Below are 111,086 nucleotides of genomic sequence, written 5' to 3'. Positions count from 1 at the left end.
TTCTGGAAACCAAAAAACACCGGCAGATAGCATCCGCTTTCCCACAGAAAACTACTCAACTGTGCCATCTCATAATGATCACATTTAAATTAAACATATGCATTGGTTATTATAAACCTTTCATTTTTATTCACTTTAAAAAGAGGATTTTAACTATTTGAGAACCGAGAGCCTATTTCAGGTGCATATTGAATGGCACAAAGCAGCTGCAGAGGATCCAAAGGCCTTTGAACTGACAAAAATAACTGGGAAAAACAAGCGACTTTAATCGCCTCTGCACCATGTGCGGCATTCGCTCGCAATGGTTTTATCTATAAAAGCAGCAGCAAAGTCCTGCAAGATAAATTGACATTGATGCTAATGTCAATAATGATGGGAGAAGAGCGCTATGCCATGTGAAGTTGGAGTATGCCCCTGTGAATTCTGGGTAATTTGTCGCTCGGTCCCAGCGCAGTAATATGCACGTGAAAAAAGGAGATCTGACATGATTTGCTTTGTGGATGAAAAGATGCTCTATCTCTCTCTCTGTCTTTCCCCTGTTCTTGCATTTTTCTTTTTCTTTTTTATAGAGAGATCAAGTCGATGCGCTGGTGCAGCCTGCGGCACGCTGGGCTAATGATGAAAGAGAGAGCATTGCAGCTTCTATCATATGAGAGTGTGTGTGCGCCTCAAATCCAGCTACTAACACTTTCGCTCGCTTGCGCACACGTGCGGTGTTAATCTGAGCATTGATGCTATAGTGAGAGGATAAGTGAGGACTCAGATTCTGCTGTGCCGTGGCAGAACTCTTCATACTCGTGCGGCTTTTGAGTGACATAAACACGGCTCAGTGTTGATCGATGTGCAGACATCAGCACACCCCAGAGATGGATCATCTACAGCCGCTGAAAACACTCCCAAGATGAGGCTGAAAAAGCTCTCCGCCATCACGGCGATAACACTAGATATAGTGAAGTTCAGCTATCTCACTCACACAGCATATGCATAAAACACAAGATATCCGGCAATCTCTTTCTCGCCCCAGTGGGCACACATACACACGCGGCTCCAGGGTAAGCGAGGACGGGGAGAGTAAGAGCTGATTTCCAACAGCAGAGGTTATTATTTGGCTATGTGCTTGTATTTCAAGAATGTTTTTTTAGAGATAGTTCACCCATAAATTAAAATTCTGTACGACTTCCTTACTTCTGCGCAACACAGAAGGCATTTGGAAGAATGTTGGTAAACAGTTCTAGTTAGAATTGACTTCCATTGTATGCACAACACTGATACATTTTTCTAAATATATCATCTTTTATGTTTCACAGAAGAAACAGTCATGCAGGTTGGGAACGACAAGAGGGAGAGTATGATCAATTACATTTGTGTGCGAAATATCCCTTTAAATTAAATCATTTAATGGCCTCGGACCTCAATACATTGCAGATATGTTCACTGAAACCCAACAGATCACTCAGATCATTAGGATCACATCAGCTAGAAATACCAAGGGTTCACTCAAAGCATGGCGAGTCCGCTTTTAGCTATTATGCCAGCCGCAGCTGGAACCAGCTTCCAGAAGAGATCAGGTGTGCTCCTACAGTAGCCACATTCAAATCCAGACTCAAAACACATTTGTTTAGCTTTGCATTTACTGAATGAGCACTGTGCCACTGTTCGTCCGACTGTTTGTACTGTATTATATTTTATTTTCTAAACTGTTTTAATTATTCTTATTTCTTTTGATTATTTTAATTTCTTCTATGTAAAGCACTTTGAATTACCATTGTGTATGAAATGTGCTATATAAATAAACTTGCCTTGCCTAAATTGAATTGACACTAAAATGACACTACCGTTCAGCTAATTCAAGTCATTTAAATAGGAATCCAGCACATAGGAATCGCTCTCTATACCCCCAGATATAGGCGGCTTATTTGAGGGGACAGCCATTTGTAGTGGTGTCCGAAACCATAGTGGACGTTATGGTTGCACTTGGTTGCACTTATTCAATCCCACAATGCACCGCAATAACGAGTGCACAACCGATATACGCTCAACGGCTGTCTGAATCCACATACTCGTTTTCATTTCTTCCCTCAAGTGACTATTAGTGGAGTAGGTAATAGTGAATAGTTTCAAACACAGCCCTAGATGCAGGGAAAACAAATGTTTTTGAGTCATGTGACTGAATGATTTGCTCATAAACCCCAGTGACTAATTTCCATTTCTGCATTTATTTTAAGCCAATTTCTCTGTAAGTGATGATTTTGCTTGAACAAATACAACAAAATGCTGCTGTGAATTTCCAAATGCAGCCTTAACTTATTGTTTTTTCAAAACTCCAAATGTTTTTCATTAAATGTGAACCTTGCATAGTAACATGTAATAATGAATTACAAAGATAATGAAAATATTATATTAATAATCTAAATAGGCCTACCCATTTATCTAGATTAAGTTCAGTTTTTTTTTAAAGAGAAATTTATTTAAGACAGAACACAAATACGAATGCAGGCTTGCACATAATACATTAATATGTTAAAGCATTGATAATGATATTGTGCAATACTGTGTGCAGTTTGTATTTGTCATTTTAACTGACAAGAGAGGAAGATCACAGCTCATCACGGCTCATGACTGTGTACAGAGATGGTGGCTTATATAAGGTCAGGTCTGGTCTTCAAAGATCAAAGCTCAGAACACATCGCTCAAAGGGATAGAGAGTGGGGAGGTTCAGAGAAACGCATACCAAGAAACTGAAGTTCTTACCATGATACAAGAGAATTAACTTCATCACCCCCACAGGCATGTGTGGAAGGCAAGACACACATTCTCACCAGCACCGACAAACACATAAACATGCCTTCCCACGTTCACACACACAAATACAGTTACAGGACAAATAAGCAAAGGCAATAAGTATTTTAAAGAGTATTCTTTATGAAGCAATTCTTAGCACTGACCCCTTCAAACCCCTTTCCCGAGACATGATGTCAAAACCAAACAAACTCTGATTGGCGGATGAATTCTGTCTGGACTGTACAGTGCAAAGGCAATAAACATCCTCAACTGCTGTTGTCAACACACATACACACTCACACTGCCTTTAGTTACAGTGCAGTTTACACAATGCCACATCAATCATTTAAAATAAAATAGTGAGAAAGTTAAAAAAACAAAACTTTCACAATCAAAAAAGATTTGCTCAAAAAAAAAAATCTTAGACAGAAAAATTTCTAGCTGTTAAGACTAAAGTAAAACAGTAATTACTCTATTTCCTTCTGCATTTTGAATGGGAGATGGGATTATATGTGTGTGATGTGACATGGAGGACCCTGTTTAAATATGGGTTTCACAACATGTAAAGAGCTCATTAATTGCATGACAAAGCAAAAATATAGTGAATTTCCAGCCTTGAATCTCATACATTATTGTTGGTGTTCAGCTGCAGCTTGTGGAATAAGGGTAGGTAAAACATGTAGTGGTCTATCACAGGGGCTGACCTGCTTTCACACAAACACACACTGATCTCTGCTCAGCTGTGATCAAGAGGGAAGAGCTGCGCTTTTATCCGTCGAGCTGACTGTCAAGTAATGCCTCACATCATGGTGCCAACAGCTACCTGGAGCAACTCTGAGTCTCAAGCTCCTGAGGGAGAGAGAGAGAGAGAGAGAGAGAGAGAGAGAGAGAGAGAGCCAGAGAAAGTTCTAGAACACCTGCAGGATTTGTGCTATCCTTGAAGCTGCAGGGAGTGTGAGCATGTATGTCTGTCCTGAGTGAGTGAATTATGCATTATAGCAGCCCGACGAGTGCGAGGAAACAGTCGGAAAAAAAATCTGATTTAAAAAGAGGAAAAAGGAGACAGAGAGAGAGACTGTATTGGTGTATATATAAATGCTGTATGCGCACACACTCTTTCTCACGCACAATCACCACATAAATAATGAAACGCCTACAAAGCTACTGTATATGCAGTACAAACCTGCACATAATCTGTCTCTTTCTCTTCCTCATTCACTCACTAAGTACAGAGCCTAAATTCATTGTGACACTCACTTGGCAAGTCCAGATGGAATCTGAAGACCTTTTAAATGTTAACTGGGGGAAATCGGCAGAAAGGATTTATATGCGATACAGTGTGTTAAATGGAACTCAAGTTCTAGAAATATATTGGTAGCTGAAAGCTTAATCAATAAGCCCAAATATTTAATACAATACCGTTCAAAAGTTTGGGTCTGTAAATTTAGGTTTAATTTGAATATATTTGAAAACAATTCCAGTGATGGTAAAGCTGCATTTTCATTGATTTCGGAATACTGATAGCAAATGAGATGCACACACATACGATTACACATAATGCATTAGTGTAGAAAAAGGACACTAGTCTTTCCTCTCCTGTTCTGATACTCAGACATACAAACAAACAGCCACACTGAATCTAAAGTAGCAGCTGACCAGCCCTTAACACAATATGTGACTTTAATTTCCCAGCCAAATATTGACCACCATGGACAATTCTACCAACAATATCCAACCCTTGTACTTTGTCTATTTTACAACCAGATCACAAGTCTAAACTGACAAGGGGAAGCCTTTAGTGAGTGTTTGTTTGGAGATGGGATGACATATCTATTGCCAACAGTACCTCCTAATCAACATGAGTCAGTACGCCAACATTATGTTACAGTTACACACATTTCCCATCATGCATCTAGTCAGCACAGTAACAGTGAGTTGTGTACAGTACAGCCCAGACTCTCACTACAGTGTCATGGTCATCAGGTACAACTCTTCACTCATTTATCAATTACATCATAACTTTAATTGATCATTATCTTCAATAATCAATTGATAGGAGCAGGAACACAGTAGCTACTGGTCTCTGTTTTTTTTTTTCTTGTTTTGTTTTTTTTGCTAACTGAGAGAACATACAGAGGGATAAACAGAGAGATTAAAAATATCTAAAAAAGGAAAATGCCAGAGGTACATTGTTTAAGTTGCCTAATCAATGGTGTTGTGGAAAAACGATATTAAGAAAACTACAAAATAAGAAGAAATCAGTAGTTATTATTAGACTGATGGATGGCTGAATGGATGGATGGAACCCTAACTGGCTAGATGGACCGTTGGAATGGCAGAATATCAAAAGGACAGACACAGCGATGAGGGCAAAAGGCTAAAACAAATGATATGAAAGCTATTTAGGTAGTATTAGAGTAATTGTGAAGATCTGCTATAAATAAGAAAAAATGGACAGAATGGATGGATGGATGGATGGATGAAAGGATATTAGACTTGTTTTTTTTCTTCTTCTTCACAGGCACTAATGTTTTCACAGTCATATAGGAGGAATCAAAATTCAAAAATGTCTCCAGAGTCTAGAATTGCTACAAAGCTAAAACATTTAAAACTATTTCTACCACTTCCTCCAAGTATATCAAACTTAACTCATTATATATATACCTGTCTGTATATATATGTATATATTCATTTGTACATATATATTTTGTATAGATAAATTATATGATGGCAATGAAAACTGAATACAATGGGCAATAAAATATCTATGTCAATTCACAGTATAACATGATACATTCTCAAAAACATAGTATATAGAGATAATATTTCTTTTTTGTTCTCAAGAAAAAGCTACATGGGAATTATAAGTCTGTTCTGTACATGCAGTCACAGAATTCTGTGTTAGCGCCTTCTGATTCAGTAAGGGTCAATGACAGATCAAGTGTACTCATGGCACACTATATTAATTCAATCATTCTACATCCATCTTCTTGCCCCCTCCCCCTTCCATGCCGGGTGCGGTGGACTTTCCGCTGACGCACCCGTATTCCCGGCATTGGAAGAAACGCTGACCGAGGGGATTAAGTGGCTGTGTGTGATTCAGTTTACACAACACGCAATTCAATACCTGAGCTTGTTATTTCTTGACTCATGCGATGACAGGTGGGTCTTTAAAATGTGAAAAAGCCCTAAATTTTATTGTAGTTGATGACGAACCTTCCCCAGGGGGTCTTGTTTAAATGAACAAGATATGAAAGGGAGACAAACATCACTTGTATCAAATAAAGGGCAATCAAATCTGTTGATCTGTGACGACATGTACAAGCCCTCTATGCCCCCCAGAATAAAAGTGTATTTGTCACTTCTTGTGATGAGTAACTGCATCCAGAATGCTACAAAATCTACCGCATGTCTACTTTTTGCTAAATCATTTCAAAGCTACATTCAACTACAACACGGGCAAATAAGCAGTGCCTGACGTCAAATAGGTATTCAGAAACCGAATCTCTGTATGATTGACATCAATACTCTAGCCAAAATAAATGGTGTAGGATGCTTTTGGTTAAAAATCGATAAGAAATGTTTGTCCTTGACTCTTCATTATCATATGTTAACATTTGCACTGACAAGAGCCAGCAACTTGTGCTTTATTATATGCAACTCTGCACTGGAAGTAGGCTTGACTTGATAATGCACAATCAGTGACAACGACAGCCTAAGCTTTTTTAAACATGACCTTTAACCATCCCAAAAACTCAGCAAGCTGTCTGTTCGAAACCTAATGCGTGATTAAGGAACAAAACAAGCATGATCCACTCATGGTCCACCATTTATAATTGTTAACATACGTTTTTTAATATTATGTAGCCATCTAGTGCCAATCATAAATATTGCAACCCATCATCATATGATGAAAGACAAGTATTGCTTGTATGCAAAGAAAGGACCGTCACATTGGGTAGTGCCGTGGATCTAGTTGTGACAATTTGAAAATTCTGTTATCAAAAGAAATAACTCATTAAAAATTGCCTTCACATCTATAATTCCACTATTTAACATCAGACACAGCTGGTTTACCCTTCTGTTAAAATACGACCACAGTGAGAGCAATAAACAGCATAAAAGAAAAGGAAACCTGAAAGGAAAAAAATATACAGAAAAAATTGCTACATTTTTGTTTTGTTTGTGTTCTTATTGTTTATCTTTTGAAGTCTGTCTCTTTAGAACATAAAGTCATCCCTATTTGATGTCAAAGTGACACCATGGCATTGGAGTTCTGATAGGACAACAAAAGTTCTGATGAGTGAAATGGCTCCAAGATTCTGATTATCTTTGAATCAGAAATACAGAAAGAGTGACAGTTTACTCTCGTTTACTTTGAGGTCAAATTTCAATTAATAATTTTCCAGCATGGCCTTACAAGAGGAAGCCAAACAGGTACTGATGCCATAACATCACTGTTGCAAGTGTCAAAAAAAAGAAAGAAAAAGAAAAGAAAAAAGGGTATGTCTGTATCTATGAGCATCAGGTTGCCATGGAGACAATTTTCAGTCAGTGGGTTGATGCTGATCATCTGAGGCTCTTCAAGACTGCATTCAGATTGAATATATATTCATTTTGAGTCATCTGTAAATAAACTGAATAGCCAGTTTGAGCCACAGCAGTATTTGTTGTCTGTCGTCACATGTTGTATGTGGACGATCCAAAAATGTCTTTTCCTTGTTTGAGGGAGTGTATATGTGTAAACATGACATCATTACTCACAGAAAGATCCCAGACATTTGCTATCCACTGTTCTCATTGGAGGAGAGGAGCACAGAGGACATCATAATACTCAGCTCAGACCGAAGATGGAGCACGGCTGAAGTATCCATTGTGACCGCGGCAGAATTTGTTGAGCCTTTCCCTGCTTTGACTGCGGTTTCTTTGCTGCTCTGGTCACTGTCGTGGAGTTTTTCCTCGTCTTGGTGCGGTGCATGTACGTGCATCACACTCCAGCTGCGCTTCACAGTAGAGCTCACACACACGCGCAGCAGCGAAGCCCCGTGTCATACTTCACTCTCTAGGCTGGAGAAATGGGCAGAACCACGGCGTGAGCATAAGCTCTTGGCTTTGAGTGGCAGGTGTGGGGAGTAGAATCGTCTTGGCTGGGGCACAGACCGAAGTCTCTGGTACTGAAGCTTAGCACTGGCAGTGGCTGCCTGGGAGGAGCCGGAAGCAGCCCCAGGGGAAAGCACAGGTGGAGGGGACATGGATGCAGAGGATGGAGGTGGAGGAATGGGCATGGGTAGGGAGTTGGTAGCAGAAGGTACAGATAATGAGGGCAGGAGTGACTGAGGTGAGGAGGGTGATGCCTGGGGTATGTGTTCTGAGAGCTGGGCTTGCTGGGAGCTTAGGTTGGACTGGCTTCCGGATTTGGATGCGTCAGGATTAGGGGGTGCTTTGGGCCGAGAGCTTCCACTGAAGCTGTGGCAGTGAGGAAGCAGATCCTCCTGACTATGGGACTGAGCACTGCTGTGTTTGTGGTGTATGTGGGGCCTACCGTGCCCATACTGTGTACACGTACATGATGCTGCATCTTGCATTCTATCCCGAGACCTCTGACCTTTGCTTTTTGGCCCACTGCGGCTACGCTTCTCACCCTTCATCTGTAGTTTGTCCACTGACCAATAGCGTCGCGGTGGTGGAAGGGAGGTGGGAGGGGGTGGCCACTGTGAACCCAGCCCTCCACTGCCTCCCCCAGAACCCCATCCAATCCCTGGACCTGAACCCCAGAAATCCCCTGCCACACCCCACCCTTCAGCCCGACCCAAAATGGAGTCATCTCTACTGTTGACACTTCCACCTTTCTCTCGAGAAGGGTATGTTCCAAAAAACCAGCCCCCACCCCCAATTCCACTGGCTCCACCTACACCAGTTCCTTCCCAGTACCTCTCAAAACGGCCAAACTCTCCTGAGGACCCCTCATCAGAAAAGCTTTCCTCTGCTCTTATTCTGTCCCTCTCTGACTCAGACACTGCTCCTCTCCCTGCACGCCGCACTCTCTCCTCTATTCTCTCCCTCTCTCGTTCTCTCTCCCTCTCTTCTTCTTCCCCTTCCTCCTCCTCATCCTCAGAGTCCCACTCATGGAGGGACAGGCCTTCTCTTGTGTTAACTCGCCCCCTTTCATAGTGGAGAAGCAGTGGCTTGCGCTCTCCTACTTTCCCTTCTGCCTCTCTCTCTACCCCACTACTCCTTCGTCTCTTGGACGAGGATAGGAGTGTATGTAAAGAGGAGGGAGGGGAGGGTCCGGAGGCCTCAGTGCCACCTGCTTCTCCTCCACTGACCCAGAATTTGACTGAAGAGGGGAGTTTGTTAAGGTTGGGATAGCGCTTACTGGATGGCCGATGTCGTGAATGGGAGCTTTTGGGTCTTCTCTCCCTTCCTCTACCCCCCCCACTCTCGTCCTCTCTATCGTCCCCCTCGTCCTCACCTCCATCTCTCCTCCCTCGTTCTCTCTCTCCCTCCCAAGCTGAGAGACTGCCTTTTTCCACAAATGCGCTGCGGTATTGAGTGGAAAATGATGAGTACTCTCCTTCTCTATCCCCATCCCCCTCTCCATCTCTCTCTGCCTCAACATCACCCTCCTCTGGCTCTGACCGCTTATCGGAAGACACTTTCTTCTTCTTTTTTGTTTTCATTGCCTTCTTTTTCTTCTTTTTCACCTTGCGACGCTTCCTTTCTCTTTCTCTTTCCCTTTCACGCTCCTCCCTCTTTTTCCGTTTTTTGTTTTTCTTCCTCTTTTTCTTTTTCTCTTTGTCTCTCTCTTTCCTACGTTTCTTCTCTCTTTTCCTTTCTGTGTCTCCCTGGGCTCCACCACTCCTCTCTCTGTCCCTCTCTCTCTCTGCCCACCCTGCCCACCATTCCTGGAGCTGTGCTAGCTGACTGCCACCCCTCTCTCTTTCTCTGTCCTTCTTATGCTCCCTGTCTCCAAAGGTGCCCCACGGTTTACGTGGAGGTATAGGAGGAGGAGGTCCATGAGTGAGAGATCTAGGGGAAAGGATGGACCGTTCTCTGTCCCTGGTTCTGTTGTGGCCCTGCAGAAGACTAGACTCTTCAGTCAGCTCATCCAAATCCTCCTCATCCTCTTCCTCACCCTCTCTATCTCGGGTGCTGCGAGATGATCCTGTGGACGTGGATGAAGGAGAGGTGGAACGTGAGGATGTGGCTGAAGATGTGGTTGAGGAGCTGGTGGTGGATGAGGAGGATGATGTGGAGGTGTAGGGGAGTGAGGGAGAAGGTGATGGAGCAGTGTAGGATGGGGAATGTGTGACTGGCACAGGGATGGGGAGAGGAGGAGAGGGTCTCGGTCTTCGACTCGCTTCCCTGCCTCCACCTCTCCGGCCCAGTGGCAGGATGTTTTCATACAGTGGGCCACCAGGTTCTTTGGGCTTTTTTGGTCGCCGCTTCCTCCAGAAGGATGAAGGGAGAGGGGGAGAGGGGTGCTGCAGCGGGGGGTTAGGTGTCAGCGGGGCTGGGGCCTGGCTTTTAGGAGGAAGCCTTGGAGTTCCCAGAGATTTAACCCCTCTACCCTGACCCCCTCCACCAGTACCCACTCCCACCTTCTTCCCCATGCCATGGTCCATGCCCTTCTCCTGATAGAAAGCCACACTAGTTGGTGGGGGTTGTTGGTGGGCTCTGGGGACAGTTTTTGGAGTTTGAGAACCTGTCTGTTGTTCCAGACATGTCCCAAGTCCCTCCGGATCAATAGGTCCATAGTAGCGCTTATATCCATCTAGACCACTACCCGTACCTCCACCACTTGCCCAGGTAGGTGCCACCTTTTGGGGTAAGGGCCCTGTTTCTGCTAGGGCTCCTCTCACACCCATGGAGGTGGTGGCACTAGCGGTTTTGGGTAGTCTCCAGCGGTCCACAACCGCCAGTCTGCGATCTGGACGGGGTAAGAAAGTAGTGCATGGGAGCGGAGCTCCTATAAGTTGAGTATTTGCAGGACCCAGAGCTGCTCCAGAATGAACAATTGTGGGAGGAGAACCAGGAAGAGGTGTTTTGTAAGACTGAGGAGGTTGAGGCTGTTGTGGTTGCTGCTGCTGCACCATGGCAATGGCTGGATTGGATACAGCTGAAGTGACCACATGTGAGGAAGAAGCAGGAATCATGGCAGTGTGATGGTGGCCAGAAACTGTGACTTTAACCCCACCTTGTGCAGTTTCATCTTCAAAACTGCAGCAGCTATACATTCCCTAAGAGTACAATAAATTATGTTAAGTCATATTTTGAAAATAAGGGCAAATAATTTCATTGCATCACTCTCATCCCATCTGTAATACCACAGGCATGTCCATGTTACCATTTTTCTTCTACTCAAACTCTTCCATCTGTCTTTCATCCAGTGACTAAAAATCACTCACTTTCACTTTACACTCTCACTTCACACTCTCTCTCACCCTGCTGAAGGCGAGTAGGAAGTCCAGTTTGCCGGACTGCCCCATTTTGTTCATGCAGTGCCGTAGCCTCCAGTAAACCAGGTGTTCCCAGGCGAAGACCAGCAGACTTAGGCCCATGGCCACCAGCAGCATGTAGAACACACCGGCCATGTTGTCTATGTCTAGTTTGGAGCTCATCACTTCAATTTTATCATTATGACAGATCCCTGAGAGCCAGAGACGCTCTAGCATCTCAATCTCATCTGAGTGGAGAGGGGAGAGAAATACAAGGCATTAACATTACTCATTTAATAAGTGATACAACTACTTGGCACAGATGTATAAATAAAACATGTATGAATGCAATATGGAATTGAGTTACCTTTCCCACATGCTTGCTGTAGCAGGAAAAAGATGCTAATACTAAATGTGTGTAAATCGGTTGTGAACCTAAGTCAGATGCTATTTTGAGATCTGTAGAGTTTTATACTGAAAACAGAGGTCAAGTGAACAGGTCCCTGTGGGTAAATGGGAACATTACTGTGAAGGTCTGTTTAGAAGCTGATCAAATGGGAAAGTTTTTGTTAATTTTGAAAGAGTGAAAGGAAGAGGAAGAGAGCAAGGAGGCCTGTAGGCTAGCAAAGGCTAGGTCCTGCATAATGATCTACCCATATCCTCTTTTCCTCAGAGGGTAAATGAGAAGATAAAAAAGGAAGGAGAGCAAAGTTCTTTGTCTTTTCAATGCTGCATTGTATCATGGGAAATGAGAGGATGTGAAGAAATAAGTAAAAGGCATGTGGAAAAGAAGAGGAGAGTGACTTTGTCATTATGACAAATAGCAGAAGCACCTTTTCTATTCAGAGAGGATAAAGTTAACATAAAAAGAGGGATGAAGACAGATGGTGACAGGGAAAACAGTACATGTGCATGTACATGTTTGTCTGTGTGTGTACAGGTTGTGAAAGATGGAACAGAAAAGGGAAAATAAAATAAAGAAGGAGCAACAGAGTGATAGGCAGAGGGCAGAAAAACAAGAGGACAGAGAGGGAGACCGAACGGTGAAAGGGTGAGATCATAATCATTTAATTGTGCTGGAAGATGGTCAGGCCTGCTGCAAACTCAAGAGAAAATCAGAATCTCACCTTTTATCTACAGAAAGACGAGCTTGTGAATTACTGCAATCCTTACTAGACCGAGGCATGTACTGCAGCATTAACTGCTTTGATGAGAACTGGCCAACTGCACCACGTTATCTCAGTATGGGCCATCTCAAAATAGTGCTGTGTAACATAATAAAAGTACATCATAACCCATCACACTGTAAATGACAGTTGCGTTGTTCTCACAGAGTTTGAATTATGGCATCTGTCTCTTATGCTATCAAAACAAACTATCCAGCAAGCGTAACCTGCGGGCATTAATCACAATGTAGATGAGGTGCTGCAGACACATCACATAAAACATTTCACAAAAGAAAATGCAGTCAAGCAGGACGACGAAGCGCAAGCTGAATCCCACGTGGGACTTGAACAGATAACAGCACGAGCCCGGCTTGGATCCGAGCACTGCCTCACTCTGTTGACACTGTCCATTCACCTCCTTCTGACTCCTGCCAGTGGCTCTGGCAAACCACTTCACTGTCCACAGCCAAACTTAGCAGGTGTGTCATACTGAGAACATACATACACACACACAAACATAGCTATATTTTAAACACACAAACACCATTCACACACTTGCACAGCTTTACAGATGCACGCTAAGTTACAAATACACACCCACACAATCAGTACAAATGTGCGCATAGCACATTCTAACACATGTAGACATACTTTCACACCTTTGCTCTTGCCATAACAGCTTCTGTTTGGCAATGGAACTGAGGGTTGGCACGATTAAGTGGGCACATTTTAACAGCTAATGCTTCAGCAAGGTCTTTAAGCTCAGGCAGACAGCCAGTCTGTGCCATTTGTGTGACCTCCAACACCGTTCCCTGTGCAGCCCCCTCTGATCCCATCCTGACCCAAACCACTATCATGCTAAAGCAAACATTGCTCTTGGATCAGCCTTAAAAGGTCAACACTTTTATAAACAGATCGGAACCGCAGAGGCATCTCTGACCACTGTAATAAGTCCTCTGAAATTGTTAGTAGGTAAAAGGACTCCTATTCTAGACGACCACAGCAAAGAAAGCTGCTGGCCCTGAGATAAAATAACATAACGCTTTTAGCAGGTAAGAAGTGCTTTTGCGTGGTACTGACAAATAAGGTTACCTGCAGAGTTTAAAAGAAATGAAAAGGCTGCAGATGGACAAGTGGTTTCCTGGGGCTTTTAAAGGCTCAAAAGAAACCTAAAAGTACAAATTATAGTTGTAGCTGTTGTACAGCAAAAAAATGATTTAGTACCTCCATAGTAACTTCCCAGCTTCAGAGCTAATTTCTTGGCACAATTTCATCAGTTAAGAATTGTACATGTTATTTTGTGTTGCAGTATGCCATCAACAAATATGCTTATGTAGAAAAGGCAACCTTTAAACTTGAGAAGCTCAATTTTAGCAACAGCACTGGCATTTTCTTTCATGATTGTCCAATGAAGCATTTTGAAAAAGAAGAGTGATAAGAGCTGCCATAACAGCAGAAATTCTTTAAATCAATGAGATTAAAATATTTGACAATATATATATATATATATATATATATATATATATATATATATATATATATATATATATATATATATATACTCATTATCCCAAGAAACCACAATGGTTTTTAACATTTTAAAGGTAAACCAAGGACAGAATTCAGAAAATAACATCAGATAAAACACCCACCAAAACAAGCACCAACCAGATGAATAAAAAAAAGTCACTGTTCATTTCACTTGTTAAGCTTCTCAGCTGTTAAATTGTGGTGTTAGCTAATAGAACCTGGCACCAGTGTGACGATCGCACTGTGGGAACCTGGCGTACACACACATTCTTTCAGTCTCTCTCTCTCTGACACACCAAAAGCCAAAGAGGATTTAAACAGCAATCAAACAAACCATCCAGTTGAAACAAAACGCTGTGTGAGATAGCTAGTGCATTTATGTGTTTGTGTATGTGTGTGTTGGGAGAAGGCAGGGAGGATGGTGTATAAATGACAATTAAAGAATTAGTACTTGGACAAGCACATTTGAATCAGATGCATTCCACTCTGACATTGCAAATCCATAACAGCTAATCCTCTATGGAGTGTGAGAATGGACAGTCACTCAACACACACATCTCACACAATTGCTTGGTTCCAAAACATAGTGAGCTGACTAGCTACCTGCTGCCAACACAAGCAACTGCCTGTGTAGTTTTCCTAACCATTATGGAACTGTCTAACTTACTAGTTTGGAATTTAGAAATGCCTTGTGGCATACACACCATACGAACAGCACAGGAGAAACAACTCACAGCAGCTTACAAAGTGATACGTGACTATACATATGGAAGGGTAGTCACAAAAATTATTTGTTGTCTATTGTCAATAAAAAAGGTTGGTTGTCTATTGTCAATAGTGTAAAGTCAAGGCTTTCTGTTGGTCAATGCAGCAAATCCAGGTGACCAACTTGAACCTATTGCGAAGTCGGCATGGGAAAACCTTTCACTCACACAAAATTCCAGATCGCACGTGTCCTATTAAAATGGCTGGATTTCACACGCAAAAAATTGACAAACTACATTATAGTCCCTTTATAGTCCATAATTGCATCCCTTAAAACTAATCTTTGATCACCAAAATAACATATTTAAATTCCTTGAATTTTTTTATTCATGTCTTAAAATAGCTTGAATGTAAATCTACACCCTTGCCTCCACTCACTCACACAAGCTCAGAGATCAACCCGTTGACGCGATTGGTTTCAAGGTAGTTTGTGATGTCAGAAACACCAGTGTTTTTAAGACTGTCTATGGTTCACTGCAGAAAATACTGCAATGGTGTTGACTTATGAATTTGCACATGGTTTGTCTTAAAGCATATTAAAAACACCATCTAGACATATAAACAACCTTAAAAACTTGATTTTCACCACATGGGGTCTTTAAATACACAGCTTGATGACCCACAATTCTGCATCAGGGAGCTCATAGGTTTTGGAACAGAGCACAGACTTTCTTTCTCCATTTCTCCCACACACACACCACTTCTGTCATTCCCAAGACTGAATCTTTGATACATGATACATCTCTTTTATGCATCAATAGGTTGCTATCATCTCCTTTAAATCGGTAAACAGCCTGCTAGCACAAAATGTCACCTGGCAGACAACAGATATATATTGCGTCATGTTAAGTAAACTGGATTACAACAAAATGGCTGGGAAGATGGCTTGAAGCTAGCAGTACAGGCTAATGAAGTCTTGTTAAACATGCATAAATACTTTATACTTTAATCTCCTACATCCCAACAGCATAAATGCACTAATATACAATTCCTTCAATTTTAGCACTTTGATACTGCAGAACCTTCAGACTCTCACCGTCGCCCACCAGCTGCAGTAAGGCCAGGTCCAATGGCCGTTTCCAGCGGGAGTTCTTGATCAGGGCGATGCCGTAACCAGTTGTGGCGAATACTTTCCCTGAGCCGATGGTCATTACTTTGCAGCCTTCATCTTTACGAGCCATGTAGTTCAACACGGCCGCATCATAGATTAAGGCATCCAGCTTACTGCAGACACAGACAGGAAGAGTAGGAGTCAGAAGAGAATGAGAGTGGGATGGAGGAGGGTGATAGACAGAAAGAGAGCAGAGAGGAAAGTTGTAGTGTGGCGGCATTATATTATCACTTTTGCTAAAAATGGATAAGGAAATGACAGGCTCAGGAAAACCATGGTGTGGATAAACAACTCATGATAAATAGAGGAAGAGTGTGTGAGGTGTACAGGGCTAACAGAGGAAGTGTGGGAGGAGAGAAAAAAAGTGCAAACACATCTTAAAGGAACTCCTTTTCATGAGAGCAACATGGGGCTGGGAGGTGTAAGGAAGCGAGTGGAAAAGTGAGAGATGTTAGATAACATGTTGAAAACAAGGTTATTATTGTTTTATGTAAACAATTACAAAGACAGAAACTAAATAAACACAGCGGAAGTATTTCCGTTAACAGAAATATAAATGAGTTTGCAAAGGAATGAAAGCTACACTGAAATTATCAGGGTCATTTCAGGACAATTAGAGTAGAGATCTGACCACTCAAATTGATCACTATTGTAGCCCCATCTATTGTCCATCTGTAATTTTATGAACTAATCTAAAAGGACTAGTCTACAACCTCTTCTAATCTAAAACTAATCTAAAAGAACTAGTCTACAACCTCTTCTAGGTTGTAGACTTTTGAGCATACTGGGTCACACCCACAAAGAACAGAAATTAAACTTAGGATATACGTTTGGTTTGTCTTGACTCAAGGATTACACTTAGAGTTCACGGTTCCAGTGATATACGGTTCAGGAGATACACAGTTCAAAATGTACAACCTAAAACACATTTGTGACCCTGCACAAGTATTTGTGGTAATATCCAACAATACATTGTATGGGTCAAAATTATCGATTTTTCTTTTATGCCAAAAATCATTAGGATATTTAGTAAAGATCATGTTCCATGAAGATATTTAGTAAATTTCCTACCGTAAATATATAAAACATTTATTTTTGTGAATGGATGCAGCATTATCGCGAACATAAATGGACAACTTTAAAGGTGATTTTCTCAATATTTTTATTTTTTTGTACCCTCAGATTCCAGATTTTCTAATAGTTGTGTCTCGATCAAATATTGTCCTATCCTAACAAACCATACATCAATGGAAAGCTTATTCAGATGATGTATAAATCTCAATTTCAAAAAATGTACCCATGTGTCTGGTTTTGTGGTCCAGATTCACATTTATCTTCATTATAGCGCCCCCACTTGGCTGTTTGGGCTGTGTCCTTGTGCGGCATAAAGTAAAGGCCAATAGTTCTACCATACCACCATATTTCAGATCTATAGGCCTTATGGTTTGGGCTCCATGATCAGTTTTAGTGAATAAAAAAATAATCTTATAAAAACAGTAGGTTTTTATCTCTTGATCCCAAAACTATAAATGTGCACATTTCACTGTGAATGGAAATTAAACAGAATAAAACAAAAATAACTTTTTGCTTATGAAACACTCTTGAACTCCAATGTGGATCCAGTCCAAATGAAAAGCTAGGGTGATTAGTAATGGTAGTTTCAAATGCAGTTAAATATACATTACAAACAAGAAAGAATCTTCTATGCACCATTAAAACTAAAACTGAAAACCATTATACAAAACAAAATTCAAAACTGTATGAGAAATAGAATGATGGAAGACAGCGAGAGTAAGAAAACCAGCACAGACCCAGACTTGAGGTGGGTGATGGCGTCCTCCACACTTCTCTGGTTGTATTTGATCATGTACTGGTGCATGTCTGGATAGTTACTGCGGATGTTTTTCTCTGTGCTTCCGTTAGGGACCGTTCCAAACTTCAGAGGGGGGTACTGCTCTGTGGGGTGCTGAAACTGAGAGAGGGAAACACAGTATGAAACAGTGAATGAAATTGATGTTGCATTTATTTTTTCAAGGTAATTAGTGGACTAACAATAGAGCACAACGAAAAAAATATTGCAAGAACAAACATGAATGACGTGTGACAGTGAACGCATGGTAGAAACAGACTAGAGCTACTGCAGCTGTCAAAACCAACTATAATACATCATAAACACAGAACAATATACAAAGCAGCAGTGCTGACATGCACATTGTGTTCATTCCGCTTCACAATAGTGAAGCAGATGGGGGAAACTATTTTCATTTAAAAAGGGATTACAAAATGAACACGAGGCACTTAAAAAAGAACCAACAAAGCCACCGCAAGTTAAATGACTTTAAGTATCCAGATTTGATGTAGCTTTTTTTCTGAAAATGACACAAACACAATGGGACTCAAATACATTGCATTTAGTGTACATACATACATTCATTTGCCATGAAAGCAAAACAGTGTTTTTTATGTCAGTGTGTTTCAAGAATCCCTGTAGATTCTTCAAGGTCAACACTAAGAGTGAGGGCAAAGGAACGTTTCCACGCTAGAATGGCAAATTACTGAACATCTCACAGACCCACGAGCACTACCACCGTATTAAAACGCAAGCACAAGTAGAGGCAATATACTCTGGTTGCTAGAAGATTGAGTATAAATTGTCCTTATTGTTAGCTATGATACGGTCTTTTAAAGAATTAGACAGCTTTTCATGTAATACAGGAGCTGAATGGTAAAGATGTAAAGATGAGAATGCAGGGCTATCAAATACTTATAAGTGTGTGTGTGTGTGTGTGTGTGTGTGTGTGTGTGTGTGTGTGTGTGTGTGTGTGTGTGTGTGTGTGTGTGTGTGTGTGTGTGTGTGTGTGTGTGTACAGGTCGATTGAAAATAAATCTCCTTCACATTAAGGTTCACATGATCTTCAGAAATCGTTCTACAGATTTGGTGCTCAAGAGACATTTCTTAATATTATCAATGTTTAAAACAGTAGTGCTGCTTAATATTTGTGTGGAAACTGTGATATTTAAAATCTAAAGTTTATACATATTTTATTACATTTTAAAATCAACATAATAGTCTTTCTTTCAAAATGTGTGTCATTTCAGTAATAGACTTTGAAAGCATAGACTCTTCAAAAGACAAACAGTGAGAAAATGTTTCTTCATTCTGTTCATCCACTTAACAGCCAATTTAAGCTACTGTCAATCTCAAATTCCAGTCTAACTCTAGTCTCTGTAGTCTAAAAGAATATTGATCCCAGAATCCATGTCAACACCACATCACGAATTATGAAATCTTTATATGTCCATCTATACGCACCAATAAACACAAGCTCTCTCTACTTCTACAGTATCTCTGAAACCGCTATTCCCTTACCTTTTTATCGCTGAGGCCAGACACAGTGTCAATGTATTCCTCTTGGATCATGAAGGCAGCCAGGTTGGCAGTGTAGCTAGCCAGGAAGATGACAGCAAAGAAAGCCCAGACAAGAACCATGATCTTGCTAGTAGTTCCTTTGGGGTTCTCCACTGGAACGGAGTTATTAAAGACCAGTGCCCAAAGAAGCCAGATTGACTTCCCTATTGTGAACGTAGAACCTCCGGCCTCTGACAGGGAAAAGCAAGCGAAACAGAGAAAGAAAGACTTTTAACATGGCCTTGAATTTTAAAAGCACTTTAATTATTCATAAGCTCAAAACAAACTAAAAAGAAGTATCATAACTGCTAAATTGATTAAAAAAAGGGCTTCCTCAGCTATGCAGACGATGAGGCGTGAGAGGGGTGCCAGTGCCAGAGGATGAAGAAGAGAACAGAGGAGGGAGAGGAATACAGAGCACATGTCTGCAGTGCTTTATTATACATGAGTATCTGAGAAACTGCCTGCACCACAGATATCAAGCCCACGTCCAGGCCAATAAAGAGAGAGGTAAACTCAGCCGTTAGGATTCCTGAATAAACTCAGCGACTGACAAGCAACTGTGCACATTTATCTCTGTTAAAATAACGCTTGAGACTACTAATTATTATTATTATTGAAGGTTCGTGCAGGACTGAGAACAAACTGAACTCACTCTTGCCACTCTGAAGGCTGCGGTTGTACCCCACTGGACTGAAGAACTCAAAGATGAAAACCGTCACTGCCACCACGGTCAGGCACATAACAAACATCATCACCCACACAGCAGGGCTGTACGGCTCTGAGAGAGGGCACAGAGAAAGAGAAGAGGACAGAGGAATCAAAACCATTAGTAGTAGTTTTTCTACTTGGTTTGTACACAACACAGAGCAGAAATCAATATCAAGCTTGTAGCAAACATTAGAACTGGAGGAGACTTTTGGAAATTATACATTTTTAATTTGAATTAAATGAACTTATTAACTTAACAAGGCTTTTAAAACCATGTTATATTTGTGGGGGAAAATAACCTTATTATAAAAAAAATTATAATATTATATAAAATATTTTATATAAAATAATAAAATAAAATAAGACTTTTGGAAATTATCAAATTTGAATTAAATTAACTTATTAATTAACTAGGCTTTTAAAACCATGTTATATTTGTGACAATAAATAAATACGTTTATTAGAAAAAAATTATATAAAATAATATTATATAAAATAATAAAATAAAATAATAATAATACAATTAAATTCAATAAATTAAAATAAAATAAAGAGCCCGTTTGGAAAAATGTTGATTTAGTGCTTCTCACTGAAGTGTGATAAATAGTTTGTTTTGAAAGGGAACTGTAAGTCTGATTGATGAGCTCTGGAAAGATACGCACCAGTACCTGAAAAGTCATACATCATAATCACATGCAGCAGAGACTGATTAAAGTCAAATATGATGAAACATTATGGCTCACATGAGACTCACCAAGAAAAGCAGAGGGAGAGACAGTTCCGTTACTGCGAGAGACCATGACGCTGATTCCCGTCTCTACAAAGGGCACAGAGAAGTCCACGACCTCTGACCTTTCCTCGTTGATAGTGAGGGAGCCAATCGCCATGTCTGCCCGCTTGTACACAACCTATAGAACAGGAGGAAGTAGAGGATTGTATTTTTGCCCTTTTGCCATTTTTATTTGTAGTTGGAACATTTTATTTACAGGATTTATAGGGACTCTTTTTACAGGAGCACGATTCCCTGTAAAATGCTGCTGTGGCCCAGTAAAGTTTTACTTATTAATCCTTGTTTGACAAGGACAACTACCATATACTGACCTGAGAAACTAAGCTATCCGAGTCAATGGATTTGATCATCTCCAAAATGTCAGAGACTAAGTCAAGGTGGGCAGCTCTTTCCTTACCTCAGATCTTCTTGGGAACCTCAGATTTGCTCAGAGATCATGTGGCCACGGTGACTAATGTGTGAATGAGTAGCTATTGCAAATCCCTATATTTAACTGGACAGTGAAGAAGTGGCAGGAAAGTACAGGAAGAGTGAGGGGGAAACACGACTGGGATTGGGACTCAAACCTAGGTCCCCACTAGCGCAACAAAACTGCAAACTGTATGTCTGGAGCAACTACACTTTGTGCCACAGCTCTGACATAAAAAAAAATGCATTATGGATCAAAAAAGGCCACAAAGCAAGCTGCTGTATTAAAAGTGCATGACTGAAGCAGTCCAAAGAATGCAGCACTTTATATTATACTACAGGGCTGTTGAATGCTGGAATCTGATTGGTTGATGAACGTTCTAAGGTGTGCAATTATTTTCGGGGAAACGCACGGCAAAAGTAGTTCCAGGCAGATCTTGGACTGCATTACAGCTCCATATCACTTCGCATAGTTAACTGTAATAACAGTTACAAAAAAGATAGGATACAAAAAAGATAGGATACAAAAAAGATAGGATACAAAAAATAATTAAATTAATTAAAACAAATGAATTAATAAATAAGCTAAATAATATTGACGCACATGCTTTTCTGTCTCATTATTGCAATCTCTCTCTCTCTCTGCATTAATAACTACATTAGTCTGCTATCAGTGGCTCAAACCTCCGTTACTAGATCTAAAATGATGTTTTGGAATTAGCAACGGAGGCTTGGGATTAAGAAATTAGTCCTAGACAAAAACTTGACAAACGTCTTGAAATACATCATCTGGACAATGTTTCGAGGTCGGATAACCGTAGTACAAGTGGAATAATTGACTCCGGGCTGATGAATTATTCGAAAAATAATGCAAACTTCGCTTCGTGTCGTGACCGCATTACCACCTCGGGTGTGCATTATTTTTCTAATAGTTCAACTGTCCGTCGTCAATTATTCCTAACTTAAACACTCCAAAGAAGATTGAGCATATAGTTTCATGTTGTCAAAGTGCTTGTGCCATTTAATGTGCTAGAGTGCCTTATTATGTTATGTATAATTATGTTCATATTAGTAAATATTATTTAAAAAACATAATGTAAGTGAATATTAGTTGGTAGACATTACATTTAGATATAAATTTATGGAAAATTCATTAAATTGAATTATTATTTTTCTACAATAACTAATGATTTTAAAATTAAGAGTCCCTTACTTTTATCCGAAAAATATATTTTATTAACATTATGTTCAGAGAAGAGAAGATTCTAGTTGGTGGATATTAACACTTGTTTTACACAAATGTTTATAATATAAGTTATCTATTTAAACAGCAGTCTGGCTACTTAATTCAAACTGTAAACAGTTTTTTTATATTCTAACATTTACATTACTTTTCAAAAGTTTGGGGTCAGTAAGAATGTTTCTTTTAAAAGAAATTCATATTTTTAATCAGCAAGGACTCTTTAATTAAATTGATCAAAAGTAAAGACTTTTACACTGTTACCAAAAATCAAGCATAACGTTAGTTCTGGCAGGTCACGTTAGTCAAGCTCGCATCAGCTGATTCTCAGCTGATCCACATCTACCTATAGGAATACGACGCCTATCACCGTGTACATATATAAGCTCCTTCAGTATCATCAGCAGCTATCGCGTTTCTCTGAGCAAATTACCCTCCTCCATCCCCAGGTCCACCTCTTACCCAGTCAGAATTTGGCATTCTGATTCCCCTTGAATCAGAATAAATTCTCGAATTATGTGTACTTTAAAATCTTTTTTTTTTTTTTTTTTACTTTCAAGTAATTAAAGAATTCTGGGAAAGTGTATCACTGTTTCCACAACAATATCAAACAGCACGACCGTTTTCAACATGGATAATAAGAAATGTTGCACCAAATTAGCATATTTTAATGATTTCTGAAGGACCATGTGACACTGAAGACTGGAGTAACAAATAAATAAATAATATACTTATTAGTAATAATAATATTACTTATCAAATAAATGAAGCCTTATTGACCATAAGAGACTTATCTTACAAAAAAATAAAAATAAAACAAATAAAAAAAAAAAATCTTACAGACCGCAAGTTTTGCAATGTATTATACATTTTCAACCTTTTTAGCACATTATATACACAGGTTTCTTGTATACAAACAATACCAGATGCGCGCACATCCAAGAGGCAAGACCACTATATGTTATGCCGAGTTCTGTAAAAGAACATTGTAATTAACGTAGATTTCGCATTGTTTGTAAATTCTTGTTGACTCAATAATAAACTGCAATTTCAGAGTTGGATCTGTTTGTTAGGGTTTCATTTGCATATTAATATGACGTTATGTAAAACGTTAGTCAGTTGACTAGTATGAAATTGTCCAACTAAGTTTGCGAATCATAAAAACCTGACATACCCTATATGCATTTAGGTTAGTTTACAGCACAACAGCTCCGCGTCACCTCTGCTTCTGCTAGATATAGCCGTACAGACTGTTGCTTTCTGCCTCTTAGATGCGCGCGCATCTATGTGATGACGTTGCACAGAAACTCGTGTATATAGCCATTTATATAATTAAATTATATTTAATTAAAATACATAATTTAACACATATAATCAACAGATTAAATCATTATTATAATAATCGTTAGTTGTAGTCCTAAGTTGAAGGTCTCAGGCAATGTTTAGAGTCAACTTTATTTCGTTTCTATTTTCTTTGTCAAAGATCAGGTAAAGGTTAACTTTTTAAAAATATGTTAAGGTTCGAATTATATAAATCAGAAACTGGACTACCGAAATAATCTGTTACCCATAGTTACATTAATGCCACACAATAGTACCACAGATCATGTTAACTGCTGCTCCAAAAGTCACCAGAATTAAACACTTTGGTTCTTTGAACCCTACCCCCAGGCCCCCCAAGAAAATAAGGGTGCACTTTTTTTTTTACTCGATGGGGAGAAGCGCCAGCAATGCCCCTGGTAGAAAGAGGACATAAAATGTTAGGGAGAGAAGAGTGGAACGAGCTGGGGAATTGACACGAAGATGAATCAAACTTGTGATGCCCGCATGAGCACCACGGTCCAAAATTTCCGCTACACTTTACTGATCAAAGCACTCACTGTGCACTAAAACTAGACATTCAAAGAACTACCAAGAACTGGTTATGTACAGCATAGGTGAGTCCTCGGCAAGGAATCAGCATTTTGCCTGAACACAGGGGCCATATGTGGTGTGTAACAGGTGGTCTATCTGCAAATTCAGAGAACCTCCATCTCTAATTAATATTCAATCCACATACTGGCTGCATTCCAGTATCCATAAATTGGTCGGGCAGATAGTGTAGTAAGAAGCCTGCACACATAGACGCTACAGGAGGCAGGTTATCCATCTCAAGACAGTATACCCCATACAGAGAGAAAGCATGTACGGGAATACCAAAAAGGAGGGAAAACATTAACATCTTTACTTTCCAGTGCAGCTCTTTTCTCACTTTGCATTCTGTTTTATATTCCTGAATGGTGTGAAAAAGCTCATGATGCAGAGGAATGGGATTTATGGTGACGAGTGCAGAGTTGAGTCACTGCCTAAAGTCATGCAGGTTACAAGCTTTCCCAAATCTCCTCTGACAGTTTGAACGCTGCATTGATTCTGAAAAGATGCGCACCTGCCTGCGCCTATAAATGTGTATGTGGGAGACGGGATTGTTTAGGTAGTATCATTTCCAGTGTGCGGCGAAAGCTTTTGCATCCTTGTGGAAAAAGTGAGCCTGCATGTTTGTGGGTCTGCAGAGAATGTGGAAAGAACATCGATGAAGTTGTTTCCTTGTGAGCGCGCTGCAGTCCCGGTCCTGCTGCAGGCCGGCACAACGCACAGGGGAAATGTGGACCTGTCGTAGATAGAAGATCAAAGCCGCTCACGCACACACACTCTCGCAGCCTGAGAAAATAACCCTTAGCACTGCGCCTACAGGGGCCGTGCTGACAGCTGATTGGCTGAGCGTCAAAATATGCAGTGAAAAGACCAAAAGTGAGCGAGAGAGGGAGAGAGGGAGGGAAAGGAAAAGATTGAGAAAAAGAAAAAGATGTGGTCACAGAAAAAGAGACATGTTGAAAACCAAGGAGCAGGGGGAGGAAAAAAAAAAGAACACATTAGATACCGTGAGAAATATTAAGAACAGAAGGATGGAAATGAAGAAGGAATGAAACGGAGAAAAGAGCTGTTTCCATTCCCTAGCAACTGTCTCGAACAGGCGTCACTCCAGGGTGTGAGCGCCACAGCGGGGTCTCGCTCTCAAAACAACAACCTCCTGTCTGTCATTCGCACTCACATGCATTGGCAAGTCTTTTTGGGCTGGCTTCAGGCCTCTGTCTTGGATACATCTGTGTATGTGCGTGTGAGCCATTAGTCAAATTCCTCGGCGCTGTGTTAAAAGGGTTCAGAGTGTTTCAGCAGTCCTGGAGGCCGGCAGATACGGGTGGGAATTCAGTCATCAAACAGGCCAACAAGTTACATCACGCACTGTCCTGGGAACTCTTTACAAAGAGCAGCACTCAGCCCTACAGTCCTAGAGACCCAGCACTCTCAAGGACCCCAAGCTAAAATAAACAAAAGCCTTGATTTCTTCAGAAACCCTTTATAATCACTTTCATTAAGAAAATTAGAGGTAAGATTAGAGATAAGAATGTCATGAACTAGAAGTTCAAGATCTTCTTTACGGAGAAGTTCTTTACCCCCTTTTTAAAAGAAATGAATACTTTTATTAATGCATTAAATTGATCAAGTGACACGAATAACATGTTCTTTTGTAACTGTAAGCTCTTTTTTAAAACTTATTTAATCAAAGAATCCTGAAAAAAAGTATCTAAAAAAAAAGTATTTCCTCAACTATATTAAGCAGCACAATTGTTTTTAACATTGATAATAATGAGAAACGTTTCTTGAGCCCCAAATCAGCATATTAGAATGATTTCTGAAGGATCATGTGACACCAAAGACTGGAGAAATGGCTGAGGAAAATTCAGCTTTGCCATCACAGGAACAAATTACATTTAATTAAATATATTACAATAGAAAACAATTATTTTAAATAGCAAAAATATTACATAATGGTAAGATAATGTATTGGTTAAATATACTTAAAGGGATACTTCACCTCTGGAAAGATGAATGTGTATTTAAAATGGGTCATTTATGTAGTAGAAATGTGAAATTATTTTTGAATTTGGAGCCTTCTAGACTCAGAAAAGCCAGAAAATGTATTTTTGGGGCATTCATGTGGATGAAAGACAGCAACTCCCAGAATGCACTTGTTTATACTGCCCTACAAGGCCACTCCCAAGCCACACCTACCGGTAAGAGCGCAGTTAAACAACTAGGCTAGGCTACTAGTTGACTCGAAACTTAAAAGACGCCGTTTTATCGTGAGTCTCCGTGACAAATCTGACCGGGATTGTCCGGAAATGGCCCAAAATGTCCGGGATTCGGCTTTTGCGTTCTACAGTCGCCATTCATTATGTTTACTGTGGCGAGCAGGATAGGCTGAGAGCCGGGGGAGAACAACGCGAGGCCGGTGGCGTGATTACTGATGAGCGGCACCTGTGAGACGCACCGGTCTCGTAGGCTATCTCTCAGGAAGGAGCGTGAATTTTCTTAGCAATGCTAAAACACACATCAACCGATCACTTGTTTAGCGTTCATGTAAACACTGAATTCAGATTCACCAATCAGAATTAATTCAGTTAGATTGAAACAAGGTGTGCATGTAAACAATGAATGGCAAGCAACTGTAGAAAGCAAAAGCTGAATCCCAGACATTTTGGACGATCTCGATGGCCAGACATGTCCGGGAAAAAGGATGTATGGTCACCCCTACTACTCAGCTTTCTCCACAGAGCAAGAGCCTGTTCGCTTAAGCTTCCAAAAAAAGACGGCTGACACTATTTGTACATTCTGTGAGTGAGATCCCACCCTCTATGGGCAGGCTGAAAACATGCAGAACTAGCTCCTACTACTGGCTGTAGTCTCTAGCCTCTGGCAAAAAATCCTCCAATGACGCAAAATGACGATTTCTGTGACATCTGAGGATTTTTTCCTGACAAAAAATACATAAATATCTCGTCACAGGGGGATATGAGGGAGGGAAAGATGGCAATTCGAAAACACTACAGGTTAGAAACTAACAGATAGAAATAAAAAGCAAATATACATACGTTTGTGGAAAATAAATATTTCTTGTTTTGTTGTTACTTTCGAAGGAATTTTTTTTAACCTGTCCAGTTTTTTTTTTTTTTTTGAGTTTTTCCTTGCTCACTCATGGTTTTATGGCAATATGCCCCCTGGAACAATATTTATGCTTATTGAATAGGAATTGGAAATATAACTGTACTGGTAGAAAATAGATACACACTTTTATTTCAATTACTTACTAATCCAATTAAAACAAACAAGTATTGTTTTTTAAAATATTTTCCAGATATTTTTATTTGTTTTGGTTTTACAGCAATGACAATTAAAAAAGCCAATTATTTAAGTTCGGAAACAACATATTGTCTACTATATAATATCACGCTTTTATATGGTATTTTTCTCAGACCCTATAAACGGATCTTGATGTATGATATAAAGCTGCTTTTACATTTTAGGAAGTGAGTCCCTCTCATCATATTTGAAGGTCCTTGGCATGAAAAGGTTTTTCGTGCCTTAGAGTTGAAAACCCTGGATACTCCCTCACCACACACCTTCATACATCCTTATACAAAGAACATTGAAACATGTCATAGGCTCACATTGCTTCCTTACTGCAAATACACTGCACCATGACCTCGTCTATCCCATAATCCAAGTGTTTGATCATCATGAGTACTAATACTAAAGGGAATAGCAGCTTTGCCTTTAATCTGTAGTCCTCTCTCCACCTAATGCCTGTATTTACATATGCAAGTAAAGTCTTAGAGATATCGCTGACAGTGCATCTGCACTTGCTCATCAGAATAAGGAGAGGCGCTGATGGGAATACAACAAGCCTGGCCAGTTTAAAGTAGACGAAAGATTTGAAAAAGCCTTTCTCACCTCTCCCACCATCCCGTTCCAAACACCATCAATCTTTTTCCCATGTTTCCCATTGGTCACCAAGTAGAGGTCATAGGTGAAGCCAACAATTCTGGCCAATCGCTTAAGAATGTCAATGCAGAATCCCTTGCAGCACTGTTTCATAGGTGCCACCCCTTCCTGAAGTGCACTGTAATCAGAGAGAAAGTGCACACTTAGCTTTATTGCACGCGACAAAAAAATCCATCACATTCACAAAAAGGTTCAATTTGTAAACATTTCTATGCATTTGGTACCCAATATGTTATCATTCCTTTTTAGGAATACTATATTTAGCAATAAAATAAAATAAAATAAAATAAAATAAAATAAAATAAAATAAAATAAAATAAAATAAAATAAAATAAAATAAAATAAAATAAAATAAAATAAAATAAAGTTTGGGATCAGTAAAAAAAAAAGTAAATTCATATTTTTATTCGGCAAGGATGCATTACATTAATCAAAAGTGACAGTAAAGTATTTACTTTCACCAAAGAATCCTGGAAAAAAAAGCCACTATCACAGCTGACACTGAATGCTGGAGTAATGATGCTAAAAATTCAGCTTTACCATCACAGGAATAAATTACATTTTAAAATATATTTAAATAGAAAACAGTAATTTTAAAGGGTATTATTGTTATCACTTTTTATATTATTTTTATCTAATAATATTAATAATAATGCCCCACCCCACCCCCAGCAAGAGAAACACTGTTACCAGAGTGACAGAGAGTTACAGAAGGAATGTGAAATAAGGAAAGACAGAATAATGAGAAGGGCAAGGTTTTCAGTAGTCTGTTGTCTTGGTACATTTTCTGTGATATAACTTAAATTGATGTAATGAGATGAAACACGGACGCCTACATGACTGGTGTAGGAGTAGTGAAACAGCATCCGCAGAGACACACGTACGCAGCAAGAGCTCAAGCAGATTGACAAGCAACATGATGGCTAAGTATGAGTAGAGATCGCCACAAGGCAATTCAAAATGAGGGGGAGTGTGAAAAAAAAAAAAGAGAGAGAGGAAATGAGTGATCGATTGCGAAGCTAAGATAGGTGAGTATAGCCCCAGGAACTTCACAGTGATATCTTGGGGGAAAAAAGTGAGAGACACAGAGATAAAGACAAAATTGAAAGAATGTGACAAATGACTGAAGAAAGATGACCAAAGCTTCCAAAGAAAATTCTTTGGAACAAGATTTTAAAAAAACAAACAGACCTTGCTCATATACAGTACCGGTCATATGCCTATCAAGCCTGCATTAATTTGATAAAAAATACACACAAGAAAACTGTACTATTGTGAATATTGTTAAAATAATGGTTTTCTTTTTATATATATATATACTTTAAAATATCATTTATTTATTTGATGCAAAGCTTAATTTTCATCAGCCATTACTGAAGTCTCCAGTGTCACATGATCCTTCACTTTTATTCAGAAAGGATTTGTTAAATTGATAAAAAGTGACAGTAAAAAATGTATATTGTTAGAAGATTTCTATTTTGAATAAATGCTGTAGTATCACAGGTTCCAAAAAATATTAAGCAACACAACTGTTTCACAACATTGATAATAAAATAATCGAGTATCAAATCAGCATATTAGAATGATTTCTGAAGGATCATGTGATGCTGAAGACTGGAGTAATGGCTGATTAAAATTCAGCTTTGCATCGCAGAAATAAATTATATTTTTAAAATATATTAAAATTAGAAAACCATTATTTTAAAAGGTAATATTTCACAATATACCATTTGTTCTGTATTTTTGATTAAATAAATGTAGACTTGATGAGCATAAGAAACTTCTTTCAAAAACATTTTAAAAAGTACTGTATACACTACAGTATATGACAATAGCTTTTAATTTTTGTTCAGAAAGGTTGAATGGCCGAAATGTTGATTTAATAATTGAAGAATAAGAATTTGAGATGAATGTATGTATGAATGAAGAAATGTTGCCAGTAATACAAATGAAATAAATAATACAAATAATAATAGCAATACACTGTGTAGAATACAGTGACAGTAAAATACAACAATAAAAGAAAGATAAAATACAATAAAATAACATTAATTATTGAAATTTGGCAAGATATTAAGACATTAAAACTACTAAGACTACTCTATTATTAACAAATAATGAATGAGTTAAAATAAAGATTATAGCTTTGAAATCTGAGGGTTTGCAGTACTAATAGAAACTTGGTTGTAACAGATGCATGGCTAAAACTCTTCCACTAACACCTGCATTTGATCACTTTCAGACAGTTTAGGAAAATGCGGAATGACATTGGAATGCCTGTCTCACTGAAAAGTCATATACTAATTGTACAGGGAAGAAACTGCAATTTTCTAATTTAACATTGTTGTGTATTGTTCAAGTGAGTCCCAGGAAACCATTGTTCCTTTTCCCCAATATAGAAAAGCCCTGATAAATGGCAGAAGAGGAGGTCTGATGATTACCAACCTGGCATTAAGAGGCCGTCGGCATGGCACAGAGTCCCTAATGCAGGTTCCAGAGGCAGGGTCTGCAAGCTCCACGATAACGAAGGGACGCTCCTCCAGGGTCACAACCCTCAGGTGCTGGGCATCATCGGGCGGCTGCAGGAAGGGGCCATAGCGAGACCAAGCAGGGTATCTCAGACGTAACACCCCGTTCTCCCACCATCCTACCTAAGACCACACAAACAGTGCATGGTCGAGGGTCAGAGATCATTTGCGACTCACGGTTGCAAAAATGTGGCCAATAATATAAAATAATAACCATTGTGGCCATGATAAATCAATAATACATGAAAGCCAAAGGTCTTTTCAACGATTTCAGCTATTTAAAATGGTCTATTCTAAACAAGTCACAGAGGCTGGATTACAGGCAGGAATGGCTTCCCTTCTTACTCAGGTTAAGCCTGTAAAGTGGGGAAGGATAGTGAAAAGTGAAAAATGAAAGACTATCGCCTCTATGTTCCTCTGTGAGCTTATAGATGAGGGCTCTCTAAAAACAGTCCTGTGCCCTTTTTACTCACTGGGGAATGAGTGGATTTTTCTTTTCAGAGAAAAAAAAAAAGACAGATTTTTAGCTAAGTGACGGGCCACAGAGGAAAAGGTTACGAGCCTGAGAAAAAACAGAGAAGGGGTAAAATGTGTCAAGATGGGCTATGACAGCATAACTGAGCTCATAATCCATATACAGAAGATCAAGACCTGCAGAATTGTACTGTGTGTATCAGAGACAGTAGTACGCACACATTCCTTGATAGGAAATAAACCACAACAAAGTGTGCAATTAAAAGCATGCTTGATGCAATAAATTATTATTTAATAATACATTTTTATTTGATCAAATACTAATATATTTTTGTATATTTTTATTTATTACTATGACTTATTACTATATAGATTATACTTTGTATAAAAAAGCCTTTATACAAAAAGTTTAATCTGCATGTATTAATAATAATTAATTATTATTCTTAATAATAATAATAATACATTTTCTTATACATCTTATACACAAAAAGCAGCTAAAAAAAGTTGATGTAAAACTAATTTTGGAAGACCTTTATCCACAAACAAAACATGTTTAAGAAATGCTACACCAAGTAATTCATCATAAGAAGACAGCAATAACAGAATAGCTGCGATATAAAGCATCAGTTAAATTTAAAGAGATATGTCACAGATATTTCCATTTACCACAAAAAATAGAAAAAGAATCTTCACATAGATCTTTTTCATACAACAGCTTATAGTGATCAAAGGTTGTCAAGCTTCAAAATGGCCAAAAATTAATGCAAAAAGCACCATAAACATAATCCATATATTTACATTCAGACTGAAGTTGAAGGCCATGATGCCATGACATCAAATATCTGAGACAAATGTCAAACCTGCAAAAAGGTCATATGTGCGTCTACTTTAAATCCCCCTTTAGAGTGCTTTTATTTCATTTCAAAAGCTTGACAGTTTGTGATCCATGATCTGTCGCTGCATGGAAAAAATATGATGATTTGTTTGTGAAAAAATAACATACAGGTTTGGAACGACACGTGGGTGAGTAAATAAACGACAGAATTTTTCCGTTTTCAGAAATATTCCTATAGGACACAACAACCTCTCGTTTGTAAGCAGCAAACACTTCATGCACAACTGTCCTGTCCCAATCCCAACACTCAAACTTTGTTCACAGCGTTGAGCCATAGGAGTCTCCCCTACACACCGGCAGAGACTGGCAGCTATCAGCACCAAAGCAGCCCTCGAGAGCTATTCAGATACAGCAAAAGATGTTCAGCTCTTATAAAACTGTTACAAAGTCTCCATGGCAGACGAAGAACAAATATACTTCTCATACGCTGTGTATTTGCAAGCGTACGACTCTAAGAGATCAGCCAGAGGCTGGCAGCTAGAAGACTTTGCATATTAGCACAGGATCAGTGCAGAAGCAACTAATTGAAAGGAATAGAGCAGGAAATGGCAGCAGTCAGCATGCGGATTCCTGCGAGCGCTAGTCTCATTGAGCTAGTTATCCCACTTTCTAACTGCCCTGTAACCGAGGCTGTGCCACTACAAAGGCTCCGAAATCAAACGCATCCGGGGCGGATCATTGGAAATTACAAAAAGCCGATTCGGCGACATCCGCTCACCTGGTCCCTGTCTCGTTCTCGGTTCATCAATCTGTCTGCTTGGGTCAGTTTGACTGTCCATTTGTCTGCTTTCTCTCTCTCTGTGTCACTCTCTCCACCCTTCTTAAACATCCACCTTTACAGTGTGTTAACCCAAAGATCTATTTTCTCTGAGCGCCACTGACAGGAGGGAAAGAGAACAAGAAGGGAATGTTGTGTCTGCATCTGACAGACAGCGTCATCCCAGAATCAGCCACGGAAAGAGAATCAGCCACACATCTCAACAGGTGACACCGTCTTGTATTGTAAGGATGTCTGAACAGCTTCATAAAATATGCATGGTGTGTCACAAAGTAGCACAACCAGGCAAGATAGGACTGTGTGGGATCCGAGTGGCTTTTTGCTGCTGCTTGAGGGATAGAAATGCTAATCATGCAGAGTGTTTAGTGTCAAGTCCTTACAATACTCTCTAATGTGTTTGAACGTGCTGTTGGGTTTCTCTTCTCCCTTTCTCTTCTCTCATCTTTCTCCTTTTTACCTCCGAAACGCGGCGAATTCTCAGGGCCGATCCGTGTCAGCCAGACGTCTTAACTCTTCTCGACGTCGGAATGTGGGCCGACAAAACGACCGAAATAGGAGTGTTGGAGCATGTGTGGAGAACCAGAGATCCTGCAGTGAATAACAAAGAGACAGAGTAGCAGAGATCTGGGCCCAAGCTGAGGGGGCAGAGCCTCACGCAGGCAGAGGTAGAGCAGGGGCCTGATCAAACACCGTCTCCCCCGGGAACGGATAATACTTTCACAGGGTGAAACACAAACACGCTGCCATGACACCCCCGTCCCTGTGAAAGTCCCTGTGAGAGGAGGATGAAACGAGGCGCTTTTACCCCAGCGCGATCCTTACAAATCCACTAGAAGATTTACACAGCATAAACACACATGGACACATCCTGACAGGTACAAAGAGGGTTTGGAAAAATGTGCCTGGCATTTCATTTCTTAAACGTCTCCCCCCTGATATGTATCGATTTATGAGAACAGCATGGACAAATGGGATCAAAAGCGCTGTAGCAGTTAGTTTGTTAAAGCACTATAAATGCTGCATGTGGAAGCCGTCACATGAAGTGCCTTGTGCACGACGGCTTCTGGTAGTTGAGTCATCCGCATCCATTGTCTGCTCCATGTTAGACGGAACGCATTTAAGACAACCAGAGACAAAACGGAGCGAAGACAAAGACGGCGTGCATCACATTTTAATAGAGTGCCCTCCTAAAACAAATGGAAATTGAAAACCACCTATAGTCAGCGTGGAAGCCTTTTAAACGTACATTATGGCGCCCCATTAAATATTTTATGTGAATCACAAAGACTCCGTGACTCTGAAGTACAAAAGCATCCAGACATCTCTAACAGCACTTTTCTCCAGAACATATCTGCAAATGAGACGCAGACGCCAAAGCCAGAACCATGCAACCCTTAACAGACTGTTGCACCGTTTGATGGGTTTTTTAAGAGTTGTTCCGTGCAAAGATTTCAAAAACTACAAAATACCACTGTTTTCTATAGAGTGTGCCATTGCTTGACCAAAAGTTTGAATGGAATAGAAAACTAAAACTTCTCTCAAGATTTACTCATGTAATACTCGTGTCATTTTGGCCTTTTCCACACACAAGGCTTTCGAACACTGATGGCAATTCATAACTATTTTCCTCTTTGGCAAATTGGTATGAATTTGTACAGTCTCATTTGTACTTTTTTCGTATGATGTGCTTACACCTCACTGACGGTTACGTTTTGGGGTGGATCTTCATGCTTACAGTTTTTTTCTTTAAAAAATCGTATGTTTTCGTACAAATTACATTGTACGAATTCACATGAAATCGCCACCACATTAAATAGTTACAGTTTGCAATGAGATCAGCTTGAGCTATGATAAGTCTTCAGAAGATTTGGAATATAAAACATGATTTATATGAAGCTCTTTTACTGTGAACGTTTTTTTTTTTTTTGCAGTCCCAGTAGTCACCATTCACTTTCATTGTGTAGAAAATAACATGATTAAAACACTGCTTAGCATCTCCTTTTATAGTCGACAGAAGATAGAAAATAATTTGGGTTTGGAACAACATGAGAGTAAACGACAGAATTCTATTTTTGGTTGAACTATCTGTTCAATACAGGATGAAATAAAAGATTTTAAGGAAATGAAAGACTGGCCTGATTCACAATGGACTAAATGTAGAACAGGCAGTGAAGAGGAGCTCATTCGCTGTCACCTAAACAAAGCCTATACAAGAACATCGACAAAACAAACACTCGACCTTTCAAGACGCCCAGGGCAACACAATCCCTGTGCATCCTCTCACTTTCCTACTGGAGCATGTTAAGGTGAATCTGTTGCATGACAGAACGCGCTGCCGTTCGAAGTGTTATCAGTGGCCCAAGGCATGACAATTCTCGTGAAAAGCATTGATTTTAAGCTATGTTGTGCTGCTGAATACACAGAGTACAGTATATAAAGCGCACAAATAAATATGGATGGTGACAAGCTATGGGAATCAGCAGAAAAATAACCCCCACTCTATATCGATACTTTTTTGCTCTTATGGCTCAATGTCAGTGAATATCGCTCGAAGGAATCAGAATTTCTCCCAAGTACATAATCCGCTGTCTTTTTCGCTGTTAACAGATTGTAGAGGTGGAGAACACAAGCGCTGCCAGGGATTACAATTTTTCAGTCTCTACCCTTGTCTTTGTGGCATCTAAATATTAATAATTCTGTTTTAAGGCACAGTTTGAGTGGCACCTTCATGTATATGACATTCTCCCCGGCTATATTTACTTAGTTGGGTTTGGTATCAGTTATTTTGTCTCACGACAGCAGTGCTCTGCGGGATAAATGTAGAGCCACAACGTCCCATGTGGCTTCAACGATATGCTGATATACAAGAAGCCAATACATTTTAAAGAGTTTTTATTCATTTATTTATTTATTCCTTTTCCGCTCAGAGATACTTAACACAAGCATAACTAGCGTAGGAAGGGGAAGAGGCAAAAGAGGAAATCAAATACACTCTCTAAAACCATTTCACAATTAACTATTGTCCATTTATTGCTATTCACATAATAATAATAAAGTCGCAAGCCAATAATGTAGGAAAGCATTGCTAATCTTAATAACATACTGAGGGTATCATGGATATGCATAGATAACAAGGCCAAATGTAAACATGAGCTAATTGTACATTATGTACGTCCTCTTGAAACCCTAATTATATGTTTATATCATTGAGGCTTTAACGTTTCTCTGCAGTACAGCAGAATTGCACCGTCAACACCACAACACTCTCTCTCCTGCACAATGTGATGCATTGTTCAGAGTTAATTGTAATGTTTTTTTTCTGCTGTGGACTGTCATGGGAAATGGTTTTCGAAATTAGAGTAGTGTCAAGTAGTATATCATTTTAAAACTGCTTTCAATCTATATGTCTTACAGCTACAATCTGTAACATTAGGTTTTCAGCTCTTAGACAGCAAGTACATCATTACGATAGTCATGATGGAGTAAATCGCACATTTTATTAGAGCACTGCGCTGCCGTTACCTTTAAATCCCAATACGTACCGCAATCGTTCATATGCGTAATTAACAGCGCACAAGAACAGTCATCTCGAATGATATGTGGTCTCTCGAAATCCATTCCAGCGCATTGGTACTGCAGTGCTCAGCATGGCTACTGCAATGCTGCTTTTCATCCTGGACATTACCAATCCATAACAGCAGTTACACAAGAACGAACAGAAATAGAATTCTGATTAGTTCTTACGTCTTCCCAGCCACTCCCAGGCGTGTAGGAGATGACATCCAGAAAGGGATTGGCCAGGTAGCCCTCGTTGTTGAACGAATAGTCCCGCCCACCGAGAGTGATGTTACTGAAATACCTGCAAAGCGAAGAGAACAGAGCAGAAACAGTCTGTTGAGATGGAAGAGACCCAGAAAGAATTAGTATTAAAGACTCAAGAGGACACGTCAAAGAGGAAATCTCACACAGAAAACTTCACAAACATCCTAATTAGGTCAGATTGCAAGTGTGTTGAAGGTAACCATTTTATTTCCTTCAGCAATGGAATCAAAGGAGGCAGTCACTCTATTTCGAGCACTTAATCTAAACCAGTAAAATACCCAGAACAGTGCCTAAATGTGACATTCTTTGTGACTGCTTCAAATGAATCTTTTTATCTTAAATCCAATATGCTTTTGGCAAAATGAAGACTGCACACTTAAAAAATGTGACTGGGTGAACAAGTTTAAAGGAGCAAAGTTTCCTCTGCTCTGTTCTTATGAGCCTTTTGAAAGCCTTTTTGTGAATATTCCTCACAAAATTCCGCCAAAGATCTGTGCGATAAAATGCGTGCAAAACCATTATGTATAAGCCTATTTAGCAAGCCATAATTACAACAGCAGCACTAAACAGGTGAATCTCTTTTCCCCATCAATCCTCTTCTGATGTGTAATGAGTGTGAGTCACACTGGTTGTTAAGTTGAGAGTTTCTGCTCAGTGAGTTCATATCGTTTCTCCATACTACGTGTAAAGCATGTTATAAACGGTGATTAACACAACATTTTTTAATTCAGGCTATGGTTCAGAAATTCTAGTTTCATCACTGGCAGTCAGTGTTTTTCTCATCAAAATTATCGATGAAACTGAAGCTTTTTTATTTTTCTGACGATAACGATTTCAACAAAATTTAATTTAAACGCACTGTTGACGAAAATAACATGAGAAAAAAATTATGCTGATTCTTTGAATTTAGCCAATAATGTCAGGGATATAAAATGTTTGAATATTTCAGTACATTTGTCTACTAAATACTTTAGTCTACTAAAATTAGATGGCATTTTTGTCAAATTTGACTTAAAATAAAATGACAAAGTTGTTAAAATAATATGATAAGTACCAGTCTGCAATATAAAGGTCAAGACTAAAACAAAAGTCTAAAACAACTGGAAGCAGCTGATACATCCTTGCGCATTCAAGTTAAAAACGGACCCATTCGCTCTTACGTAAGGTGAGTAACGTTCCCATTATAATAAATGAAACTGGCACATGCTTGTTAATTATAATGGGACTATTCTAGTTTAGTTGTGTTGCTTGCTTTCAGGGTAGAGACAGCGTCAAAATGCTGCAATTGTTTATCCGCTCCCACCCACTTTGTTGTCTTAAACACAGGGGCATGTTGAACGCCTCTCCTACAGTCCCTGTGGTGGGGGAGTAAAGGACATCCATGCCCCAAAGGTGCAGCACTTTCACTCTCATTAGAGTGTGTCATTAAGGATAAACTGACTTACTATAAATGCAACAAAGCAGCAAAAAAAAAAAACCCATTGCAACAAAGTTGAAGGTTAATGCTAAACAAAATGAGCTTTAAACACAGTTCTCAGGGTGAACATAAATTGAGGGCTTTTAAAAGATTTTCAAGATCACACAGTATAATAACATCATAAACTACGCTAAAAGCACCATTTATTTGCATGTGCTGGTTTAGCACTTGATTCACTAAATGAGTTACACAGGCAATATCATGCACACACGTTCACAAAAACAGATTTATTCGTGCTGCAATACCATGGGCAAAAATGGTTTAACTCTTTAGTGAATTTGCTCCTATGGGAGTGTCTAAATGATTTACTTATATGGTTGATATAACTATGGCTACTCCATATATAACTAAATTAAAATGTCACTGGTTATACTGTCCACAGTTCATCACAAAAAATGTTTGAACTTTTTCATAATTTTTTTACCAATACAATTACACATTATATATGCACTGCTATACAAAAGTTTGGTGTAAGAAAGATTTTTAATGTTTAATGTTTGGTATCTTTATGTTTACCGAGGCTGCATTTATTTGAACAAAAAACAACAATAATGTGAAATATTATTACAATTTAAAGTTTTCTATTTCTAAATATTTTAAATAGTTATTTATTCATGTGATGGCAAAGCTGAATTTTCAGCATCATTACTCCAGTCTTTAGTGTCCATCATTCTAATAAACTGATTTACTGCTCAAGGACCATTTCTTATTATTATCAATGTAGAAAACAGTTGTGCTTCTTAATATTTTTGTAGAAACTGTAATGCATTTTTTTCAGTATTATTTGATGAATAGAAAATTCTAAAAAACAGCATTTATTTGAAATAGATCTCTTTTTTTTACTGATCTCAACTTTCGAACAGTAGTATGTTTATTTTAAAGCCTATTTTACAGCCTTTGTTCACTGCCCAATGAAATCTCATTTGAAAAAAATAAAATCCCATCCTCCATCATGTCCCACTGAAAATGAATTTTCACTTAATACCACACATTACATTAGTTAAACGTTTTGCAAATATATTTTCATGTCCCATACGGAAATATGTACACATATGAAATATATATATGAAATATATCCACATATATAAAATATGTATGCCCATATATAAAACCTATAAGAAAATGGAACAATTGACATAAAACCAGCCCATATATTTTATGTATGTATAATAGTGTTTTTTATATACATGTCACATATATAATTATCAGTTTTCAAATAGAATTTGTGTAGTATTTGTTTTGTTTTTATGAGCTGGTCAAGAAGAGGTAAAATAATAATAAATAATACATTTTATTTATAAAAGATTCGAAAATGAGAGAAATTGAAATGAAATGTGGATAATGAGATAGAAATTGAAATGAAATGTGGATATGTAGATTGAAATAAATAGTTAAATAGTTTGGCATATATAAATTAAACATATCGGTGACATACAGTATTATATAAATAATAATCATATACATCATATTAATATATGTCAATATAGGCTACTCATTTAATATGGCAAATTTATATATGTTAAAAACCTATATCAACATATATGTAGAGATATGTATATATGTGATAGCAATATATTGTCTTATATTTAGCATATATGACGGCGTCACTAGCGATATAGGGACATATATGTCATATATTACGGTACATTTCCGTATGGGCATGGTCACTATGGTTGTGCTTGGTGTGAGACATGTTGTATCTTTCCGTGCAAAAAATACCAGTCAAATCTTGCATCGATGGAAAGAACTATCTCTTACTTCATTCTACCGCGAATCCTCTGCGTTCTGTTGCCATCCGTCTGGCAGTTAGTGACAAAGTGTGGACCTCCAGTGGCTCCGTAGTCCTTGCGCAACGCAACAGCTCCGTGGGTAAGGATGGACACCCCACGGGCGATACGTCTGCGGGGCTCATCCCTCCAACCCTGCGGTCTGACCGCAAAAAGGCGATTGGGTAGTCCGGTCAGGCCCAGCTCGGACAGAGCTGGACCCACCGCGAACCATATGTGGGAGGCACTGGCCTGACCAGCTGCCCAAGCAGCTTGGAACACCTGTTCTGCTTCCTCCTGAGAGCAGTACAACAACCGCACCTACAGTAGGAGTGGGGGCAAAGAGGACAGAGGGGACCAAGATGAAAACCAGAGAGCAGGAGCAAGAGAGGAAACAAAAGCGTGTGCGAACAAGAACACAGAGGTCAAAAGGGAGGAACAGACCACGAGCAGAATGAGAAGAGGAAATGGAAGAGAGGACAGGAGAGGTGTTGGGATTATATATTTCAGTGCTGGAACCAATGTGTAAAATCACTAAGAACTGATCATGAAAATGTCCCGTCTTTGCGATGTACTTGGGAGAGCCTCTTTCAGTGCTTGAAAAACGTCTTTCTTAAAAAACAACATTTAATTACATTTTACTGTTAAATTCTTATAATGAGAGTACTTCCATTTACATGAGAGCGTCCTAATAGGAAAAGAGCGATTAAAATGTCGCCGTCATCATTACATTTCAGATACTTCATAGAGCACATGCAGATCAAACGGAGCACAACAGAAAGGGAATGCAATCACTTGGATCAGTGAATTTGGATTGAATTTGAAATCCTATACGCACTGCAATTAATGATATATGAACAGTAACTTTAATGGGATTACTGAAAAATAAAGGGTTCATTACAGGAACTAATAAACTGATTACAGTAGACTGATGTACTACAGTATCATGTTCAGAGGGCAGAATGTGTTCGTTCCAGCAGAATCATAAGTTCTACCTCTTAACAGTAAACTTTGCTATTTAAATGCTTTTTTTTTAAACAGAAATTTCTAATTTTACAGGCGAGGAGCAGCTTTGGAGTAATGGTGCTGGGACATTCCTTAACGAAGACAGACAGATACTGGATGGAAAGAGAAGGAGAGAAAGAATAAGGGAAGAAATGAGACTAGCACAATCTGGGAAGGAGAGAGAGAAAGGAAGAAAAGAACAGAAACTGAGAGAGGGGCTAAATATTTCACCTTTACAATACATGAGAGAGAAAAAAACCCAAGAGAGACTGTAAAAAGAAGAAGAAAAGGTCAGTAGAGAACTAGGAAAATAACTAGAGAATGAGAGGGAAAAAGATCGAGAATTCAACCTGTATCTAAACTCACCAGACCTGAACAAAACAGATTAAGTGTTGATATTATGTTCTTGTTCTGTGTGCGTGTTTATGTAGAGTATACAGTATATCCTGTCCGTGTCTAAAGTAGGGGTGTGCGGTACCTCGAAAATCACGGTACGAGTAATATCATGTTCATGGTAATGTATATAGAATCAAAAGCACAAAGCTGCTGTGCACATCCCAAACACCCAGATTGGGCTCAGGTGCAGGACAACTAAGTTATATAAACAAAAATAAAGACGTGTGAAGTCCGCACACTGATTTTAACTGCTTCCAAAATGGGTTTATTATTAAAAAGGCAACGTTTCGACCATCAGGTCTTCATCAGGCACAACCTGATGAAGACCTTTCATTGTTCGTTGTGCCTGATGAAGACCTGATGGTCGAAACGTTGCCTTTTTAATAATAAACCCATTTTGGAAGCAGTTAAAATCAGTGTGCGGACTTCACACGTCTTTATTCATGGTAATGTATATATCACATTATAAAATGGACAGGCCTGGTCCTAGCTTCTGATTGGTCAACGCAGCATTCCCGCCATGCTAAATTCCACATTTTAAATCACGCAGCAGATACGCTGAAGTACTATAATAGCAATCACTGCTGACTGAACCACCATCATACTACTTACTGTATTCTACTATGTAACTTTCTGTTTTCTTTTTTTTTAATGCATACTTTATATATGTGTGCAATATTTATTTCGGTGTGTGTGTGTGTGTGTGTGTGTGTGTGTGTGTGTGTGTGTGTAATTGGGCAGAAGCACTGCAGACTGAATCTAATGCATACGGCATTGGGTTGCACCGCCACAGGCTCTGTGTTATATTAACACTGACATCAGTGCACTGGGACCCACAAGGCACAATAACACCCTCTAACACACACATACACAGAACAATAACAGCCTGGAGCCAGGGGGAGACAGAGGACAACCTGTGACACACATACACACACATACACATACACATTACACAAATATAGGTAGAGATTGGAAAGAGAATGAGAATGAGAGGAGAACGGGAAAAGGACAGTGAGAGGTCACAGAAAGATGGTGGAGTAAACAGCCAAAAGAAAAAGTCAAAGAAATGGTTGAGGACAGGAAGTGATGTCAGGTAGAGGGAGGAAGAATAAGTGAATGATTAAATGAGCGAGTAAGCGAATAAGTGAGACATAAATGCAATGACCTTCCCTCTCTACCTGTGCTTCGTTCTCTTTCAGCAGCCGTCGTGCTCGCGCTCCTCCTGGGTCATCGGTTAAATTCAACATCACTATGCTCTTCTTCTCCCAGCCGATGAATGACCCGTCGGTCAAACCTTCCACTATCGACAAGAAGTCCTGGTAGCCATGGTGACGTGTGGACACCACTGAGAAGGCCGTCCAATCGTACTCCTCCAGCACCTCAAAGATCACCTCCAATTGGAGTGCGGTGGAAGAGCTGAACTGTAGGAAGATTGAGCCGGTCTCCTGCAGAGCAATTAAGAAGGTAAACGACTACATTTCCCAAGACTAAAGACCGTCGATTCATTCCTTGCATAAGGCATCATGGGAACAACATTTCTAATGTGATATTCTTCTCTAATCGTGACATCAGACAGAGCTAGTCTTCTGCAGTGCAATTAGGGGGAAAAAATAACTACATTTCCTGTGATTGAAGACTATTTATTGCCTCCATAAAGCATCATAGGAATTCAATTTCTTATAAAGAGTTTCTGAGATTTGCAGCCGCTGTAGAAACAGGAGGGAGGTACTTCAGTGACTCCAATCGTCACCGGAGTACATCGCACAGATTCCAATTTAATTTGCAATGCAATGGAGTGTGCGTGTAGGTCCGGGAGAGTGTAGGATCCAATGCAACATCATCAAAAGGATTTAATATCATGTCTCCAGAGTTAATAATAATAATAATAAAACATTTGTAAATGAAAAAATCCTGTCTTTTTCCTTTTGTTGTTTTCACACTGTGCTAAAGAGAACATGTTATAAATGTCGAGATGAGCAACTGAAATTGCGAAACCCAGACCGTAGCACTTCAGTGAACACAAGAGAGAGAAAAAAGAGCAGACCATATGGCCTGCAGCGGTAATGCATGACCCTTGGCCTTGCTATTTATCCAAATGGATGTTAGTAATGCCATCCCTTCCTACAGTTATCGGTGTGCCCCGATCAGGCCCCGACAGAGACGACGGCAGCCCTATCTCTGTCCGTTTAACACTCCTCCTCAGGCGGTACCATTAACAAACAATGCCTTTATAGCACTGCAGCAAGCCAAACACTATCTAGCAAGTGTTAGAGCTCATTAACACCAAGAGCTTGCAGAGAGATGTTTGTGAGGAATTTCCACAGTCCAAAGAAACTATTGTTTTTTTTTTCTTTTAAAAGAAAATAGCGCTGTCAAATAATTCAGTGCAGTTAAAGTGCATCTGAGACTGTTCAAACTGGTCTGTTCTGAGAAATCTTCAATGGCCCAGTTTTATTTTGCTATTAAATGGCATAGACAGTACAGTTAAACAGGAAAAAATACTATTCATTTCAATACTGCTATACTTCAAAATTAAAATCAATCGTACTGGCTGTGTACAATCGCTTTTAATAGACATTTGACTTAGCATTTGCTTACACTAGCAGGCTTTGTTTCTGTATTTAAAATTATTTATTTAGTAGGCAGCAGATTTGCTGTGAAGATTTGCTGTGAAATCCAAGGTTGATCAATGAAATGTGCACAGAGGTTAAGTCAAATTAATTTAACTCAATATGGAATCATTGTAAATAATCACTAGTTGCTTTCTAACTTTAATGTACTTACAGTAATTGAGTGAAATCAAACTTGCGGTCACATTGGTGAAATTTCATAGGCAAAAAAAAAAAGGTTTATTGAGGTTTAGTGTAGCAATACATGAAGCACTGCTCACACAGACTCACTCACTTTCAAACCAAGCAGCTGTTTGTTGGTCAACGCGGCAAATTCGCATGACCAACTTGAACATGGGTGAAATCTGCTTGGTGAACTCCTAATCATGTGGATTCCTATTGAAATGACAGGATTTTATCTGCGAAATTTGGTTGAGCAATGACAAATGTGACTGCATCTTAATTCTGTAAACAGCCATACCTGTGGTACCCTGCCCAGACCCGCTCCCCCTCCCACAGCAACGATGGGGAGGCCGGTCTGGGCCGAAACGAACTCCAGCATGGGGGCCAGGGGGCCGGAAGCCAGCGGAAGGGGTCTCTCATCTTCATACACTAGTCCCTGAAGGGGTCTGGCTGCCAGCAGGTCACACAGCTGAGAAAGCAGCGTCCTGGGACTGCTGTCATTCACCTGTAGTCAATTCACATTCACATTCACATTCATGTTCACATTCACGCCACATTAACTTCTGTAGTTTTAAATAAGCACTCCTGTTTAAGTGCCCATAATATTACTCTACTTTACTGTTTGCACTTCAGTTAACTTAAAATCAGCCTGCCTGTGGTGAAAATCAAGTTTTTAATGTTGTTTATATGTCTATGTGTTGTTTTTAATGTGCTTCAAGACAAACCATGTGCAAATTCATAAGTCAACACCATTGCTGAGTATTTTCTCCTTAACACTGCAGTGAAAAAAAGACAGTCTCAAAAACGCAGTTTGAAATTGCTGGTGTTTCTGACATCACAAATTACCTTATAACCAATCACGTCAACGTGCTGGTGGGCTTTAGCATATCATTAATAGCGAACTAGCAGGGAGTCTCGAGAGATGCCAGGTTTCCCGGTATATATTTTTTGTTGATATGAAAAATCGGGTAGATTTAGCAATATAACGGGTGAATTATTTATATTACGATGTTATGATGAACTATATGCCTTTCTCCACTGACTTTCTGAGTTGTTCAAAACGTTTCTGATGATTGCTACTTGGAAGGCAGGCTGAGATGGCGAACGGGAACATAGTTTGTGTAATATTAGCAACATAGCTGTTTGATAACATAGTCAAGCAAAAGGCCAATCATATTAATTACCGTTATGTGTCCGACGTTGTAAAGAGCGATACCATTGTGCAGCGTTAAGTTGGCCGAGTGGATCTCTGAGCTGGTGTGAGTGAATGGAGGTGGGGCTAATTAGCATATTCATGGTATTTAAAAAAAAAAAAAAAAAAAAAAAAAAATTAACATCTTTTTGGCGATCAAAGATGAGTTGAAAAGGGTTAAAATGATTGACTACAGGGGGACTTTAAATGAACAAAGTGTTCAGGTATTCTAGGTTACTCTATATGTAAAATCACAATCTGTCTCCACCCTGAAAGCAATCAATTCCGTTCCAGTTGCATGACCTCTTTCAGACTGACCTGAAGCCAGATTACGTTTGCGGATCCCCATTGGGTGACGACGCTCTCACCAAAGCTGCTGTGCACACGTCCGAAACCTGGGTACGGCACCCGACCCGCAGCTGCTGCAGCCCCTGCTTCCCCTTGTTGAACGGTTGAGCCCGCGTGGATCACTGCGATGTTGAAGTGCATTGATGCCACCGGGTCCCGTTCGCGCTCTCTGGGCCGGAGCAAGAGATGAGGGGAGGAGCTAGTCTGACCCGCCCATTCTACCAGGGCCAATAGCAGAGACAGCGTGGGTACTGTGACCATGGCAACAAACATGGAGGCCAAACGAGAGGGCACAAAGAAAGCCTGAGTGAAACCAGGAAGGGAAAAGCAAGAGAGAAACTTCAATTAAAATAAAATAATAAATTCAATATATTGCATACAATTAAAAAAAAAACTTGAGAGATACAGATAGTAAAGATTAGAATGAGAGAAAGAAAGCGAAGTAGAACAAGCAAGATACCAAGAAAGTAAGAGAACAGACAAAAGAAGGGAGGAAAATGTAATGGGCTTTATTCAGGCCACAGGCTGAAATGGAGCAACACAGGAGGAAAACAAACACAGAAAGAGTGTAATTGATAGAGGGATAGAGAGAAACTGCATGCAATTTTGTGCATAGGCTACAGGTTTAGTTTAGCTGTTCTAATGAAGGCCTAAATGTCCTAGTGAAACCGTCTTGTGAGAGCACTTGAAGTGTATTTAACTATTTGGAGGGCTCACCGATCAGCCAAATCATGTTTTACTTTAAAGGGATAGTTCACCCAAAAATGTATTCTGTCATCATTTACTCATCCATGTGTTGTTCCAAACCCACAAAACTTTCGTTCATCTTTGAAACACAAATAAAGATATTTTTATTAAAAAAGCTACACAACTACCACTTTGACGCTTCAAAAAGTTCATAAAGAGATTGTAAAACTAATACATATGAATTGACCGGTTAAATCCAAAATTTCTGAAGTGACATGATTGCTTTATATGATGAACAGAATGAATTTAGGATTTTATTCACTCAGATCTTATTAAAAATATATTCAATTGTGTTCCGGAGAGGAACAAAAGCCTCACAGGTCTGGAACGTCATGAGGGTGAGTAAATAATGACAGAATTTTCCTGTTTGGTGAACTAACCCTTTAAATGTAATCATGTCAACAGGCTTGCACAAGGGTTCTGCCTATATTAAATAGGTCATGGCAAAAAAAAAAAAAAAAGTTTTCACAATAATGAAAAGGAAAAATCTTTTAAATCTTTAAACCGCATGTGCATGTATTCTGGATTCATGTTAGTTGTAACTTTTTTCACGAATATGTAATACATGATGTGAGTGTACACATCCTAGTCATTATTTTTTTTAATGATTTCAAAAAAAGGTTTTAAAATATAGGCTATATATAAGGTAAACCGAGAAAGCAATTCGTAACCATTTTATATTTTGATGAATTTGTATGAATTTTCACAATCATTTTGAGCAATCTTCGCCCTACTGAGGGTTAGTGGTCTCTGTGAGGAGTAGAAGCTAAGAAACACACGAGACAGGAGTAACAAACTACATCAATCTTGTTTACTCTTCACTTCCGTTCTCACACATTACGCCACAACACTTCCTTACAACACTCTTTTAAAATAGTAGTCCCAACACAATTCTACCCATGCACGAACACAACAGTTAGATTTAGGGGTGGAGTTTCATGCTTATTTTTTTCTAAAAATCATGTGATTTCAGCAATCCTATATAATAAGATCATTACAAATCACACTGTAGGACATGGATCTATTGAACTTGGGAACGTCATGTAGACTGTACGAAGATTATACCTTTTGAATCGTAGGCTATACGACGCAAGTTAGTATAGAAGAATAAAACGTCATCTGCATGCGCTAGTGGTAAAAAATAGAGAAAGAAGAATTGCACCTTGGCAAATGTTGTTTTTATGTGTGCTGAAAAAAAAGGATGGAGCGAAAGAGGAGAATATGGACGCTGTCATTGCTATGGAAAAGAGGCATGCCAATTTTGCAAATGGAGCTTGAGGTAAGTAGTTTTAGGTTTAAGCGCAATATCGCATTGATCAATATGCCATTTCATGTTTTCATAGACAACACTTTTCAAATTTAAGCAGAGAAGCAGTTTTTATTTCCTGAACAATAAAGATCATGCCAAACTAATTCAGAAAAAAAAATCATCACCTCATTAATAATATAGCTTCTGAGGTCTCTCTCTGTGTGTGTGTGTGTGTGTGTGTGTGTGTGTGTGTGTGTGTGTGTGTGTGTGTGTGTATGTGTGTGTGTGTGTGTGTGTGTGTTAATAATAAAAAACAGTCAAGGAATGAATGTTGGTTACTAAGGTGAATAAATAATAACAAACAATAAAATATAAACACCCACATAAATACTTCATACCCACACTCACATACCAACATCACCGAACACACGCACACCAATAAAATGATTTAGAGAGTTAGAGGTTAGTGCAGTTGATATGTAAGAAAGTATCTCCACACTGTCTTAATCTTTTTTTCTATCTCAACCACACACACACACACACACACACACACACACACACACACACACACACACACACACACACACACACACACACACACACGCACACGCACACGCACACGCACACGCACACTACAAGCAAATCATTTTCAATTTACTTTTGTGGCAGCCTCCTCCTGCCTGCTCCTCTCTGTTTCATGACTTCAGGTGCTAATGCAATTGCTTGGAATCACCAGGCTCTGACATAATATTCCCTCTCTCCCAAATCTGTCACCACTCTCTGGGTTTGTTCTCTTTTTGTTGTATTCTCTTTCTCCCACTGTTATATTTATCCATCTCTAAGTCTGTTGGTCTGTTGACCCTGACAAGTCCTTCAGAAGAATGAGAGAAAGAATTAAGAGGCCAAAGACGACGGAAGAATGAGAAGAATATGGGAGGGATGGAGACAGAGAGAGAGAAAGAGGGAGACAGGCAGACATTGGAATTCTGTTTGGTTGAAAGAGGTAAATATAGTCCTAATGACTAAGATGTGGACAGAGATGGGGAGGAGGGGGAAATGGAAGCAGTGGAGAAAAAGAAAGAGGGATGAAATATGGAGGAATAGAGGAAAGGAGAGAAATATTGATTACTGGGGTATGTGTACGTGTTTGGCCTGACCAAACACTGGCAATCCTCCAGTTTTGACAGACAAGGGATAGTGTGTGTGTGTGTGTGTGTGTGTGTGTGTGTGTGTGTGTGTGTGTGTGTGTGTGTGTGTGTGTGTGTGTGTGTGTGTGTGTTGGGGTTGGAATGCACGAAAGAGCACAAGACCACATTCCACAACAGCATATTACTGTTTTTGAGTCACTTCAAATTAACCTGGTGTAATCATAGCCTGGGCTTGTCATTTGGGATCCCACTGTGCTAATGTTGTGCAAAAGCAGCAATTTACAGCCGCTTCCACAGGTTGCATTATACAGTAAGGAGACGTGGGAAGTGCACATGCAGTCCTGAATTCATCAAAGAGAGCCAAAAAAACTCAATGATATATCATCCACAAAGGAAGGGACATGTGCTTCGCTGTTGCTTACAGACCCCCGGGCGATTCTAAAATACTACAGAGTACATTACTATAACGGCTCCATATAAATTTACATAAATCTCTTGTGTCCCTGACTGGTTTATTAAATATGCTGTGAACACTGTGCTTTAAAAGACATGTTCAGTTCAGTTATTTACAATGAAGTTATACAGCACAAAATGTATGTTTACACAATTATTCGATTTATAAGACACAAGGTCAATTTATTTCCATTACAAAGAACTTGTGCAGTTTATGGGTCTTATATCATTACATTCATGCCTATAACATATAAATATACATATTGGCAATATTTCCAAATATAAAAGGTCTATTTAGCCAAGTCTGAATTTAAGTACTTTTTGAGATTAAAAATCTTGACATTTGCTCTAGCTCTGCTTACCATGGCCACGAGAGGAACATCAATGTTTGATTTATGAAAATATATATATTTTAAGGCATTAATTTCAATTAACTGTTGATCCAGTTGACAAAAACGGTCTGAATGATTTATTCAGAAAACTTACTGATTCGGTTCCCTAGTTCAATTCGCTGGAACAATGGTCCCATTGCAGCAGTTCAATGGGGAAGCTCACTTAAGGGGAAGATTATCAGTGAGTGAATAGCACCACATATACAGGGGTTAAATTGGGCTGAGGCCGTCTGGCACATAGGCTTAAACTGGTAGCCTAACTTATCAGTGGACTTTGAACTTTCCTCGTATATTTTCAACAATATAGGCTATATTTTTTTGACACCTTTTTTCGTTATTACTAATTCAAGCCATGATTCAAAAGCGCTGCATTTTAAGAGTTAAATAATGGACAAAACAGCACGCAAGTGAATTACAGTAGTGTGAGCACAGTGACAAAGCTTGCACACAAAATATAAACCTGCAAAAACAACAAACCCCAAAACCAAGCACAAAAAACTCATTTGATTGTCCACAAAAATCAGCACGTTGCGAGAAGTAACAAATCTGCGAGTCCTGACAGGTCTGACCTGACCTGACAGCAGAACTGACCACAAGAGAAGCGTGAGTTCTGTTCTGCACGCGCACCCAGATCTGAACACATGCGATGCGCTTGCTTAAATCTTCACATACAAGAGTTTGATTTGACAGGGGGTGGGGTCCAAACTTGTGTTAACAAATGCTATTGGCTGCTGGCCTTCTTTAAACCTCTTATTTTCATTGGCTGCTTGTATTACGTTAAAGGGATACGTTTTCTTTTTGTGTTTAATGTCGGGATGGGCATTTAAAAAAAAAATTGTATTCGAATATTTGGGCTAATAAAAATCTAATATTCAAATATTCATTTATTTAAAGAGATACTTCACCGATTAGCATTAAGCTTTGTATCAAACGTGGTAGTATTTTCGATTGACCATGCTTCCCTCCCTCATATATGAGAGATTTATGTATGAGAGATTTATGTATTTTTTGTCTAGAAAAAAATACTCTGATGACACAAAAAAAGTAATTTTGCGTCATTGAGGGTTTCTGGCCAGAGGCTAAAAACTACAGCCAGTAGTAGTAGCTAGTTCTGCATGTTTTAAACCCGCCCATAGAGGGTGGGATCTCACTCACAGAATGTACAAATAGTGTCAGCCATCTTTTTTTTTAAGCTAAGCTAACAGGCTCTTGCTCTGTGGAGAAAGCGGAGTAGTAGGGGTGACCATACGTCCTCTTTTTCCCCGGACGAGCCGCAACACAGCGAGGAACAGCCGCGGAAGATGGAGGAACCAGAGGCAGTAGAGGAGCGAGACCCGCCTGGCTGTCAGGAGGAAGAGCCCGGGCAGACTCGTCACGGAGATTTACGATAAAACGGCGTCTTTTCAGTTTTGAGTCAACTAGTAACCTATTTGTATCAAGTCTTCCAATACTGGCCTCTGTAACCGGTAGGCTTGGCCTCGTAGGGCAGCGAAGCAAGTGCATTCTGGGAGTTGTTGTCTTTCATCCACATGAGCCAAAAATACATTTTCGGACTTTTCTCAGAAGGCACCAACTTCTAAAATAATTTCACATTTCTACTACATACATGACCCAATTTAAATACACATTCATCTTTCCAGCGATGAAGTATCCCTTTAAATTAGGTTTAACGAGAAAGCCGTTATTTTTTTTTAAGAATAAGGTTTTTTTAAGTTGTTGTCACCATTTCTGAACAAGCTTACAATTAGGTAATATACACATCAAGATTACTAGGATTTATTTAAGTAAACTAAAAATATAGAGAAGTAGCTAAAGCATTTAAGCTCAAGCAGCGCAAACGGAAAAAACGCAAATAAAGCAGACGGCGCAGTTATCGTACAGAACGTACATATGCATTCGAGTCAGGTAATAAAAATATTCTACTTCGCTACATTTATTTTTCACCTAAAGTAAGTACTTTGACAAGGGTGCAGACAGAGCAACAGGGAGGGCTGGCACTTTTCAAACTACTGCGGGGGAGCCCTGTGCTTCAGCCAATAACAGACAGGTCTGACTCAGGAGCAAAACCAATCAAGACTTCCAGTTCAGCTGAGCTGGGGGACGGGGCGTTCAAACCGCTTTTTGACAGTCAATCACTAGCGCTCACATTTTGAATCAGTATCGTATCCACCTTATATTTTAAGTAAGAGGCGCCGCCATCTTTTAAAGGGCACCTATTATGGAATTTTGAAATGTACCTTTCATGTAGTGTATAACATAGATCTAAGTGAACAAAAACATCCTGCAAAGTTTGAAATATGAAAGTGCACCGTATAAAAAGTTATTGTCTTTCAAAAGTGAAAGTCGACTCTGAGTCATTTTTATGAATCGTTAGAAGACCGAAGCTTTTTCTCTGACTAGATGACGTCAACTTGTCAAGTTATTTGAATACGATACGCCCACTTATTGCGCTCCAATGCCAGGGAAAATATCATGGCGACGAGACGCTGTGTTCTGAAGTGCGACTCAAAAGCCAACTTTTTTCATCTGCCCAAGGAGGAGCATTTGAAGACTACGTGGCTACAATTCATATAACTAGGCTATACCACAGAAGTATAGTCCGAGCCTTGTGCTTTGTTCGCGCCATTTTGAAGACGATTGCTTTTTAAATGCAATCAAACTTGGATTCGCGAGCCGATATTGAAGGAAGGTTCAGTTCCAAGTGTATTTGCATCAGCTTCCTCCTCCGTATCACAACCTGTAAGTGTTATTAATAATTGTTGCTTTTATGTTTTATGTAGCATGCTTAATTAGTATTTTGTTTGTTGAGTAAGCACCGTTTAGCTTCTAGGTCTTCAATGGCATGTATTGAGATATGTGAAGTGTTTGTCGATGTTTTCGGAGTTGTCTTAAAGAATAGAGTAATACCTCGTAGTAACGTAACTGCATTTTTGTAAAAACGTTATGTTTATGCATTGGGCTAATGCAAAAGACTGATTGTGCTTTTACAATATGAACTCTGGGCTATGCTCGCTAACATAACATTAAATTCTTTATCTTATTTTTAGTTTTTTACTACAAACTACAAAGCAGTGGACTATAATCATTATTATAACACGATTTAATTGATAAAAGCATCATTAAGTATATATCAATAAGTACAATAAGTATTATCTCTGTAAACACTGCTGGGTCATCTGACCAATCGCAGATTAGCGTCGCGCAAAGGAGGGGTTTGGAAAAATGAGTCGTTGAACGAATCATTTGGGAGTCGGTGAGCAAATCAGGTAAAAAATAAATGCATATTATACGACAACAAAAGTGTTTTTTGACATTGCATGCGTGCACGTAAAACTGTTGTTGGGGATTCCCTAAACAACATTAGGAACATTTTAAATGTCATAATAGGTGCCCTTTAAATATAATGTGTAAGATTTCCGGAAAGCCACTTCCGCTAGCCTAATCGTAGTTGTATTGTGAACCCGTAGTTTTGCTTCCACTGTGTAGTTTTGACTGGCTAGCTAACTTTTAATATGGACTACAGACAGACGTCTATGTGCAGTTTGTGGGTAAAAAAATACCTGCAAGATATTTGTTTTTTGACCATAATCAACGCACCAGAACTGAATGTGGGTGTGGGGCACCCTATGATCTGCACGCTGCAAGAAGCTCATCGGCTTTGGTTAAAAGCATTAGCCTATTGTAATGTGTGAACACGCTGGCAATGCAAGTTGCTTGTTTTGCTAGTTTTAGTCAAATAGTTAACAGTGTATCGGTTGCATTAACCGTTCAATCGCCATTTTGAGTACTTTGCATGCACATGCTTAATGTGTGACGTGATGCAGAAAAGGAGAAATGGTGTATGTAAAATTATGTTATTAAGGTTCTAAACGCAGTAGTTTATGTATTTCTCTTGTATGTATTTGAGCAACACATTTGTGAGAAACCGTCCAAATTTCTGTATGTTTGTTCTTTCCACTTCGTTAATGGCAGACCCCACAGAAGATCATCCCTTTAATATTTGGCCACTTCTTTACGATAGAAATGCTACAGTCACTGTCATTTCTTGAACAATAACATGTGGACATCAAAACATGCAAACTCAGAGTGAGGGTTTAAACTTTTATTTTGAAATAATCGCGATGAATGAATTTTGATGTATTCTTCCATGTTGGCATAGGTTTATAAATGATTTACATTACAAATCTGATGAAATTTCCAAATGAACATCATAAAGCAACCCAAACTCAAACCCAAAAAGAATAAGCAGAGATGCCGTTTGTTAAACAAGCTGCTGAGAAGCGCATCGAAGACCCGTCTCTGAGTGACAACACAAAATAATTGAAAATATTCTCATAAGATGTCAGGCCACTTCTTCATTTCATCCCCCACTGTGTCATACACCGGGGGTGTGGCAAATATTTACCATCATGGTGTTTCATAGTGTTTTGTGCATGCTCCCACAACATTGCTCCGTACCCACCAGTTAGCGAAACGGAAGCCTAACACAATAGAAGGAAGTGCATCATCGTATTTACTTCTACGTTGCAAAATAAGGTGGATACTGTATACGTATTCCGATTTTAAATTGTAATTTTGGTAGCTCCTGAAATGGGTCATACCATTGATATTACCAGAGCACTGAGCAGGTGAAGTAAATATAAAACTTGGCTCATAAGTATGCAGTTATTGCATGGACAGAGCAAGAACATTGTAAGTGTCTAAAATGCATGCACACAGCTCAGTTTAATGGTTAAGCTTGCCCTCTTTATCAATGCAGTAAAACAATGTACAAAGCAAACTTTGTACGAAGCTGAAAATAACCTCAACATCAGCAACAGTGAAATAAGATCGCATGATTTATCTGTCAATCCGATGCACGTAGTAGTGTAGTTCATTACTATAGCAACAGTGGGCTCCCGGCACATTTTTGGTAGAAGCATTTTATGTAACATGTTAACCCGTATCCCCACTTTTGTTGTTTTTTACTGGCACTTTTCTATTCATACTGTTTTAATCCTTCATTTGACCAGACCTCTCACTTAGCTGAGAAGATAACTTATATGAAAGCAAAATGATCTCAAGACAAATCCTTCCTTCAAGTTTCGTCAAGGGAGACAGGTTTAAGAACAGAAAACACAATGAGCTGTAAGAAACTTTGCTTAGCACACACACAGTGTACCGTCTGTAGCCGGAGCGCATTATTGTTATCAGACTGAAGAGCCAACTTTCACCCGAGGATGGATTTTTTTCTTTCTCAACATGAACATGTGGAACAATACAATAACCATATGCTAACTCTGGTGTATGTAGCCTACTCTATGTTCTGCACAATAACTGGTGCAGTCTGCTTTACTAGCGTTTAAATGCTTTTCTACACTATATTTTGATACACACAGTTTAATGTTTTCAACTAAAAGAAAAACTCAAGATATAAATATAGGCTTTGTTGTGTAGCCTATATCAGCTAATCATAAGCTTGTTCAGAAATGGTGACAAAAACGTAGGCTAGGCTAATGATTACAAAATAACGTCTTCTCGTTAAACTTCATCCAAATAAACAAATATTCAAATATTAGGCTAGTTTGTTTGTGAGCCCAAATACTTGAATACAATATTTTTTGTATATAATACTTGAATACATACTATCCCTAGTACACATACTCACTGATTAATTTCATCAATCTGTCAATTTCTTTGAATACTGCAAAAACAAATGCTCCATTTTCACCTCACAATTATCATGGCCAAAAGAATATCGCTATTTTTACCACAGTTATCAGTCAACACCGTTATATATTGCAACATGCCTATAAAAACTAGGCCTATGCCAGCATTTCCCTGCCCTTCCTCCCAAAAAAAACAAAAACAAAACACAACAAATGGACAACACAATGCTCGAGACATGAGATGGACTGCATTCACAAACATTGGTTGGATCTGGGGCCATATGCATTGACAGCTCGTGATCATTATGGCTGAGCCCATGACTGCACTGGCTGTGAGAATGCTCCCCTTTACTGCACGGCTGTAAACACAGCTCGTAAAATGCTTCGCATGCACCGTGATGACCGACGCTATCGAAAGCACTTTAGCTGACAAACGACCACGTCATCCATCAACCTTCCACACAGGCACAGATCCTCGGCACAATAACAAAGCCCATGCTGCACTGCACAAAACATTACTACACTATTTAGATACCATGAGTATGTTGAACGCGTTTAACAGAGAGGCTGCTGTATCACTATAAAGAAGTGAGTTTAATCTAGTTCTACTCCAAGATCTCTACTCCAAGAGTGCGGTACAAAGTAATCTTACTCACTGGACAATAGCTGTCTTATCTTGCTCCTTTACCAGATTTCCATCCTCAATCTCAGCAGACTAAGAGAAAACAAGCCGTTTCCCCTAATTCTCTCTTCAGCATTAAACAACATGCAGGCTATTATGTCCTGACAAATCAAGAAAATCAAAGGTTTCCATTCTGTAAGGTGTTTGTAACACATCTCATAAAAATGTAAACATAAAATACTAAAGCATTGTTCAAACCTCTCCACCAGTTGGTAAATTGGTTAAACATTCACATAATCAGCAACTTGGTTGGTAAACTTAGTTGTCAAGAAGTTGCAGATCTATTGCAAGTCGATGAGTAAAAGGTTGTTGTAGGTTTGAATCCCACAAGGAGCAATTTATGAACTATTATCATTGTGCCCTTGGGCAAGACACTTAACCTTAGGTTGCTCCAGGGGGGCTTTCCCTGTAATACTCTTTGGATAAAAGTGTCAGCTAAATGATAAAATAGCAAAAGTGCTCCCAGCATATATTTTTTTCCCCAAATACAAAACTCTTAGGACCTGACAGAGGTCTATGAGAAAGAGAGGTAAGTGCACTCCTAGGGCCTCATCTCCAAAGCATTTCTGCAACTAAATGCATTTCTCATTTGGCTTGATTTCCCCCTTTTTAAAATGATTTCGTTCTAAGACAATCCTACAGTGGCCGAGAGAGCTCAACGCGCTGCAACTGAAGAAAAAACATGCAAATAGAAAAATACCTGCAAATTAAGAAAACATCTTCATTAGTTTCACAACACATGTGTGCTCCAAATACTAACAACGCGCTGCAAAAGTTCACAACACAACCAAATACAGAAATGCACTGCAAAAGTTCACAACACAACCAAAAACAAAAACGCACTGTAAAAAGCACAGACCACAACGGAAATGTTTTCAAGGGGCCCCAATAAGTGACGAACCTGGCTGGGACATGCTTATTGCTCGTGAGCATCCCTATGACCTACTCCCTTCGAAGGGCAGAGCCCTTGAAGTGGGGACTTTGGAGTGAGCATGGCACTTGTGTGCCATTATGTAGCCGTTTGGAACGCACTTGGTGAAGGGAGCAATGAAAGACAACGTAATTTCCCCATTATTTTCACCAGGGATGTTCCCATGACAACGCAGCACGCCGTCTATCAGCTAAATAGCTGTTCTTACGACAGAAATGTCTTATTATTGCTGTTAACATAACTGTTGGAAAAAAATATTTTAAAAACTTTTTTTGTATAAAATGTATGCATTATACCTGTGTGTAAGTGTCTCGACTTTAAAACGTGCCTTCTCATCTTTGGACCCTGCATTACCTAACATTATTATGAAACTTATTTAAACATAGCATGACAAAATTTGCACAATGTAACTGATGTATAGATTAATATCTTACCCTCATGTTCTTTTTCTCTTTTTATATATCTTATTATATATATCTTATTTATTTACTTATTTATTTTAGTTTTCAGCTCATTGTTAACTCTTCTTTGGAGCACACGTGTTGTAAAACTGATGAAGATTATTTTTATTAATAATAATTGTATTATTATTATTTGCGGGTGTTTTTTCTATTTGCATGTGTTTTCTTCAGTTGCAACGTGTTGAGCTCTCTCGGCCACCGTACAATCCATGTGTTTGAGAGAAGTAGATTAGCTGTTCCAAAACCTAGTGAGCTGCCTTGCTGTCTACATACAGTAGGCATCTCTGTGCACCGTAAAAATAGGGTTCCTCACATACAGTGCATGGGAGACTCAATATGGGAACTTTGGGAAGCACAAGTGGAGTGATTGAATAATCTAATAAGGCTGTTGACCTTTGAGATGACATGCTGTACTCCATCTGAAACCACTTTGAACAGAACTAGCTAATTATTTTATAATTGTTATATGTGCAGCTTTAATGACTTTTATTATTTAAAAGACTACATGGAATATTTGTGCTTTTAAAAATTCATTATAGGGGAAAAAAGTGATTAAAAACATTACAATAAACCTTTAAAAAAAATAAGAAATTAAGTCCTTTATCTTAGAAATCCCCTAAATTTTTAACCTAAAATCTAGATATTGATTTTAAAATTGCTAACATAAACCACCCAATAAGGTTAAATATAGTTCAATCATGACAACAATCTAATTTCACGATATAAGTAATCTCATATCCCGATAACGACATATTTCACGAAATAGCCTCAATCCCAATTCACCCCTTGCCCCTACCCCTTGGCCCTAACCCTCCGTTTTGCACGTTCACGTATAGGGGTAGGGTGTCCCGATTATTTTTGCGATGGAGGGGTAAGGCGAAGGGGTAGGGCTACATAGCCCTCGAAACGGAGATTTTTCAGAGGCACACTCCGAACGGCTATGAGAAAGTTCCTAGAATGCATCGCGAATCACCGGCGAGATGGCTTCACAAACGGTGAAAGAAAGTCACAAATGTAAGTATTTCCTAATATGGTGGTTTTTCTTTAAAGGGTAACTAAACCCCTGGTCAGAGCCTGACTCCACCCACTGGCAATATTTGAAAAATGCTGGAAAAGTGGGCAGAGCCCAACGGACGAACCGAGGGCGGGGCTGAGCGGGTGATTGACAGACCCGCAGTGACTGACAGCTGCTGTCAGACTCGCTAAGATGGAGAGTGACGCAAGTAGCTTTGCAACAGAGCGGTCATTTAAAGTTGAGGACTTTTCTCACCTGAAGTGGAGGAATTGTCTGTGGACACAGAGCTAAAATCATATCAATTCGAGCCGCTAGCTCAAACTGCGGTGTCGCTTCGCATTAACTCCCGCCTCGCGATCGGCATCCGACGATGCTAGCGAAGCAGCCGCGCTAGAGAGAATGGGTCCAGTATCTGAGTGGATTATTATTACTACTGACCTACGTAAAGCATATTTTGCCGCTATGTGAAAAAAAATATCCAGCAAAACGCGCCGGCGGTTGAGGAGTCCGTGCAGGAAGAGCAGCGTTTGGCACACAAGTGCATGTAAACACTGGCGCCTAATTTCTAAGTCTGGTGGGAAGTTATACAGTCCAGCAATGCTGTTGCAACCGGCAACACTACACCTATACCAGCCTAACCACTGTACTAAACACAGACAAAACTAATGCTAAAAATCTACACTATCCTAACTGATGCAATACTATGCTACTAACTAACTATGCTTCTAACAACACTAACAACTATGCTAAATAACTACCTAGGCTACACAAAATAATCTAAATAACTATAAATGCTATGCTAACTAGATGCTAAAATACGCTATCCTGATCGTTTACAAAACTCGTAATTCCAATTTCCAGCTCCTGACTCGCTCTGGTGTTGACGGAAGCAGATGCTTTTATACCAGGGGCTGCCAGGGGCGTGGTGAGCTCGCAGCGTCAGAGAGTACCCTACGTCAGAGAGTACCCCTACTTCAGGAGATTCCGTTTAACCTGAAGAGGGCAGCACTCAGACGTTTTTACACCATATATTTGAAAATTAAAACACTTTATACTCAAATGTTAAAAAAAGTACTCGAATCAATGAACAGCATTTATAAAGCTCCATTCGTACAGATCATTAACTAAAAAAAGTTGGTTTAGTGTTTAGTTACCCTTTAAAACAATCATAAAAAAGAGATCGCTAATTGACCGTTCGCAAAACCCCGCCCTCTAACGGTTCTCGTCCAATCCTAGCTCAGCAATTGTAACTAAGGAGAAGGACCTCCGTCAAACATTCCGATTTCAGCAAGATAGTGCAATGATGCGCCTATGGCAGTGAGGTCTGCACGGGCTTAAAACTTGCTGTATTTTATGATTGCTTGCAACTATTATTAAAAAATAGGCTACATGTACAAACACCGTTTCACTACGGCACTGCTGCCCCTCATAAGTCAGCAAACAAGAGGGAAAAAAAGAGAAAAAGCACGGACTTACTAATTACGAAACTTTGATGTGGTTGAACAGGTACACAGTCACAAATTCCTCTGGAACTCCAACATTAAACTTCAAAACAAAGTTCGCGCAGTTGCACAACTATTTACACACATATATCCTTCTCAGTCGGCTACGAGTTATGAATGAAGAGAACCGCATCGAGAGTTGATGGTTTCAGCGCGTCCTCTGATTGCAGTGTTGTGACTGAAATAGCGCGCGCGGGAGCACATGTGCAAAACAGTTTTGTAAAATGATGTATGATCAAATAAAAATGATTGATATATTATTTTACAAAACTGTTTTGTGCATGTGCTCCCGTGCGCTATTCTGTCTATACTTTCGGTCGTGCCCTGGAGGATATGTCGCTGCATTACTCCAAAACCAATCACTTAATGTATGGATCTCAACCCAGCCATGCCTATGGTTCTCAATTGTTTGACGGGCGTAGTAACAATAACTAAGGGGCGTGGCTTTTGCGAACGGTCAATTCAGCCGCTAGCATGTTACCTCGGTAACCAGGCAGACAGCGTTGCTTGCTTCGCTACTAACGTTAGTTACCTAACGTTAATGAAGCTAAACTAAAGTAAAAAGCATTTGTTCTCACATGTCTTTATAAAGCGAGTGAATCAGTCCGGCATCGCGTGGTTATGGTGTAAACACAACACAGTCAATAACTCAATTATAGCCATGTATTTCACATTGAAACATTTACTTTAACTTTACACTACCAGCAGCCCATACGACAGAGATTGCCACAGTGGAGGACAGCATATTGGTATCGTTGTCAGTCATTGTCATGAAGAAATCCTGTTAAACCTCGTCGCTTCCATAACGTCAGAGCCATCATCGACGACTGATGACGTATCAGGTTTATGCAGGGTTGTTCCATTTCGTAGGGGAATATTTTTTAACCCCTTGGCCATTGTAACTCTGTTTTAAGGGCCAAGGGGTACACTCGAAAACAAGGGGTAGGGGCTAGGGGTGAATTGGGATTGAGCCTAAGTCTACCTTTTCTGTAAATTCAATCAATTAATAGTTTATAGGCTATATATTTATCACATGGAAAAGACTATTTATTTTCTACATTTTAAAGTAGCCTATATAGCAAATCTATATAGAGTATTTTTCTCCCTTTATTTAGAACTTCTGGGCAAATGTTTGATTAAGAATGTAGAAGTATAAAATATGAATTAGCCTAAATCTAAAACATTTTTCAAAACAAATGATTACAGGTCCAACATAAAATATAAAATGCCAAATGTAAACATTGTACTTTCAAGTTTAAAATATAGCGGCAAACAGGGCTCCGAACCTGTTCAATGAACGAAAACAAAAACCGCAAACGAACGAAATTGACAGGAACATAAACAAATGGAAACAAAATAAAATCGTTCTGAACAGAAACGCTTATTTGAAATGGCAAATAACCGCTTAAAGGAGAACTCCGGCGCAAAATGAACCTTTGGTCTAATTACACATTGTTACCTAGTCAACCGTTATCTGAGATTTGTTTTCATGATTATCGAATGTAAATAGTTTTATCTCTAAAAACAGTTTAGCCTATTACGCTAGTATAACGCTAGTATATAGGGCATAGAGTAATGACAAATAAAAATCGCTTGTTAATACCACTAACAAGGCTCAAAATAGCCCCACACTAACACGGTAGCATAATGAGGGTCCCTACCTTCAAACCGAAGCATTGAGAACTTTGTCAGTGTCCAGACAGTTTAATAAGAAGATATTTTATACATACAGTCAACTTCGCGTATACAGGCAGAAGCCATCTTTGAAAAACAGTCTCTACCAGTCTATCTACGAACGCCGATCCAAGTGCGCTGAACTGTGTAGAATCTCATATGGTCCAGCGCACTTGGATCGGCCTTCGTAGATAGACTGGTAGACTGTATGTATAAAATATCTTCTTATTAAAAGAAAAGAAAAGACAAAGTTTCAATGCTTCGGTTTGAAGGTAGGGACCCTCATTATGCTACCGTGTTAGTTCGATAATCATGAAAACAAGTCTCAGATAATGGTTGACTAGGTAACAATGTGTAATTAGACCAAAGGTTAATTTTGCGCCGGAGTTCTCCTTTAATAATGTTATTTTATCGTTCGGGTAATGATTTTAATTTGCCAGTCAACCAATTACGAATTTAAATAACAGACTGTGCAAATGTGATACATTTGTGATACATGACACATAGTCTTTCCAACGCGAGTGAAATGCCCGCACTCAGCTGTCAAGTCATCATAGGTAAGTCGCAATGGCAATGCGCTGGCGTTAGTTTTTCAGAGGATATAGCCTACGGCATGTCACCAACTGTCAAACAATTTCAGTGAATTTCAAAATGAATTTCAAAATGAATAGCAGGTAATATGCAGCTTGTTGTGTGTTTTGAAACCAGCGAAAATTGCAGGATAGTGTAGAACATGGATCACACAACGTCACATCACGCACTTAAAGAGCTTCTGTGAACGGAGAAAACTGAATAAAACTAAATATATAAAAATAATTTAGGCCTATATGCAAAATAAAAGCTATTTCACATAAATAATTGTAACAAAACGAAACAACATTTTTGTGCTTACTGTGCGACAGTAAGTTGCGGTAGGCTAAATTATTTACGACAGCGGTAATGGACAATTCCGCTTCCAACGTCATATCGCCAGCCCTACACAGACGTGCTGATGTGAGCATGTAAGATATGCTGCTGCATGAATAGTACTAGGGATGCACCGATACCGATACTGAGCTCATGTACCCGTAAAAATCCCCCGATACCAACAACTGATATCGGGCAGCTTGTGTACAGTGCGCACAGTGTTTGTGTCCAGACAAAGAAACACTGACAACAGAGCGGATAAAAAGAGGGGATAAAAAAAGCAGGCTGTCTATGAAGTAAATGTATCTTATTAGTGGAATATTAAACGAAATATATAAGTGGTGTGCGAGCTGATAAGAGAAAAACGCACAGTGGATTGAGCGCGCAGCGGCACAGATGCGCGAGTTGGTCAAGTGCATCCCTTTTTCACAGACGTCAGTGGAAAGTTTGTAGTTCAGTCGGATGGATGTCAATGGCAAAGAAAGTAAAACGAGGCATGTAGGCCTAGCTTATTATTATTCAAGAACGAACGAGGCGTTAAAATGTGGCGTTACGACCAAGTGCAAAAAGCAGCTACAGCAACGCGAAGCACCTGGTAATACCCAGATCCATCTCGGAGTATATCACAGTTGCTTGTCAGTCGGAGGAGGACCAGAGCTAGGAGGCACACCACAGTGCGCCGGACCTCTCTGCTCAACCTGCTCAGAGCACAAGAAGAGGGGGTGAATCTGAAATGCTAGAGGACTTTGAGAGGAAACCACGCTTAAATTTACCATCAGCTACAGGCCGCAGATGGGCCCAGCTGGATAGAGACCTGGACATCACCCTGGACAATACCCTCAAGGGAGCACACCACAGTGCGCCGGACCTCTCTGCTCAACCTGCTCAGAGCACAAGAAGAGGGGGTGAATCTGAAATACTAGAGGACTTTGAGAGGAAACTACGCTTAAATTTACCATCAGCTACAGGCTGCAGATGGGCCCAGCTGGATAGAGACCTGGACATCACCCTGGACAATACCCTCAAGGGAGATGTAACCAAGAAGATCAAAACCATGGTAAAAACTGTCTTGCACGCATGTCTGGACACCTTTGGTGTAAAGGAATGCAATGTTCTTAGACCACCAGCTGGTCCAAGCAGGGGGCAGCGCCAGATTAAAGAATTACGGGAGCAATTGAGAACACTCAGGAAAAGATGGCAGAAAAGATGGCAGAAGGCGAATGATGAGGAGAAACCAGCGCTAAACCAGATACGGGCGGAGGTGCGGAAAAACTTCTCCGCAAAGCAGAGTCACTCCGGAAGACACTCCGGAGGACACTCTAGAAAAAAAGGCAGGAACCTAAGCTCTGGACACTCGCTGAGGGCTTCTTTGTACCTAAAGGACAGAACTCTACAGGACTCGAAGAGTTCAGAGAGACCTCCCTATTGGACGTTGAGGGGAAAATATTCTGGTCCATTGTTGCTAAAAGGCTTACATCGTATCTTCTCAACAATGAGTACATCGACCCCAGTGTTCAAAAAGGAGGAGTTCCAGGATATTCTGGATGCCTGGAACATGCATCAGCGGTCAGCCAGATCATCAAAGAAGCAAAGAGTAATAAAAACAAACTTGTTGTCGTCTGGCTAGATCTTGCTAAAGCCTACCCGAGTGTACCTCATCAGGGCTTTGGTACACTACCAAGTACCAACAGAGGTGGTTAGGCTGGTGATGACACACATGGATTCACTGAAAATTAGGTTCACAGTGGGAAACTTCACCACCAAATGCCAAAGGCTGAAGAAGGGAATCATGGCAGGATGCACTATTTCAGTGGTCCTGTTCGTGGCCGCCATGAATCTTCTTCTGAAAGCAGGAGAGATGCAGTGTAGAGGTCCTAAAGCAAACGACGGCACCAGGCATCCCGCTTGCCGGGCTTTCATGGATGATGTGACTGTGATGACCCCAGCAATTCAAGGAACACAGTGGGTCCTAAGTGCTCTGGAAAAGATGGCGACATGGGCACGGATGCAATTTAAACCGGAGAAATCCAGGAGCCTCAGTATCCACAAAGTAAAGTTGATGAGAAACACCGTCAGCATCCAAGGCTCAGAGATTCCAATAATTCAAGACCAAGGGATCCGATGTCTTGGAAAAAACTATGACCACTCCTTAAAGTACATCAGCAATCTCAAAGACACCAAAGAACAACTGAACATCTGGCTTAAGGCAATTGACATCAGCCGGTTGCTTGGGAGGTTCAAGGTATGGTGCTTTCAGTATGGGATTATACCCAGACTGCATTGGCCCTTCCTGCTTTATGACTTTCCTATGACACAAGTGGAAGCAATGGAGAGGATGTGCAGTAAGTTTGTGCTGTGAACTTTTCTTGACATTCAGTCTCAACCCCAAGCACTTCAAGTGGCTCATAACAACATCTCGATGTTGAACCGCCATCTCCTCTGACTGTGCCAGAATGAGCCAGTCGTCGGAAATACGAATGCTCTGAAACCTCAGTGGAGCTAGAGCGGCATCCATACATTTTGTAAAGGTGCGAGGTGACAATGCTAGGCCGAATGGAAGAATTCGGTATTGATACACTTTTCCCCCAAAAGCGAACCTCAAAAACTTCCTGTGATGGGGAAGGATGGATATTATGAATTACGCGTCTTATAGATCTATCGTGACAAACCAGTCCTCGGACCTGATCTGACTCCGATAATAGGTATGGTTAGCATTTTGAATCTGAACCTCGAGCTAAACTCTGCAGGACACTAGGGGGACCAATCTCTCTGCCTGTACTAGGGGGACCAATCTCTCAGGACTGGCCACTTTGAGCGATTTCGGTGACCTGAAGCAGTTGACTGGCAGGAATTAACCGATTTATATTTCTTACTGACCTCCTGAGAGAAAGCGAACTCAACAGGGCTGCAACGTTTCCGGGCGGACACTGCAGTTTGCATTCACTGGAGACCGATGCATCCCGAAACGCCGGTGGCGGTGGGAAGCAAACATCGATTTCCTGATTTAAGGGAACCAGACTCTCGAGACTGATTTCGAGTATTATTCGAGATGCGTTCTCGATCCCATGAAGCGGCTGTCCGGCAGGGTTTGGTCGAAATGATTATCAATGTGCGGACGCGAGCGCTGTCTGGCCGCAAGTCTGTAGGGCAGACAGAGCAGCGTGCGTTCACTGGCGATGTGTCCCGAAGCGCACTTAATGGCGGGATACAGACATCGATTTTCTGAGAGCACCCCGAGGGGAGGCTCTTTCGGTTTCGTTCTCGACACCCTGAAGCGGAGGACCGGCAGGGAATAATCGAAAACAGTTTCCGATGTGCGGATGCGAACACTGCGAACAAGCCAGTGTGCATACGCTGAAAACTGATGTGTCCTGAAGCGCACTTGACGCTGGATACAAACATCGATTTCCGAGGGCTCCGCAGAGCAGCAATTCTCGCTCATCCCGCCACGGGGGGACAACCCTCATATTTTTGTCTCGTTTTTGATGTGCGGACGGAACACTGCACGGCCGCAAGCCAGTGGGTCAGACAGAGTAGCGTGCGTTCTCTGCTCATAATTTGAATTCCTCAGAATTAATTGCAGCAATAAACACTTGATAAGTGAAACACAGTCTGAATGGTAGGCTGAATTAAAATATTCCATCATTTTAATTTCTTAGAATTAAATGCAGCCATAATCACCAGAAAATACTGTTTTAATATTTATATGGTCTCGTAATCTACACACTGCCTCGGCAAACGCAAGATTCGAGCCGTTACAATATATTTGGCTTTCATCCCTCAAGAAGAAAGTCAACAGGTGCGAGGCTGAAACATCCGACAGCGCAGGTGTACGCGACGAGATATTTCTCAATGAACACTGCCAGCACCCTCAGGAGCTGACTGTGAATGCCTCTAACCCAAACAGTATTATTTCACAGATCGTGTGTGTCCCTTTTATTGCAGACCCGTAATCTACGCGCTGCCTGGCAAACGCGAGATTCAAGTCATTAACAATATAGTATTTGGCTTTCATCTCTCGAGAAGAAAGTCAACGGGCGCGAGGCTGAAACACACAACACAAGGCTATGCGCGTCGAGATATCTCAATGAACACAGCCAGCACCCTCAGGAGCTGATTGTGCATGCCTCGCACCCACACAGAATCTTTATGGCAGACTCGTAAATTTTCTCCAAGCCACTATAGATTCTGTATCGCAACGCAGACCTTAAATCCACACGCTGCCTCGGCAAATGCAAAATCTCAGCCACAGAATCTTTATTGCAGAGTAGACTCGTAATCAACGCGCTGCCTCTGCAAACGCGAGATCCGAGCCACTATATATTCTGTATTGTAATGCAGACCTTAAATCACTAAGGGGCCGTTCACACAAATCATTTTTTCCATTCCACTACGCTACTTTTCCAGGAATTTTCAATGTAAACACTTGCTAGACAGACGTCTTTAACAGTTGCACTCAAGTATCGCGTCCTTTGTAGCGTCTCACGCTTAACACGGCATTCTAAAAAAGCGGCGCTCAAGTTAAAATAGGCTAAGTTAAACTTTTAAAAAACGCATCTCTAGTAGGGATGTGCGATATGCGATTTGACATTATCGAGTATAGCCTATCCCTCACACACACGCAGAGAGTGCATGCATACTCTACCAGGGGTCTCCAACACGTCGCTCGCGAGCTACCAGTAGCTCGTGGCCTGATTGGAGGTAGCTCGCTCGCCAAGGGGGCTTTCACATAACGCGTCTTTTGCGCGTTCAAGTTCGTTCAAATGCAGGCGCGAGCTCATAAATGAAGCGACGCACTCATAAATGAAGCGACGCGCTCATAAATGAAGCGACGCGCTCATAAATGAAGCGACGCGCTCATAAATGAAGCGACGCGCTAATTTTTTCCAGGCGCAGCGAGAACTTTTCAGAATGCTGCAAACGCACTGCAGGTCATGCGACAAGAACCAACCAATTAGCTTCACCCTTTCCGTAACAACATTGAAAGCTCAGTCAACATGAAGGACCCAAACACTACAGGTGTTTTTCTCTTCTCCGTAAATAAATCTTGTAGCAGAGCTACAGGAAGCGTTTTTCAGTGGTGGAAAACCATTAGCTACTAAAACCTCTGTCGTTGTGGTCGAGCACAGTGCATGGTTGCATAGCAACGACAGACGCCACGGGAAAATCAGACCGAATTTTACTATTAATAAAATATAAGCTAATGTGCATAGTAAATGTCAGTAGTTTATCTTTTTTGACTCATTCTTTTTATATAAAAAAAAAAAAAAAATTTAAAGCCTGAAATATGTGAGTTTTATCATTTAATAAAACCTTTTTGTCAAAACTTTATTTGAACTTATACATGTTAGTAGATCACTTTTTTAAATGTTATTATTTTAATGTTTATGTAAACAAAAGGTGCATATTGATGCTAATTTTATTTGTTATTTGCTGGTTTTCGACATAAAACTTCGTGAATTGATTTCATTGTATAGTATTAGTAGTTTTTGAACAGAATTCTGTGATAAATATTTTTGTAACTATAATCATGAAATGTTCGTGCTATTTCATCTCTAGGTATGATCAACTACGATCAACTAAAATCAACTATAATTATGTGTTTTTAACAGTATAATATGAGAAATACAATTATTTTTATATTATTTGATTAAATTTATGAAAATGACACAAAAGATGATGCATGCATATAATTAGGTTAAAAAATATAATTATATAAATCAATTGAAACATTGGAAAAAATTATTTCTGTCACTGCTGTGAACTGACCACCACACAGAGTATGAAGAATATCCAAAATGGCTGTCCACGACAGTCCTAAACCTCCCAAAGTACCAACACAATAAACTCAGTATAAATATCGTCTCAAAATATCGTCTAATAATCATTATCGAGAAAATCCCAGAAAATATCAATATCGCACACCCCTAATCTCTAGACGCATCTTTTTTTTTTGTTCCACTGATCTGCATCTTGCATTTTAACAGCAAAAACACGTTCTGTGTGAACCGGCCCTAAGGCTGTCAATTTCTATACTCACTGAATTCTGCACTCTCACTAAAACTCTCATTATACAAAAAACAAAAAACAAATCTCTTATATACATTGTGCTTACACTTTGTTGGTTATAATGACAGCGGTGTTAAGTGGATTCTGACTAACTTACTGACTAGCTCTCTGATAGGCCACTGCATTCACATGCTCAACATTTTATTATGCACATATTATACACCAGACATGGGGACTTGTGACTTGGTGACTTGGACTCGAGTCGCTATTTTTATGACTTGTGACTTGACTTGACAAAAAATAAAATACTTGACTCGGACTTGGAAGTTAAAGACTCGGGACTTGACTTGACTTGAGACACGATGACTTGAATGACTTGAGTGTTAAATCACATCATGTTTTCAGTTTAAATATAAAATATATAAATTATTTTTAAAAATAAAGTTGATCCAGCTAGAGCGCAGGCTGAGAATAGGGTTGTCATGACTGGATCACGACATCAGTCATGCCCTCTCTTACCTTACGCACACCACGCCCACTTAGATCAGATCAACATGTCAGCCGGAGGGGTACCGATCGGGTCATCGCTTTCGGCTTCAAGAATTATTCACAAGATGGCAAAAGACATGCAACATTAACATCGCGGACAGCCAGACAACACCTCCAATTTCGTCCGTCATTTAAGAGCCATTCTGCCCAGTAAGTGCTTGTCAATTTGTTAATGTTATCTGGTTAGTTGGTAGTTAGCTAATTTAATAATAGCTAAAGTAGGTTGTATCAGCGATTTCAGGCCCAAAAAAAGCCCAAACATAAATAATCATATTCATCTAATCTTTCCTAGCGATCCGCTAGATGCCCGCCCCATGAGCAGGCCGTCAAAAAAACGCGTCTCTGTAGGCAGCCTAGGCTCCGAGATCTGTACACAAAAAACAATTGCTACCAACAAGTGTTAACCAACCACTCAAAGGCAAAATAAAGTGTTCCAACCAATAACCGACAAGATGTGCGCATAGGCTTGACTTGACTTCCCCAAGAAAAAAATACTTGGGACTTAGGCTACTTGAGACTTGAAGGTTAAGACTTGAGACTTGCACATGTGTGACTTGGTCCCATCTCTGTTATACACATATAATAATAACACATTATTGTGATTGGCTACAACTCTCAACGCTTGTAAAACACTCTGTAAACAGAAATCTATGACTCACAGAGAGCACTCAAACAAACACGAAAGTGAGCGTTTGAAAGCAGCGTCTATCAGCGGGTACCGAATATACTCCGTACTGCAGAAATGATGGTACCATCAACTTTATTTTTACCGATTGTTACTGGTGGCACTAGTTCGTTTGACAACCCCATTCCATACAGTAGTATTCAAAAAACAGTAGGTGAAAATATTTGACCTACTAATTCTGACATGATTTGATATTTTACCATCCCATAAGGCCGCAGGAGAAGAATGGCAAGAGAAGCAACACCATAGATAACGACAGAGCCAACATGGCGGGTCTGGATTTCACTACACACATTCATAACATTACAGATGCAGTAAGTTCTTCATTAAATTGACTATGCAATTTCGGACAGAGTAGGGTTTGGAACCGCCTGTGTCTACATCAAATATATTCAATACAAATAGATGAAAAATGAGCAGCCAGTTGACACATACTTCTTTTTTTTTGTCCTGAAAACAAGAAATCTTACGAATGTTGATATTGGTCTTAAATAATAATAACCCTTCCACTTTCCTTCATTGTGACTCAAAACCAGCACAACATTCACTGTCAGAAATAGCAGAGCCTCGATGGCAGCCTCTTTCTCATTATCTCGTAATTTATTTCACTGATGAAGGCAGGAAGCAGAGATGTTTGAAACAGCAGCCACATCTGAACAAATAAACAAGAACAACATTATAGGAAAAAAAAAAACCTCTCAGTGTGAATCATTTTTCTCAATTCATTCTGGAAAACCTGAGAGCTGAAATGAGAAATTTTTGAGCTGGCCTTTCCACACAGCCCTCTATGCAGCATTTTTGCTCACTTTCTCTCTCACACTCACTCACATTTTCCCACTCTCTTTCTGCCTTCTGTTTGGAGGCCCTGAACTGCTTTAAAGGTTGAAGAACACTATGTTCTTGTGTAGCGTGCCAGCTGATCACACCGTGCCTCTGCCTCAAACGCGCACATTTTCGCGGTTATGCTGAGTCGATTCGATCCAACGGGCTGCTCTGTCCCCATTCACAAAACAAAGAAACACCTTTGAATCCTCCCATTCATAAATCAGCACCCTAATAACTTCCATTCACTAAAAACAACCCCCATGGCCTCAATTAACATACTGTAACAAGCTAAGCCAAAGACATTAATTTGCCCAATTTATCCATGCTGAGAAAACAAGTTTCTCGTCCATATGGAAAGAACAATTTCACAAGCCATTCTAATAAAATAGATCCCCTGTCATTCATTTACTGCATTTACAAAAGAACGATGCTCCTAATTCACCTTGCTTTATTTACCTTATGAAACATCCTTACACTCGATTTTTTTTTTAAACAGGCACTCAAACAACATCATGCCATGTCTCCGCCCAATTTTCACCAACTATGGTATCCAACATTTTACAACCCAGGCTCATTGAAAAAGCATGCCTGTAGCAACATTTATGCAAAATTATATTACACTGCTTCTTGCACATTATGCAACACTTTCAAATTGAAATGTTGCATGAGTGGCTCTAAAAATGTGTTCAGTTTTATCTGAATAGATAAACGTGAATCTGGCAATTTTATTTTATTACATTGGTTGTTGCATATTGTGTATCATGCAATCAGTTTGGAAATTAAATGTCCGGTGAGTGGCGCTAAAGGGTTAATGCTCTATCACATAAAAAAAAAATGTACCACCTAAACCCTACCCTAAACCTTACTCACAGTGTCACAAAAGTAAAGGGATAAAGGCAACCAGCAACCATGCAATTTTAGCTCGCTTCCACAAGTCTTTTGAGCTCTTTTATAGCGACTCATGGTTAAAGGTGCTGTAGGACATCTGGGAAAACGATCCTTTGCCAGTGCCACTTGTTGTCGGTTTAAAAGGAAAGTTAGGTTGTTGCTGCTTGCCTGCCATTCTCGCTCTGTCTGCCCAGCTTGCACTGATGGCGTACTGTAGTATGTCTGCGTGAACAGCCTGCGCAGTGATTTGTGGTTGACTGACAGGGAACAAATGCTATAGGACCGTTCGGACCAAACGCAACGATTGAACAAACATTGTATGGCCCTACGCCTTCCACAAACTACATATATTTATAAAAATACATTTAGACCCAGGGATGGAAATTAGCACAAGCCAAATGCTGGTGATTTTGTGTTGTGGCTGGTAAACTCGCTTCACCTACCAGCCACTGTGGCGGGTAAATAAAAGTAGCATGCAGTTTCACCCGGACACTTTTAGAGGAGGCACATCTTGAGATTTTACCCTATGGAATAAACGGCTTAAGTATTGTAGATCTTGTAATATTAATTTTTCACATGCAGTTACACATTGTCGGTTAAAAACAAGAAAGTGGCTGGTAAAAACTTTGAGTGGCTGGTAGATTTTGGAATCCAACAGCCACAGTGGCAGGTGGACAAAAAAGTTAATTTCCATCCCAGTTTAGACCGCTTATCAAAATTATTGCTATTAGAATATGAGGAGACTTTTAAATAACAAAAAAAAAATCTGTAAAGAATCACCTTCGGCACCTTTAATGTGATGCAAATGTCAACATGTAGGCCTATAGTTTAAAAATCATGCAATATGGTAAAAGTGTTTTGAGGTCACAAAATAATATTGTGCAAGGAAGTGCATGAAACTAAGTCTTTATTAATTTATAATCTGCCCACGTAATCATAATTTGTGTGAAAAGGATTAAAAGTTGCATGTGTCATAACTTAAACTGCCACTAGTGGTAATTTTAGCAGGAAACTGCAGTGGATTGCATATGTGCAGTATAGGTACATTTTTGGAGTTTTGCAAAAATGTAGGTAGAGGCACATTTTTCCATTGAGCCTAGGTTGAATATTTGGCTGCTATTCAGAGGCTCTGCATTGATGAATGGGCTCCTGGACACTGCTACCAGCCAGCAGCTGGCTCCGAGTACCCTCGAGTAGGAGTTCAGCGCCACAAACCTCTGTGGCGGTCTCTACATGATGCCCTGTCTGGGGTTGGCTCAACCAGCACATCCCTTAAGCTTCCAGGGCCCACTGAGATCCTGCATCCTGCCTTTCTGTCAAGCACAATGGAGTGTTTTAAGGATTAGATCCGTTCTAAGGACACACCAAGGGAAATGCCGTGAGTCAACTTGGATCATACACCATCCAAAATCTATGAGCCCTTGGGCAGCGTCTGCCCTAAGATCCAACTTCACCTTCTATAACACCACCAGTCCTCACAAGATCCTAGCTTCTGTATAAAATCCACAAAGAATCTGAGCACCTCAAGGCAGGATATGGATTTCTTTAACAAGTGTTGGTCGTTGAATTTCCTTTTTCCTTGTACAGGTGGATTTAACTAGAAAAGCTGATTTATTGCAGCTTTAAAAGATTGTTAGCACTAAACAACAGCGGTAAATGATGCGTGTAAGTCAAGCTTCAGCTGTTGAATCAAAGCTCCTCCAAAGATACAGGGCACTCAAACCGACTCTTAACTAAAATTTAATTATAAATGACCAGGAATGGCCTCCTCCTGCCTCTATCCACAGATAATTGACTACCTACCATGAGCATTAGCTATTCATTGGTTGCCTAGATTAATCGCACAGTTTCATTTAAAAAAAACCTGAAAAACCTCATTAACTTGGTTGGGGGGTTTAGTAAAAAAAATATATATATAAAAAAAAAACAGTTGCCCTGTGTTGTGCCACTCTACCATTTGAATATGATTGAGATTTAAAGTGGAAATTGCCCTGGAGAAAGAGACCCGACTTCCTGAGAGCGGGGGGAAATAAGCAAGCCAGGAGATGCAATCCATCAGGGAGAGTGGCCTCTTCGCTGAGCGCTAAAAGACCATTATCCAGCAAAAACACACAGATTTAGATGCAATGATATCATAACAGTCAGGTCAACGATGCAACACTCTATTTTTTGTCTGGTCTTTAAATGACCTCCAATACTACTCATTAAAAATGCAATGGCATTGACTAGAATACACATTGTCTATGATGAGCATGTTTGCAATTTCATAATTGCAAAAAGTAAAAAAATGTTGGGCCGATATAACTGTCCTGATGTCTTAATTAAGAAAAGTACCCTCACTGAAACAAAATCTTAATATTAAAACCTTAAGTAGTTTTACATATTTCTATTATTATTTCTTAGAAAAAAATATTTTCACAAAGCCTCCTTAGTGCTATCTAGGTACTGTATTTGAAAAACTTTTGTAAATCAAAGTCAAGAACTGTAGTGCAACCAAGCAACATGTGATGACCCTCATGATTGTCAATAAGTATATTAAAATATCAAATAATTTGACCTTTTTATGACAAGGCAGACACGTTCAAGTTATAAATTGTCATGTGGTGCGACTCCCCCAAAAACTATGAATAATTCATGATTTGTAATTTATAGGCCTACAATATATATAGGCTATATATTGATAATTTTGCAGAGTTCTCCTTATATTTTTCCACAGCTATATACTATAGCCTAGTAGGTTATATTTTTAAGAGTAAATAAATTAAACTTTTCTTGAAAATTGTATAATCGTTTTTCAAAACAATATGAAACCAACAAACTAATTATTTTATATTTATTATACAAAATGTATATATTTACTAATATATTACTTATTATTCCTTACATTTATCATAGACACTCTTACATTGGACACATGTCATTGACCCAGTCATTAATCTATGATGCAATTAGTTTTATTTTTATTTTTATTTTTTAAATTGATGATTATCACAAAATCAAATGATTGTCATGTTTCGCTATGTGGTTTTATTCAGCGGGCAGCCCAAACAAGCATATTGTTTTACATTTTTGGCAAATCGAGAATGAAGTCTTTCAAAAAATCTAATGAAGCATCTGATGAGCATCCAAAAATGAAAGGCGGTTACAGTTCAACATGAGCCAAAGTGAATGTAGAGCTCCTATCTGGTCAGTGCGGTGGGGAGAGAAAGGATTGGGAGCCAGTGGAGTGGCACAGGATGAGTGGGAGGTGCTGATGAGAGGAGATGAAGGAGGAGGAGAGCTCGAGCTGAAAGCCAGCAGACTTAAAGCATCCCTCCTCACACCTCTCAGACACACACCGCTGTGAGGAGGGAGCTTCACTGACGACAGCTGCATAATAACACTCAACACACACATAGTAAAACAATGTGTGTAGTCATACACTGAAAAAAAAATATATACTTAGAAAAATACTCTATAATTTGTTACAGCAAAATGAATTAGTTTATCAAATTATATTTATTATTTAGTTTCAAATCTTAAATTTTGATTTAATATTAAATAAAAAAATATTTATTTTCCATTTCTATTAGAAAAGATTATACTTGATGTATTTTCTTTAGACATAAGCCAAAATGTTACTTAATGTATGTATATAAATATAATTTATCAATATAAAATGTTGGGGCTTTTTACTTAACTTAATTTCACCATAAACAAAAGCTAAATAATAACATTAAACATTTTGTTAGACGATGTTTAATTTAGTTTACTTTATTAAAAAAGGTATTTTGAAGTTCTTTTTATAATGTTAGGCTAGGCCTATGTCTTTTTAAAAGTATGTGTCATGTTTTCTGTTATGTACCAAAAATGTATAAATTAATAAAATACAATTAATACAAATTTATAAAAGTAAAGCTAGCCACTATGTGCTCTACACATTACACTCTGGTAACAAGTGAAAAAATAGTTTTTTATGCAAGTAAGTTTAAACTGAAAACCATGCTTTTCTATTAGACCAATATAAAAATGCACTTTAAATAAATGGCACGGTTGTTTCACTCGTGTGAACTGATCCACAAACAGAGACTCGACGGAACTAACCTGCACTCTTAAAACAGACCAAATTGTTTGTGAAGTTTCGTCTACATATCCGCAACGACAACTTGGATTGGAAATAAGGACACGCATCAAATTACACTCTCTCAATAAGTCACACACACATGCTTTCACACCACATCTGGCCAGTCCTCACACACACCGGGTGCCAGAAAAGAAGCCGGATACACACTGTGCACATCAACACAATCTTCATGGACACTGATACACTCTCACAGCTGTCAGCTTCCTCCTGTGCCCGCCTCAACACACACACACACACAAACACACACACACACACACACACACACACACACACGAGAACACTTGGCTTTACCCACTAACATGTAATTTCAGGCACAGATGCGCAGGGCGACCACACACACGCGCTCGCACACAGACATACATTATAAAATTGGTGATAGGGAGCACATGTGCTCACATGGCACAATGACACTTACACTTGTGTGCACCCCAGTACTCCATTGCACAGACAACACACAAACATGCTGCGGTTTGCAGCAATGCAACGCACGCAGCCTCTTGCAAATCACTTTGGTAGAAGAGCGTCTGCCAAGAAAATAAATGTAAATGTAATCGGAAATGGTCGTGTTATTGGCCTCAGCTGCCCTTCACTGTGCAAGCGCCGTGACTCTTTGTTTGACATGGTCATTATTAAAGGTCAATGGGAATGTTGTTAACATGACAAAAAGCCTGTCGTAGACTTTCAATCTTTGACACGATTGCTATGAAACATGCACGGTTTGGATTGTTTTACAGGTAACACGACTTCCGCCATGTGGCATTATTGGGTCATTTGTGCTGTTGTGGAAATGTCTGTTTGCTTGCATGTTACAAGGTGTCGTGAATCGTTAATGAAGAAACAAGGAGACGTGAGTGGAATTCAAAATCATCACTGACACTTAGTAAATAAAGGGGAAAATTACAAAATAAATGTTAAATGGATAGTTTGGCCAAAAATGAAAATTCTGTCATTACCTCACCCTCATGTTGTGACTTTGGTTCATCCTAAAAACAAAAATTAAGATATTTTATTTTTTTATAAACCTGATAGATTTCTGCCCTTCCAAGAACCATTACACCAAAAATTTGGCAGTTCAAAAAGTTCATAATGACATCATAAAAGTAATGAATCAAGGCAACTATGAATCAAACCGTTTAACTTTAATCCTGAGGAGACACAATTGCTTTATTATGATGATTGAATTTATTCACATATCATTCAACATTGAACAACACAAACAGAGCACATCAAATACAGTAAACATGAAAAAACAACCGTACTTTCTTGAACAGACCTTAATGTTTGTTCTTATTATTCTGTATTTAATAACATACTAAAAGCACATGTAAAGCACTTCATTTTAGTTTTAAGTGTGTTGTTCAATATTACATTTAATGGTAATCTATTTTAAAGGTACACTATGTAACTTTTAGGCCGCTAGCAGTTAAAAAATCAAAACTGCATTCATTTTTGCTCTGTGACTTTATGATGCATATGGTTATTTCTCATGACTAAAAAAAGTGATCCTACAGCTCATAAAACGTTTACTACCATAAGAGATAGTTTATATCTATAGTAGATCTACTGTATATGTCCATCTATAGTTTAGATGGAAAAGATCTCAATCTGATTAGCTGAAGACGTTAGCTCTCCCCATTAATAGTCACGGTACATCCTTGAAAATACATTCCAGCACAGCACTACAACCAAAATAAAATGACCCTTTACAATAGATAATCCTTTACAATGAACTGTTAAAGAGCTACATATGGCAATTTTTCTGTTCAATAAAATACCTTATTCGAAGTAGTAGGCTAGTATGCACACATCCAGAAAACTTTAGACAGGTGCGCGATCAGATCAAGCACTTCACTAGAGAGTAAACAAAAGTCAGCGCACTGTCACTGCTGCTTCCACAGAATCATCTCAATAGATTGTTCAATAAATTGATTCTTTGGGAGCAGCAGTGGCAGTGTGCCAACTTTCGTTTACTCTCCAAAAAAATACCTTACCTGTTGAGTAATACAAACGCCTATAATGTATAAATGAATAAAAAAATAAATGTTGCTTTTATAACATTCCAAATCCATCAGTTCTCACTAGAGGCTGCACGATTAATCGCTAAAAGATCGCGATTCAAACACACATGCAACCTTTTTTCACATAAACCTTTGACAAAATCCTACCGGAACATTCAAATCGGTGTTTGCGCTGCCACTGACCCAGAGAAAGCAGTTTTGAACCGCACACTAGGCTATATTTCTGTGTTAATCGTTCATTCATTCAAAGTAATGATTCATTCAAAACCTTTTTTTATTTTTTATTAATTAATTCAAATTAATTAGACATTTTTAAATGGACTGCAGAAATCCATATTTTGTCAATATTAATTCCGGTGTTCAGACATTGAACCCGGAATCGCTGTATTTACAATGCGAAAAGCATTAGAATTTTAGAATTTAGCATTAGTTTTTTTCGTCCAAAATGTATTCTCGTCGCCTCATAAAATTAAGGTTGAACCTAGTCACATGGACTATTTTAATACACTTTTAATGTTCATTTTCAATTGGAAGAAATATTTACTTTTTTGGCAGACATCAAAAATATCAGACATCAAAATACTCAGGACTCAAGATTCTCATCTTCATTTCATCAAAAGTCATCTTTGAAGACTATTTTGAGTGTTTAAGAGTTTTTCTTTTACAAAGTATATAGAGACCGGACCTCTTGGAACTTAAATTGAATACCCCTGTTTTAAAGTGTATTTTTTTCAGTAATTAGTTCTCCATTACAAAATAGTATGCTAAAATATATTTATTTTTCACAAGGATATGTATGTGCATTGATCAATGTTTATTGGTATATAAACAATGTTTATTAATATAGGCCTATATATATATATATGGTAAAAAATGGTAAATGGACTGCATTTATATAGCGCTTTCACAGACCCAATGGCCACCAAAGCACTTTACATGTTGCCTCACATTCACCCATTCATACACCGACGGCGGTGTCAGCCATGCAAGGCGCCATCCAGCTCGTCGGGAGCAGCTGGGGTTATGTGTCTTACTCATGGACACCTCGACACTTGGTCAGGTGGAACCGGGGATTGAACCACCAACCTTCCAGTTTGTAGACAACCTACATGAACAACTGAGCCACTGCCAATATAGTCTTTACAAACTTTTTGAAGCTTGAAAGTTTGTGGGACAGAAATTTCTCTGGTATCCATAAAAACCATAGGCCTAAGTGTTTCGAAGATGAACAAAATTATTGTGGGTTTGGAACAACATGAGACTGAGTAAATGATGACAGAACTCTCATTTGAATCTCTCTTGGGTGAGCTATCCCTTTAAAGGCAACAGCATCTTAGGGAATTGAATTTATGATTAATATTCGTTTTTTATTAATGCCGACTGGTCAGAATCCAGACTGAGCCCATCGTCTTACAGTTTTGTGACTGTGTATTGAGTTTTTCGGATGGGCTCATTAAGCATGCAAAGTACTATGCTATTAGTATGTATATTAGACTCAAGGTAATCTCTCTAGGTTGCTTATGTGCACTTGCCCCTAATTACCACGTGTGGGAAGAAAGAGATGATGAGAGAGAGAGAGAGAGAGAGAGAGAGAGAGAGAGAGAGAGAGAGAGAGAGAGAGAGAGAGAGAGAGAGAGAGAGAGAGAGAGAGAGAGAGAGAGAGAGAGAGAGACTGCCAAAGCAATGGGGGGGAGCTCATAATTCCTGTACTTTTAATGAAAGATGTTGGGAAAACTTCACTGAGGCAACAAAGCACAAAAACAAAACAAAAAACTCTGTGTCAGAGTAGCACAGAGTTTAAATTAATGCATCATTTCATAAATGCAGCCTTGCGTTGTCCTATTTCTTTGAAACAGATGACAGTTGTTGCCCAATGAGACAGTTTCTCTCGTGCTCAGCACACCATGCTGTGAGTTAACCAGCAAATTATGGCTGTAATAACGCAAGAACACCCTCCTCTCTTCAATCATTTAGACAGTGTATCTATAGATATTTAAAAACTAAATGCAGGCAGCTTCCTAAACACACACGTGCAAAGGGTAAACAGGATAGGATTAAGAAATGCCAGACCCTAAAGCCACATAAAGATATTAATAATTCATGATATTTAAACTACATGGCAAACAGTTGTTACAATCAGACGGCGATGCACGGATGTAACAGCACTGCTCATATAGGCCTGCAGCAACATTACATTACTGATGCACCAACATGCACACCTGTGCATCACATGCTTGATTACACTTACAATCTCTTTCTCTGTCTTTCCCTATCTCTCCTTCTCTGTCTCACACAGACATGCACGCACAACTGGACTGAAGGTGAATACTTTCAACAGGTAATCTGAGCAAACAATCTGAATATTTCTACTTCATACCTACATTTATCATAATTCAAAAACAATAAAAACAAAATACAGGTGAGGAGGATTAAAACTCAAATAAGTGCAGCAATAACACAACATGGTATTTTGAAGGGGTAAAAAAAAAAAACGAGGATTTATTGCTGGTCCAGCTGGTTCAAATTATTACACAGCCCTGACTTCATCACATATAGCCTAGCCCTAGTTATACATTTTATTTTTTGAAAAATATTTTATATGTGTCAGAAAATGTACTTCATACCATTTATGGTAAGGGATAGGCCTAGTTTCAAAACAAGAGATTGTATGTACTCATGTCAGTCATTACAAACCTGTTTGACTTTCTGTCTTCTTTGGAGCATACAGGTTTGGAACAACATAAGGATGAGTTAATGAATCAATTGGGGGTGGTGAACTATCCTTTTCACATTTGGTTATATATTTATGTCATATTAAAATCAGCTAAATTTGTAACAACATTTAATACGTTACAGTATACCAAACATTTTGTTTTAAAGGCATAACAGCACAAGTACACGATCAACGGGCGCAAGATATTATGCAACTGTAATTCACTGTAACAAAATGTGCAAATGTAGCGCTCAATTTTGAAGTCTGTTGTTGTTAACAGTTTTAGCATAGTAACAGGCATTAGTAAGTAACTACGACTATAGAGTGGTTCAGGGATGAAACCCAGAAGACTAATTCGCCAGTGGATCCCCTGGGATTTTCCTATAGGTTTTTTTTTAAATGGGTTTTTTCAATTAATGAGTAACATAAGGTTACGACACTGGGCGCTTTGCTCAACGACATCAATTACACACACGACACCCATACTGAAAATACACAATTTTAAGCTGTTATGTTACATAACATTCCTAGCTTATAGACTAACTCTTTAAAGAAGACTTTAGAAATCTCAATGGTAAAAATACTTCTGGAACTGAGGCTACTAAAAGAAAACTGGAATGAGCACTCTAGGCATATACTGAGAGAAAAACGAAGCACCTGTAGTTCATTTCAAAAACATCTGCGAAACTAAAAGTTATAAAACTTATGGTGAATATGGCGGTGGTTGAGGAGAAATCCCCTGATATGATTGTACAGCGCTTTGGGTGTACAGTAGTACATAAGAAAGCGCTAAATAAATGCCTCATTCATTCATTAGTGAACCATTTCTAAGCAAAAATATTTCAGATTTATCTTTTCTAGATCTGCGTCAGGTAAAAGCAAGCCATGTTTCTTGTCCTCCTTCTTCTCCATTAACATACTGAACAGAAATCTGTCAGTGTGATCAATCAGCACCTTGAATACACACAGCCCAAAATGCCTCCTCAGCCTGGTCCACCATTATCCGTGTCATTTCACTGCCCCTGAATCTCATCTTGTTTCATCCAACAGCTGCTATACACATCTCTGCACCTCTCCACTTCACAGAAACAGCATCACAATACCTGTCTTATCACTAGAGGCCTCCTCAGGGAGAAAGCAAGGCCCACACTGGCTTGATTTTCAGCCATTGTTAGTTTACATCTGTCAATAGCATTTTATGGACGTCTTTGATTGGATATCAGAGATGAATGAATCAAGAGACGCCGTGATCTCACACAGTGTCAGCGAGCTCACGTTAAGCTGTCAGGTGAATTGTCTATGGAAACGAGGGAAGTCTTGCAGGGATTTCCGTGGTAACTGTACAGGACCGCAGTTGTAGTTAGACCGAAATATCCGTGGTTACGGTAACCGTGGAGATGGGTGAAAGGGAAGACTCGGCTTCCTGTGGAAACTCATGGCTGATTAGAACAGGATGCCACTGAGTGCTACACTTCTGTGTCAACGTTTCCTTTTAATATGCTAACATTTCCGGCTTTCTTGTTAAAAGTCGCTTCTGTTTCCCTTTTCATAGAAACACTCTCCTTCTTTTTATTTTCCTCCTTCTCCTCCTCCTTCCATTGCTCCTTTGCTACCACTTGCCCTCAGCTGTATAACACTAAGGTGCCGACGTGCCGTTTACACAAAATGCTTTTAAAGATGTTTGTTAGACATGTTTGACTATTGCACTCTTTTGCTGCGTCTTGCAAATGAGATGTTATTCTAAAAACACGACACTCAAGTTATTATGGATCCCAATTTTAGCCAAATAAATAATGATTTGGTAAATCATTATTAAGGCATAAAAAGTAATAGTTATTAAATAAAAATAACTAAATAAATCCTAAAACAACATAAAAAAGACATTATAATAGAATAACAAAAATCATAATAAAATGAAGTCAGATTTTTTTTGTTAAAATTGACTTTTTCATGTCATGATGATCAATTTTATTTCATACAACTTGAATGAAAATTATGACATTGTAGATGATTTTTACTGTCATAATTGTGACATCTCAGAATTTTGACTTTCTGTCGATTTCGACTAATCTCTTAGTTTCTCATTTTGACTTTTTATCTCATACTTTGACTATTTTTGTCAATTCTGATTTCTCATGACACATGTCATAAAATAAATTCTTATAAACTCTTAGTAAAAAGAAATGTAGTTATAGTATAATAATTTTGACTTTTTGTCAATTTTAACTTTTTATCTCACAATTACGATTTATCAAAGCCTATCATGTGGCGGAAAACGGCTTCCATAAGCTAAAAGAAGTTAAAAGAAATGTGTCTAGACCTTTTTTTTTTTTTTGTCATTCCACTGCCCACCATCATGATTTTTTTAAAATAAAAAAATGCTTTCAATGTAAACGGCCCTAACGCAGCAATAGCTCTGTGTGTGTGAGACAGGGTGGGCTGCTTTATTTGGGTCTGAATGTCAGAAAAAACTGTGGTGTCCCACGTGCTTTCTCCATCTGACCCCGAGCACCCAAACTGCGTCTGAGGTCTAATGTAAATTAGAATGGCCTTTATCAATAGCGAGCCAGTCTAACCTCTGGGGAGTCGGGGGAGAGGGGAGCAATGTAATCTCTTTCAAACACCAGCCTATGATCTCGTTAAAGACTAATTGATGTTCTGTGTTAACGAGCTTTACCTTAATTAGTCACATTTAAGTGAACGGGGATACTGAGAGGGAGTTGGATACAGTTTGGGGCATGCTGGACTCATCAACACAGCTATGTGAACAAAAAAAAAAGAGAGAGGAAAGTAATCAGATGAAGAGACTGATACAGAAACGCTGAAGAGAGGGATCCAGCAGAAAAAAAGAGATGTTAAAAAAGCAGCAATACTCTAGAGCCAGAAAGCCCGAGAGAGGGAATGATAGAGAGGATAGAGAGCAAAGGTAAAGGAGAAGATAAAGAATCAATGCGCTGAAACAGAAAAAGGAGAAAGAGGAAAAGAGAAATGCAAACGTTGATTCAAGCTGCTCTCATCTTTCTGTCTGAGCCCTCCAACCATGTTCAGTCTCAGATATTCAATTCCTCTTCTCGCTTTCTTCCTCTCCTTCATTTCCTCTTCTCACTCCCTCATTCTGTTTGCACTGTATTTCTCTTTCCCCCATCCTTCACTGTATTTCTGTCTAAGAGTCTTCTCCTCCCCATCCAGCTTCATCTGTATCCACACCTCTGCTACATCCTCCTCTTCAGTGCATTATAGTCTCTCACCTTCTTTCATTCTATACTCTTTCATTCTTTCACTCTTTCTCCTTCTTTATAAGTGCACTCCCCCTCCCTCTACAGTAAAGCCTGGAAAGCAGCTGTAAGACAGACCGCTGGAGTGAAGCTATATTGACACTGAAGGCAACACATTAACATTACTGTGCGCATTACAGTACTGCAGTGTGTGTGTGTGTGTGTGTGTGTGTGTGTGTGTGTGTGTGTGTGTGTGTGTGTGTGTGTGTGTGTGTGGTCCTTGGTGTGTTGCGTGCCCAGTATCCACAACATGCCTTGTTCAATAAATGTGCTTTTTTTTTGGAGGTCATAATCTTTTCTCACCTATAGCAGATACGCTATGTATGTACTGTATGTGAAGAGTCTCAAGACAGCAAATCAGTACATCTTGAAGCTTATGAAAGGTCACGTTGCACAACAGGCTGCTACACTAAAACATATAATTGAACTAAAATGTTTTCTGTGTATGATGTATGCCAGCACTGATCTCAGGCCTGTCTTGGTGTACATTAAGACCTCACATTCCCTCTGCAGGACTCCAGGCTCCGTCTTAACAGCTTTAATAAGTTTGGCGCAAGGAGGGAGTAAAACTTATTACAGAATATGAAGCAGAAGCCCCACATAAATGATTTTACTTCATCTAAACGCCAACGGTTTGATTCATATCGCAGGAGGAAAACTGTGGGCCTATGATGGGCTCATATGAAATTAACATAATGAGCGCTGCTCATAAATCTCACTGATTTCTTACCCAACTATTAAAAAGCAAATGGCCAGACTTTGAAAAACGACAGCAATTGGTGTATTGAGATATTTCAACTCACTGTCTTCCCATTTAAATGATTATACATAAAAAAATAAATAGGCTATGCTATGTAAATAAGCTTGCATGGCACTGAAACACCAAGAATATCAAACACACACCGTGAGACACTGAAAACTGTGCTCAGTAAAATTGATAAATCCGCAGTTTACATACACAACTGGAGACGAGCAGCCTGACAGCGCGGCGCATCGACACGATCATTAGCCGCACCGAAGCAGCATTTTAAACACGTTTTAATATTCAGTTGCTTCACAGTTGTTGTTTTTATGAAAATCACTAATTGTGCCCGCAGACTGCGCGTGTCTCAGTGCCGTTTCCAGGCGCGTGCGTTTTCGCGTGTTGCTGTAACCTCTGCGCGTATCTGTGCAGTGAGAGAGCAAGAAAAGTCTAAGTATGTGCCGTTTCACTGAGGAACAAGTGGGCTTATAAGCACTGGCATATGTGCGCGCGTGCAGCAATGACAGAAGGGTCAAACCCCAGCGCGCGCCGGCCGTATCCATCTATCTTTCGCGTGCCATCCATCTTTTCCAGTAACGTTACCCTCACCCGGAGCCGCCGGTGCACTGTCAGTGCCATGTCTTCTCGCTCCACGCAGTCAAGTCCGTGCAAAAACACAGCAGTATTCATTAAACTGTTACTTACTGTGTTTTCACGCGCCTGTCCCCCCTCTCTCCTTTCGGCCCTCCATTCTCTTCACATCATTCCCCTCGAGGTATCCTTTTTGCGGCTTCTCCGGGGGAAATACACCTAGAAATATATATATTCTACATGTATTCAATTTTCGCGAGCTCTCTCTCTCTCCACCTATCTCCCGCTCCCTCCTCTCTCTCTCTCTCTCTCTCTCTTGCTCCTTTCTCCCACTCTCTCTCTCTCCGCTCTTTTGTTAAAATTCAGTATATGCGCCTCGTCACCTAGCAACCGTCAACCGTCAACCTCCCTCTCTCGAGCGCGCGCGCGCCTCCCGCCTCTCTCTCTCTCCCTCGCTCTCCATCACTTGCGACACGTGTTGAATGCTAAACTTAGCGGTGTGGAATAATATTAATAACTGGGTGGCTCGAGGTCTCTTCCTCTGCCTCTCACTCTCTCTCCCACTCCACACACACACACACACTCACGCGGACGCACACACACCTCCTCCTTTCGCTCGCGCATATCATCATGCAATATAAATATTTACTAGAGCCACTCAGTCCTCTGTTGCATGCCCCCCGCAGCCCCCGTCCGTGTCTCTCTCCCCTCCCATCATCCCGTACTGCGAATCAATGGAGCCGTGTAGCCACTTTTGTTTCTCCGAGCAAAACGGAGAGGTGTGTGTCCGTCACGCAGTCCATCCGTTTCACTAGACACGCGTGTATCCTCCATACAGCAAAGACGGGGGGAAATACGCACTGACCGTGAGCGCGCGCGCGTGTTCTGGAGAGTGAGTTACCGTTGCTTATGCCGGGAAAATGGATGGAGTAAGTAGCTTGAGCTGCAGTCACCGTGTTAATACATTATTTTATACGATTTTTTTTTCTTCTTCTTCGTTAAGTGCTTTTATTATTTCACCGGTTAGATCTTTTACCTCTCTTTTTATATCTGTGGTCTACTGGAAGTGGTCGCTTGTCAATCGATTAATAAACCAATAACTCAATCGCCCGTGATTAATACTGACACTCTGTGTTTCATTTAGTGAGCTCTGATGATAAATGGTCAATGTTTTTTCAGAAGGTCACTGACTGAATCCCACCGTGACGCAGCGCTATTGATGCATTACCGTTCATCCATTTAAAGCAGTCGTTTCCAACCCTGTTCCTGGAGGCCCTCCCAACGCTACACATTTTGGATGTCTCCCTCATCACACCCATTTAAAGTCTTAGAGTAGCCTACTATACTAATGAGCTGACGAGTTTAATCATGTGTGTTTGATTTGGGAGACATCCAAAGTGAGTACTGTTGGGGGCCCTCCAGGAACAGGGTTGGGATTGGGAACCAGCATTTTAAAGAATAAACTAAACTACTGAACCGTTTCCTCATCTCCACTAAAGAAATCTATCATCAGCATAATATCTGTGCAAGAGAAAATGTACTGGATAACAGTCAAAAACACTCCCTCGTTCAATGCCTGAGTGTAATGCAATTAAAGTTCATTCATATCTGCTTCATTCTTAAAGTTATTAGTTATTATTATCAGGCCCTTAAAAGAACACATCAGGCCAGTTGTAAGTTATATGATGAACAAGCAACTTAAAGTTCAAACAAAATTCAAAATATGGCTGTGCGCTTGTTTCTCTGGTGCATAAGGTCTACTTGACAAATAAACGTACATTTCATATTATGCAACACATTCATTTCCTTTTTGCTTACGACCGTAGCCAAGTCTTCCCTTACAGTTACAGATAAAAATTAAGTTATAGATAAAAAAATATATAGTTTTGAATGACATGAGGGCCAGTGAGTATAAACGATGACAGAGTTTTCCATTTTTGGGTGAACTGTCAATTAATGATAAAATGGAAGTAGGGACAGATCTTTCCTTCTGTATTGTGACACATTTGATATCAGAGTATAGCTAGATTTATAAAAATAAAAATAAATAAATAAAAGATTGGAGAGGACTTATTTGCACCGGTTGCGGATTTGATTTTGAGACGTGGGCGTCGCATTCAAAAGTCCTGAATACGTCACTAGTAGAGAGAATTCTGTCATTTTTACTGGAAGGTCCCAATATAACATTTTGATTAAACATTAGAAGGTAAAAAAAAAAAAAAAATGTTCACATATAGATCTATAATTATATATATATATATAAATGCTTACAAGACTACATGGTGCAACCAAATAAAGTACAGTTACAAACTTACCAGTTACTAAGCCCCAAGTGTAAACTTTACATCCCAATTTAAAGTGAGTGTTCAACCAAATATAAAAGTTCCATTATGATTATAATTAACCTCATAATGTTTTAAACATGACTTTCTTCTGTGGAAAGGCCAATGAAATTCAAGGGTGTCAATGTTGTATTAAACCCCATTGAAAATTAAGCTGATTTTTTTTTTTTTTTTTTTCACAGAAGGCGGCAAGCCATACAGATTTGGAACAATATGGGGGTGAGTAAATCATAACAGAATCATTGTTTATTTTTTTCATACAAATGGACTGGTTCAATCTACCCAGGTCATAACAATGATTTTTGTGAGAGAACAAGGGAACCAGTGTTGTAGTTGTCAGGTTGCACAAACCCACACATCAATCATCAGTCTGAATCTCATTGGCCAGCGACAGATGTCAGTTGAATGGTTCGCAACATAAACTGTCAAAGTGACTAAGTGTGATTTTGAAGTGGGGGCATGTTAACAAGTTTCATTCGGTGGAATTTATGTTCTCACCCTTTTCACCCTCTTTCTCTCTATTGGTCTCACTCTTTGTATACGTGTCCTGTTGTTTGAGTTACAGCTCAGAGCACAACAGATGAGTAAACATTGATAGTCACAAGTAAATCCCATCAAATCAGATTGGGGAATGCAAAGGCTACGCTCCCTCCTGCCCTCGCTCTCAGTTCCTCTTTTTCTCTCTCTGTAGGCGTTTCTTTCATTCTCTCTTCGACTCCTCGCAAAGTCTGATTAGAGTTGATAAAGAAAAATCCCATTTAATCAAGTAAATAGTAGATGGAGGAATTGAGCAGCAGTCCCAGAGGCACGCACTGGGCCTTATAGGAATCATATTGAAGGTTCGTACAGGCCTTGGGATATTAATACGGACTACGACATGGCATCTGGCATTAGTGTCGGATAAAACAAGGAGACGTGAGGGAGAAGTGCAGAAGAAACTAATAGGAGAACTAAAGAGAGAGACTGCCTGAGGGAATATGGAGAGAGTGAGAGCCCTATTCAGCAGTGCCACACAGACTTTCCTTTCGCACTGGGAGACCTCGGCGACGATTGAATTTCTTCTCAGTCCTAGCTGTAATAGAAAATAACCAAGTACTTTTGCGCAATAGCTGTCAGCGACCTTCTGAGAAGAATAGGGCTAATCCTTTACGGTGCCCTCGCAGAACGGCTCCGTTCAAATCCGCTACGTTTCATTTCTTGAATAAATTTTGTTCCTCTTAAAGATATCCCCCCCCTCTCACTGAACTCTGTCTTTGACTGGGCCTGTTAAACGTAGACTCAAAATTAGGCTTTCAGCAAAGAAATAAAAAGCTACAGAACGTCACAGGCGGTAAATGATGGCCATTGTAATCCCAAGCTAATTATCGCAACAAGCGCAAATGTACATCACCGTTTTTCAAGTATCCACATTTGTGAATATCTAAAGACTTTGTATGAATAATTCTTTAAGACTCATCGCTTGTGTTGGTACAGTATAGTCAGAGGGTTCAAAAAGAGCTGATGGAAGCCACAAGAGCCTTCAGTCCCCGCGGTCATTTCTCTGATCACTTGTGATTCCATTTAAACAGTATTACTCTCAACGAACAGCTTCAGCCACGGATAATGATGGCATGATGCCGCATGTTTCAAGATCCTTCTTTCTCGAGAGGTATTCGACAGGGTCGGATAGAGATTCGATGAGAAGATTGGAAAGCCCTTCATCATCCAGAACACCAGGGGTTTGGGCTTTATCCCAGTGTGTGCCAAGTTCTCAGATATATCAGTTAAAAGTCCCAACCAATCAGTACTCTATAGCGGTCTAAAGATGCAGAGCCTCAGCCATTATGAAGTGAACATTGTTCTATCCACTCTGGTTTATGTTTAAGGAATATTCTGGGTTCAGTACTAGTTAAGCTAGTTAAGCATTGTCACACATTAGATTAAGGTCCAATTCTCGCTCTTACCTAAAGGCACACTATGCAAGATTTCCGTTTTTGTCAAACAGTGACCCCTAGAGTCGCTGTGGAGTACTTGTATTTAACATTACTGTCGTAAATACCACTCACCCAGAGCCGTCTCTGCTCTCGCAGCCTGATCCCCTCCCCCCTGTGTACCTTTACCTGTTCAGTAGGAAGGAAGCTTCGGACATCGAACAGGCAAAGATCGACTCCGAAGATGTCTACTGACCAGGTAGTTTCACGATTTCATACAAATATTAGGCTACTGCATAATTGTATATTTTGTGCCGTAAAGCAAGTCGTGATTCGTGCGAGATTTGGTCGGGCACCACTAGTGGTCGACCGATATTTTTTTTTTTTAATGGCCGATGCCGATACCGATATCCTCGAGAGCAGGGTGGCCGATGGCCAATATAAAGCCGATATTTTATTTATATATATATACTTTATATTTAATTTAATAAATTAGAAAACAATTTTAATTTTAATTTTATTTAATAGGGACACGTGTGAACAATAAACATGTACTGTACCACACTACAACATTTATAGCCAAGGCTAATTTGCAATGTCCGTCCCTAGAAGGGCTTTTAAAATCTTTAAAATAAACATGTTTATACTTTAGATGGCAACTTCTTGAATCTGCAATCCTATTACACTATTTTTCACAAATAAAGTATTGTTTAAAAACATGAACATGTGAATAAAAAGGAAGTAAACACTGTAACAGGACACTCTAGAAATCTAGAAATTTCGTGTGCACTGGTAATCTTATTTTTTTTTTCAAATAAAGACAAGGTAACGCTAATTTTACATACAGCACACAGTGAAAACGATATGAATGACACATTGGGCAACTGGATAAAGCACATCATATTTTAAAATTAAGGATAAAAAAAAATTCGATCGCGTCTCCTGTGAAGCTGATCTTCTGTCCGCATTCACACACTTCACACGGACCGACCGTCACTCGCAGTAACACGTTTATGCAGGCTACGCTACACATGCACACTTCACAAGATATCACAGATTCGATTAAATCTGCAAGGTTTGTGAAATGAAATGTTTATTAGATATTCAGAGATTTGTTTAAATTATGTAGATGCGCATTTTCTGAATGTTGACGGCAAACGAGAAAGTATTTTAATAATAATAATAATTCATCACATTTATATAGCGCTTTTCTGGACACTCAAAGCGCTTTACACAGAAGGGGGGAATCTCCTCAACCACCACCAATGTGCAGCATCCACCTGGATGATGCGACGGCAGCCATATTGCGCCAGAACGCCCACCACACACCAGCTTACTGGTGGAGAGGAGACAGAGTGATGAAGCCAATTAGTATATATAGGAGGATGATTAGGAGGCCATGATGAACAGGAGGCCACTGGGCAAATTTGGCCAGGATGCCGGGGTTACACCCCTACTCTTTCGAAAGACATCCTGGGATTTTTAATGACCACAGAGAGTCAGGACCTCAGTTTAACGTCTCATCCGAAGGACGGCGCTCTTTGTCAGTATAGTGTCCCCATCACTACACTGGGGCGTTAGGACCCGCACAGACCACAGGGTAAGCGCCCCCTGCTGGCCACACTAACACCTCTCCCAGCAGCAACCTGGTTTTCTCAGGAGGTCTCCCATCCAAGTACTAACCAGGCTCAGCCCCGCTTAGCTTCAGTAGGCAACCAATCTTGGGCTACAGGGTGATATGGCTGCTGACAACATTACGGCATTTTAGCCTGATTGTTTGCCTTTTCTGTTACAAATAATATAAAAGCAAACGCTTTACTTTTTGTACCAGTTCTGTCAAACAAAGTATTAGATATGACTGACCGAGATCGTGAACTAATGAAGAATTAGGAGAATGTGTGTGAGCGCTGTGTGATCAGGCGCTGCCGTTCTCTTCTCATCCGCTGGTGTTCTCATCGCCGCCCGTCAAAATAAAAGTCTGAAGCACCGTCAAAATAAAAGTCCCACTTTAAACACATCGGCCAATCAGAAAAACTTATCGGCCTTGGCGATATATCGGTCGACCACTAGGCGCCACCTCTCAAACCTGCATTGCTGAAATGGCTGTAAAATTATTTTAACAGTTTAACAGCTCAACACAAATTATTGTACATGCTTTTATTAAATGATAAGCTTTACATTTATTCTCAATCTTTGGCCTCGTTCACTTTTCATGATTGTAAAGCGCAATTGTACGCGCCTCAATGTAACCTTGAATTATTTTCAAGAAAACAAGGGATAAGTTGACTGATTGAACTGACTACATCAATGCAACATTTTCAAAATGCACAAATCTCTTAGTCTAATCAACAACAAGTTAACCAAGACAGAACCAAGTCTCCGCTACACTCTGAGTGCCACCCCACGGTTCTAAACTATCAATAAAAATAATAATAATAATGAAAAACACATATAACCTGCTTGGTTACATTATATTGGAAAGCTGGAGCATTGCAAAAGAAATGACAGTTCAGAAGATTCATTTGCATTTTTGCAAGAGTGTAAGTAATACTGAGAGAGAGTTTACAATTGTCAAACAGGTTTCATTTCATTATGGATCATAATAGTAATCCAGTGCTGGAATGCAAACAAACAAGACCCTTATGACCTGCGGCAATTTTAGTATTTTATAGTAAAAAATATATTTTTAAAAACACACAGAAAGGAAACCCATTACATAAATATTGACTTTGTCCTGCTGATCTCTACTATTAATCTATCCTTTGCCCTACAAAATCCTAGGAATGAGAGCAACAGATGTAGAGTCATTGTAGTAGTGTCATTGGTGTAAAGAGTACATTGTAAATAAAGATCAAAACCGTCTGCACACTCCACTGACACAGTCGCTCAACCAGCTCTCAGATTCATTCAGAGCACAGCAGGCTAGTTTGTGTTCAGTTCTCCCTCGTTCCCCCTCAGTTTTCTTTTTCATAGTTTCCATTCTACACTAATACCAACTACTACACACGGGCCACTGGTCTCCTTAAAATAACATCTTGTTGCCTACAAGATGACAGGTTTTAATTTAGCCTGATCCGGTTAAGCTGATAACACAATTGAACAGAACAGAAACCGAAAGACATTACCATTCGATCAGAACCTGAGCAGGTTCCTTTTGTTTGAGGATTAAATCTGTACAACTATTGTGTTTGAGAAGACAACATAGTTATGCTAAGTAAAGAAAACAGGGCAGTTCACAGTGAAACCAAAATAACCAGAGCAGAAAACTATTGTGCCTTGCTGGGGGCGTTTAAATTGCAAATGGGGACTGGATCTGCTGAGTGAGGGCGGGGGAGATGAGGAATTTCATAGACTTCCTCCTGTAATGCTTAATTACCTCTCTCCTGTACTTGAGGTAATCTTTAATCAGATGAGCACCATGGACTCCAAGGGGGTACGTGAGTGCCCTGCAGCCGCCTCTGATAAAATTCACACACGCACAGGTTTGTTTTTCCACCATAGTGGGGAATTTCCATAGACTTCTATTGTTTTGTTTTAACTGAGCTAATGATATTTTGATCCCCTATCCACGACTCATGAATCCAGTCCTTTACTTTGACACCATTTTCAAGAAAAATTTCAATAAAGACGCAAAAAATGTCATGTGGTATATAACCACTATAGTGCAACGTTTTCCTTATGTCTTAAATATATGTCAGTGTACACACAAATGTTTTTAAGTAAGAATGTATCTTTACAAATGTTGTAAATTATTCAGTCATAAATAATCAGTTAAAGTTTGTTTGTGTTTCCACCCACCTATTTTGTGGCTTCCCTGATTGCATCAACTTGCATTTTTATTACAGATATTTTGCGCCAATTTTCCCAGGAAGTGGCCGTTTTGTTCACTTGAACAGTCGCCAACACATGGGATTTAGCAACCTGAACTTTGCAAGTTTCTTCTTTTCTTTTACCGGTAATAAAGTTTTTTTCTCTTCGATCACGAAAGCTGTATCACACTAACATTACTGACATTTTTGCCCCAAAAATATAAAAAAAAACTTTAACTCTGCTAAATGCTCATTAGAAAATTATCATAAAGTCATATTAATGTTCTATTTTTTTGAAAGAAGTCTCGATTTATTTTATCAAAGTACAGTAAAATGTACATATGATCCTACAGAAATCATTCTAATATGCTGATATGCTCAGTAAATATTTATTATTATTATTAGCAATGTTGAAAACAGTAGTGCTGCTGATATTTTTGTGAAAAATTACCTTTTTTTTTTTTACAGGATTCTTTAATGGAAACTTCAAAAGAACAGCATTTATTTGAAAATAAACAATATATTGTTACATTTTAAATGTTTTTAGAGTCAGTATTGATCAATGTAATGTGTCCTTGCTGTATAAAAGAATTAATTTCTTTCAAAACCCCAAACTTTTGAACGATAGTGTAAACCTCTCTCTCTCACACTAACACACACACACGATCTGGCAGAAAGGATTCTACAGACTGAGCAGGTTAGTGCATTTTGTATTGTAAACAGAGTGTGGTTGTTTAATCTGGGGCAAAGTGAAGTTTATTGAGAGAGAGCAGGATAAAGAGGGAGAAAGTAAAAGTAGGACTGTAAGTATGAAAGATGAAAAAGATGGAGCGATGGTATTGTGTGGGAAACCAGCAGAGGAAAGTAAAGTCAGGTAGAGGAGGGAAAAGGAGGAATGGGCTGAGGCAGGAGAGAAAGAATAAAGATAAGCACAGAAGAAAAGAATGCACACAGAACGGAGACGAGGGGAGGGAAGAGGGAGGGGCAAAGAACATGGCAAGGTTACACATGAACTGCAGTCTGTTTGCTTCTTTAACACAGACACAGAAAGAGAGAAGTAGAGAGAGGAAGCTTCGGTTTTGCTCTTATCTCTGCAATATCACATTAAACCGTGAATTAAAAACAGAACGGAAGAACTGAATGCTAAAGGAGTGAGTGCATTCATGACACAGAGAGCCAGGAAAGAGGGACACTGAAAGAGAAAGACAGAGACTATGAGAACAATCAAATAAACACGGCGGATACACATTGGCAGAGTTTACAGGACCAGCTCTGACATCAGTGAAGTGAGAGAGGAAGAGGGGTGCAACATTGCTTTACGGAAACCGCTTGACAGTTTCATACGCTGACACAGTCTAAAAGTAGAAAACAGACGCTTGAGAGAAACAGAAAGAGAAAGAGAGACAAAAGGATAAAACAAGTCTAATTTCAACCAAACCATGTTGACAAAAGAATACCGGATATGCATGCCGCTCACTGTCGATGAGGTAAGTTAGTAACTTTTTACATGTGTTTGGGTTTGCTTCCATATGTTTGTGTGTACTGCAGCTGTCCACATGATTAGTGTGCATGAACGTAAACATTATCAAGATGTTTATTCCACTCTGTTTATGCAGATGAAACCTTAATCTAGCTCTGTGTATGTCTGCGGGCTGCATTTCAAATTCTCCCTATTTCAGCCGTTTTCTTTACCTAAACGGGTCTGACCAGTTATGTATTTTCATTCAAAGTCACCTCAAGCCTAGAAACAAAACACAAAGGCCTTTCCAACAAACAGCTTGGGTTTCTACAGAAGGGTCAGGGATTGTTTAGTCTATGTATGTTTCACCTTCAAGTAGCCCAACTTCAGATCAGACAAGCCCAAACAAGCACACCTGACCTAAAAGTCTGCCTTAGAATTCGTCTATGGACTACATCAGCACTAGACCGCATAGTTTCCAGACAGGAGCACCGCCCCCTTTTTCTGGAGAAGCTCTGTTGTGCGTGTACAGACAGTGTTTTTATGCTCCAAGCTTCACAAGGTCTCTGTCGTTATCATCGGTGATAAATAGTGATTGTAGGATTGAGTTTTCACATTACCGATTTCAAAAGAATTATCCTCAGACAAACAGCAGGAACATTGTCAGTGCTGCCAACACGGTTTTTGCATGTGGAAATAATTATCCTGAGACGATTTGTGCTCTTCAGTGAATATCAATCTTTAGGCAAAAAAACGAAACATATTTATATGACAGATCAAGCACACTATGACAATAGCTATGTTTCCACCCACCTAGGTGGCTTCCCTGATTGCAGCAACTTGCATTTTTATTACAGATATTTTGCGCCAATTTCCCAGGGAGTGACCATTCACTTGAACACATGGGATGGAAATTATGCTTTATTTGTAAACGTCTTATGCAACATTCCAATTTTGCGCAAAAGTTAAACTCACAACTTTGGATAGAAACATTGTTAGTGACTGTTTAGTATTTTAAAAAAGCTTTAAACTCATGAAATGTATCATTTTGTTTACATTTTTTACATTCTCAGAATAAATTAGCCATAAACCGTTATAATAGCACGTCACAACATTACTAAATCAATGTTTGGTTGCAAAATGGCATGCACCTACAGAAATGTAATAATTTAAGAAAATATTAAATTTATAGTTGATTTAACAAATCAAATTTAATTTCATAGATCATTATGGAACAAGCCATTATCAAAAAATGTAAACTGATGAATTGTATATCTTTGTTAATAAAAAATTTCTCAACAATTTTGCCATAAATTGTAACGTTATCGTAATAGCAAATACCACAAAATGTAGGCTATTCCAAAAAAATATATTATACTAATAATTAATGTTTGATTGGAAAAATGGCACCTACAGAAATGTAATACATTTACTTTAAATATTTAATTTATATATGTTTTATTATATTTAACAAATAACATTTTGTTTCATGGATCATTATGACACAACACAGTTTCCAAGAATGCCCTATAATTTAAGTAATATATTAACAATAAATTATATTATAATAATAACAATAATAAAATAGTCAAATTTTTGTCAATATTTCCTATTTCGGAAAAAAAAAATGCACTTTTTTATTGCTGCATGGCAAAAATTTAAATCTTGATTGATATGTTCATTTGGCATTATTGAACTTAAAATCAGTCAAAGCGTACAGATATCAGAGAACAAATTGACAGAATTAGTCCAAAAGTGTAAGTTAAGAATTTACGTTGTTGCAAAATAAAAGTGCATTGTGCAAAAAAGTAGTACTCCAAAAAAAAAGTTTTAATTATGATATTTATATCAGTAATTCTAAAGTGATAGGCTATGTCAGCAAATATGTTAATAGATTCTATACTTATGAAATAAATGTATTTTAAATACATTTTGGTATAGGTTTTTTCAATAGGGGAATTCAACTTCCTGTCATTCCAATTTAAATTCCAATTCAACATTCATGTGGAACATAGCCAATTCAAATCACATTCCAAATTGTGAGCTGAAAGTGAACCATTTCTAAAATCCTGGATTTTGCTCAACCTAGCTAAAAAACAAGGCCAAAAAAAAAAAAAGAGAAATGAAACGTGAGGTCACAAACAGGGGTTTCTCTCTCTCTCGTCCTTAGTACAAGATCGGCCAGTTATACATGATCAGCAAGCACAGCAGAGAGCAGAGCGGAGGAGGTGAAGGGGTGGAGGTCATCCGTAATGAACCTTGCACAGACCACAAACACGGAGCCGGTCAGATCACAGAGAAACGCATCTTCCTCAACAGGTGAGATCGTGCACACTGCACACACACACACACGCACACGCACGCATAAGCCATCCTGTTTTGTTCACAGTTTACATCACACACCTGCCAACGTGCCAGCGATCAGTTATTATTGATGACTGCAGCTAACACCTTTATGCATGCAGCAGAGCTCCGGCCATCTCTCACTTTACCTCCAAAAAAACCCCTTTCCCTTCCCTTCCTTTCGAGCTTCAAGCAAAAATACACAGCAACACAACCGGCCTAAGGAAGATCACGTACATTCAGTGATATCATCCCACGCGGTGAACATGCATACACACTTATTGTAATTGCCTGTTTTCTTATATTCTTTACACTATCGCCCTACAAGGACAGAACAGCCCCCCCCCCCCCCACACACACACACACACACACACACACACACTCACACTCAGTCAGTCATTAGATGCTGTTGTGAATATGAATTACTGCACCTCTAGCAGTAAAGCAAATTTTTCAAGCCATTAATGTGTTAGCAAAGACCAAAAGGGCAGAGCATTAAGTTCCTAATGGTCAAATAAATCTTATCGTGGAGCATGTGAGTCTAATTCAAATCCTGATATTACCGCAGACGAGATCATTATACGCTGTTTACAAGTATATCTGCTGAACCGCTGCATTGTAATTATGAATAATTTAACTTGTATCGTCAAGATACGAGCGTCAAAGGATTGTAATGTAATGCCAGTTGTTTGGTGGGAATGTGCTGTTCGGCGGGACACACTGTGGAAATGTCTGTCACTTCAGAAATGGGGAAAGAGAGAGTGTGAGAGCGCGCGGACACATCCGTGGCGCTCGACACAACTGGCTGACCGTGAATGATCTACATCTTCTCTTCTCCACCCCTCTCTTCTCATCCTCTGTCCATTCATCCATCACTCAAGTCCTCATGCTGTAAATCTCAAGCGCTGTCTGTGCTGCCTTATCTTACAGTGCTGAGTTCATTATCTCTCTCTCTCTCTCTCTCTCTCTCTCTCTCTCTCTCTCTATGTAGTGGGGTTTTTTTGGACTCTGTCTGTTTTGTTTTTTTGAGGCACAGATGGCACCAGACACCTCTGGAAGTGAGACTTATAGCTATTGTGACGGCTGCCTGACCTCTCACCCCTGCACATTCATATCTACAGTGGCCCCAAAAAGTATCTGGACACTTAAGACAAACTTTAAATGATTTTCATTAAACAAGGCACAACATATCAAAACAAAAGGCAACTGCAAACAAACAGAACTAACTTTTTTCCAATTAATTTTAGCCAACAATTGAACAATGTAGGCTACACTGCCGTTCAAAAGTCTGGGGTCGGTAAGAATAAAAATACAGTAAAAACACTAATATTCTAAAATATTATACAATTTAAAATACCTTTTCTATTTTAATACATTTTAAAATATCATTTATTACTGTGATGGCCCATTTTTGAGTGGAAGGGAAAACGTGCTGTATTCGTGAATGTAACTTTAAATGCAAATGAGCTGCTGCTCCCCATCCTGCTTTCCAGAATGTGCAGAATCCGCCTTTACAACTTGTGCCTCCAATACTCTGACAAAAACTAAAACATCTGTTTGGTTTTGATTATCATCTCTAACGCGGTCACGCTCACATGACATTGCAGTTCTGCATCATCATGAAAGTTTATTGCCTACATGCGTTTTTAAACCCATATCAGTCTAAACTTCTGATATATGGTTTTCTGAGCGCACACATCCGAAGCACGCGTACAGAAAGCTGGCTGTCAGACGGCGTGTCCCGTGAGTATTATTAAACCGTTCTCTATTGCGCTTAAGACTGTTAAATAAACACAAGGTTGTCACAAAAACACAGTCGGTTGACTGTGAACGTGAACAGCAAGTAAATAAATCACATGTGTATATTAGATCTGTGTATTAAAGTGAAAACAGCGTAATATACAGTACCTACTGCTATAAATGCTGTTAATATGTATCACACAACAAAATAAAAACAGAAAATCACTCGCTGCATTTAAAGGTATAGTTCACCCAAAAATTAAAATTAGCCCATGATTTACTCACTCTAAAGTCATATATGACATTCTTCTTTCAGACGAATACAATCGGAGTTATACTAAAAAATGTCCTGGCTTAATAATGGCAGTGAATGGCTGTATATTTTTTCAAGTCGATCAAAGTGCATCCATCCATGATAAAAGTGCTCCACACGGCTCTAGGGGGTCAATAAAGGCCTTCTGAAGTTAAGCGATGCATTCATGTTTAAAACTTTATCGACTAAAATATCAAGCTTCTGGCAGACGGCCTACGCAAGTCGGCAACGTTCATTTCACTAGAAATTCACAGATTAGTTAATGCACTGTGAAGTAACATGAACACAGATTAGTTAATACAGTAAATAATGTTAAAAAATTTAACCTTCTCGTGTTGCCACAGTTCTTATCACAGTTGAAAAAAGTTGTGCTTAATATCGTGCTGTGTGATTTTTTTTTCTTTTTTTGATGAAGGTTAAGTTTAAAAGAACAGAAGAAGAATTTATTTGAAATGTAAATCTTTTAGGATACTACAAATGTCTTTGCTGTCACTTTTGATCAATTTAAGGCATCCTTGCTGAATAAAAGCATTAAAATCTTACTGACTCCAGTCCAAACTTCATGCTGGAGTTAAGCCGAGGGTTGTATAATGTGTCTTTTGCGTCATAACATCTTCTCGTTTCCCTTTTTGTCTGTGTTCAGCAAACTGCCAACCTGGATGAGCAAGTTTGTTCCCATGGCTTTTTATATAACAGAAACTGCCTGGAACTTCTACCCTTACACCATAACAGGTCAGTCCAAGTATTTTGTTACAATAAATACACCAGTGTTTGAATAGTAATGTGCCGTCACATGGCACATACATCCACCTTGTGTTCTTAATGCACCAGTAACCAGCCGTAACCTAACACTCTATTTCTCTTCTGCATACTTTTCTCCCTCTACGTCCATTGGTGTTTTACCACAGAGTACTCTGTAAGTATTCTCACATGTCAGCTCAAAATCATGCAGTTTGCTCTTGGCTCACTGACCCACTGAGCAAACAAGATAATCACCTCACTCTCACTCTCCCTCTTTCTGATTTCTTTACTCCTTTCAAAAGTGTTCCTTCCTACCGAGGTTCAATGTCAGGATCGAGACGCACTTTGAGAATGACAACGGTTGCAGTGAAAATGTGAGTGAGAGATGGCAACACACATGCATACACACACAGACACACACAAGTGTGTGTTCTTACAGGAGATAATCCTCTTAAAGGAGGGCGATTCATCAGAGGCTCACGTAGCTGCCGCGTCCTTGTAAAGGCTATTGTGCTCGTGTCCGTCTGTGAAGCACTCAGTAGTAACAGTCAGGTAAGCAGATCCAAACAGTCCACCTCGCTCCTCTGACACCGGACACCAGTGCCTTAAAAGCAGGGCCTCAAAAACTGGTTTCGGTCAGACTATAGCAAAGCTGTAGGGCTCTTGTATTTACATCAACAGACCTTCAGTTAACGGATGTCAATCTTTTTGTTTTAATCGGCACAGCTACAGTACACTACCATTCAAAAGTTTTGGGTCAGTAAGATTTTTTTGGGGGGAGGGGTTTAAAGAAACTTATACTTTTATACAGAAAGGATGCATTCAATTGTTCAAAGCTTACAGTATATATATTGGGGGAAAAAAATCTCACATTATTACGCTGTTATTTTGAACTTTCTATTTAATGAATCCTGAAAAAAAAATTATCATGATTTCCACAAAAATATTAAGCAGCATATTTGTTCTCAACACTGATAAGATAATATCTTTGAGCGCCAATTCAGCATTATTTCTGAAGGATCATGAGACACTGAAGACTGGAGTAATGGCTGCTGACAGCAATAAATTACATTTTAAAATATTTTTCAATAGAAAACAGTTACTTTAAATTGTAATAATATGTCACAAATATTATAAATGCAATCTTTGATGAGCATCTTGGTAATAAACTTCTTTTAACGACATTTTTGAAAAATCTTACCGACCCCAACCATTTAAACTGTAGGGTACTCCAGAAACTTTATTTGGCTTTCTCGTCTGAAATAAAATTATTTTAACAACAAATATATATGCAATTTGATTGATTTATGTTTGTAGTCTTCAAATTACAGGGATACACAATATCTGTACCAAATCAGCTAATGGAAAATATAAAAGTTTTTTTTTATATAGTTTCCGATGATATTGCATATTTTATTGTTCAAGCTGTCAACTGTTAAATAACACTAAAAACACACACAAAAAAAACAGGTTTTCGTGTCTTTGGATTTTTTCCCTACCCCAAGAGCACCTATCACGGATTGTATTACTTCACCTGAGCGCCTGGTTGAACCTCTTACTGTTTAATAACACTGTTAAATGTAATCTTTGGCTGGTCTAAAAATTAATATACATTTTTCATACTGTACAATATAATTTTGTGATAACTAAATTCATTTAGCATGTAAATTATTATTATTTTATTTTTAACTTATTTAGAAAAAAATGCAAAACAACAATAAAATGATTATCATCTTATCAGTATTGGCCAGATTTTTTTAATTGTGCATTCGTATTTATCGGTTTAAATAACTTCTCACTCTCTGGCTTCTTAATGGGACGATTTACTGCAAGGACAAAATGAGTTCTCAGGAGATACAATCTCATGAGTCGCTTTGAGGTTTTTAATGCATCAATAACCATAAAACCGCACTAATAACAGTTTACTGTAGACAGTTAAAGTTTTAGGTTTCAAAAAATATATAATTCTACTAGCCCTCAGGTCATTTGAGACACCTTAATAAAGCTGTCAACAAACAATTCATTTAGCTGTGTTGTCATTCAGACTTTTTACTTAGTAGTTATTGAGAAGAGATGAGTTATTATTATTGGTTTGCCATGCGTTTGCTTGCATACAGCGAATGAGAGCGAGAGAGAGAGGGGCCGTTGTGCCCGGAGTGCTCTCTGTTATTAGGAAACGAAAAATAAGAATTAAACAAGATCCAACCTGCCACAAAGAAACTCAGAGATTTATGAGTATCTGCCTGTGAGAAAGAAAGAAAGAAAGAAAGAAAGAAAGAAAGAAAGAAAGAAAGAAAGAAAGAAAGAAAGAAAGAAAGAAAGAAAAAAAGAAAAAAAGAAAGAAAGAAAGAAAGAAAGAAAGAAAGAAAGAAAGAAAGAAAGAAAGAAAGAAAGAAAAAAAGAGGGAGATGGCTGGGGGAGTTTTGTTACTGATACTTTATAGATTTCCTCCAACTCATCCAACTTTCTCTCCACATACCAGCAGACACACTCCCTCATTGACATACACATGACTTAAAGGGTTAGTTCACCCAAAAATGAAAATAATGTAATTAATGACTCACCCTCATGTCGTTCTAAGCCCGTAAGACCTCCGTTCATCTTCGGAACACAGTTTAAGATATTTTAGATTTAGTCCGAGAGCTTTCTGTCCCTCCATTGAAACTGTATATACAGTATACTGGTCATGTCCATAAAGGTAATAAAAAGATCATCAAAGTAGTCCATGTGACATCAGTGGGTTAGTTAGAAGTTTTTGAAGCATCGAAAATACTTTTTGGTCCAAAAATAAAACAAAATAAGACTTTATTCCGCATTGTATTCTCTCCCGGGTCTGTTGTTCAGGACTCCGCAGTGACGCTGCTGACGGAAGACGCTGATGACGTGTTATCTGGTGCGCCCGAGCTTCGTTTACAGTCTGAGGGAGACGCACGCTATATTCAAGCTATTCTACATTGTTTGCGTGGATATCATTTTTTTAATGGTGCGTAAATGTGCATGTCGCGGATGAGACACTTTTACAGCGTGCGTCTCCCTCAGACTGTAAACGAAGCTCGGGCGCACCAGATAACACGTCATCAGCGTCTTACGCCATCAGCGTAACTGTGAAGGATTGACAACAGACCCGGGAGAGAATACAATGCGGAATAAAGTCGTATTTTGTGTTATTTTTGGACCAAAAAGTATTTTCGATGCTTCAAAAACTTCTAACTAACCCACTGATGTCACATGGACTACTTTGATGATCTTTTTATTACCTTTATGGACATGACCAGTATACTGTATATACAGCTTCAATGGAGGGACAGAAAGCTCTCGGACTAAATCTAAAATATCTTAAACTGTGTTCCGAAGATGAACGGAGGTCTTACGGGCTTAGAACGACATGAGGGTGAGTCATTAATGACATTATTTTCATTTTTGGATGAACTAACCCTTTAAGGGATAGTTCACCCAGAAATTGTAGATTCTGTCATCATTTTCTCGCCCTTAAGTTGTTCCAAACCTTAACCTCCAAATGAACACCAACATATCGTTTTTTTTCATACAGCCACTGCATACAAGTTTCACAACTCCAGCACAGGCAAACAAATCAAAACTGGTGCAAATGTGTCAACACATCAGACAAGAGGAACAGTAAACAGCTTTCCTCATGAGGAGACAGAGATAAAAAGACAAAGAGAGAGGAAAGAACAGGACAGGAAAAAGAGCAAGGGTTTGTTAAAACACCTGCATTGTTTTTAACCCATAAACAACTTTTAAAAAAACAGAGAGCCCGCAAAAGAAAGATCAGAGCACCACTTAATTGCTTATTTTTCATTCGTTCTTTTCTCTCAGATTCCAGCGGGTGCAAAAAGCACCTGCAATGCTGCACAGTCAAGGCAGCGCTCCTTTAAGTTAAGACTTGTTATCTGGTTTATTTCTCCACTGGCCTGCAGTAGTGTGCATAATTCAGTACTTCTGCCTATATAGGCTTGATTTTGCACTCTTTGTTTCCATGTTTTTTGCATTAATTCAGTCTCTGCCTACGCCCTACGGTCTTTCTGTTCTATAGTGTGTCAAGGTTCTGTAATGGGCTACAACAGAATGTTTAACCAGTTGCATTGCAATGTGTGGTATTTTATATCAAGATTGCTCTGAGCAATGCTGAGCACTGAAACAGCTTCCCTTCGTCTTCAAACAGATGCAGACGTTGGTGCATTTCTATTCTTCCATGTTTAGACAACTTTAAGTTACACTGTCATATTTTACTTGGGCATTGCTGGAATAAGAAAGCAGTGTATTCTTTAATATATTGTTGGATTTGTCTGATGTCTCCTGTGTAGGTGTTTGGTGATGACCCAACTCCAAAGAACTCGGTCTGCTTTTTGGATATTTTGAGCGATCCAATCCCTGATAAGCATTACAAGAAGTCGGAGGTACATATACATTCATATATGCATAAATACATGGCAAAACTAAATCAGGGGTGGGTAAAATTCAGAATTTACGAGTGCGCTCATTTTCAATTCATGAGTTGGAATGTGAATTGAATTGGCCACACGCCATTGAATGCTAAATTGGGATTTGAATTGGGAATGTCAGGAAGAGGAATGTATAGACCAGCAGTCTACATAAGAGGAAACACAAGTTTCGTCAAAACATAAATAAATCATAAATTTTTGACTAATTATGCCTATTTATCTCCTGATATGTAGGCTGAAAAAATTATCGGCTCATTAGACAAAACTGAGTCTAAACTGAGTGTCGTCAAGTTAACACAAACATCAAAACAGATTTGACATAGGCTAAGGGTTTTTTTATGCAAAAGTCCCCCCCAAATATAATGATCCCCTTGAGAGAGACCCCTTCCTAAAATATAACGTCATTTATTTTTATGTATAAAGAGAAATTTATACTTTTTAAAGAAAAATATTAAAACAGAAAGGCAGAATCAAACAGTAAAATTTTCAAATGGATTGGTTTTGTTTTGTTTGAAAATCCCTGCCATACAGCACCACTTGTTTACGTTTTCAACTAACTTTATAAAAAATAACTATTAAAATCCATTTAATATATTGAGAAAATCTGAAAATTCTGTGAAATTAAATGTTCTTCCACCGTGACAAACTAATTAATGTCTATACATGGCATTTCAAATATTCCATTGTTGATATGTTGGGTGTATGATTCATGCCCAACAATGTTATTATTAAAAACAACACTTACAGCAGCTTGTTTATTCTTCCTTAAATGTGAATCTTTTGTATCATGTTCATCAAATTTAAAGGGCATTAAATTCTCAGCTCAATTCCAAACGGTGAACAACTCTGACACACAAATAAATAACCATCCAGTCTACTGTGTTCTCCATAGTCTTTGCACCCTTATATCAGTGAACTGCAAATGTCTTCAAAGCTAGTATTTAAATGACACAACAGAAACTAACACAGCTCTACATAAGTATGTGTGTACTGCACAGTGCACTGCACAGTGCACACAAATGCAGAAACAAAAACCTCAAGACAAACATTACATAAAAACCACATTCATCAGTGTGCTCTACTTAGAGATACAGTTTATCGGAATCTGCTGCTTTCTCAGTGGACAAACAATTCATCAGAGGAAAGCATGTTTCCATGTTCTCTCAGATTCAGTCATGCGCAACCTCAAATCCATAGCTGTCATATGCCAAGTTAGGAAAAAGACAAATCCAAGGATTACCCAAAAAAAATTATTTAAGTTCTACAGACAAGGGACCAAAACTTTAAAATACAGATGGGTGAATCAATACTTCAAATATTATTATATTATGTTATTACAAGTAGTTGAGACTAATTATGTTCTGTAATTGAACGAAATTATGTTCTGTAACGAAAGCAGAGCCTGATCATCTACAGTTTATGCCATAATCATTGTTAATGATGGCTTTCAAATACAATGTTAGATGACTTTAATTTCCATTTTGTCCTCAGAAATCACAAAAAGCTTTCCATTTAGGCTAATGGAGGTTATATTGGCTATAAAACTTTTTTTAAACTAACAATTTACATGAATAACGGTACAACAATCTTCAAAAATGATATTAACATGTCATTAGCATTAAATAAAGAATCATTGCTAAATGGAAAATATGAGCTAGGTGGTTTTTCCCATGAATTTTAGTAAATTGTTTGATAATTGTTATGTTATAACAGTAACAGAGTTGAATGGCTGAGCTTGATGAATGCAATCAACACAATTTGTGGAAAAAATTAGAATACAGAACAAGATTAATTTACTTGTCATGCTTTAAAAACTGTCCAAATTATATTACTTCTTGAGTGTTACACTTTTTGTAACGGGAGAATATAATTCATGCACCAAAATTGTTAAGCAAAAAAAGGGACACACCTACATTTTTGCTTATTAGAACTGCTTTTATGACAATTAACTGAACATCATTTCAACAGATTATGTAGCCTAAATATTATGAAGATTTGTATTGTTAGACAACAAACAAGCCAAAATCACTCATTTTACGCAGGGCTGAACCCAAAATGTTATGTTTAGCACTAACTACTTTTCATGCTATGTTAATTTTATGTTAGATAATCATTTATCAAACATATCTAATAGGTCACACAACAAAAAAGCATGGAATTTGTGCCTCTAACGCTTTAAAAATGGGACACCACATGACCAACTGTGAAAAGTAATGTCACCCCTGCACAGTGATTCATGCACAGCATGCAACACACACACACACACACACACACACAAGAACAAGCAATAATCTGCTCACTCAGCAGGTAATGTGTATCTACTTAAAACAAACAGGATCTGAGACACTGGGTGTCAGAGAAAACAGGCCGGGGACCCCTAGTGGATGACTGGAGGAACTCCACTACACCCATCATGTGCTCCTACAAAAGAGTCACCTGTACCTTTGAGGTCTACGGCTTCCAGGGAAGAACAGAGGACTTCATTCACAGGGTACTGACGGTTATGTCCCATGCATTACATTATGCTTTCAGTCATGTAATCCCATCATGTGTCATATTAATGCATGTTATGATTCATAGAACATTCGTGACATTCTGCTGGTGGGACACAGACAGGCGGTGGCATGGATTGACGAGTGGCATGGTAAATGAGACGTATTGTAATGCTTCATTACATCATCATGCTCTGCTCATTACCATAATTTATGACATGCTCTGTTAAGTACACATGAGAATCCTGATTCCTCACTTGGCACTCAAATGCTGCATGTCATCCGTCTTAATTCTTCGCAAATACCGGCAAACGTATAACAAATATTTGCGCACTATGCAGGAATGACGATCGAGCAGGTGAGAGAGTACGAGAGAAAACAGCAGGAGGAAACCAACTGCCAAATCAAGAGTGAAATTTCCACAGGTAGAGAAAGAGCAATAAAAATGCTGAAATTATATAATTAGCATAAGAATTTAAGTAAAAATTTGGAATTGAAAAATGAATATCAATCAATATCACAAATTTGCTTAATGATTAGTGACCTAGAATTAGTGCCGAACCACAATTTAAAAAAGAAAAAAATCCATTATAACATTTCTAGATTTAGAGTTTGAATAGATTTTCATTGTAAACTCTGTCATCTCTCACTGCCCTCTGTTGGTAAATGTTTTACACTGCATCACAGCTGTTACAGTTTAGTCAGCAAAGTGATGCAACTTTCCAATTAATATGGAAGTCATCATGACTCATCCAACAAAACTGTTGCAACATGATCCGATAAATCAGAAGCATTTGTGGCAAAACTGATTCCCTTGTCTGCTTTTCAGACCCTGCTCCTCCAAAGCGACCCAGCTACACTCGCTCCATCTCTGTTACGGATGAATCGTCACTGAAAAAGATGGGGGTAAAGACTGAAGACATGTTAGACTCTTCATCCAGCCCTTCCTCCATCAAAAGTCCCTTGAGATTAAACTCTACCCCGGAATAATACCCACAAGAACCATTTCTTGAAACATTTGGCAAAATTCTCTCGACTTGGACTTTCTCTTCTAACCAAAACTGATAGAAAGACATTCCACATTGTCACTCTCTGCTTTCCATTCCCACTGGACTTGCATGCTTGTGTTCATGCAGAGATCTTACTAAAGGATTTCAGATACTATGTAAAAGACTCTGGCTCTCCATGGAGTGAAACCATAGTGCCTTAATTTGCTTTTCTCACAGACAAGCCCAAATCACCGAAATGGATTCAACAAACAGTCTATTCCAGTGCCAAATGAACAAGGAGACAACAGACCCACCTGAGCACAGAATGGATATGAAAAGCCTCTATTGACATAATGATGGAATCAGTAGACCGGTTCAGTGAAACCCAATCATATGGATTCTGGTGATTGTGAGGAACTAGCCGAAATTTCTAGTGGGTTACGGGTTATTGAGACTAACCTTTGACCCTGTATCAATACATTGAAGAAACGTAATTGATTGTATAGTCGTGCAGCACATAGTAAGAACATTATCAATGGTACTTTTGGTGAGAAGATTAAAGACTACGATGGACTGAACAACATCCGTTATTTGACAGTTATCACACCGTTCATTCGATACATGCCACTGGTGATATTCGGTGTTTGTCACTGGTTAATCAGAATTAAAGGGGACCTATTATGCAAATGGTGTTTGAACATAAATGTGTGTAGGCCAACCACCCTATAATGGTAAAAATCCATCCACTCCTTTTTTTTAATCCCCATAAATCATAAGCAGTGTCTCAGAATAAGCCATTTGCAGTTTCTGCAATATGACGTCACATTGCTTAGGCCCCGCCCACGACTGCTGACCGACTCTGCCCTATTAGCATAGACCCGCCCTGAGTGAGCTGTACATAGTCCGCCATGTTTATCTCCTCGCCAGAGCATTTAATAGCAGCATTCAAGTAAGAAATGCATTCTTGTTATTAATACTAAATATATTCAATCAAATGCAGTGAGTGATTTTCCGTTTTTTATTGTTATTAACAACATTTATAGCAGTAGGTACTGTATATTACGCTGTTTTCACTTTAATACACAGATCTAATATACACATGTGATTTCTTTACTTGCTGTTTACGTTCACAGATATAACTGACTGTGTTTATGTGACATAATCTTGTGTGTATTTGAGAGTTTAAGCGCAATAGAGAAATTAGTTTAATACTCTATTAAAAATGGTGCGCCATTTGACAGCCAGCTTCGAATCACTGTGCTTCGGATGTGTGCACTTAGAAAACCATATATCAGAAGTTTAGACTGATATGGCTTTAAGACGTATGCATATAATAAACCTTCATGATGATGAAGAATTGCGATGTCACATGAGGGTGACCGCGATTAAGATGATAATCAAAACCAAACAGAGAAAATATTTCTCTCTCTCTCTCTCTCTCTCTCTCTCTCTTGCTCTGCATCTCGTGCGCACCTCGCTCGCTCTCTCGCTCTGCGTCTGGTGCGCGCACAATCATTTTTACTTTAATACACACATAGGCTATATATATATATTTTTTTTTTATACAATGACATCACATAACCCATAGCCTAGAGATCACCCTGTCAGAAAGTTTGGGAATATTCGCTCATAATTTATACATATAAAAAAAACATGATATCAGAGTTTTAAAATCAAACATTTTAAAAGAGAACAATACATCACGGTTGTTTAAACCAATGAGCATTAAGCTGTGTCGTCAGGAAGTCGTTTCCCATCATGCTTTTGATCAGCGCAGTCGGTGGAGAGCAACTATGCTCGACTGCAGAATCCGACACATCCGTCTTGCGCTCGCGAGAGCTTTTTGACATACATCAGCATGACATCAGAGCCAGGCGGACAGCACTCTGACACATTTCTAACCGGCATGCATCTCGCGCTGATCACTGGTGATCGGTTCTGCCAGAGAATGTCTGGGGAGAACTGCCACTCTCATAAACTTCCGGCTTCTGAACTGGTTGCAGTTCCACTCTGGTTCCATATGAGGGAGCTCACGTGACGAGTGCAGAATGAATGGAGGTCTATGGAGCTATACCCCTCAAAATCCATTTTTCTCAGGATATAATTTTTTGTCTAGTAATTTGAATGTTGTATTCGAACGGAGACGCAAAAAAATTACAAATTGAACGTCTTCAATTTAAAACGTCTTTTAAAATGTCAATGACGTCATACGACCAGAGATACTGCTTTACGGCAATCCTTCAGTCACTTTGGTTCTTTCGCGCTCTGCACTTTCTTTTCTCTGACACAGGTAAACACACGTGCTAGAAGAGTTTTTGTTTGAAAAAGTCCGCCTTAACATTCTGGTCCCGCTTCGGATGCCACGCTGGCTGCCATCAAGCGGTATCTCTGGTCGTAATCAGTCCTTCACTGACCAATCAGCGTTCATTAGCAGAATGCTGTGTTATGGGCAACTCAACCTGTAAGAAATCGAAAGGACATAAATACTCGTTCATTCAACTTTCGACCTATAACCCATGTTGAACTTGCAAAACCTACAATCAAATCTGAGATTTCTCAACGGCAGTGAGAAAAACCCCGAAAAAAAAGAGACTGCAACCGGCTCAATGCGAAAACAAGAATAAATATCGGAAGGGCATTTGAAAGGTGAAACTCCGTGTTTTGGGGTTCGAAACGGACGCAGAGACGGCTTTTTTTCTGCTGGACAGGTACGAAATTTCAACGGTTCAATTATGTAACAGTAACGTTAGCGCTCTTGTTCGTTTAGGCTAATTCGTTCAGTTACTGAGTAGGTATGCTACTTAAATACATGTAGTCACGCAATACTGGTGTTGTTAAAGTTAACTATATGACAACAAAGTATAATTTGCATAGTTTGACTTAAATCGATCGTTAGATTTAATTAAGGCGATTTACTGCAATGCTTTTTTCCCCTTAGTTGGTCAGAACATATAGCCTAAGTGAATGTTACTTACTTGTTCAGATGACATTTTCCGGTGAAACAATTAATTATTATGTTGGTCATACTTCCAAAAAGTAGAATCTGTGATTCTGAATGCCAGTATTATATTTATATTGAGTAGGCTATATCCACACTGGCGTGGTGACTGACAGCCGTACATTCTCCTCAAAACATTGGATTCATCCGCGCTGTGCCATGCCGAGGCACAACCCACGTAAAGTTGATAATTCCGCGAATAACTGCAACTGCAGATTTCAAACAGAGATGGCGACAAAGAGGAAAAGCTACAGGACTGCAGCTTTAAAGATACATGCACGAAAACAGCATGTTTTTCCTTCCACTCAAAAATGCTGAAACTTCACAGACACATTCTGGGGACACCATATTAACTTAGCTGCCTACATCTTGTAAGAAGGGGAATATTTCTGCCATTGGTTGAACAAACATGTAGCTCTAAACTCACATCATTGGTAAAGCCAATGATGCTATGTCAAGCAGCTCAAATTAAAGGATGAACGTTAAAAGGGTCACATCATCACTTTTTTTTTTAAATAATAAAATTACTAAAGGATGCATGATACATCTGTACCAC

At 39.1% G+C, this 111,086-nt stretch overlaps 2 protein-coding genes across 3 annotated transcripts; one reads left to right on the top strand and one right to left on the bottom strand.

The window, feature by feature from the left end:
• Positions 1 to 2,944: 2,944 nt before the first annotated feature.
• On the bottom strand, positions 2,945 to 110,776 carry grin2db (glutamate receptor, ionotropic, N-methyl D-aspartate 2D, b). 2 transcript variants are annotated; one of them, XM_079626006.1, is made up of 15 exons: positions 110,508 to 110,776; positions 45,676 to 46,008; positions 44,464 to 44,670; positions 42,552 to 42,818; positions 39,965 to 40,293; positions 36,652 to 36,766; positions 30,675 to 30,880; positions 28,179 to 28,347; positions 20,666 to 20,819; positions 19,856 to 19,981; positions 19,162 to 19,391; positions 17,603 to 17,763; positions 15,717 to 15,904; positions 11,226 to 11,467; positions 2,945 to 11,021 (listed from the first exon to the last, which is right to left on the bottom strand). In XM_079626006.1, the coding sequence occupies exons 1-15, from the start codon at positions 110,520 to 110,522 to the stop codon at positions 7,830 to 7,832; spliced, it is 5,934 nt and encodes a 1,977-aa protein (XP_079482132.1). In that variant the 5' UTR covers positions 110,523 to 110,776; the 3' UTR covers positions 2,945 to 7,829. The 2 variants fall into 2 exon arrangements, with proteins under 2 accessions (XP_079482132.1, XP_079482133.1); XM_079626007.1 differs by lacking the exon at positions 110,508 to 110,776 and adding an exon at positions 85,046 to 85,142.
• pitpnc1b (phosphatidylinositol transfer protein cytoplasmic 1b) lies at positions 94,032 to 108,781 on the top strand. The gene is made up of 9 exons (XM_079625456.1): positions 94,032 to 94,479; positions 96,622 to 96,770; positions 99,491 to 99,596; positions 99,891 to 99,962; positions 103,914 to 104,006; positions 106,387 to 106,542; positions 106,632 to 106,695; positions 106,885 to 106,968; positions 107,373 to 108,781. Exons 1-9 carry the CDS (start codon positions 94,432 to 94,434, stop codon positions 107,531 to 107,533), a joined length of 933 nt encoding a protein of 310 aa, XP_079481582.1. The 5' UTR covers positions 94,032 to 94,431; the 3' UTR covers positions 107,534 to 108,781.
• Positions 110,777 to 111,086: the final 310 nt, after the last annotated feature.

This window comes from Phoxinus phoxinus (genome assembly GCF_949152265.1).
Source record: "Phoxinus phoxinus genome assembly, chromosome: 10".
Taxonomy (NCBI): Eukaryota; Metazoa; Chordata; class Actinopteri; order Cypriniformes; family Leuciscidae; genus Phoxinus; species Phoxinus phoxinus.
This window is presented reverse-complemented; position numbering and strand designations above follow the sequence as displayed.

Bases quoted from the DNA above. Each gene is read 5' to 3' on its own strand.
- grin2db (XM_079626006.1), bottom strand. The intron at 40,294-42,551 runs GTAGAGAGGGAA...CTCCTACTGTAG, and splicing joins TGAAAGAGAACGAAGCACAG to GTGCGGTTGTTGTACTGCTC. The intron at 11,468-15,716 runs GTGAGAGTCTGA...CTCTCCACTCAG, and splicing joins ACTGCAGCTGGTGGGCGACG to ATGAGATTGAGATGCTAGAG.
- pitpnc1b (XM_079625456.1), top strand. From the start codon at position 94,432: ATGTTGACAAAAGAATACCGGATATGCATGCCGCTCACTGTCGATGAG. The intron at 106,543-106,631 runs GTACTGACGGTT...TATGATTCATAG, and splicing joins CAGAGGACTTCATTCACAGG to AACATTCGTGACATTCTGCT. The intron at 106,696-106,884 runs GTAAATGAGACG...CGCACTATGCAG, and splicing joins ATGGATTGACGAGTGGCATG to GAATGACGATCGAGCAGGTG.